This window comes from Pagrus major, chromosome 21 (assembly GCF_040436345.1).
Source record: "Pagrus major chromosome 21, Pma_NU_1.0".
Classification (NCBI taxonomy): Eukaryota; Metazoa; Chordata; class Actinopteri; order Spariformes; family Sparidae; genus Pagrus; species Pagrus major.
In genome coordinates this window covers 24,049,076-24,189,715 of record NC_133235.1, presented here as the reverse complement: position 1 = coordinate 24,189,715, position 140,640 = coordinate 24,049,076, and the positions used below count along the sequence as shown (strand labels likewise).

At 42.7% G+C, this 140,640-nt stretch overlaps 10 protein-coding genes across 17 annotated transcripts in view; 6 read left to right on the top strand and 4 right to left on the bottom strand.

The window, feature by feature from the left end:
* LOC141017060 (uncharacterized) overlaps window positions 1-4,750 on the top strand; it is a 20,515-nt gene extending 15,765 nt beyond the window's left edge. Inside the window, exons 40-52 of the mRNA XM_073491679.1 lie at window positions 1-26; window positions 156-203; window positions 430-612; window positions 949-1,079; window positions 1,387-1,459; window positions 1,761-1,835; window positions 2,047-2,172; window positions 2,613-2,708; window positions 3,089-3,298; window positions 3,384-3,561; window positions 3,685-3,799; window positions 4,046-4,218; window positions 4,480-4,750. The exon at window positions 1-26 is cut by the window's left edge and continues 73 nt beyond it. Of these exons, the coding sequence (XP_073347780.1) occupies window positions 1-26; window positions 156-203; window positions 430-612; window positions 949-1,079; window positions 1,387-1,459; window positions 1,761-1,835; window positions 2,047-2,172; window positions 2,613-2,708; window positions 3,089-3,298; window positions 3,384-3,561; window positions 3,685-3,799; window positions 4,046-4,218; window positions 4,480-4,591 (1,546 nt within the window). The 3' untranslated portion in view covers window positions 4,592-4,750. The remainder of the gene's footprint in view (window positions 27-155; window positions 204-429; window positions 613-948; window positions 1,080-1,386; window positions 1,460-1,760; window positions 1,836-2,046; window positions 2,173-2,612; window positions 2,709-3,088; window positions 3,299-3,383; window positions 3,562-3,684; window positions 3,800-4,045; window positions 4,219-4,479) is intronic.
* Window positions 4,751-8,893: 4,143 nt separating this feature from the next.
* On the top strand, window positions 8,894-9,811 carry LOC141016451 (somatostatin-1A-like). The gene is made up of 2 exons (XM_073490825.1): window positions 8,894-9,037; window positions 9,485-9,811. The coding sequence occupies exons 1-2, from the start codon at window positions 8,894-8,896 to the stop codon at window positions 9,674-9,676; spliced, it is 336 nt and encodes a 111-aa protein (XP_073346926.1). The 3' UTR covers window positions 9,677-9,811.
* Window positions 9,812-19,742: 9,931 nt separating this feature from the next.
* Window positions 19,743-50,106, bottom strand: fgf12a (fibroblast growth factor 12a). 5 transcript variants are annotated; one of them, XM_073490819.1, is made up of 6 exons: window positions 43,527-43,728; window positions 43,345-43,448; window positions 37,806-37,857; window positions 31,714-31,817; window positions 21,352-21,550; window positions 19,743-19,858 (listed from the first exon to the last, which is right to left on the bottom strand). In XM_073490819.1, exons 1-6 carry the CDS (start codon window positions 43,726-43,728, stop codon window positions 19,743-19,745), a joined length of 777 nt encoding a protein of 258 aa, XP_073346920.1. The 5 variants fall into 5 exon arrangements, with proteins under 5 accessions (XP_073346920.1, XP_073346921.1, XP_073346924.1 ...); XM_073490820.1 differs by lacking the exon at window positions 43,345-43,448 and adding an exon at window positions 42,092-42,139 and having other exon boundaries at window positions 37,806-37,916; window positions 43,533-43,728; XM_073490823.1 differs by lacking the exons at window positions 43,345-43,448; window positions 43,527-43,728 and adding an exon at window positions 50,016-50,106 and having other exon boundaries at window positions 37,806-37,916.
* A 16,799-nt stretch (window positions 50,107-66,905) lies between these two features.
* Window positions 66,906-71,478, top strand: parla (presenilin associated, rhomboid-like a). Of its 2 annotated transcripts, none has more exons than XM_073490814.1 (10): window positions 66,906-67,005; window positions 67,931-68,114; window positions 68,219-68,323; window positions 68,404-68,536; window positions 68,635-68,730; window positions 68,870-69,019; window positions 69,191-69,261; window positions 69,352-69,453; window positions 69,839-69,936; window positions 70,618-71,478. In XM_073490814.1, exons 1-10 carry the CDS (start codon window positions 66,926-66,928, stop codon window positions 70,790-70,792), a joined length of 1,194 nt encoding a protein of 397 aa, XP_073346915.1. In that variant the 5' UTR covers window positions 66,906-66,925; the 3' UTR covers window positions 70,793-71,478. The 2 variants fall into 2 exon arrangements, with proteins under 2 accessions (XP_073346915.1, XP_073346916.1); XM_073490815.1 differs by lacking the exon at window positions 70,618-71,478 and adding an exon at window positions 69,673-69,734 and having other exon boundaries at window positions 69,839-69,923.
* A 202-nt stretch (window positions 71,479-71,680) lies between these two features.
* extl2 (exostosin-like glycosyltransferase 2) lies at window positions 71,681-75,154 on the bottom strand. Its single transcript, XM_073490816.1, has 6 exons — window positions 74,998-75,154; window positions 73,371-73,819; window positions 73,211-73,281; window positions 72,992-73,107; window positions 72,453-72,912; window positions 71,681-72,215 (listed from the first exon to the last, which is right to left on the bottom strand). Exons 1-5 carry the CDS (start codon window positions 75,000-75,002, stop codon window positions 72,513-72,515), a joined length of 1,041 nt encoding a protein of 346 aa, XP_073346917.1. The 5' UTR covers window positions 75,003-75,154; the 3' UTR covers window positions 71,681-72,215; window positions 72,453-72,512.
* On the top strand, window positions 74,474-96,581 carry LOC141016448 (uncharacterized oxidoreductase ZK1290.5). 2 transcript variants are annotated; one of them, XM_073490818.1, is made up of 8 exons: window positions 74,474-74,516; window positions 92,766-92,866; window positions 93,244-93,489; window positions 93,596-93,697; window positions 93,881-93,972; window positions 94,250-94,432; window positions 94,531-94,590; window positions 96,351-96,581. In XM_073490818.1, exons 2-8 carry the CDS (start codon window positions 92,791-92,793, stop codon window positions 96,444-96,446), a joined length of 855 nt encoding a protein of 284 aa, XP_073346919.1. In that variant the 5' UTR covers window positions 74,474-74,516; window positions 92,766-92,790; the 3' UTR covers window positions 96,447-96,581. The 2 variants fall into 2 exon arrangements, with proteins under 2 accessions (XP_073346919.1, XP_073346918.1); XM_073490817.1 differs by lacking the exon at window positions 74,474-74,516 and adding an exon at window positions 92,373-92,589.
* A 104-nt stretch (window positions 96,582-96,685) lies between these two features.
* rc3h1b (ring finger and CCCH-type domains 1b) lies at window positions 96,686-111,760 on the bottom strand. The gene is made up of 20 exons (XM_073490810.1): window positions 111,645-111,760; window positions 109,867-110,300; window positions 108,863-108,983; window positions 107,136-107,375; window positions 106,870-107,045; window positions 106,552-106,752; window positions 106,278-106,410; window positions 105,928-106,046; window positions 105,475-105,587; window positions 105,101-105,337; window positions 104,233-104,444; window positions 103,705-104,111; window positions 103,430-103,588; window positions 103,131-103,286; window positions 102,667-102,889; window positions 102,457-102,547; window positions 102,212-102,308; window positions 101,319-101,537; window positions 100,934-101,037; window positions 96,686-100,542 (listed from the first exon to the last, which is right to left on the bottom strand). The coding sequence occupies exons 2-20, from the start codon at window positions 110,095-110,097 to the stop codon at window positions 100,386-100,388; spliced, it is 3,396 nt and encodes a 1,131-aa protein (XP_073346911.1). The 5' UTR covers window positions 110,098-110,300; window positions 111,645-111,760; the 3' UTR covers window positions 96,686-100,385.
* Window positions 111,761-112,486: 726 nt separating this feature from the next.
* LOC141016442 (uncharacterized) lies at window positions 112,487-125,039 on the top strand. Its single transcript, XM_073490808.1, has 10 exons — window positions 112,487-112,836; window positions 113,350-114,548; window positions 116,286-116,358; window positions 118,279-118,431; window positions 119,854-121,022; window positions 121,212-121,362; window positions 122,223-122,442; window positions 122,957-123,069; window positions 123,166-123,356; window positions 123,880-125,039. Exons 2-10 carry the CDS (start codon window positions 113,384-113,386, stop codon window positions 124,071-124,073), a joined length of 3,429 nt encoding a protein of 1,142 aa, XP_073346909.1. The 5' UTR covers window positions 112,487-112,836; window positions 113,350-113,383; the 3' UTR covers window positions 124,074-125,039.
* A 1,762-nt stretch (window positions 125,040-126,801) lies between these two features.
* On the top strand, window positions 126,802-132,321 carry LOC141016445 (T-cell acute lymphocytic leukemia protein 1). 2 transcript variants are annotated; one of them, XM_073490813.1, is made up of 4 exons: window positions 126,802-126,940; window positions 128,244-128,843; window positions 129,218-129,306; window positions 130,296-132,321. In XM_073490813.1, the coding sequence occupies exons 2-4, from the start codon at window positions 128,281-128,283 to the stop codon at window positions 130,817-130,819; spliced, it is 1,176 nt and encodes a 391-aa protein (XP_073346914.1). In that variant the 5' UTR covers window positions 126,802-126,940; window positions 128,244-128,280; the 3' UTR covers window positions 130,820-132,321. The 2 variants fall into 2 exon arrangements, with proteins under 2 accessions (XP_073346914.1, XP_073346913.1); XM_073490812.1 differs by having other exon boundaries at window positions 126,825-126,940; window positions 129,218-129,336.
* A 4,037-nt stretch (window positions 132,322-136,358) lies between these two features.
* Window positions 136,359-138,747, bottom strand: otol1a (otolin 1a). Its single transcript, XM_073490811.1, has 4 exons — window positions 138,300-138,747; window positions 138,128-138,217; window positions 137,906-137,977; window positions 136,359-137,227 (listed from the first exon to the last, which is right to left on the bottom strand). The coding sequence occupies exons 1-4, from the start codon at window positions 138,745-138,747 to the stop codon at window positions 136,359-136,361; spliced, it is 1,479 nt and encodes a 492-aa protein (XP_073346912.1).
* Between the last annotated feature and the right edge of the window lie 1,893 nt (window positions 138,748-140,640).

Sequence of the window (140,640 nt, the reverse complement as noted above, 5' to 3'; positions counted from 1 at the left end):
ACCACCAGGGCAAAAAGGAGATACTAGTAAGAAGAATCCTGCATGAATGGCTCTTTGAGCTCATCCTATGAATTAAAAACCTTTATTGAACAATTGTGTCCTTAAAGTTATGGCTGCAGTCAAAACTTATCTATCATCCCATCTCTTCTCTGCAGTCACGATAGGAGGGACGCCTGGCCCACGTGGTTATCCAGGTCAACCAGGTGAGTTGCAGGTAAATCACATCATCCTTTTTGAGACATTCACAAACATCCCACTTGTCTTTTTTTCCCTATTTTTTTTTTTTAAGAGATTTTTTTTTCACATTTGGCCCATTTGGAGATTTTTTATTTTTTCAGATGAGTGAAAAACACCCCCAGCCACCAAAAAAAGTGTCATTTTTCATTTTTGGAAACATCAGTAATAACATGTTGTATTTCTGTGCTGTAGGTCCCGCTGGGAACCCCGGTCCACCTGGCTTGTCTACTACAGGGTATCCTGGACCGATAGGAGACAGAGGACCATCAGGTCCACCTGGGCTTTCTGGTCCAAGAGGATCACCAGGAAGAGAAGGAACTTGTATTCCTGGGTCAAAAGGAGATCGGGGTCATCCTGGAAGTCCAGGTTCCCGAGGTGAGGAAGTACTACTGTCTCACATACCCTTTTTAAAAAGTGACACAAAGTCCACAATCTAAGACCACAATCTCAGGACTCGTCAGCTCATTATGAACAATTGAACACTTATAGGTGTATAAACAGTGGGATGCAACCTAATGTTCTGGTGTCTCCTTTCTCTGCATCATGTACAAACATCAATACTTTAAATGATGCTGTATGTCCAAAAGATATTTTGACATAGTGGTCCCTTACTGTCTTTGCTTGACTCTCAGTCGCCACATACAGGATGTACTTGAAATATACGAAAATGATCCTCAGCAATCCACAATCCCTGTCCTCTCTACTGTATAGGCGATCCCGGCCCACCCGGTCCTCCAGGTCCCACAGTGCCAGGGTTAAAAGGAGAACCAGGGGACCCAGGTCCTACAGGAAGCCGAGGCTATCGTGGACCCCCAGGAGATCCGGGCCCTCAAGGACCACCTGTAAGTGACTCCAACAAGTACTTTTTGAGGAACACTTGACAAATGCCTGACAGCAAAAGTCTTTACAAAGTACATATTAAAGATTCAGGTCAGATGTTCCGCATTCATAATAACAACAGCGGTGTGATTTTTCTTTTCAAGTTTATTTTTTTGTGGCTTTTCTTTCAGCAGATTAACCAAAATGAAATTACTTTTTCACATCATCTGCAGCTACATCACAACCTGAATTTCTAATCCTGAGTCTTCAATACTCACTACAATACTTACTACAATAATTGACCTTTCTTTGTTTGATTTGCCTCCCCAGGGTGTAAGAGGCAGACCTGGAGGCCAGGGACCAAAAGGTGATCCTGGTCCTACTGGAAACCAAGGGCCTCTTGGTAATCTATCTTTTCAATTTTAGCCTGTAGATTAAGTTTTCTCTTTGAATTCTCCCCCAGGCAAAGGCAGGTCTGTCACCACAGAGGAGTAATAGCCTACGACTGATTTATGCTCCCACAACTGAGATGAAATTCCAAATGGGACAGAGAATAAAGTGGGCAGAGAAATATAAGATATATGGGGATTATTTTTAATGTTGTCCTGTGATACTTGATATGATCTTATGATCGATGACATTTATGCAATAAGGCATGGGGACAAGCTAATTTACTCAATCTTTTTGTGACCTGTGTGTTTAAGGTGACAAGGGAGACCCTGGATACAGCCCAGGCCCGCCTGGACCGCCTGGGATCAAAGGTTTTCCTGGACGACCTGGTGCGGCACAAGTCTATCTTACTATTGTTCACAATAAGCAGGATAACTCTGAGCCCTGGTTATATATTCAAAACTTTTTCCAGTTTTACATTCAACCAGTCAGTCAGTTATAACTAGCAGCAGAGATGATATATAGGAGATTAGCCATGGACCGATGGTATTATATATCTTGGGAAATTGCTTTCTGTTTGTTCCCACATTTTTCCTACAGGCCTCAAAGGTGAACCAGGAATTGGCAGATGGATCTATGAACCAGGACCGCCTGGCTTACCAGGTCCCACTGGCAATCGAGGAGCCCCTGGGACAGCAGGACCATCAGGACCATCAGGCCGTCCAGGTCCAAACTTATTAGATGTGCTAATACCATCTAGTTTCAGTTACTCACGCTCTTTAAAGACAAGCATGCTGCACCTAACTTTGTCAGTTTGATATGAAGCTATAAACAAATACATTTAAACTCAATAGCTGCATTTTCACCAAAAGTACCTGAAACTTTTAGTTTGGTAAAGATTAGGCTAAGTAGTGCGCTTTTCATTTTTGCATGCAACTATACAACAACAAATCTGTACAAAATACAAACTGGGTTGCAGCTGCAGACAAAAAAACAAGGTGGCTGAAATAAAATACAGCGAGCATCACCACTTAGAAATAATCAACATTGCAAGCACCACCCCCAAGAATAACTGTTGAGTTGTATGATGTACAGTATTTGTAAACAGTTTCACTTCCACCAAGCTGGTTTTCTGCACTATGTGACGCTGAATCTTTCCATCCCAGGCCAGCCAGGCATCAAAGGAGTGCCTGGTCGGGGCCCAGTTGGCCCACGAGGGTTTACTGGCCACAAAGGAGACAAAGGAAGAGCAGGAGTGCCAGGTGTGTACGTGTGTGCGATAAAAGGTGTGAATGGGTGCAGATGTGGGTGCCAGTTCGATATGTTATGATGGTGACAATAGGAATTTTTTGTTATGTTGTTCTACGTGTTCACACTTCTTTGGTCCTATTGTTGGTGCGGTTGCAAAGCTCTCGAGGGAACCCAGGTCCCACTATATGTATGTGGGTGGGAAGCCAGTGAGGGATTTAGTGGGAACACATATACTACGCCCTCGCAGTAAAGTTCTTTGCACATGATTGCATATTAAAACACACTTGTCAGTCCATCAAAAACAAAGACTTTAGTACAACCCCCTACTCCCCCCAAAAATGATGTCAGTTTTAACTTCATTGTACAGCTTAATGGTCTGTTTCCTCTGCAGGTCCAGGCGGCAGAGTCGGAGATCCAGGCCACAAGGGTCTTTCAGGGTTGCCGGGCAGAGGCAGTTCAGGTTTTGTGGACACTTTCCTGATAGCTAGACACAGTCAGAGCATCCGTGTCCCTGATTGCCCTCATGGCACCAGCCTTATGTACTCTGGTTACTCCCTCCTCTTCATCAACGGAAACGAGAGAGCTCACGGTCAGGACCTTGGTAAGAGCATGGAAACCTTCATGAACACAAAAACTTGCCTGAGTCATTGTATGACATTGTTCTGACAGGTTAAACTGTCTCGTAGGTACCATGGGTAGCTGTCTCCCTCGTTTCTCCACCATGCCCTTCATGTTCTGCGACACAGAGAGTAACTGCCGCTACGCTTCTCGCAACGACTACTCCTACTGGTTGTCCACTGACACGCCAATGCCTGCCAACATGGTTTCCATCACAGGGGACCAGCTGGCCTCCTACATCAGCAGGTAGAAGACTCATACTGTATTTATAGTTGATAATTTCTTGAACAAATTCTAAATACAGTACATGGCTCTACTCAGCTTCATTTTCATCAGCTGAAATTGTGTCTGTGTGCATGCGTGGTTTAGGTGCTCAGTGTGTGAAACCACCTCCAATGTTATCGCCGTGCACAGCCAGACAATTCGGACACCTGAATGTCCTCGAGGCTGGGAGTCCCTGTGGAGTGGATACTCATTTGTCATGGTAAAGATATCAGTGTTTTTTTCTCCTGAGCACCTGGCTCCTCTTATATACCATTGTCAATGCAATTTCCACAACTACTGTACTCAAGTACAATTTTGAGGTAGTTGTACTCCATTTTCTGCTTCCATTCCACTTTAGTAACATTTTCAATGCAGGTCTTTTAACATGTAACAGAATATGTTTAAAGTTGCTATATTGGTACTTTCCCACCACTGATTTTCATCCTTTGACCATCATCCATACTAGCAAACTGGTGCTGGTGCAGAGGGCTCCTCCCAGCCGCTGGTTTCTCCTGGCTCTTGTCTGGAAAGCTTCCGCCAAGTGCCCTTCATCGAGTGTCATGGCAGGGGAACATGCAACTACTACCCTGATTCCTATAGCTACTGGCTGGCCTCCCTGGACCCCAACAGCATGTTCAGGTAAATTGCTCTCTTCTGTGTAAACAGGCATGGATGCATGCCATAGGGAACGCCGCTCTTTGAGAGGTTAAATCACATCATTGACAGAGTTCAGTGTGTCATGATGACCTAAATGGTGTTATTGTAGAAGAATTTCTGTCATTGCTATCTTACTTTAGACTTGTGCAATCATTATGCAGCTGTAAGCCAAGACTCTATTCAGGATTTATAAATCACTTTTTTAACATTGTGCGTTTGTGCGTGTTTTGTTCTCTCCCACAGTAAAACCATTCCTCAGACGGTGAAGGGGCCGTCTACGTTCGATGTCATCAGCCGTTGTCGAGTCTGCAGGAAATTGTTATCTGGCAGGGATCAGAGACGTGGGGACAATTAATGTTCAACATCAAGCATTTCCTTTTTTTCAGTGTCATTTAAAGCTGCTGTAAGTGTCGTCATCGGTTGGCTAACCTCCTCTCCGTTTTGCAGATAGCAATCCCCTCCCTCCTCACTATGTCACCACATGAATGTGCAGCATTAATTGCCAGACATAGCAACAAACAGGAGGATCCTGCTGTCTGCACTTTGTATTAATTTTATTTTATTTTTGTTTATTTATATTATCGTAAGAGGTAGGGAGGGGGGTAACCATGCCATGACAGGACCGCCTCTTAATGGAGTTCTCTGTCCTGATTGGATAAAGTGGGCAGGGATACCAGAAAATGTCTCTTCTCTTTTACTGCATGAGCAGGAGGAGGAGAGAGATGGGTTACTGACCAAACACTCTATAACAGTGATTACTGTTAGAATATAGAGCCGTTTCCTACTTCTTTTAATAAAAATAAATCACTTACAGCAGCTTTAAAGTGTGAAGACATGAGAAATGTGAGCTAAAACAGTCTTGATAGTGTGTGGTGTTCATGTCTATTTGGCAAGCGGGTGCTTTCATGTTACAAATCTGCGTTTATAAGTCAAACCTCTGAAGAAAACACACATTTTGAAACACATTTCAACCGAACTGCCAATCATCTTGATAGACAGTTGTTATATAAGCTCTGATGATGGTGTACACTGAAATAATGAGGCTTCCAGAGGCTGTAGCGTGACACCAGTGTGTTATTATTAGACTCGGGTCTAAATAACAGTTAGTAACCGCAGTGGTAAAAGTACTACAGTAGTTGTATTTGTAGTAACTCAAGTAATAATACCGTAGCAGCACAGCAGTTTTTTCTTAATTGTAAATTCTTTAACTTTTTCCACTGAGATCTCTGTCTTACTTCAAATGCTACATCTTACATTCTTCTGTTTTTTTGAGATTCTTCCCTGTTTTAATATTATAAATAACTGATATTTAGATATTGAATACAAGCCGTCTGTGACCTCAACAATCCCAGGTTGTGACCATGTATACCTTCATTGATAACAGCACATCACCTTGCCTATGTTACCCTTTCCTTGGATAAAAACAAGAAACTAATGTCCTGATTTGTGCAGACGACAGCCAAACTACTGAGAAATTATTCACCTATTGATACAGTGCTGATTTGCGGCTTCCTTCCAAGTCACTGGAGAAGACTGGTTAAAGCCAGTATACAAGTCTGAGGTCACAACAGATGACACACATGTTCCTATGACATCTTGAGAGGAAGCGTGTCATAAATGTGACGCTGGCTGTGGAATTGTTATGTTGTCGCGTTTTCACCCGCAAATATCGTGCGTCATTGGTGCCGGTCGCTCTAAAAAGCATTTCTTTGATGTTAAATGGTGCATGGAGAAGCTCACGTATTATGACTCATACTGCCTGCAACTTTTTCCAATCCATTTCGAAATGAACTTTCTAAATGAAAGGCAACGCTGCAATCAAACTGCTGCTGCTGCCTCTGTGGCTGCCGGACAGAAAATGCACATTAAGATCCCGAGACTAAACAGTACATTTTGGAATTATGTTTTTTTTATTTCTTTGGTGTGCCATTTGGGGGTGGTAATATCAAAATAAAACACAAATCAAGTGAAATAATGGTTGTTTTTATGGTATGTTAATCCACCCAATGATTCCACATGTGATGTTTGAAAGACGCTATTTTCAAAAGCTGGATAAATCTGTAATTTAAATGCAGAATGGCCCCATACCTCTTTTTTATTTCAGCACTGTATCCCTCTCCATTATTCTCTCAGCGAATCAGTAGAGCAGTTCACCCCTGAGGGACAGTCATTCAAACTCGCCCATCCAAATCTGCCGTTGATCAATAGATGCAAACTCCCCACATAGTTAGATGCAAACGGGCCCAATAATGTCCTTAAACAACACTGTGTTCGAAATACTGTTGCTTTTTGGCACGCAGATATTCCAAGATATCGATTCCTCAGAGTCTAAAATAACAAACAGCCTCATATGCTTATGTAAGAACGACACCTAACACAAGTAACAGCTGAAGAAGAGCTGAACCCTCTTGTGTGAATTAAAAACCTGTGATGATAGGCTATCACACCGATTATCTAATTAATTTTTTGACGTTTTTGGAGCAAAAATCTCAGTTCATCATAGTTCCCACACATCTGCAAAGCCTGATATAACAAGCAGCCGCTCCTTGAATGCCACCTTGAATTAGATAAGTCTTACATGGCCTGGCGCAGACAGTTGTCAGCATGGATAGAAACACTCTTGCTGTAAAGTGCTCTCAGTAGCTTTCTTAACAGGATTATTCTGCTCCCGACAGTGCACTTACTAATTGTTTAGGCAGCTGTATTAGGCCTCTACACCTCTCTAATTGGGTTAGAATGGCGATTTGTTGAAAGGTTGAAGCACTTCAAGGTTGTCTCCTGCTTGAGAAGGACACGTGTCCTTCCAGTTTTCCCCACACATATGCCTTACATGGACTAGAAGACATTTGCTTTTATTTTTTTTTACAGGAAAGCTTCATGTGTTGAAAGGTAAATACTTACTGACAGACAAGGTCAAATCTTTATCCAGAAATGACTACAGGCAAAGTCAATAACTTCCCATTATAAACATTTCATTGCAGGTTTGCAGGGCAATTTCCATAGAAACTGTCAAGAAATTGCCTGTTTGACTCACTCTGGTTAAGACTTATTTATTCATTTTCACACCCAGTGTGTTTCGAGGAAAAAATCACTTGCATTTGTCTTAAGGTAGGAAGGGACAGGATCTTGTCCACTCACATTTAAGCCTAATTCTTCACCTTCATAAGATAAATAATACTTTCCTATTATTGGCCTTGGTTGCCACTTTATTACTTGGACAGACTTTATTAAAGCAGCTACAAGGATCTTTCACTTTCCCTTTTTTTGTTGACTCTGGCGGCCCCTGTGGACAAAAGTGGCACGAGTACCACCACCTAGACGATTTGGTTCTGGCTAGATTGTGCATCTTTCCTTTTTTTAACACAGCTGTTTCGCAGGATGTATAGCAACAAGGTAATGTATCTATTTGGTTAAAAAAAAAACACAGAAAGGACTCTTACAAAGGCTAAATTCAGGAGCCAGATTCTGGTAAATTTTTACAGAGAGAGAAAAAAAAAAGAAAGCATCCTGACTGGAAACATCACAAACCGGCATGGTTTGTGCACAGCCCAGGACATAAAGGCTCTACAGTGGGTAATTACAACCTCCCAGAATATAATCAGTACCAATCTACAGCACATCAGTGATACCTGTGAAGACAGATGTCTGCACAGAGCCCAAAGGGTACTAAAAGACAACACCCGCCCCAGCCACGGTCTGTTCAGCCTGCTGCCTGGCAAAAGATATGGAATTGTAAATGTAGCATATGTACATTTGTTTTCCCATTTTCCTTCATTTTACAATTTCATTCACAATTGAATTAAGTCTTTTAACCCACCTTGCCTTCACATCTCTCTGAATTAAGAAGCATTTTAACCTCATAACCCTGAAGCATTAATACAGGACGACTTTTTTAAAGTGTGGTTTGCTACATTTTCAGTCCACATAACGTAATTGCACATTTGCAGCATGTACCATTACAAAATCATTATATCCTGTGACAAACAATGGCTTCATTCAGACGCAGCAGAACTGTTAAGTTAAACAGAGCAGAAATCTCATTAAAGAGATGCGCAGAACAAACTCACAGGGGTGTAACAAATGATAAGTTGACCTTTATGGCCTCTGGATATCCCGATGTCTCTGCGGTGCCCGTTGACTCACGTTTATGGCTCAGCAGGGTTAATGAAATCATTGTTTCCCCCCATGTCGGCGTCATTAATGTTTTATTTTACATGAGTGCACATCGCACTTAACTTACAAGAATTTGCTTTTAAACAAGGAGACAGAGGGGATCTTTCACATTTACACGTTACTGCAATGACAGCATCAGGATGACCTTCACTTATACAGCCAGATTACGGTGTGTTTATGTAAATGACGACACCCGGAAAAAAGCGTGAGGGTGAAAATGTCCTCATTTAGACCTTTTGTCTCGCTCCTAATGACTGCTGTAAATTACACAGTACATGCTTCAGTGAATTAATGGGGGTAAACACAAAATTGAAGATGGTCTTTACGCAAATAACTTCCACACTCCTCCTTCCTTTATAGGCCCAGGTGCCACTTTAAAAACAGAAGTGCCACTGTGCTGTACAATTAGGGTGCACATCAGCGGTGGATGTTGTTTCTCACCACGAAGAATTCTCTCTCAACAAGCAAGATTTCCCAACTAACGATGGCCCACGTCTTGTGCATTTTGGCACTTTTGTGTTTCGCATCATGTGTCGCGAAAAATACAGAGACGGAGCAGGAATTTAAAGACCTCCAACTTCAGCCAGACTCGTTGTCATGGCTCGACAAACTACGAGATGTACAACAGGTAAAGACGTCTTTATTTCACTTGATTCTCTACTTTTTATTCATGTTTGTTGTCATCCCCCGAATCCCTGCCACGATTGAATATCCTGCCTACAGCTTTCCAATTTAGAAAAGTTTGTTGCTGTTTGTGCACAGACATTTTATTGATCTTGATCTGTTGGAAGTGTAATTTTATTCTCAGTGAGTCCTTCTGGATGCTGTCAGAGCTACCTGCCCAGATATCTGTCATTTGATTATCCTCACAGCTGCAGCTCCATGAAATTGCAGATTAAAGATTAGAGGAGCAAAACAACTCTGAATTTCTCTTTCTGGCTTTAAGCTACAAATGCAAAATTTCTGACACTCCTATACTGATTTACAGTTTGGTAGAAATTATCTTTTGCTTGAAGTACATTCAAATGTTATTGATTCTTTAACATTTACACAATGCCATTATTTTCCTCCATAGGAATCGACGAAGAAACAGAGCTTTACAGACTTGCTTTATAAACTCTTCAAATCCGAAAATGGAATAATCCCCCAGGAACCTTCAGAGACGGACAAACGGGAGAAGAATCGACGTGGACTGGGTGGCGTGGTAGCTTATACTCGCAAGGCCGGCTGCAGAGTCTTCTTCTGGAAAACCCTGACTGCCTGCTAACTTTTTTTTTATTGATAAGATCAAGATTGATTTTGACATCCCCCTTTTAACTTGTTGCTTCAATGTCCCATGCAATTATTTTCAACTGCACTCAGTCTTGTGATAAAAAATAAACAACTGCTTCATGCTGTTCATGCTCACATCAACATTGATGGGATATTTATTTATTTGTGTAATTTCTAAAGAACATTTTGGCAGCTTTAATTTGTTGCCTGTGAATATAAAAATAGTGGTTGCAAACTATGTATGAATGTACATAATGACTACATACTAAGGTTGTCATGATACAAGAAATTTGAACCTTTGATGCAACAATAGTATAAAAAAGCAAAACCCTATACCTCCTCCTTTGTCGTTAGCAGTCACCTCCATCCCCTCTACAAGAGAAAATTAAAAGGCATTAACATTCATGTTTTATTTCACTAGTTTAGTGTGATGAGTCTCAACATACTGGCTGCTTCTGGACTGCAGAGCAGCTTGGAGCTGTACCGACAGCCACTTCCCATTCTTGCCGTTTGTGCAACACCTGTTGACCCTCTTGTTGCTGCATATCTGCATTATTTACAGTACACCTGGCAGTCTGTGGGAGGTGATCACAACCAACTGAATATGCAATGATCGGTGAATCAACAGCATATTGTGCTTGTCAAAGACATATAGTTAGAAGAGTCCCGCAGAGATCTGAAAAACTCCACTGGCCTGTTGAAATGAGTCTTGTTCTTGATGTATTTTGTTCTATTTCAGTCAAGATCACTCGCATTCATTCATCCAACACATCAGTCATCCTGCACTGTACGAGCCCTCTTTGTCACATTATTTTCACTCCAGCAGAGGAGGCTGTTCTTCTCTTTGTTGAATCCAGATAGACTTTAAATGTAATAAACGTCTGCAGTGTGTCTGATGTTGCCAAGTGGTCTCCGTGGTCGACTAGCAAAGCAATAAACCAACAAAATTACAGACATCCGTTCCTCTCGTCTTTGATGTTCCCTCCAATTGTCACTCTAGCGATTAAAGCGTATGTTTTTCCTTATTTAAGTGTTACACATGCAATCTGCGATGAGACACAAGATGTTTCTTTGCATCTGTGCGTGCAGTTCATGCATGCCTGTATGCGCTGGTGTGCACAACATATTCCTCGTAACGTCAGACATTATTGCACCGATGAGCATGCACTTAGGTGGCTCAGCAGCAGTGTGTGCGTCCCAGAGACCTTTCCGGTAAAAATGCATCGATCTTCATGTATGCATTATGCATGCATGTAGGCGTTTAAGATAAATTCAGTGAGAATTACATGAACTCATTAACCTCAATTAGACGACTGTAGGTGGAACACATTAAGGAAAAATAAGTAGATGTATAGGGTGCAGGGCGAAGAAGACTGAGGAGAAATGTATCAAATTAGGTAGAGAGGAGGAGAGGGAATAGAGATTAAGAAAGTGAGAAAGTAGAGGAAGAGAGGATGTGCAAAGGGGGTGAGAGAGAAAATTATTAAAGTAGCAGTGTTGGAGGATAACTGCAGTCGAGGCTTGGCTTAGTATCCTTTCTGTCCCTGGGCTATTGGGATTCAACAGAACAGCTCCACTCGGTAACAGGAACCACTGCCAGCGCATTAACATGCTCATACTGCAGAGCTTCTTCAATAAGAGTGCGTGAGAGTAACAAATACAGAGTGGGTGAGTGGGTGTGTGGGTGGGCGGCTGGGTGAGTGGGATTACGGTGTGTGTGGGCGCGTGTGTGCACTGTGCATGAAGGTTTGTGTGTCTTATGTCTCTGACGGATCGGTTTTGCTGGCAGTGGAGAAGCCAAAAGCAGCGAATCGCAGGCAAAGTGAGGCAGAGAGAAGGTAAAGTGATCTGTTTTTATCGTCTCGGGACAAGGTGCAAGGCAGATCTTAGAGGGTTGAACTCAATCTCTTTAACTCTTTAACCATCAGAACTCATTTCATTCATTCATAATCACTTCCAAGATGCCCCCCCCTCCTCCTCCCTCTCTACCAACTTTACGGAAGTAAGCACATTAGAGCCAATTATCCAATACTTTTGCCAACTCTGAGCAGTTGATTTGGATGTAAAAGACAAAGATAAAAAACTCTGAGCTTGATAGATCAAAGGAGCATCACTGAGCCTTAATTGAACAGAGACCAATTATTTTTAATGAGTAGAACTGAACGCCCCACTTCTGAGTAGGAGTTCCCTCATCCTCTCCCTGGGAGGACGAGAAAAGAGAAACAAGCAGAGTCCCAGTGGCGCAGGCCCATATCAAAACAACAGGACACAAAAGAGGTAGACGGCGAGGGAAGAAAGATGCCTGGGATAGAAGATGGGGAACATGCTTTACTCTGTGTGCTTATGAGTCTGCAAAAGGCAAACAAAGTCATGTGCAGGTGAGTATAAATAACCGTAGAGGCCGTAAATAGATGTCTGAGTTGTTGACCTAGCTATTTGCAAAAGCCTAAAAGTTCTCCATTAGCTGCATCTTTATTATAGCCAAATGCTCAAATGTAATACTTATTGAAGGACTTTTGGTGTTGTGTGCAGCCAAAAGAACATTTATGATTCGATTCATATTATGATGACTCTTCGATGCCCCTATGGTAGATAAAACATGTTGAAGTGCCCTCTAGGATGGCTTTCCAGTGGACAAAATGTGATAAAGTGTCCTCTAGGGTGCCCTTCCTATGGATGAAATGTGATAAAGTGCACTCTAGGGTGGCCTTCCAGTGGACAAAATGTGATAAAGTACCCTCTAGGGTGCCCTTCCAGTGGAAGAAATGTGATAATGTGCCCTCTAGGGTGCCCTTCCTATGAATGAAATGTGATAAAGTGCCCTCCAGGGTGGCATTCCTATGGATAAAATGTGATAAAGTGCCCTCTAGGGTGGCCTTCCTATGGATAAAATGTGATAAAGTGCCCTCCAGGGTGGCCTTCCTATGGATAAAATGTGATAAAGTGCCCTCCAGAGTGGCCTTCCTATGGATAAAATGTGATAAAGTGCCCTCCAGGGTGGCCTTCCTATGGATAAAATGTAAATAAAGTGCCCTCTAGGATGGCTTTCCAGTGCATGAAATGTGATAAAGTACCCTCTAGGGTGCCCTTCCTATGGATGAAATGTGATAAAGTGCCCTCCAGGGTGGCCTTCCTATGGATAAAATGTGATAAAGTGCCCTCTAGGATGGCTTTCCAGTGCATGAAATGTGATAAAGTGCCCTCTAGGGTGCCCTTCCTATGGATGAAATGTGATAAAGTACCCTCTAGGATGGCTTTCCAGTGCATGAAATGTGATAAAGTGCCCTCTAGGGTGCCCTTCCTATGGACGAAATGTGATAAAGTGCCCTCTACGATGGTTTTCCTATGGATGAAATGTGATAAAGTGCCTTCTAGGACACCCTTCCAGTGAACAAAAAGCAATTCAGTGCCATATAGGCTGCCCTTCGTGCTTGAAAATTAGTTGGCCTCCAAACTTTCCTACCATAGAAACGTATTTTGTTTTAATCTTAACCAGGATTTGTAACTATTTCACCAGAAATGTGTCATGACTTTTTTCTGCCCCTGCCCTTCAAACACTGAGTCTGCCACTGCTTATGACACTGAGAAGCATTTGACATAATCCTGGCAAAGGGATTTCTGTATTGCAGAGATGTTGTTAAGTGTGCCAGCTGAGACCTTTAAAATGCAATGAAATCCATTCAGTCTCCTGCCACAAATCTGCCACATTTTAACACAGGTGGTTTGAAGCAAAAAAATAGAGGAATGAAATCACCACGGGATGAGACTTTTGGAAAAAAAAACAGGATGGTGTTTAAGCAGTCAAAACTAATGTAGTGTCGTTTTAAAACCGCCACCTGTTTTGTCTGTTTAATGAACAATTTGAGAGATTAAAGTATCGAAAGGATTTATATCAGGTGCACAGTGTGTTCACAGTATTCACAGGCATCCTGCTGGGATAATCAAATTTCACAGCTCCTTTATCTCAGTGAGATGGGAGATCTCGTGTATACAAACCTGATATTCTGACCTGAGGGTGGCACAGGAACAAGCTCATAGTGTGTCCAAAATGGAAACAGTTCATCTTCTGTGAGGTGAGGGGAGCATGAATTGCGCTCATTAAATGTCTCAGCAGTCTTACATGCTCATATTTCTTGTGAGCACGTGGAAATTTGGGCCCAGTAACAAGAGGAAAGATAATCCATTCATGAATACCCACAGCAAATATTGGGCACGTAGTTATTAGCCACGCTAGCGGCTAATGTATGTCTGTAAATTAGCCCACCACTTTGGTCTCAACTGAACTATCAACTATTAAACAGGATTAAGATGAAATTACAGACCACACAGAATGAGTCTTACTGACTCTGGTTAGCTCCTGAGCTTTTCTCTAGCATCACAGGAACTGTTGGATGGATTGCCATGAAATTTGGTACAGAAATTCACCCCTGTTGGCTCAAATGATTGATGGCCATACGTGATCGTCTCCTTTGTCTTTGAAAGGTTTGAAGGTTATTTTGATTTAGGCATATATCGTACGCGACATTTGCATTGTCAAGGGTAACCTTATAAAGAGTATTACTGGAGAAGGCTGCTCAGCTTTAGTCTTGATAAGGGTTGTTTTGCATTGAGATAAACGCGACGCTAAATCATTTGTCACTTTTGTTTTGAAGCTGCAATGTTCCTGTCCAAGTCTGTAAATATGACAATCCACTTTCTTACTGTCATAGAACTTATCACACAATGAAATGAATGGAAAAACAAATACCACTGAAAAAGTTAAACTTTTCCAAAGTTAATATTGCTGTTCATTCACTATTTTAGTACGCTGATCCTAATGAGATGCCAACATGTTATTAACATGTTGATATACTTGAATAATACATGTGAGTAAAGTAATGCTTCACGACAAAGTCCATCTGCACTCCTGGCAAGATTTCAATACAGCCATGGAGTCCAATGTTGCCTCTTCCACACAGGAGGGAAAGGAGGGAAGGTGGTGGAGGACAGGTGGAGGGCAGAGGTGTAGCAGAGGTCACAGCCACAGCTGTAGCTGAGAAGAGAGGTGAAGAGAGGAGAGCGGAGCAGCCGTCAAGCTGATTGCAGCTCTCGCCCTTCCTATGTGTTGCTAAACAGATGACCCTGTTTAGACTCAAACTCCCCCGGGAGTCTGAATAGCTGGCCTTGACTTGTTTATGTATCTTAATGAAAGTTAATTACAGAGGAGGATGCTGTGAACAGGACAGAATATTGATTGCGATTAGACATGAGTGTGAGTTGCAGGTTTTTTCAGCCATGCTAGTGGCGATGGCAAAGCTGGTCGGACCAGTTTGGTCCAGACTGAAAAAGCAACAACTACTGGATGGATTACTGTGAACCTTTGTGCAAACATTCTTGTTCCCCAAAGGATGAATCCTACTGGCTTTGATCCCCTTATTTTTCCTCTAGCCCCTCCAGCAGATTAAAAATTCAAGTTACTGATAACATCTCTTGACAGCTATTGGATGCTATAAAATGCGGTATTTGGAATTTCATGAGAGGATTACTTTACTTTATTACTTCAGTGATCCCCAAATTCCCTCTGGTTTAATTTTCACTTATCCTGAGAAATCATCAAAACATCAGCTGGATGAACAAGCGAAACATTTTGTACTGACAGTCGTGGTTATCAGAAGATGAATCTTCTTGGTGTTAGTGGATCTGAATATCTATAAACAGCAGAATCTGTATTCAATGGACAAGAATTTGAAATGTAATGTTGGAAATGTAATGCAGAACAGAGAAAGCTACCAATTCCAGCGCTTTGATGACGGCTTATACTAACAACCAGGCCAAGCCATGAAAAGCACTTGGTCAAAAGAAAGGCAAAGACAGCTGCCTAGAAAAAAAAAAGGAAGAAGTCGTGCAAGTGTGGTGATCTAGAGAGAAGGGAGATGATTGCTAACTGTAAAACAAACAGGAAATTAGCTAAATTGACGACAAAGCTCACGGCAGCTTTGATTTATCTGTGTTTATAATCAATATCTGTTTACAGAGATTAGTCGTCTCTCAACTCCAGCTCCATTCTTGTGTCCCTAGTTGCTAATTGGACTGTAAGCCCTGACCTGCACACAGAAGAGGAAGTCTTGGCCTAGCTTGCTACATCAGAGGCCCTGAAACATTGGCAGTTGCCCGCAGAGGCTAAAGGTGTATCGCATTAACATTTAGTAACAACATATTACGCGATATTATGTGCATACAAACACAGAGGCAACATTTCTACAGGTAGATGCTGGACAGTACTGTGTGTAAGACCGATTTAATGAGACACAAACAAGACAGAAGTGCTAATTTCACAGCTTTGGATGCTCGGAAGCCATCTTGGTTTCTGAAGTCGGTGCCCGACCGGGAACCCAGATATTCTGACTTCCCAGTCAACATAAATTGCTGTCAGATGATAGCCTATGGGTTCCGAGATTAGTGATTTCCTGACTTTTCCTCTTGCTCTACCATCTGTGGTTGTGGGTGAAATGTTACAACAACTATTGGATGGATTTCCATGAAACACATTAGATGGAGAACTTTCGTCTAGCTTGTCCCATTTACATTTGCCTTTAACTTTCTATCTTTTTGTCGCCCTTCTCTCTCTATCACCCCATCTTTCTCCATCTTATCGGGTGCATCGATGAATTTGTCTTCCAGGTTGCAGCGCGGCACACTTTTCAGCTGTTTAGCGCAACATAGTGAAACGCTGAGACAGAAAAAAAGAGAACATGCCAGCCTCCCCTCCCCTCCCCTCCCCTCCCTCCTCCAACTCCGCTGTTCTCTGTGCTGCAGCCATCAGCGGGAGAGAAGACAAGCCACGTCCTGAAAGTCAGGGGAGCCTTCATCCTCCTCCTCCTCCTCCTCCTCCTCCTCCTCTTCTTCCTCCTCATTCTCCTTGCAGACGGCACGGAAGGTCTGTTTCCATGACAACGGGAGAATTAAGGGCGAAGGAGCGCCATCCCAAAATGACACAACGGATTTAGGGGCTAGCGAGGAGATAAATCACCCCCGGTGAATTGATAGAGGAAACGGATTGGATTTTCTGGATGCGAACCGCTGCATAAAAACCCACATTGATGGATGTAGTTTGTCTGCGGCTTTCTCTTGTTGTTTGCGATGAGTGACATTAATAAATAAAAGAAGAAGACAGACACAACAGCCGTCAGTCATGATCAGCAACACATTGAATCAATCACTGCGTAGGTGAAAGCTTTTGATAACATAGTCTTTATTCTTAAACAATCACTAACTTCATTCTGATTTTTAATATCAATGCATATTTTTTGTTTTTTTTATTTCATCTCACAATTCATAATGCATATATGAGCGTGTTCCAATGCAGTGAAATCATCTGCAAACAAAGAAACAATAAATTATACTTAAGATCACATACAACCAAAGCCTTTTCTCACCCTTTCATACATCAATAGTCCCCCCCCCCCCCCCGAAAAGTGCTCTCCTTTACGGCTTTCTCACATCAGCTATTTTTACCTCCTCGCTTTAGGCATCCCTTTTCTCAAATCCTCTCATTCTACTGTCAACTGTTGACATCGAGTACATCCGATTTCATGCATTGCTTTAAGTCCACATGTATCCCATTTGCACCAATATAAACCTCTATAAAAAGATACCTAGATATGCTGGTCTTGCCTGCTGACTTTCAGTGTCACGTCTAATATACTGTATGTGTCAGTGTTATGATGCAGGTGCCGTGGAAGTCGAACTAATCTACCGTTAGCTCTTGCAGGTAACTCGCACTGGCTATGGACCTGGGCCCTAGGTGGAAGACCCTTCCTAGATGATATATAAATGATATATCACTGCGATTTGCTCTGTGCAACTGAATGTGTGCTATTTACTGTACATACCACCGACTCTCTAGAGAAAGAGATGTATAAACTCTCGCTAAAACGTTGCATAAAAAAGTTTGGTACCTTTTCTCCCCACATCCTCTCTCCTCACGCTTACATCAACTTTTACAGTCATGCGATGGTCATGCTTTTGTCTCAGCTCCTTTTCATCCCTCCTAGACTGGCTCAGCTTAGCTGTACACCACCTTTAATGATAAAATCCCCATCGACCCCATCCCGATCTCCTTAAACCCCACACCAGTGGCCAGGCTTTGTGCAACGGGTGCTGGACAACGAGCGGCCAGCCTTTATGTCTGGCCCCATTCGCGGAACAAGTGTAGGACTTCCTGAGTTAGACAAACTAATTGGGGATTAGGAATGAGCTATGTGGCGTACACGGCGTACGCGGTGTACCAGTCAATTCACCTTGTTTATACAGCCCTGTCAGCATGTTGATTTATGAAAGAGAAGCTTTCCTCCACAATGCAGCAAATGGCTCATTTCATGGGTCATAAAACCAGTGGGGACGGAGACTGTATGGATTACCATGTCAGAGAAACCAAGATGGCAACACACCCTCGACCCAACCTGGCTAAATCCAGATGAACCGGTTCCTCAATGAGACGTTCTGCTCACATTGGGAAGGAAAACCCTTAATGATTCCGACCTCACATGGAAATCATCAACAAGTCAGGTCAGCGGATTATTAAACAGTCAGGCACCCTGTCCACCAGTGTTGAGAAATCTCCTTCACAATGAAAGTAACAGAAACAGTTCTTGAAAACCAGTCAACACGTATCTTCACTGCCAGGCTCGCCGAACAACTTTCCATCCTTACTCTTGCTTTAAAAAAAACACACACAGCACAAGTCGTTTATCAAGGATTATTTCATGATTTGTCCGTATAGTTCAAAAGCCTGAATACTGTTATATAGTTATATTTTGAGAGCTGTTGTTATAGCCTAGCTAACAGCAGAGAAACTGATCTGTGTTTCTTGAGGTGCAAAATGTGAAGTGACCGTTTCTAGGCCATGGCTCATAGTGCTGATGCTGGTCGTTATCTTCCTCTCAGCTTTGGGAGAGAATCTTTGCCATCGTTGACAAGTTTGGACATCTCTTAGCTTAAAACCTAATAATCCAAATGTTAAGAGTATATTGAAGCTATATCAAAACCTTCGATTCGGACTTACTTTTACAACTTTCTTCGTCGGACCTCCCTGCTGACAACCACGGAGATGTGTTGTCAGCTTTTGTTATTACTATTTTTTAGAGACATACTAAACTGCTCTCTATTATATTGCTTGTGTCAGTCCCGTCCTGTCGTGGCAGAACAACATAGGGGAAGTTCATGTTAGAACATTTGAAACAGCCCTATCTGTCTTAGTCACGTTAGTTACACTTACAGTACACACCTGAGTAAATTACATCCCACCCCAAAGCACTCTGTTTTCTATTGGAGTCCAACACAGAGAACTCTCAAATACATTCAGTCTTACCCTCACACCAGAGCAGGTAGTGTGACAGTGCATTCAAGATCAAACTATGAGAGAAAAAACATAAAGAGTAATTGAAAAAAAAAAACTACTTTCTTTCGTCTCAGAAACAAAAACAAGCCAGAATTACCGTGATAGTAACTGGGATGGTAAAGATCAACAGATTAGTTATGATGGTGATGATGATGATGATGTTATAGTTATTACCGACAACAATAACACAATAAAGCATATGAGAGTGCAATAGCATTTAGAAAAAAGAAACCAATGTATGAAAATTGAACATGTATTAAAGCTTGTTTTTCACAGCATAAATTGGAAATGATAAATATTCGCATTTGTGTGAAGAGAGACCACCATTCCTTTGTTTATTTATCACAGCTTTTTCTCTTTTTTTTGCATAAAATGTTGGTCAAGTCCTGATTGAAAATGTTTTTTTTTCTCCATATATATATATATATCCTCTGGTTTCATATTAATTCATCTAAAAGGTTTTCACAGGCAAGAGTTCAGTTTTGTTTTTGTTGTCTTGGGTGTACAGTAATAGCTCCTCGTCGTCGTCGTCGTCGTCGTCGTCTTCGCAACGCCCTCTTCCTTTTTAAATCAGAGGGGATGGTGGTGCGTGTTTTGGGGGGGCGTTGAGTTTTCCTAGGGCCCCTCCCCCCTGAGTCAGGACGAGGCCACTCCCCCCCGCTGGAAGCCCCTCCCCCCGCTGCTATGTGGAGTCCTGATTGACAGCTTTCCCTCCGTTCATGGTGGGAGTCCCTGAGCTCTTCCTGGAGCGGTGCTTGTCCTCTATCTCATGCAGTGACGGCTCCCTGTACATACAAACTGCAGCGGAGGTGTAAAGAGAGGCAAAAGGAGATGGAGGGAGAGAAGAGGAGAGGACAAAGAGAGGAGGAGCTCAGAAGGGGGACAATGGAGAGCAGATTGAAGAGATGGATGTGAAGACAGAGACAAGGTCAGGTGTGAGGCTGGAGGGACAATAATACCAGGCTGGGAGGGATAAGACAGGGAATTAGGGTATGTCAGCACATTTTTTTTATCACATTGCATAACAAGTTTTTATGATAATATCTAACACTGCTCTCTCAAACCCCCCCATGATATTCAAATAAACTTTTGATGTGTGTATGTGAGTGTATTCCTCTTGAGGCGAGAGTGGTATTGATAATGTCAATTCTCATTTTTTTTAAAGGTGCAATGTGGAAAAAAAATCAATAATTAGCATAATTAGCACATTTAGCTCAGTTAGCCTCCCAGTGAACATGGCTAGACATCAGAATTGGCCTGAACACAGCCTCAGGAGTGTACAGGGGTCAGTTAACCAACAGGGGATACAGTATGGAGGCGATTTACAGCGGCTCCAGCCAGGACTCTTACTAGTCGGAAAGGTGGTTTGGAAAAACAAGCCGGTTTTGGCGAGTTTTGTTTTGTTACTTCAGTAAAACAGATAAACTTGAATTCTGAAGGTGTACGGTTGTATTTTCCTGTATGAAAATAGATGTAAGAATTATTCCTTTACTGACATTTTGTGAATTATTTTGTTTAAAAGACTTAAAAGCTAAGACAGCTTGTGAAATGTAGAGAACGCACTGCTACCAGTTGTTACTACAAGGAGTTCAACTGAGAGAATATCACTTCTTGAGGTATAAAGTGGTATCACAAGACAAGATGGGCTGGGGCTAAGTCTTAGCATGCTAACTTTTCTAGATATCTCTGCAATTAATTTCTTACATCATATTACACATTGCACCTTTAACTCTCCGTAAGAACAAGAATAAGCATATTTCCTAAACTATAACCATAAATAAGCCATCCGTTCCTATTATATCTTATTTTTTATACATATTAGACCTATGAATTTAAAAGACTCTATCAGACATTTTTTATCCTATTAACGGCGAATGTGTATACTTAAAATTACTGCCAACCTTTTCCAAGCTATACCATGAATTTTTTATTCCTCCCCATCTTCAGAGGAACCTCTGTTCTGCTAATTTCCATAATGGAACGTTCAGAGACATTAAAACTTGCTTCAGATATAATCCATCACGGCATAAATGCACAGTAGTGTCACTGCGAGGTAATGTCTTTAAGGAACTCTGCTTGTGGCTGAAGGATATTATGATATATGAAACTACTGTACATTGTCGTCTGCCAATCGGAGACATTTAATATGCAAGAGTTAAAACATCTTTTCAGTGTCTTTTTTAATTGTTCTGTATCTAAATGTTTTAAATATCATTAGTATTGTATATATACTACATGCATAATCACAAAAAGGAACAAACACACGTTAAAAAGATCACTTTTTCTCATACCTTCAATGGGCCTGGGCACAAAGTGTGACGAGGGCTTTGTTTTCTTGACCCGGTTGCCCTTCATGACTTGTCCCTCCTTGGTGAGGCCGAGGAACCAGGCCCGGCCTGACTCCTGCTGCCGGTACACAGTGGACGAGTAGATCACATAGTAGTTCTCGAAAACGGACTCCTTGAACTTGCACTCCGGCGTGAACATCTCCTGCAAAAAAAGATGGGAGTCAGGGATTTAGATACAGCATGCGCATGTGGGCCGGCACGTTAAAGGAAGGCGTACAGTGCATATCAATCGATGCATGCGAATACACAAAATCAATTTTTGTATCCACACAAATATCAAAGACACACGCAGCGATAAACAGGCGGTTGGTTTTTAATGAAGTCTCATTTGAGAGGGAAAAAAAGAAAGCTGTGTCTCTTTCACTCTGCCAATATTGGCGCTCATAACTAGCATGTGTACACTGCCAAGGTCAGTAAACATACTGTATTCACACTCACACACACGCACATCCTGGGAATCCAAGTAATGAGACTGATAGCCTTATTGCAATATTGGTGAACAATGGAAGATTTTTATCTCTCTGCTTCATTATCAAAGCAGCGAGTCAAGGAGAAAGTCAAGGGGACGCACGGGAGGTGGAGAGGATGACAGGAAAAAAAATGGAACGAACCAGATATTGGATACACCGTCAGGACTGAGTGTGGTGCCAGATTGTTGCCACGACCGCTCTCCAGACGAAACAATGCTCCAGACAGTGTTACCCTTGCACAAAACTTGGCTAATTCTAAAGAAAACAATGGTGGGACCAACTTTTGAATTGGCAGCAAAATACTTCTTAATCTAAACTTAATAAAGCAGCTGAGCAGATTAACGTGCGCTGACAAGCTGAGATGCCAAACCTCGTCACCTTTGCCCCTCGTCTCTGCTGTCCTCCTTGTCTGAGTGCTTCCTGACTGAAAGAGGCTAAATTAAAAACTAGTCAGTTTGAAGGGCGGGGAAGTCGTGTGTGTCAAAAATAGATGCTGGTGATGCGGAACAGCTGGCTTGGTGGATGTTGTGCCATCTCAGTTTAGGCAGGCTTTGCGAGGTTTGTGTGTGTGTGTTGTTGGGTGTCGGTGCTGTATTTCATTCATTAATATCTCCTGCAGGGTGCTGTGCCCTTTTAAGGTTGTCCAGTTGACTGACAGCCCAATTCTGCTTCCCGCTGGAGGTGACAGTTTATGTGTTTGTGTGTGTGTGTGTGTGTGTGTGTGTGTGTGTGTGTGTGTGTGTGTGTGTGTGTGTGTGTGTGTGTGTGTGAGGGAAAAAGAGAGAGACTAAAGTGAATGACTAAATAATGAAGGAGAAGCTGAAAAAATCATGTTAAAGGGTTGGGTCAACCAAATTACAAAAAAAAAAGTAATCTGCAATACAATTTCTGCTTCCACTCCAGTACAATGGAGGTTACATTTTTTATTTGTGATGCTCAAAGGCAGAGAAAATAACATTAAAATGTGATGCCTTCCAGGCTATGGCTGTTGATACAGTAGTTTAGTAGTTTTGCAATGTTTTAAACCTAGAGTATGTTGTTTCTGCCACCCAGGGTCTCTCAATCAAAAAGAAAAGAAAAGACCTAATCTGATGACACTGTGAAGTAGCATTGGATCATGGGAGTTGTTGTCTTCATTGTCGAGCGACCACCGTTGCTAATGAAAATCTATCTGATGCAACTCAGGCAGAAATATCCACAGACGTGGTAATGTTTTAAAGTTCTATACACTTTACGTCGAGCCACGTTTGCCGACCTCCTTCCTCACTCTCTGACGTATCATCTGACGTTGTACAGGCGACCGAGGGAAACGCAAAATGACCGATTTCTCTGGGAAACTTTCGGGATGATGTAAGTACACAACTAAAAAAAATAAACAACAAAGGTCTTGTTGTTTTTAGACATTTTAATGCAGGAATGTTACATATATCTTTAATCACCAAAGCTCATCTTCACTGTATCGAGTTTGAGGCAGAAATCTAGGTCAGGTTACACCTCAGCTATCTACAATACATGGTTAGATCCGACTCGTGGTAAATGGAGAAATGTGTTTTTGTAATTCAGGTGAAATGACCCTGAAAATGTGTTTGCAGGACCACATTATGCACAACAAAACACTGACATATCACCACCTTATTCCGTTGTTATGGCAAACCTCTTACAAACAGCATATTTATACATCCAGGAGAAGAAGACCAAGATTAGTTTTTATTTAAAATCTTGTCTCCATCGACTTCTGAGAAAATTACCCATCTTTTTAGTCTAACTGCTAAATTCTCCACTATGTTCACAAGCTAGTCTTAACTTTGTCTTTCTGCTGTTTGTTGCCAACAGGTAGTGTACTGGGGATTAATCAGAGATATTTTGCCATGAAACAGCTGCCTGCTGCAGATGGAAACAGGGTGGATGAAAGCTGTGAGAGTGAATCAAAACAGTTGGGGTCACTTCAAGGATAAGTTGACCCCAAAAATGAAAACGCAGTCATCATCTACTCACCCTCTTGCTAATGAAGTTTTGTAGTCTATATAACATTTCAGTCAATCAATCAATCATTTTTTATTTGTATAGCACCAATTCACAACAAAAGTCATCTCATCAATGAACTGAGGGACGCTACAAAGTTAAGTAAAGCTGAGGAGAACTACAGAATTGGATGATAATTCTCTGAGTTTGTCACTATAAGCAACACCTTTCACATACATGTAGTAATTTAATACATTTTTCATGTAAAAATATTCATTAGTGTAGCTTTAAACTCCCAATCCGAATTGAAAACAATGCCGTTTAAAGAGTGTGCCGGCATGGCCTGACACAGTTCGGCAGATTAAGCCTCAGTGCTTGCGACTGCCCATTTTAAGACACAGCAGTGCACAGCAGGCTGTGTAAAGGACTCGGGCAAGGTGAGGTCACATGGTCGGCGGTGTGAAAACGTCTCGCTGGTCAGCAGGAGGGAGGACAAGCTCTGTGGAGAGCTGGCGACTGAGTTTATCTGGGCCTGCCGACACACTGTCAAACAGCAGACATCTCTCTCTCTGTCGGGGCACTGGGGGTCACGTCGTGCCTGTCTGGCTGTGTGCGAACATATGTGTTTGAGTGGGTGGGGGGGCAGACAGTGATACATTTCACACCAGCAGGCTTTGTGCCTCCTTCATCTGTTTGGAGCCCAAATCAGGCCGAGCTCGCGCACACACCCACACACCCACATAATCACGTAAGCGCGCTCTGCTATCCTTCACATTTGCCGTGCTGACACACTGTAGGATCCCCTCCAAATTTGTCCACAAGGACGACACTCTGTTACTGTCTCCGAAAGGGCTCGGAGCAGTTTAGAAAGCACCCTGACTGTGGCTTGGGAATGATAGGGGTGGAATGTAAGTGACTTTGAAGTGTTTGACAGAGCACCTTGTTTGCGGATGACTGAGTGGAAATATGAGGTGAAGAGACGGGGGTCAGAGTCTCCCGTGATTAATGAGATCTCCTTAATGGACACACGTGAACCAGAACTACGCAGGAGGGAAGGGAAAGCACAGATTGGCGGAGGGACGCTGGCACGCACAGTCCCAGTGCAACACACATGCTGTCATCGTTAAAATGCACGCCAACAGGTTCACCCTGTCGCTTCCTCCGCCAGGAATACATAATCAGCCAAAGTTGTTAGCGGCACAAAACAGGGAAAATTAAAAAAAAAGACATGCCACGTTTCAGGGCCATGTTAGCGATGGTAAACTGATTACAAGGACGCCTATTTATATTCCATGGTGAGCTGAAGGAGAAAGGCGAAGGACTTGTTAGTGAAACTGGGCACGTGAGGCTGCTCCACCATCAGGGGTCTCAGTAGGGAGCTGAAGATAAATAAACACAGAGGACCACCTGAGACCACGGTGAACAAACACCACGAAACCTGGGACAGAATATAAATGTTTTCGGCAGCGTCAGCACGCGGGAAATTTACAGCGATTTCAGCCGACTGTCAGCTGAATTTAAAGCACCTAATACAAGTTTAAAATAGACGGATGTGATTCTTCAAGCGCACGTCTTGAAAAAGGAAATGAGTCGATGAACCGGTCCACAGGCACAGACATTTACAGTGATTGTGAGTCATGAAAAACATGAAAAAAGAAGAGATGGACGTGAGAAACAAGTTGCAGAGAAGGGTAGAAAACATCAGTTGCTGGCTGGAAATGCACATAAAATCAACCGATGTGATGGAAACAGGCAGTTACAGCAACTAGTTGCGGTGTTAACGCCCCAAAAAGCATGCCATTATGCCGACAAAGAATCAGGATTGTATGTACACAATGCCATTTCAAATTATATATTAAAAAAATGGACCTAACACATTCATGAGGCCTCTCCAAAAACAGGAAACACAGGAAGAAAAAGGAATACCACATGGGACATATACGACAAGCTACCCGGCTGGGATTGATAGAGACAGTGCATACTGCAGGACACCGCTTTGTAATGCTGTTCTCCCACGAGTTTTATGTCAGCCATCATTTTGTAATAGCCGTTGTCATCTGCTTCTCTGGATTTACGGGGATTTTAATTCCAGAGCCTGTTGCCACAGAATGTCAGACACGACCAGGTGCAACAACAAAAATCCCTCACGATGCCCAGATGTGAGTGAGGTGGCCGTGGGTTGTAGAGGGCAGGGTGTAAAAAATGAAACACAAAGTAAGAAAGCAAGATGTAATAGATATGAAACTGGGTGGCCTACAGAACCGGGCTGAATGCATCCCGAATCCAAATCAGATACCGGCTCCATCCGAGGACGGAGCCAGCTCTCCGGCTCTACGTAAAGGAGCCCTGCTGCTGCCTACAGGCGTCCTTTGACTTTCGGGATAAAGATGTGAAGGATATGGCGGGGGTAGGGGGGGGTGGGGGGGGGACCTCCATTTAAATATGGGCCGGAGCCACTGGTGTATCTGAGAGATTTGGCTTCGGTGAGAATCCCAGGCCTGCCATGGAACTCCCGGCGAGCTCATTATTATTCCGGGAGAGATTCAGGTCGGGGATCGTCTAGACATTACTTAAACTGAAAAAATCTCTTTCTCACTTGTTCTGTCCCTTCTCCTCCCTCCTCCCCGCTGTTTATCTTTTCCTCCGTCTCACTCTGAAAGTCAATCACTTTCAAACAAGGTTCTGTTCTGTCCTTAACTTCCTCCAGAGAGGACATCGATGGTTAATGGCTAAAATCGAATCCCAAACACGTACTAATGGCTCCGATTGTCCCGGAGAAAAAAACAGCGTTAGTTTCTCTCAGCATTTGTCATTCTACTCATTTCCTGGTCGTCTTTACTTCCTCTTTATACCTCCAGAGGGTAATTATCACTGTCGACACACACGTATGCAGCCTTAATGCGCAAGAACGCTAATGCTTAAACAGTTAGTCAAATAATTAATTAGTAAATTGACAGAAAATGAATCACAGTCCCCTCATGGTGAAATATCATGGGGCCTTACTTCAGAGGGAAAAAAAGGAGGATTGTTAATGGTGAGAGACAAATCATTTTTTGATCCTGTTTAAATTGTGGCATGATTTACACACGAGATGTTTGTCGAATTAAAAGATCATTTTTCAAATCAATTAAGTTGCAGTTCGATGACAAACTTTTGACTGTGAAATTAGAAGTTAGAAAGACGACGCACCCAACAGTCGTGTTAGTGACATCTCATTTAACACTCAGCAAGGACTTGTAGAGCCAGTCCCTTTTGGACAGACTTCTCCCTCGCACTGGAAGAAATTGAATGTGGCAAGGTGACAGCCATATTGTAGTTGTTGACATTCTGTATATTGTGCGAGACGAAAGATTGTAGTTCACTGAGCGGCTTTAGGGGAAGTATAAATTGCACTTTACTATTTTTCTGACAGACTGCGACTTTCTTGAATTGCAAAATTATGTTTTGATTTCACAAACATCGCGTGTGTGATTCATGACAAAAAAAAGACAGGGTAGAAAAATGATTTGTCTCTCGCCAGTGACTAGCGTACATATGTTCTTTGAAATAAGGGTCCCATGGGGCACGCTGGAGGGCCTCTATAAACATACATTATTATTGCAATATACAACTTTACAACCAGTAATGAATGAGGTTTTTTTTCCTTTAAAAAAAGAATTATATACTTATAATCATATAATCCTATAAAATCCTTTAAAAACTCTCCAGGGATCCCCCGTATTTTGGCATTCAGGCAATTGTTGGGTGTTGGGGAATTATTACAGTGTGCCGAATAGCAACGTGTGGCACAGCCTGTGTGAAGGAGGATAATAAAAGGGGAAATGGTTATCTTCTCTTGTGCAGAGCAGTTCACCTCATTTTTAATTTTGTAACCTGTCTGGTTTAAATGTGCGTGTTGCTGCTTTACAATTGGTAGATAAAAACAAACATGCACAGAGTGATGAGATAACACCTGCTGTAGAGGCTATTTTGCACAGATATGAATACAGGAGTGCCTTGAGCAATAAACTGAAAACATTCTCAAAGGGCCCAGACACAACAAAGCAATATTAAAGGACTAGTAGTGACGAAAAGACCGACTGTTATGCCAACTCGCATTGCAAAGACTACAGCTGAGAGCCAACTAGTTTGTACGTTATGTATCATTCAAAAAGGGAACGCAGCGTTCATTAACATATCCATTTCTGATCAAGAACGTGTCTGAGAAAAAGTTTCAAATGGTGGAGGCAAAAAATAAGAAGAAACTGCACTGAATAGGAGAAATCATGGACACTACAGCGACAGGCTCAAGAGGCTTTGCCTTTCTTTTTTCCATTTCTCTTCTTGTGCACTGATTTTCTTGGCTGAATAGGCAATCAGAGTGATTTCCCTCATCAACTGGCTCCACCTCTGATTCAAGGGCTTTCAAGTGTTAACAGGGTAGGACACCTCTTAAAAAGCTAGGGGCCGTGGACGCTCACCAGCGGCCTCGATTTTGGCCAATGGCTGACCGTCAGCCTGGTGCGTCGGGGGCCCTAATACAGGCTAGTTGCTGCCTCAGTGCAGCCAATACACACGCACATAATTCACCCAAGTTTTTGATTCAACACAGCAACAACTTCTTATACTAAGGATTTTTGTTCTGGAGACAGAAAAAGACCAAGACGTGGGAGAGAGGGCAGAGAGGCTACTGACAAAAACGCCCTTCTGTCATTTGTCTTCTGAATAAAATCCGAAGCTCTCGCTGACCTTCCATATAGACTCTCTCCCTCAGGGCCTTCAGTGAAGGCTTTACTGCGACACATTATTTTTATTCTCTGACGTAAATAAGATTCAATAAGAAGCAGTAAAATTAGAAAGATATATGGACGGATAGACGGATGGACGGATAGATAGATAGATAGATAGATAGATAGATAGATAGATAGATAGATAGATAGATAGATAGATAGATAGATAGATAGATAGCAGAGAGAGACAGGCAGAGACAGGCAGAGACGGAGAGAGAGAACAGTGGTTACTGCTGTGCAGTAAACTAGGTCATATTGAGAAGTGTTATAAATAATGGAAGGGAGCTCTTCATTGTAGATGCTCAGCCCCCACGCACTTCATTGCTAAACACTCCACACAAGCATTATCACCCTGCTCACCCATGGCTACATCAGCTCCACTTAATTGATCAACTGTAATAGTCAACTGATCACTAAAACAGAAAAGTCTACCTGACACCTCCATAAAAGGCCTCTCAAAGTTGTGTCGCAACACAACTTCTTCCGAATCATCTGAAAGAAGATAAAGCTTGTCGCGTCGCCTCGCTAACAAGACGAGCGCAAAAAGAAGCCGAGAGAGGAAAAAAGGGAAAAAAAAGACGAGGGAGCGTTGGAGACGTGGGAGGATATCCCTCAGTAATTATCTCCCTGGAGGGGGGCGAGGGAGAGAGCTGTGTGTGCATCTCTGCTCTCAGATGTTAGGAAGACCAAACAAGACAACAAAACAAGCAGCGAGAAACTTTCTAGTTCGGCGAGGCAAAAGAGTTTAAGGGAGGACCTTGAAGAAGAAAGAGAGGGGAGCAAAAGGGAATAAGCAGAGGAGGAGGTGGGGGGAAAAAAGATAAAGACCTGGACAAATAATAATAAAAGTAAATGTGAGTAAGTACGAGGAATGAAAGTGAAGGACTTATTTTATGGCTGTGATCGCACCGCGAGAGCTCTCATAAAAGTGTGAATAAAGACTAGAAATGTTCCCCTTTACAGTGCTCTGGAAACACTTAACAAGTTTCTCACACTGTCCACCACCAAATAATCTGCATCGGTGAATCAAACTGGTAAACATGGAAATCAGGGAGGGAAAGAGGCTACGTGCGCCTTCATCCACGGTCATTCAGCCTCTTTATGAGCTCTCTGTGGCTCTGCAAGGCGCATAAGCCTCCCCGCGATCCGGCCTACCACCCGCATTCTGCTTACCAATGCATGTTAATTTCCCATGCTTCACATCTGAGAAACCAGACCTCCTCCATATGGCCGGAGACTGCATTCTCTGTGTGGCTGTAATTAAAAAAATAGCCCTTTCGAATGTTGCTGCAAAAACATCCCCTCTCCCCGTGATGGAAAGGTCAAAAACCGTGTCCCTCCGCCCATAAAAACGATGGTTAAAATGATAAACGGGGAGCCGTGTTTGTCACTTGTATCACTTGTATAGTTGCTAATAATGGTGGAGTCTGGCACAAATGATCATTTCATTAAGGGGTGGGTGTCTGAGGGTCGTACAGCGTCCCCCAAACTTGGAGTCAATTCAATAAATTAAAAGACTGCTGTCTGGGCACAATTAAACTTTAATTAGATGTAGATAGGTGGGTGGAGGGTTATTATAAGCCTCATAGCAGGCCTGTGAATTGGGCACTTGTTTATGAGCCTTTAGTTGTGAATGAATCCGTCTACCTGGGTGAGTCATAACAGCCTGCGCATTTATCACACGTCCTTCTCTGAACTTGCGAGTGCTCATACATCTCAGGCAGCGAGTTCTGCTCAAGTTCTACTTGTTTCTCTGAAACAATGGCAACTGAATCAACCCAACTTTTCATTTTATTGTATTTTTTTAAAAGGTGCAGCATGTACACCCTTTATCTGGCCTATTTTTTAATGTTGCCTGTCTGTCCCTGGCAGTAAAGCTTCTCCCTTATCAATAAATGTAAGTTGCAATGTGACTAACCCTGGCTTCACCGTGTCCTTCATGGATTTTATGAGTATTTTGAGGTAAAAAAAAAAAGTTTGATGGGCAGTTTGTGAATTCCAGCAACTTGCCAGACATTTATCATCGCTGTCTGGCTTATGACACGGCCGCCCCAGCAGCCCTCCCGTCCTCGTCTTCCTCCTGCAACACTATCTTCAACTGGATTAGGAACCATGAGACTGGAAGTTACATAACCACGCCAACTAGGGATATCTTCCTGTCTCTATATCTCTACCCCATTTTCTCTCACACTCGCTCTCACCAACTGCAAACTCATTTCCACAAACGTGCTCCGAGAAAATCTTCGTCCTGGATGCAACAGCTACGACTTAATGCTTCCTCCAACTGACATCTGTGACTGTGTCCACCCCCGTTCGTGCATCTGCTACCCACACCGGCCTATATGCTTCTCGTATCTTACACTGCAAATAAAATATCCCTTCTCACAATATTTACTCCCCCACTGACTCTTGAGATGATTTTTTTTCTTTACACCCGAAGGAGTATCTTCACTAATGTGGTGAGATAATTCCTCTTTATTCAAAGCAAGTGCGAGACTTTTACTGTATGATGATGCGGTTCATTGGCCATGGATTACTGAAAGAAAGATTTATATCAGAAACAAGATTGCATAATATAAAAATTATGCTTTTGCAGTGTATCCTTCCATGAAAGCAAGAATCCTGAATAGAAATCAGTATGAAAGTTGAACAAAGCAACATCATTCACATCGGAAGACAAAGAAATTCACTGGAAATCCTGTTTTATGGCCGCCCGCTACATAACGAGCCTCCATTAGTAGCCCGTAAAAAAAGAGGAAAAAAAAGAAGAAGAAGAAGCAATTTTAAAAAGGTCTGAGCGCTGAACTTGATGTCAAATTAAATGTAAAACATGCGCGGTGCTGCTTCAACAACAAAGGGGGGGAATAAGTGCTGCAGAGCAACACAAAGGCACATCTGAAGAGCCCTCGAATGGAGCGGAGATGAAAGGGTTTGGAAGGGCTGAGTCTTTGCTGCAGTGGGATATTAAAAGAGACAACAAACTGAACAAAACACAACACGTGTAAATGAACATATACACATTGCGCTCACACACACACACACACACACACACGTGCACGACCCAACAGTGCGACCGCTGCGAGGGGTTGTACTGTATATCTTACCGAGCTGTAGAGCATGCCCTCGCCATTCATGGCAATGTAGAAGCCACTCTTCACTCCCTGGATGGCCACCACTCTCAGACCCACAGGAATAAGATTAAACAGGGCTGCACAGCGGACAGAGTGGGGGAGAGAGGGAGGGAGAGAGGGAGGTCAGACAGACGGATCCAAAAGAGGCAGAGACAGAAGAGAGACATCAGACAGAAAGGACAGGATAGGACAATTGAGTTTTCACTTAACTCTTGTAGACACGACAGCCTCTGATCTCTGTTCTTTGGCTATCTGTCAGCAGTAAAGTGAGCATCGCAGGACATGGACAATGGGAACACTGTCGCACGTCAGCGTGACAGTGAAGCATTAACGTTGGGGCAGAAATCGAAAACTGTCGGGTGACAGATAAATGACACAATATGGATGGCAAAGCATCCGGCGAGCATCATCATTTTGTGCAAACAGCGAACAAGCTAGCTGAATACAAATAACATGACATTTTAGTTCGTTTGTTATTTGCTAAAGTGATGAAACTACACTCTTAAGTAGACTTTGGGAAGTTCAAGTAACTTCACACTCACTTACATTTATGTGACTTTCGTAAGCAACAGCTTGGTTTGCACGGACATAATTGGTGTTATCGAGCAGCTATAGCAGGAGAAACTTGTTTCAAGTCTTGCAAATGTGCTTAAATGTGCTTTTTCTTCAAGTCCCTGAAAGTTTGGTTTCAAATAAAAAGTATGTCTCTCTTACATTAAATATTCATGACTAAATAAGTAACTATGAAAGTTAAAACACTTTATCTGGCACGTGCTGATGCAGCTCCTTTAAACTTTGGTACATCTTTGTTTTTAATCTGTTTTATATTTTATTTTTTATTTTCTACACGCCAACTCGAGCAATAGGAAATCAGAGACTGTTGTGCCCACATCTTTACAGAGACCTGTCTCCACCACAACATTCTAGGTCAAGCTGTTGCACTGCTGCCGACAGAGGACGAGATGAGGAGACTGGATGTGTTTATTTCATTGATGCTTGGTGCTCACACCATCAAAGTTGATGCACAGTGTTTCCGATATGTCAAAGTTTAAAGGTGAAGATGTCGACCACATCAGCACCACGAGGTTGCTGCTGTTTACATTCACCCCGTGTCATAGTCTGAGTTTGTGGTTCTGTTATTTCCTGTTTTATTTTGAAGTTCTGCCCTCATGCGTCATTTTTTGCTTTTCATTTTCTCCCTCTGTGTGATTTCCTGCCCTTTTTCTGTGTTCACCTGTGTCCTATTAGTTAATCAGCCCTTGTGTATATAGTCTGTGTGCTCCGTGCTGTCTTTGTCAGTTCGTCTGTTTTGTTCCCCCGAGCCTGTTCCTGTGTCTTCATGTACCGTCTCCCAGTTTCTGGCTTTTATTCCTCGTCTTTTTCCTGGTTTGTACTTTGCCTTTTGATTTGAACTTTGCCTTTTGATTCGTACTTTGTTTTTCTTGGTTTGAACTTTGTATTTTTGCATTTTTTATTTTTTCAGAGCTTGGGGTTAGGTAGCTTTCTGCTAACTAAAGGTCTCTTTTTGTTCCTTACCCTGCCTGCCTCCTCAGTGTCTTGTGTTTGGATCCTCACTATTTGCTTCACCTAACCCCCCCCGGTGATGCCTTGATTTATTCAGACCCTTAACATGAAAACTAATCTGCTCCATCAGAACTGTGTGAATGTAGTTTGATCAGATTTGGTTGACAGCAGCCTGCCAACATAAACAAACCACCCCACAGCTCTCATCACATTTTCATTCAATTATTACTGATTTCTGATTGGTGCATGGGCGTTTGTGACATCGGCTTTTTCCAACAGAGCCCCGCCCACTTTGAATCACACCATGAGCCGTGAAAAAACAGAAATCTGTCATCTGAAATATCCCAAACTGTCGCAACTTTGAGTGAAAACTGTGCGTTCATGTTGGACCCCATCAATCATAGTAATAAGCTGATTGAGAATATTCTTTTATAGGGCCTTTAATGTCTGACACCACATTATATTTTAAAAGAAATAAGTTACGTATTTCAGCTGAGTAGCTTACTATTAAGATTTTTTTATTTATCTACGTTCTTTCCCAGAGATGTATGTTTCATCTAAGAGGCTTTACTGTACAAATTCTGTCAACAAGGAGTCTTATTTCATTCGACTAAGTGCTTCTGGAAAATGAATCACTGTTATCTCTAACTTCTATTGAATCTGAGGACTGAACCGTGACTTTCACAGGCTCTGGTTCGGTGAGGGTGTGAGGACACGCTTTACGTCCCGCAGCCTGTATTGTCGGGGGCTGATTGTTCTGCAAGTGGCGATGGGGACTATCAGATAAGGCTGGCAGGGACGAGAGGAGACGTGCCAACACGGGTCTGTCCTCCGAGCAGATTCAATTTCACTCAATAAATATCGACGTGCTGCTTTCGCCTGCCAATGCTTTAACTCTGCCCTCAGGCCACTGGAACAGGTGATACACACTGACCACTCTTGCAGTTACAAATACCCTTCATGGCCAGATGTGTGGGGGTGTAAAGGCAGAGTCCATTAGCACCTTGAATTTTATTTTCTCTGGCTTCTCAATCTGTTTTTGATTCGCCCTCGTAACTCTCTCTCCTCTCCCCGTCGATCTGTTCCCTCGCTCCCCTTTCCATTTGCCTTTCATGGCTGCTGCCTTTGTCGCTCCGATGACTGGCGATGTCTCTCAGAGGCAGCGTCCACAGTTCTGTCACGTATCACTAAAACCCAGGAGTGTTTCACCCCGGAGCACCTCCACCTATCAAAACATGTTCTAGCTTTTTCGGAGCAGGCACTTGCAATAGGGCCCTCAAAAAGAACTCACAATAGCTTTGGCTTGAAACGTGGGAGGAAAAGAGGCACAAAACATGGTGCACCGGTGCACTATTTCGCCATAATTACATTCTGCCGTCCCCGCTCTCATTTGCCTGCCAAAATATTACGCAACTGACGCGAGCTGTCATTCAGCTACCTTCTAAATGTCCGGCTTTTCCATTTGCAGCTTCAGCAGTTGATGGACTCCGTAATTACAGCTGCACTGACTGCTGTTAGAGCACCTGATGACTGCTCTGAAGGCGATTCCTCTCCCTTAATAACCTCAGCCCTATCTCTCGCCGAGGAAAAAGTGAGCGCCGAGGCTGGTGCAGGGACAGAGCGGAGAGATTTCCAGGGATCCTCTCTCCTCGAAATGGGTTCAAACAACCCAATAAGGCAAAATCCTTGAAAACGGCCACTCTTCCAGTGGAGCAGTAATCGGCTACAAGCAAATCCTGCAGGTAGGCTAAAAGAAGTGCGTTTGATGTCAGGGATACTGGCGCAGCAGGAAATAAACCCTGCAGGACAGGTTTAGAGAAAACACTGAGCCAAACTTCAAATGCCAAGGGCATGTCTCCAAAATCCAGAGAGGAATGCAAATCCAAAGATAGGAGAGCTGCTATAGTGTGCAGCGCCCGTATGTTCTTATATGCAGCGTTTAATAATGTGTTTTGAAGAGCTTGAGCACTTGACATTCGTGACTTGGTCTTCAACTAATAAAAAAAAGCCTTGCTTCGTGCCATCCATCAACCAGGAGCCTCAGAGAGCGATGGAGTGTGAACGCCTGATACCGCAGGTGTCTCATACCCTGCAATATCCTCCTAGAGCCTCGGCGTGCGCAGGTAATTACTGCAGGCGATCAACTGACGACAATCAAATTAATAACTGCTCAAATTTGAACATGGGTGTTAATTAATTGAGCGGTGTTTCACAGCCCTTGCAGTTAGTTAAGCGTAGCTCTGCCGGCAGTCAGCCATGCTTAAAGCAGACTTTCGTACCGCAGCACGAATCTGTTCTGTTCTGTTACTTCTCAGCTGCGGTTACATGGACAATTTACATTGATTTACACTGACATGTTTTTTGGTTTAATCATTTCTTGTTTTATTTTGTAGGTCATATCTCTGTGTGTCACGTTTTATTTTCCACTTCCTGTCTTTGTCTGTTTCCCACACTTTTTCCCGACTCACCAGACATTTTTTTCCTCACTCTGTTGTTTTGTCTGGTCTGGTTTGTCCTCTGTGTTCCTGCTTTGCTCCCTGTGGCTTTCTGATTTTTAAAGTTTCCTTTGCCTGCCAGTAATATATTTAAAGTGAAAGTGAAGTTTATACCATCCCTCTTGATCTGCCAGATTGGATCAGTCTCTTCCAATCAAGTTGTTTACAGGAGGCATTTTCATTCTGGTTGGGTTTTTATTCTGTTTCTTATTGGAATATTAGGGTTCAGTTGTGTCCTTGTCTCAGCACTTGTTGTTATTCAGCACGGAAAAACAGCAAATAATAAAAAGATGGGATTGAAATGCACTCTGGGCTCAGGTCGCACCTAGTATGCAGGCGGCATCATGCTCCTCAATCCCATCGGTTCCACTGAACCTCCCCCTGAAAATAAATTACTGTATTCCATCTGCCGAAGGATGCTGCAGGTCAGAGGGTGGCGTGGTTCAAGGGTGGGGGTAATCTATTATTCTAATAATCCAGCCCAGCAATCAATAGCTCAGTGCGAGACCTGAATACCAAATCTGCTATACGTCCATTTCTATCTCTTCTAATCATTCTCTCTTTGACTTTCGCTCTTTCTGCCTCCGTCTTTCTACTCAAAACATTTCGAATTCCTCCGGCTGCACCTCCTGCTCTCCTCTGCTCACTCTCTGTATCTTCCTTCGGACAGTCTCAGAGCTCGAGGCATCGCATATAGAGAATTATTCATTGGGTACAAACGGAGAAGGTGGTATTTTTAGTTTCCTTTGGCTGAATTATTCACTGCATTCCTCCATCCCCAGGCCAGCGGGACTGCTTAACAAGAGGATTACCTAGAGGTGGGGAAACCCTTCGCATACAACTAAAACCTCATCAACCCCAAACCTCTTAAAACACAATGGAGGCTCCTGAATAAGAGCAATGAGTTAAAGGTGCACAGCGGAAATGCATTATGTGGATGCTGCTGGGGTTGTTTTTCCCCCTCTTGTTCGGTAATCCTTTTTTGTCCTGAAGACCCTTCATCTATGCCATAAGTAGCTCTCACTGAAGATCTATCTCCTCATAAAATATAAAACGACGGGTGACAGGGAGAGACCGTTCTTTTCACCGCATGACTGCTACGGTCCAGGAGCTTTGGCTCGGGCTTTCTTCAAGATTGGCAGGATGTTTTAGAGAAGAAAGGTCATGATTGGTTTCCTGTCTGGCTTCACTCCAGACTGGGAGTGTCGTCATTATCGCTTTGGCGACCGTTCTCGGCTGACATATATCTCTTCTTTGATCCTTCACTTCCCATAGGAAACTGTTACAAATGCCTATATGTTTTAATATCAAAGACTCTCCCCAGACTCTGCTGATTTTCCCCCCTTTTCAGTTCCTGTGAGAGGGGAAGGGTTTGCGGTAGCTTTAGGGGAGTATACCCAGGAGACTATTTATCCACTTGGTAGTCCACTATGGAAATTCGATTGATGGTGAAATATTGCAAAAAAGGGGCTCAAGGAGGGATCTTCGTGACAAGGAGCGTGTTTTTCCAGGAAAGAATTTCTGCTGTGATAATCACAAACGCTCCGGAGCTGAATCAATAAAAACAATGTGACACTTATAATCATGTAGTGTACACACTAGAAGTGCTTTACTCAGAGAGACCAGAGCAGGGATATTGCAATCGAGATGCTCCATAAAAATTGTATTTACTTACCGTAAAAGGTATGCTTTTGGGAAGACTGGATAGGAATTCATAAACCATCTGAGGAGCTTTTGACACATTTATGTCCTCAGTTATATCTCATGCATACTATTGCATAACCAGGAGAAAAGAGGCCATTCTGCCTTGTTGAATTTTGTGAATAGTTCCCTTTAACATTGTAGGTTTTTTTTGTAGTGATAATCCAATTCATCGAGGGCATCTTAAACTAATTTTGGAGAGCTTTAGGCTGGCGTCAGTTATATAAGAATTGAAAATGATTAAGCACAGCATATAAAATGTGGTAATATATTATATAACCAAGTGACTCACTGCCATTAAATGTTTTATGCTGGAAGCTGTAGCTTCCATAATGTTCCACTCACTGTTGTCGCTGTTCTCGTCCTTGCTGCCGTCGATGGTTCCATCCGGCTGCATCTGCAGGTAGAAGCCCTGCTGGCTGAACAGTCGTGTCACGATGCCTTTCAGCTGCGGCTCTGAAACGCACACATACACACACATGCACACAACGCACACACACACACGCACACAAAACCGTGGACCAAACCACAGCCCCATCCCCACCAAGAATATGTCAGAGCAGCATTCTCATAACTGTGACAACAACACACCAAAGAGCTGATGCCTCTGCCTTCAGCTACGTGTTTGCACACTCACGGCTGTTCTTATCAAGCTTGTTTTAAAGTGCAGCAATGTCTTACGAACAAATGTTTCACAAACATAAAATGTACGGTGTTTCATCAATTAAGGTGACTGTGGAAGACGGAGTGTACCAGGCGAACAATGAGACTTTTCATCCTGTTAAATTTTTGTTTTCCTGTCAGATGTTTGAAAGCATTGAAAAACTGTTTTTGAACTGCAAATAGGGCTGTGTGATATGTCGTTACATGTGGTGAGACGACCAGGGCCGGGTTAAGTCGACAGATTACTCTAAGCAGACTGTTTTTTTTCAGCGGCCCCCCCCTATACGCATGTTTTGATATTTGGTAAACAGACAAAATTACTTAAAGGCTGCGTGATTTTTAGCATATTTTATCATATATTTATTATATATTTATATATTTGGTATCCAAACCCAATTGGTTCATCATGTACCTTTAAGAAAAGTATAGCTAAAATAGCATATGTTGATCAATGAATAAGAAAATATACAAACATTGAAAAAAAGTTTTGTACGTTTAAAGACATTCTTTTGTATTTTAAATGTTAAACATTATTTAAAGTAGGACATTGTTTTCTCCTCTGTCTGCTCCCCTAATGGCAGTAAGGCCATGGGCATGCCTACGCCTAGATCCTGCCCAGGAGACATCAGAAAAAACGTTATCCATATAAACTATTCCCAAACAAATCACACATGTAATATTTTTCATCATTTGGGCAACGCTTTGTGTTCTTCCACATGGATACAGGCAGGAAATGTGCATGAAGGCAACACAAAAAAACATAGAAGAGGGAGAACGGGACACAGAACGGCAAAATTCTGACCAGCCAAGACAAAAAAGGAGCTTGTACCTAAAAATGGTGGCTTCTTCTGTTGCAAGGTTTGGGTAGCAAAGTCTGACATCAACCTGAAATCATACTTCGCAAATAATGCCACCATTCACAATTCAAACAGTTCTGTTGTTAAAGAGTATTGTGTTTGTTTGTTTGTTTGTTATTTTGTTTAAAACTATAGTTGTATGTTTTCTCTATTTACCTTTTGATACCTTTTCATTGAAGGTTCTTAATAAAAAGACAAAAATAATCAAATATGAGTAAAAACCTTTTATTTGTCAAGTATATAATTCAGAATGTAGTAAGAAATGGTGTGTGGTCATTTTATATGCACAATGTATTCATTTAATTTACATAATATGTGGTATATTGTAAAATGAATTACCTATATCAGGATCTGGGTTTTTTACTCTTGTCACACAGCCCTAATTGCAGATTTTAAACACCAAATTAATTCATAACTTATAATTCAATCTCAAAATATAGCAATTAAAAACTCAATTAAAATCAGCCATTTGAAAAAAATGAATATTAAAAAATGCCTTACTGTTCCTGTGGCACAATCCAGCCTCCGCAGTCGTCTGCTAACAAAAAAAACTTACGGCACTAGAACACTTCAGTCCAGCTGTTGAATATCAATACGACTGTGACAGACAGTTTGTAATGAGTCATCTGTTGCACCACATAATCCCAAAATAGGGTAAACAGCTGCTTGACTGGAAGGCAACACCATGACAGAAAATCAATGAGAATGCTGTTACTTTCTCATAATGCCTAACTGCATCTAGCACAGAGAAATGGCTGCTTTTGCGTCATTTGGAAACCCTTATAAAATCACTCTATAATACACATCGACATGCCAACGGTTTCTTTATTTGGTATGAAGCAACTGTGCATTTTTTTTTTTTGGGTCAATAAAATTCCCTCTTTACAGGCAACAGGTTCACCTCCAGAGGATCCCAATGCTTTTTCTTGACCCTCAAAGGAAGCTGACCTAAAGTTTCAAGAGTTTTTTTTTTTCTTTGCAATAACCCTGAATCGACCCCCAACTTTGGGGCTGTGACATCTGGCGCCCGGCCAGAGTGCTGCTCGAAGCGCTCGACACTTCGGAGGGGAGCAGGTGGAAACGAGGATTAGCTCAGGGGCAAAGAAAGCCTCAGGCAACGGCAGGGAAGAAAATAGATGTGTATAAAACTGTGTTTATCTGAGAGGGGGAGAGTTCGAGCAGTCTCCAAAGTGGGTCTGATGTCCGGCAGAGTCTTTGATTTTGTGTTCAAGCTGTGGCCAGAGTCAGATGACATGGACAAGACTCGGGTTGTGGCTTTTTTGTGACAAGGAAAAGCTTTGAGATGTCTGACAGTCATTCTTTAGAGCGTATCTATATGTAACTAATCCAGTCCTGCCTTCCTTTATGTTTACTGCAAATAATGAAACACTACTTCTCAGTAATGAGCTGAGATTTTGAGACAAGCTCTGTCGAAATCAAACAGCGACTCAGATGCTGGATCTTACTAATCCTTTGTTCACTCCCTCTCTCTCTTTATTCTCACAAAAGAAACAAATTATGCATTTTGTCACAATTGAATTGGCGCTCGCTTTCATTTTATGCCACTGAATAAACATTCAGGAAGTGAAAGTGCCTGCTTTGCAGAGCTCGCAACCCGACGTACGTGATCGGAGTGAAAGAATATGAGTGAGCCTGACTGTCCCCCAAGGTCATGACGAGACTCGGAGGTCGTGCGATTCTGTGCGGTCCACCCGAGCACGTAAGAAAACCCCAAATGATTTGTCAGAAAGAAAACATTTTCAAACTTGTTATCAGGAGAGAAAAAGGAAAAAAGATCCGAGTTTTAGCCGGATCTGTCTTCGACAGTAACAGCAGATGTTAAGTATTTACTCGAAGGCTGATCACTGCAATAATTACAGACTCATAACAAGCTCTATTTACATTGTACAGAAGGCAAGAGAGCCCATAGAGAGACTAAACTGAGCGGTGACCCCCAGCTGGAGTGAGTTCACCTCAACTGTACATCATCCTGACCATCAGTCCCCAACTCACCTACCCCTGGGGTGGGGCCATCAATTCCTGGGACCGGGCCCCTTCATCATCCATCACAGACAGGGTGAGGAGAAGGTGTGTCTGTTTGTATGTGTGTGTGCTAATGTGAGTGTGTGTGAAAGCACATGGGAGTGTACACATCGGTAAATCACATGTGATAACTACACTTCCATAAATTAAGGCATCAACATGGGCCCCGAGCAGTCGCTGACGGCTCATCAGTTCCAATCATTTAGCGGAGTGTGTGTTCGGCGTGTGTTCCTGTGTGTGTGTGCTGGCTGTACTCTGGTGTACAACATGTGTATGTGCATGAAAAATGTCTTTCGGTGGCTACAACCTGCAGCAGATCATCCTCTGTGTGTGTGTGTGTGTGTGTGTGAGTGTGAGTGTGTGAGAGAGAGAGTGTAAGGGCGATTAAAACGTCATAAATTTACTTCATACCAATACAGAAAGACAAAAAACATTTAGGTACGTCGACAAATGGCGTCATGACCGTGAAATGGTGAATGGTCACCTGTTCTGATAGACACATCATATCCATATGTACACCAACTATACAGTAAGAGCCTCTACTACACTTACACAAGAAGTACTTGACACATATTTACAGACATTGAACACGGAGCGAGGAGTAAAAGACTGATCCGACATTGACTGACAACGAGAATGAGGCAGGAAAAAAACGAAAATGAGGAGAAGGCAGAGGAGAGAGACAGAGGAGCAACAAACGACCGGCTACAGGAGAGCTTCAGCTACGAGGAGGAAAAAATAACCAAAAACAAAATAAACAAAAACAACAACAAGGTACGAAATTAAGCTTAAAAAACCCAAGAAAGCCACACAGAAGGAGGGGATGAGAGAAGAGAGAAGAAGAAGAAGAAGAAGAAGAAGTCAGCAAGGGAGAGGGTCGTCGGCTGTCAGACAGGTGTTGAAGCCCCCCGCCCCTGTATCATCCCTCCCTCCCGCTCTGTACCCACCCCCCTTCCCTCCCTCCCCCCTCCCTGGCCGAGAAGGGGGAGTCGAAAACATGGGCGCGAGATGGGGTGGAGACGAGAAGAAAAAACACAGCAACACACGGATGGAGGCTGAGCTACTGACCTAGCCTGCAGCCCTTATGGGACACCTGTGGAGGTTTCGAGGGTGCATCTTACGAAGGGGGTGGGGAGGGGGGGGGGAATAGAAGGAAAAACAACAAGTCTTTTTAAACAGGCAGAATTCATAAATCCTCCAGCGTATCGGCTGTTTATATGCAAATATATGGCATGAAATATAAGGATCATCAATTAGAGGAAATGCAGCATCTGTCTGTCTGTCTGTCTGTCTGTTGGAAGGAGTTACCTACCTGCCCAACTGGAGCCCTGGCTGACTTGTTGTCTGTCTGTCTGTCTGTCTGCTTGTGTTCCTATTGAGGCTTTTTTTTTTTTTTCTTTCCAGATTGTTTGTGTGTCTGATGAGGCTGCGCGTCAACGGGGATTTAGTCTGGCTGGCTGTCTGTCTCTCTCCATTGTCCTCCCTTTCTGCCTTAAAAAATTCATGTCTGTCTGTCCTGCCTCGTCCCTCATCAGCCTGCCTGAGAGGACCTGACTTTGTCGTCCATCACACGACAGATCTATCTGGATTCAGGGGATGGGAAGAGGTGACTTGCACCCCTTTGGCTTGTTGTCTGTGCACAGACGTGGACAGACCCCAGGGAGGATATATCATGGAGTGTGGTAGGCATGGAGCCTGTGTCTATCAATACAGCCAGAGTAGCTCTTAATCACCCAAAGCTATACCTCCCTTCACTGCAGTAAAGCTCCCCTCTCTGCAATAAACATTTACCATTAAAACATTTAATCTCAAAAGAGCCTTGGTGCACTGCGGTGCAACTTATCTCCCCTCTGTACCCCAATCTGCAGTAATATTGAATTAGGCGATTCAAAGCTGCCCCCCTTTTTTTCTTTTTTTTTTGTGAGTGTATTCAAGTTGTGTGTGTGTGTGTGTGTGTGTTTGGAGGAAGAGGAGGAGGAGGAGGAGGAGGAGGAGGAGGGGAGGTGAAAAATTAAGTGTGCAAATAAATGTTGTGTATGAGACAAAAACCCTACTCAGGCTTCTAGTAGGATGCGAGTTATGTCAGAGGGTTATTGATTATTCTGATCAGAGAGCTGTATCACAATAACTATAAAAGGTGGTGGTGGGGGGGTGGGGGGGTAACGTCACAGCATATAGATCATTTCCCCATACATCCAGGTCTGCTCTTGTGGGGGGAGGAGGAGGAGGGTTTGTGTCGTGCGGTGGATCGACAGACAACAAGAGGGATCTAATGGAACAGGTGGATCTTTTTTCTGTAACGCACCGCGGAGAAAATCTACCTTCTCCTCCGGTTCAGATTGGAGCCCTTGACTGCAGTATAATGTCTCTGCTGCTCCAAAGAGGGGCGGGGTGGGGGTGGTGGTGGTGGTGTTGGGGTGGGGGAGTTAGGGGGAAAACCACCGCTTCCATACGCACACATAACACACATCAGTGAAGAAAGAAAAAAAAAAAAATCTACAGCACTGACCTGGTCGCCGCCGAACGGGTCTTTTCTTGCCGCTGCAGAAGCGGACTTTGCTGAAGACCCCCAAGAAATGCCTCTCGCACAGAGAGCGGGGGTCTTTGCTGGGGCTGGGGCGACGTTTCGAAGTCGAGACCCGGTCGCTGTTGGACTCCCTCGCCTGGCGTTTCTGCCGGATCAGGGAGCTGGCGATCGCGGCCATCTCCCCGAACCGAGTCTGTATAAAAAAACCGAGAGTCTAGTTCGGCAGAGGTCGGATGTTGGTGCAGCTTTTCTTGGCGCAAAAAAAAAAAAAAGAAGAAGAAGAAGGAAAAAAAACCCGAGAGAGTTGATTGTGTGTTTCGTGGTCCACACACACTAACACACACACGCACACACACACACGCACGCACGCACGCGCGGATGTCTTCAACCAAATGTCATCCTGATCAGAAAAAAATCCTCCGGGGTCCCGGGTATCACTGCGCGTCAGGCAGCATCCTCTGTAAGGCGCACGGACGGACGGACGGACGGTGGCGTGTAAATCAGCCGCTGCGAGTTTGTGATGGCACCCGCGGGGGGGTTGGGGGGGGGCTTCAAATCAACAGCAGCCGATCTTGATAGAAAACAATAAATCTACGGGCTAGGGCCACAGGGGCCGACATATCAGCCGCGGATACATGCAACAGTCTTGATGAGTTGATGCAGCTGCGTGTCATGGGAGAGCGTTCAGGTATTCCAGGGTGAACGGCGGCGCGTCTGACGAGCACGACTTCGTAATCCTCATCTGCACGCCGGCCTCTCCTTCTCCTCTGGCTGCCTTTTTTTTTGGAGTAAATCGCGTCAACCTGAATCCAGGGATGGAGAGAGGAACTTATTTACTCCATGCACATCGATGAATGAGACCGTCCGCTGGCTGCTGCTGCTTCTGCTGCTGATGCTGCTGCTGCTGCTCCAGGAGGCTGCGTGTGCGTGCGTGTGTGCATGCGTGTACGCGTGTGTGTGTGTGTGTGCAGGAGTCTCTCCGGTTCTGACGATGGCACCTCAAGAGAGAGAGAGAGGAAAAAAGAGAGGCTACTCTGCAAGGATGCTGCAGAGATAATTTTCAGGCTGCAGGACGGGAATCTCGTCTGGGAAAAAGCAACAATTAGTTGGAGGTGGACGCGCGCCGGAGTGCTTTCTGTTGTAGCGCACAAATAATAAAGTAGCCCGAGCGTCGTCTCCAAGCGCGGTCCTGTCGGTGCGTTACATCGCCGACAGCGAGAGTGGGACGGTCTCGGTCCATAGCCTCCCCCCTCTCTCTCTCTCTCTCTCTCTCTCTCTCTCTCTCTCTCTCTCTCTCTCTCTCTCTCTCTCTCACCCCCCTCGCTCCCTCTTCAACTCTTTTAACGCAATCATACGTGATTGAGGTTCGTATTAGTAATCCTCAGAGCGGCTGTGTGTAGGGAAAGACGGACGATCTCCAGGAGGAAAAAGGTGTGAAGGGAACAGGGGGGTAAATGCTGGCTGGATGTTTATGCGGGGGGGGGGGGGGGGGGGGGGGGGGTTGTCTAGTCCCTTGGGCCAATGTGTCTATCTAAAGAGGTGTGGTGATCTCACTGTTGCAAAGTCTGGGACAGTCAACTCTCCCAGTGTGCATGAAAAAGATACATCTTAATCAGCTTTGGCTGATACTGTACAGCATCCTCATCCTCTTCATAGCTTATACTTAAGGGACATAAGCACCCATTTTATTTAAACACCCCCCTCGTCTCCACACGTGCCATAAAGAACATATTAACTCTGGCTAAAGGGATTACCTGCAACAGGTTCCTGCACGACCAAAACACCCAATGGTACAATGAAGACCCAGGCGGGCACACAACACGGATAAATGCGATTTTGGGCTTATGGAAATGAAATGGACGACCCCATGACACACCAAAACATTACAAATAACGTCCTCAACAGCAGCACAATGGTCCTCATAACAAGCCATGGGAAATACTGTAACACCAAAGCATAGAAAACTGCCCTTTAACACTCTTTGCAGGAGAGAGAGCGGACTGTGGTCTGCGTGTATCACATCTGGGGACAGATGCAAACCATGTGAGTGCAATGCAGCTGCAGAAACCAAAGAAATTTGGGGAAAAGGGGCCATTAGTGGCCACTCATATTGGCACATTTTGCAATGACAACTATAAACCTCCCATAAAGGCACCATACTGTGCACCTCTGTTGCCTCAGACTGCTTTATCACTGGCCTTATAATGTGGGTTTAGATGCTATGCATTTTAATTGTTCTGGTTTTTATATTTTAAAATGTTTTACTGATGTAAATAATGGAAAAGGTTTGCTTGCGTACATTTTTCATTGGTGTCAGATTATTTATCAGGCTGGAGGGGCCCCCCGGAGAATTTTTGACTCAAGAACCGCCCCTGGCTTTCATGTTAAATACTCCTCTTTTGATTGGAAATCAGGGAATGACTGTAACGTACTGTGAAGAATAAGTTATCAGAACAAAGCAAAGCAAAGTCCCTGAATATGTCTTGCAGAACGTGTGTCTACCAGCATGTGCCTGTGCATGTTTTCATGTTTTCTAGTGCATGGACTGGGGAGCACACACACACACACACACACACACACACTGTGCGGAGGAACACGTGAGTCTTCGGCAGCACAGCAAAACCTCTCTCTTCCCCGTGATGAAACAGCATGAAACATTTAAAGGCTTTTTCCAGGACTTGGTTTGACATTCCCTCTCCAAACACAGCCCGGAGACAGACGGTGAGAGAGAGGGGGAGAGATTTTTTTTCTTTTCTTTTGACTACCACTGTCTGTCCCCCCGTCTTACGTAAGGTTCAGATATAATGGATGGAAGTGTTGAATGTGAAGCACTGGTACCCCAGTTAGCCCCATTGTGTGTTTCTAACTATGTGTGAGAGAGAGAGAGAAAGAGAGGAACAGAGAAAGAGATGGACGGGGAGCTACAATGCTTTCCCACAGACAGACAGACAGACAGACAGACAGACAGAGCCAAATAAAAGTTAGAAACTGAAGGTTGGCATCTGAATCAAAACCCTTAATCCAGCTTTGTATTCTTATTGAGCTGCCAGTGAGCTGCACAAATGAATATGTCACCGCAGCATAAAGAAATATCAATAACAACTTCAATACAACATTCATCATTCCAGCAGGATATGCAGCAGTGTGATATACATTTCTTGGAAGAAAAAAAAAAAAACCATCAGCCAGTGGTTCGTGAGCTTTCTCAGAAATGGGCGGGCCTTTGCGGTGTAGACACGTAGCACATATATCTTTGTCAGGAAAAGATAAAGTATTCCCTAATGAGGATCTGCTAGGCGTCCTCCCTCTACCGGAGACAATTGATGTTCACTTCATTTCCAGCTGAGATAACGTCCACGAGCGATAAAACACAGCTGCTGTGAAATGCACTGCGGGCAATACATTTCAATCGTGAGAATTCTCAATTAGAAATGATTTGACTCTGTACAAAAGTAGAAACAGGCTGATGTCAGCGTTTAAGATGTGTCTGGTCCTCAGTGTGAGTCATGTGTCAGACTGTTGTGTGAAAATGAAGCATTTCTCATGTGTATTTTTATCAGTCAGTGCCAGTTCTTGGATTTTATAACTTAAAGTATGAACCACATCAACTGAAGTATGTCTGAAAAGCAGAGGGAAATAAACCAAATCCTCAGCATCCCTGTGGCCTCCTTCAGGTGCCACCACTTACAGGAATAACTCAGAGTCAAGAGCCATTTCTTTGTACCTGCTGCCCTCTTGTGGAAAAAGAGCAAACCACAGGTGTTCACACACAGAAAGAGACTAGTGGCTGTTTCCATTCCCTGAACTTCATCCCTCTAATGTGTCCTTGAGCTACCTCACAGATTTGTTGACTCACAATAGCTGGAACTAGTTGTCATGGTGTTATCATAGTCTGATAAACCATCCCGCCAAATCTGCAGGAGGCAGAGAGGAGAGACGTGTGAGGATGAGTGCGATGCTGTGGCTCACAATGCTCGTTAACACATGGACACTACCAGCACAAATCACAGCTTATTGTCTGATTATAGTCGGAGTGATGCTGCACAAAGCCCGAGTTGTATGGATGAAGAAAAACAAAGGGAAGCAAAGTTTCAGCAACCAATCTTTCTGTTGTTCTTGAGGGAAAAAAAGCCACAAAACCAGACAAAACACAAGCAGATAGATGACAACCAACTGCTAATTAAGACGACTAACACTAATTAAGTCAGTCATTAAAACAAATCACGCCTGACGAGAATGCAAATGCCACCCATCAGTCTACAAACACATCAGGATTGACTGACCAAACAAAAAAAAGCTTTCCCCAAAGTAAAACCAGATGTTATGTAGGTTAGACGCTTTAACTCCAGAAAAGCCAGGTGCAAACTTGATGCCCCGGAGGACCCGCAGGTGCAAACATTTAAGCCTACTCAGAAAGATCTTTTACAGAAAATCCCTGGGTGGTGATTTTGGCATCCTGCCGTGATCCTGTAGAGCAAAACACTCTCTGCTCTGCCTGCTTTACATGATCTTGTGCGGGCCAACGTCCCCCCAGAGCGGTGAAACAATGCAGGCAGATTACCAGCTGAGGTTTTGGCCCCTTTTAACCAGAAAGTGAAGCGTGTGTGACCCCTCTTTGATTCACACACTGAATCAATGTTCAAGATGAGTTCAAGTGTGTCTGCTTAAAATCCAAAAAAGCATTATCATCATGAAGTTATAGTTTTGATGAGCAGTGGAACTCCTTTTTTAGGAGTTCTTGCAGAAGAGGATTAAACTTGTAAATGAGCTCACAAGTTGTAAAATATGCAACAAAACTTCAAACGAAACTCTCCCCAAACAGCTGTGCATCAAACACTGTGCGTGCATGTGTGTCAACACCTGTGAGCTGACTCAAAAAGGTTCTGATTGAGGTCAAAAGGTTTCCTCTAACAGTGAACAGAGATGCAGGATTAGGACCGGTGGCGCTTTATATCCGAGTGCTACAGATCCCAGTGTGCGTGCTGCTTTTGGTCCAACCACCTCAGAGGAATCAACTGTGCTTAATGGAGTTTCTAATTGTCTGCCCTGAATTTGAGAGCCGGCTCTGTAGCTCAAACTATACCGGAGATCCTGCAAGTGACGGGGAGGAGACGTATGGGGGGAGGAAAGGTGTTGCATTTGTCTCCCCCAGTAACAAAAAAAGCAAAACAAAAACAGCGTTTTGTCTCGCTCTGGAAACACTGAAGGATGTTTTTTTAATGACTTTGACTTGAGGTATGTTAGGAGTGAAACAACAGCAGCAATGCAGTGGATTGCTGAGACATGACTAGAGGACATGGCAGGCTTCTTAGGCTGGATGCCAAAGACTGTTGAGTGCTGGTTGTTGTGCGAGCGTGTCATTGTGACTTCACGGCGGTAGATGCAGCATGATTTACAGTGGCCACAAAGTAGAGCCTGATCCTGTGCCTGGTTTTGCTTTAAAGGTGCATTATGTAGAGAGAGAGAAATCTTTTAAGCCTAAACAAACCAAATAAACAAACTCTCTTTGTTTTCATGACTGAATAAACAAACTGACCTTAAAGGACAGTTTCATACTGTTTTACTTTGTTTATATGTGGCGGACCCTGCCACCTTTCTGGCTTCAAACAGTGGTCTGGGGACGTTTTTTTCCTCTGAGAATGGCTCACTTATTCAGTTATGGAAAAAAACAAATACTTCTGAGTTTGTATTATTACCTCCAAAACTACACAGTGCCTCTTTAAAGTAGCTGAAGCTGCAGTGGAGTTTGGGGGACTTCCTGGGGTCTTTGACAGGCCAACAAAATAAGGACTTCTCACATGATATCCAATTGCAATCACCAGAGTAGAGACACTTGTGTGATCAGTGTGTGGTGTCCTGGTTCGACGTTCATCTGCTCAGAACATGAAAAGTTGCCCTGCTCCCCCCCCCCCCTCCCGTCTGCTATGGCGCTGTCCGCGGTGCTGAGCCGCGGTGCTGCTTTGTTTGGGGCCCTGAAACAACGCTGCCTCTCCAGGCCCCTGAAGTTTAATGACTTGATCCCTGCATTGTCCGGGTTTTTCTTTTTTTTTTTTCTTGGCCCGCTTCGGATGCAGCACTGCTGGAACGCGCTCGTCTGCAAAATGCAGCTGGTTCTGGGGCTGAAGTAACCGGAGCCCCCATCCTTGGCTGGATGCTGACTGCCAGCAGCAGGCAGCAGGCAGCAGGCGGCGGCGGTACCCGCTGCACACACAACTCGGGACAGATGCACACAAGGAGAGGCTCTCTCCACTGCAGACTCGGAAGATGTTACTCACACACTCGAGTGGCCAATGAAACCAACTCACCCTCCCCCCTCTCTGTGTCTCTCTCTTATATCTCCCCCCCTTTTTTTTTTTTTTTTGCCTCCCCCCACCACCACCACCACCACCTCCATCACTCAAGAGAGAAAGCATGCAAAGCCAAAGGTAGCCATAGAGCTATGGTGCTATGTTTTTAGTCTCTCACCGTTGGTGATAGTGGTCGACTTCGATCGTTGTCCACAGAAACACTGCAGCATATGCGCTCCTTTCTGAAGGAATGGCCTCAGAATCCTCATTGATTTGGGTTGATGGGAGCCTTCCTCAATCCAAACAATCGGACAACGCTATCACAACACAGCAGGGTCAGGCAGCATAGCGTAGCCCAGCCAGCCAGCCTCTCTCTCTCTCTACAGGCTCGCAAGCAGCCCTCAAAACGCCGGAAGGGCACAGTCTGCAGGACAAATTACGCTAAAACGAGGCATCTTGAGTGATTCCCCCCTCTCTATCTCTCTCTCTCTCTCTCTCCCTCTCTCTCTCTCTCTCTCTCCCTCTCTCTCTCTTCCTCTAGCCCTATCTCTCTCTGTCTATCCTCCTTTCTCGTCCACCGACGGTCATTCGCGTTCACGGCACACTCCTCTTCCGCCACGGCAGGCAACGCAAGGACGTTACAATGTGCTCTTAATTGTACATCCCCCCCATCACCACCACCACCTCCCCTCACACACACACACACACACACACACACACACACACCCTCCACCTGCCTCCGCGTCTTTACCAGCAGCGGACGTAATAGGGGGAGAGAGGGGAGGGAGGGAGGGAGAGAGCATGCACGCCAAAGTTAAACTGCAGGGGGGAGGTGTGGGGAGGGGGGGGGGGGGGGGGGGGGGGGGGAGAAGTGGCAGGCCGGCCCACTAGTGAGGTAATGCGGAGCCGACAGTTCAAAGGCGACACGGGGCTGCGCGAGCCGACCGCTGGACGCACAGATGTTGCATCAACAGCCAATAGTTGTTCCCCTCTACAGATCCATTGGGAAGACGCGGACAACGCAGAGCCTACGTCAGCTGCAGCCCACCGCTTTAAAGACAAAGGTGTTTTTTTGCTTTATATATATATATATATAAATATATATATACCTGAAAGTTTATTGGCTCAGTCACACTGCGTTATGACGGCACAGGTGGTCACCCCAGCGTGTCCGGCTGTGCACAAGAAGTGCGAGTTATTTTCCTAACTTTGTGAGGGTCTCAACGTTAGGATGGCAGAGAGACATGCATAACAAGCCAGAGAGAAAGAGGGAGAGAGACTTGTGGAAGTCCCCGCCACAGCCCATTCCATTGTAAGTCTGCATTGTTTATTATGAGATAAATAGACGAAATTATGAGATAAATAGTCAAAATCATAAGATAAAAGTCAAAATTCTGAGATAACAAGTCGAAATTATGATGTAAATAGTCAAAATTTAAAAATAGTTATGACTTTTTCCTCATAATTTCACCTTTTTTTCCTCAGAATGAGATTATTATATATTTTTTTATCAACACTTTTTTTTTAAAAAAAAGGCAGAATGGTCTTCCATAACATCCTCCTCCTCCTCCTCTGAACTGAAGTGTTTGGTGGTCAGGTTTGGTTCTTTGGGAAAACATGTTTCTTTCATCTTATTTGTATCATTAACATAAGTAAAACTCATTAGATTAAATGCATTTTTTGTGATTGCAGTAACGGTTGTTGGTAATGTATTAATGACCCCCACAGATGTATTATTTCATGGGAGCTCAGATCTCTCTGGCTCCACATAACTTGAACCCTGGCTAGACATAAGACAGAAGTGTATTAACAAGAGAAGAAAGAAAAGAAAAGAAAGAAAAGAAAAGAAAAGAAAAGAAAAGAAAAGAAAAGAAAAGAAAAGAAAAGAAAAGATTACTGCATCCATCTAAGTCTCTCCATAACGCCAAAAAGTATTCACGTGATGTGAGTGATAAACATAAGTAAATAAAGTTGATCAGGTCCTGTGGCATCAGGCGATGTAGTTTTTCTCACTTGTTGACACTTGACAAGTTTTCAATGATGGAGCAAGTATTCAGATCCTTTACTTACTAAAAATACAAATATCACACTGTAGAAACACCAAGTAAAAGTCATCCATTGACAGTAACTCCAGCAATTTTACACATTAAAGTATGTTTATAGGTCTTGAGGAGTTTTACTGCATATGTGAAAAAAATACTAAAAAGCATTTTGTTTGCATGAAATCTGATAAATTGCTTCCAGTGGCGTCACTCAGTGAGTGAGTCAAGTTGCGTTGTGGGTAATGTAGGCACCAGGTTTTGAAAAGCAGTCCACTGGTCTGGCATTGACATATTAAAAACAAATTGTCAAAATCGATACAGCAGAACAAGACACAAGAGAGCTTTTCTTCCTTTTCAAAACCTGGCGCCTACATTACCCACGATGCAACTTTTCTGTCACTGGAGGCAGTTGATCAGACTACATTCAGCTTTCTCTGGGGCCACTACAGGCTTTCTACTACATAACATCAGCATGTGTTTGTATCTTAATTTGTAAAGTAACCAAAACTGTCTAATAAATGTAAAAAAAAGTATTTCCTTTGATTTGTAGTGAGGTAGAAGTATAAAGTTAATTGAAATGGAAATACTCGAGTAAAGTAATAGTACTTCATAAAAGTAATTAAGTACAGACATTTCTGAGTAAGTAGGCATTTCAAAATAAAGGCTAGAAAGTGCTAAAAACAGGAAACAAATAATTAAGTAGATTTCTTAGTGAATTTATTTGATGGTTAAAAACATATAAAACACTGAACAGCAGTCAGTACATGCCTTAAACATAAGTGAGGATGAAAACACAATAAAACCAAATGCTTATTTCCAGTGTGGTCCACTTCTATAATGAACAACACACCACAAAATAACAGCAAAACAACCACAGGACAGCAAGCAACACAAGACAATAAACAGCAGTTTTGAGGATACATCAGTCTCCATGATCTTGTTTTCTTTTTTCGCAAGACGATAAAATATATCATCAGTCAAACAATGTGCCCCTCTCTACTCTAGAGGGCGCCATAACATAAAACACTCAGACTGAAATAAGATGCAGAGGGACTGAGATTTGACCATGAAGTAGAGAGAGAGAGAATGAGACATCACTAGTTTGTAAAGTTCAGAAAGACAAAAGACAAAAACATTGCTCTCGAAGCTGTGTAGTGGACAAAGACACTCTGCACAACCTCTACTGCAGCGTTAATTTAACACGCTGCTGCATTTTTACAGTATTTCACTGTGTATCTATCAACATTCCTCTTTCTGGTCCTCATATAACCTTGCACCATAAAAACAACAACAAATCATATTTCATCAACTACCCTGGGAACATGGCCCCACGATGTATAATATATACAATGTGCATAAAAGGACGTTTTAGGTCAGCAAAATGCCTCAACAACAGCATCCATGTAAATGAGGTAAGGTCAGAGAGGAGTAAAGAGAGAATGGGTGAAGGGAGGGAGGGACGGAGGGAGGTGGGGGGAGTTGGCATCAGACCCAGAAGTCACAGATATGGTGATGGTGCTGTATTTTCAGCTCCCACTACACTGTCCTAGTGAGGAGCCAATCACCACTGTATGCAGAGAGCGCAGGAGGGGGAAAGAAGAGGAAAAGGGGTCGATCGCACAGAGGGCACCCTACAAAGCAATGAAAATCAACAAAAATTTACAAGACAGATTTATGAAACATAACACAAACACACAGGCTGCAAATTAGTTTCACTTAACAGTACGGCTGCACAATTAAACGCAAAATGATCACAATATGGTGTGCAATATAAGTGCAGTAAGTGCGATATCCAGATCACAAAAAGCTGCAATTTTAGTTGTTTTTTTTTGATAGAGGTAAATTGTGTGAGAAAACAGCTTTATAATGAGGTACTGTTGATGTAAGAAAACATGTTTGCTTGTTACAGACCCCAACAAATGTCCCATCATTGCGATTTCATGAAAATGTGATGTAAAAATGATCACTTCCACTAATCATGAATCAAAACGCAATAGCAGTGTCTCTCAAAAACAATCACAATATGGTTTATTGACCATATCAGGCAGCCCTACTTTATAGCCTTTATGTAGAGCTGGTTTTATAAAGCTGGAGTCAGACGGAGAAACAATTGCACACGTAAATAAGTGCTTAAGAAGAACTTAAGATACATACAGTATACTGGTAAAAGGTAAGTTTTACATGTAAAGGATGATTTGTGCATTTCTTAAATTTCCAGACGATGAGATAAGCTGATTACCAACGCCAATGAGCACTTGTTTGTCTCATGTTACTAATATATAACATACTGTACACTGGCAGAGAGGTTATAGTACTATACTCTATAAGATGATTGCAGAATATCCTCTCCAGGTCTCTTTCAAATACATAGAACTTCTATCGGGTTACATACTTATTTTGTGTACACCTTTCTCCTTCACTGGATGTAGACTTAAAGCATTTTTAATAATGCTTATTTTTCAAAACACACCATAGTCATGATGGTATAAACTTTACTTTGAATAATGTAATGGTAGCAGCTTAGCGTGGTGTGGTCAATGCATGTTAATTGTGTCAGTTACATCACTTGCTGTACTCACAAATTACACCAAATGTCTTTAATAAAAACAGTTTCTGTGGCCATGTCTCCATTAAACTACTTGGGGTGTCTTTTCAGCAGCACAGACACAACAGAGTGATCACAGTTAGTATTATGTGTCTTTATGATCCTCTACTTGTTGCTACTTGTCACTTTGCTCATGGGGACACTACTCTATAGAGTATACATAGGCTACGATGTATATATATTAGAGTATTTTATAGTGCATAGTTTGGAGAATATTCTATTATCCAAGACCAAACTGAAAGAGAAGTGGGATTGATAGAAAAAGGTGCAATTACAAACCCGTCTGCTACTTCAGCACAACAGACAGCTCCATGGATTTATCAATACACGGCACAGTTATATTTCAGAGTCATGGTCAGGGCCATAGATTGTATCTTGTGAGAGACTCAGTCAGATTAAGGATCTACGAGTCTGGCAGACTAGAGTAAGATATTCAACTAAACAACCCCTCTGCCCCTGCACTCTGTCCGCTACCAGGAGATGGAGAGGGGAGATTAATAAGGGGGGATACATCGTGCTAAGAAGGCGACTGTCGGATAGCGTCGTATTTGCAAACTGCACTGACTTTTTGCTTTCCTATCTTTGACTGCTGTTCAGTTCTAGTGACATAATTAACTGATATCAAAAGAAAAATGTAAATGATTTTCAATTTCAAAAAAATGAAGTAATGTTTGCAGGTTTTTACTTTCAGGGTGTAGGTCCCCTTCAACCTTCATCTATAAGATAGGCCAGGCTGTGTGTAGCCTGGGGGGCAAAATAAAATAGATAAATCCTACACTCATTGCTTGAAGCATAAAGAAATAGTTGACTCCAATGAGTTTATCAACATTTTTATCTGCCCCTCTCTTCTCCCATCTGCACTATGGTGACTAAGTAGTAAAACTTGAGGGGGAGTACTGATTTTAGATGTTAAACTCATCCTCCCTCCTTCGATCACACTTGTGCCACGTGGTGGATGACCCATCTTCGATCACTCCACATGTGTCATAACTAGCTTGTCCAAAAAAAGACGTGTCCTATCTGTCTGTTGAGCAAACTCAGGGTCTGTCTGTAATGACACTGTGGAAAGATGCTGGACAAGCCTGCTCTCATTCACCTTCCTACACAAGTCAACACGAGTGAGGTTAAAATGCTCACCTTGTAAGGTGATACCAGCTTTGTGACTGCAATCGCAATGTACCTTGTAGATATGTGTTGTCATTATGCGAGTCAAGCGTTACAAGAAAAATGCTTTATAAACCATTTATTAAACAATTGTTTACTGCTGTTTATAATACTTTGTAAGTGGTTAATAAATGCTGTGTAGTTCCTCTATAAACATTACAAAGTTACAACTGATACAACTTTCACAATAACTTAATAAATGGTTTATAAAGCATTTAATTGTTTGTTAACAGTAACTATTAACTAAGTTAAAATCAAATATAGATTTACTATTTATCAGTGATGTTGTTAGCCAGTTGTGTTTATTAATTTATTGTTCCTGCGTCAGAGGTTTGGTGCAGAAGGAAACAAAACTACTGTATTTTAAGTATATTTAACCTCAAACTACTCAACCCAACAAACACTTTGATGGCTTCATCATTATAAATTCATGCTGTGTAGCCGAGCATTAATCAACCATCATAACACAGAAATATGTATAAAACAATGCACGACACATCTGGGATTTGACTACACACTGCACGCGATATATATACAGCAGTGAGTATGTCGAACACCGTGGGGAAAATGTTTTATCGAACATAAAATGCAAATGTATCATACAGTATATTGTTAACAAGCTGCTCGAACAGGTCTGAGTGTAAAATTACTGGGTGGATGACTCAGTTGTTTGTATGTGTTTATAGCTTTACAGCTGCCCACAGCGGGGCACGCTGGATGAGACAAACAGATCATTTCAAAACAAATGAAAAGGCCACTCGCTCATTTAAAACCTGATATCATGTTATGCAAAAATATTCTGATGAGAGAACTAATTTAAAGTGACACCAAATGTTTGGATCTTAATTTTACAATTGTACAAGTTTTATATTGATAACTGTTTCTGTATTACTATACTAGTGTTCATGATGTTTTAGCCTATTTACCAAAAATGTACAAACACTTCAATGATGACTGCTTAAACTATTTCCGATTGATCTTTAATGTATTCAGTACCTCACTGTACACCATAAAAAGACAGAGACAGAATCCATCATAGTAAACATCACATCTGCCTGTCAAAGTCACATTATTGTTTGTTATTGCACTGCAGACTTTTCAGTGCATGGCACCTCATGGCCTTGCACCAAAGACAAAAACACAAGGACGTGATTCTCTATCATGACCAATTTAAAGCACACACCGCACAAAATGATCACTACCTCTGCCAAGTAGGTTATGTTTTCACCCGTGTCTGTTTGTTGGTTGGTTTCTCAGCAGGATTATAAAAAAAACAACAACTAAACCAATTTCCACAAAACTTGGATGGAGGATGGGTCTCAGCTCAGACCCATTAACTAAAATCAGGCATATAGGTGGCTGTTATCTATGAGTGAGAACAAAAGAGGACTGGTGGCCTCGGTGGAGGTATATTCTCTACTGAGTGCCATTCTAGTTATGTATTGACTCATGTGACTGACTCAAAGTTAGTCAAAACACATAAAAAAAATCTAATAATGTAAACAGTTTGTCCTTTGAACTGCTGCGACAACATTCAGCTTCAGAAGAAGAAGAAGAAGAAGAAGAAGAAGAAGAAGAAGAAGACCTTTGATTCGATAAAAGGCAGTCAGATAAACATACACTGTTTTGTACAACAGCTCTCAGTTGCTGCTGATGGTAACCACCGTTCGCTGAAACGTCAGAAAGCATTCTCATATTCTGCAAAGCTACAGCAATGTCTGTGTCACTAAATGCAGCAGCGCTACAAAACTGTTAATGGTTGCATTAAGTTAAGCTGCCAAAAATCTCTTTCAAAATGACAAGTGTGCAAACTTGAGGTTAGGGGCTGAATGAGGTACAAGACAGCAACAAGATACGTGTCACAGATAACGTATCAGCATCACAATATAAAGATACAACTAGCTTTTTCACTTCTCACATTAGAACAGGTAGAATTTATTGTTCAGCAGGACTACTGTGTAGTCCTCTGTCCCAACAGGGGTTTGCTACCTGTGTGTATTTCCTTGGGCAATGTGTGGACATTCTTGTTTCCTGGTTTTGGTAACAACCAGCTCAGCAAATAACACCCAACAATGCAAAGTGATGTGTCATGTAAATTGAGAAGAGAGGGTAAGGACAAGATAGGAAGAGAACAAAAGGAGAGTTTTTAAATCATGCAGCAGTCAAGACTGCAAATATGTGGGGAATAAGAAGTGAGAGGTTAAGATTGCTGTCGTGTGCATGACAGAGAAAGAGGGGATTTAGAAGACGGGGAGAGTGAGAGCGAGTAGAGAGACGTGAAAAATGAATCAGCAGTAGCACTAAATGGCTGTGTGTACATGTTTGTAAAGAGCTTTTCCTGCCTTCTTAAGGAGGGGTGAATAAGGACGTCACCGGGGCCATGACAAATCCACCAGAACACAGAAACAGTGACAGAAACCTGCTCTGTCTTGACATACGGTTTGTATACAGCATGAGTGGACTGTCATGGCCGACTCCGGGGGACCTTAGTTAACACCCCGTTCCTCCCTCTCACAGTGCATTGTGTTCAGTATTCCTATGCCTCTAACACTTTACAACCCCAGGTTTGGTTGTGCTTGAATTAATGTAATAATGTGCACCGTGTAAACACAATAACAGTATTAACCAGCTTTTTACACAGGAGCCATCATCTAGACAATAGCTTAAGGTCAGGTGGGGCAGGACCCATTATAAGGCCTTTGTTGTGTAAGTTGATACAGTGCTTTAGTTGAGCATATTCCCAAACAAAATTAGATTTAATCAAATTATCACACACTAATTGCTGCAGTGAACCTGGGTTTTTAGGGTCCCAGAGCAGTTATACGCTAGGCCAGTTGGTAATCCTGATTTAGATTACATTAGAAAACTTTATGAACCCTCACAGAAGAGACATAGACGGGTCAGACAAATATGAAGATACGCTGCCACAGTATCACTACAAAAATCCCACTAACATCTGGCTTTTGTCCTCCCAGGTGAAATGACTCTGCAGCAGTCAGTCACGGGTGTTTATCAGCCTGAAGTTAAGAACGTTGGTGCATAAAAACTTTTCCATCAGTCTTTGTTCATGCAACACCGAACATCGTTCCGTTGCTGTTTATTTTGAGAGACTGAAGTTAAATCAAAATGCAATTCCAAGGGTTTTACAAGTTACTAAAAAAAACGTGGGATATTAAGAAAAAAATGACTTATAGACTGAGATCCCAAGAGCTCCCAAAACCAATGAATCAATATATATATATATATATATATTTAAAGGTATACTATGCAGGATTTTCCCTAAAAATGTACAGACTAATACAAAACTAATACCTTTCAATCATCACTTAATAAGTGTGTAGTGGTGTATGTGTCTGCACAGAGCCTGCCCTCTGTATTTCATTAGTATGTTGCTTTGTTTGGGATGTTTCTGGGTGTCAACCTTTGGCCAGGGACTATGTATAAAGACATAGTGACCATCTTAAATCGCTGTTTCGTCTCTCTGCTCTGCTCTGCTCTGTCTGTGTCATGAGCAGTTATTCTGTGTGTCTGTTTGACCGAGGGAGGGGCTACACACTCACACACATATAGAGCAGAGAGGCAAACAGCGGACAGGATGACGCATTTCGCTAAATTCACACAAAAGCCGGCAATGCGGGACCTTCCCAAAGTCATTTTCTTTCTCTGAGTCACTGCTTTCTTCTCGCCACGCCTTCTCTTCATTCGCTCGACCACTGCTACTCTCTTAGACTCAGTCATACCTCTTCCACACTGGACAAAACACCCACCAACATCTGGCTTTTGTCTCCAGTGGGAAAGGTTACAATCAGAGTTCATTCTCACTTCAAATGACCAGTAGTAGGAGCAGCAGTGGTCACGGGCTCCATGTCCAATCAGCAATGACGGATAAATTACACCGCAATGTGACTTGGGTTAAAGTTAAGGACGAATAAGGTCAAGTAAAAATGTAACGACAAAAGTTCCTCCACACGACTCAATTCAAGCAACATCATTCACCTGCACTGAATTTGAAAATCTGATGTTAAAGATACAAAAAAGTAACCACTGTAATGTTGTGTCTGGCCTCCGTTTTCCAGTGCGTTGGTGACATTGAACGTGACATACCAAAAAAAAAAAAAACAGAAAGACAAACCCACCTACTAGAAATGGCAAGCTAGTCAATCACCTATTGTAGCAAGTTTACCTGCACACCAGCTGAGGAGGAGGAGCCATTTTTAAATGGTTTGTTTTCAAACAGCAACCCACAAGTCCTGCATACTATACCTTTAGTACAGTCCATCAGTTAACACATAGACCACAAGTGGTGCACCTTAAAACAGCATGAATATATCAGAAAACAAATATGAAATCAATAAGTAAATAAATAAGCCTTACTGCCATCATACAAGAGCCAGAAAAAGAAACAAACTGTTAAAAGATGCTTGAGGTCAGACTGATACACTGTATCGAGCTAGAACTGTCTTTTATTGTCTATTACTCACTGATTTTACGACCAATATAACTGATTCAGCTGATTTGCATTGTCATAGCTATTGGAGAGTTATATTTAATGTTTCCATGGTACATGCGTCATAAAAGTGTTGACGAAAGAAATAACCCACAGAGACCGATGAGATTAAGGCGACTGTGCAATGTGCTATGGAGGACTTTATGCATTGCAGTAACGCATAAAGCACTTCATATTGGTGGTAGTGGACACTTCATTTTGCCTGTGTGGGATCAATGAATGTGGCCGTAAAATCTGCAGATACCAAAGTGGATTTAAGAAAAGGTGAAAGGTTCACACAAGACAGGAGCCCCCCCTGACATGTACTGTATGACTTCTGGATTTCACTTTACAGATCAGGGTGACCATAAGCGAGAAGGTTACCCTACTTAAGCAAGGGCAACCTGTCCCTATCCCTATATATATCTGAAGAAGGGGGATGAGCTTGTGTCTTTTTTTTTTCTTTTTTTTTTTGTGCTTTAAGGGATGCATCCTTAAATTACCCTGCAAAACAACACACCCACAACAAGACACATGGTGTTTCAGAGTGAGTTACACATTTCAAACTGTGTGTAACCACTAAGCAGCATCTAGTGTATGCTGCAGGCTCTTAATAGCAGCTCCTATATAGCCCATTGTTGGCAGAGTTGAAAAGCTTTGTCAACAACACGCATGCTGATGGTTGAGGCCACACTGCCGCCGCTGCACAGGGAATAGCAGCACATTCATCTCACCCAGAGAGAGAGAGAGAAAAAAAAAGTGGAGAGCCAGCAGTTTTTTGTCTAAATCAGCTGACAGCACCGGGAGAGTGAAGGAAAGCTCCGGCAGGGAGAATAAAGCCGTTTACCATGCGCAACACAGGGGGGGAGAAAACAATGTAACGCAAGCCTAATATTTGCACAAGTTGTATTTCAAATGCAATTCAGCACATTTTGGACTAAAAGTGTTGATACATCTTAAGTGCTGGAGAGGTTTAAAGTGCTTCACGGAAGGAGGGGGGGAGTAGTGAGAGGTACGAAGCCGGGATACAGCAGCAGCATCCCGCTGCAGCACTGAAGCATGTGCTGCTGGTCTGTGGCCGGTTAACGTACAGCCACAGCATCATCCGCATCCCTCATCCTCAACTTCCCGAAATGCATCCCTGCTTCACACGCATGCAATAACATGACAAAGTTATGGTTGTTGGTGTTGTGTCTGTGCGCAAAGGATTCACACAAATGAGCAGCGCTACGTCCAAAAATAAGAATAATAAAAACACACAAAACAAAATAAAAAACGAGCTCGTATAAGTTCATTCATTTACAAGCACGTGGAAGTTTCTTACCGGCGTTTTTATCACCCATGTCCCCTCGCGGTGCAGAAGTTGGAGATGCTGCAGACGGAGGCTGGAAGGATGCGCGCTCGTTTCTTCAGATGGGACAGCCGAGCTGAGGAGGGAGCTGAGGGAGTTGAAGGAGCTGAGGGAGGCAAATTGCTTGTTTCAAGAGATAGATGAGCAAAATGAGCTCCTTCTGGGACACCCCCTCCTGGCAGCGACACTGGATGGATGCAGAGCTTTTCAGGCAGCCTTCAGTACCTTCCCCCTTGGTGTTTGCAAGAGTTTCTGAGTAAGGTGCACTGAGGGCTCAGGTAAAGACTGAGGGAGGTGTGTGTGTGTGTGTGTGTGTGTGTGTGTGTGTGTGTGTGTGTGTGTGTGTGTGTGTGTGTGTGTGTGTGTGTGTGTTGCAGGGGAGAGTGGCTGCAGGGTGAGCATTGTGTCTTGATGCAGGAGTACAGTAGGAGCTTTTTTTCCCCTCTCTACTGTCTACTGAAACACTTCAGCAAAACAGGCAAGATTTTCATTTTCCTGCAAACCAGCATCTGTTTTGTACTGTTGGTGAGTTGACATCACTGTTCAATTTGAAAGATCTGGTGGCTGTAGTTTTGATCATACAACGAGAAAATCTTTGCATGCAGATATAGCCTATGTATTGAATGAATGAATGAACTTCTTATTATTGTGCCATGCAGACTATAAACCAATCCTTGCAAGACAACAAAAGTTCCTACGAGCCACATCCAGAATACTGCTGATAACATTTGAGATTCACGTCAACAACACACTTCCTTCCTAAAACATGTTCTGTAAAATTACCAGAGAAATTGTTATGATTGTAGCAAAAAAAAAGGATCTAAATGCAGACACCAGGCAGGCAAACAGTGGAACAAGATTAAACTTTAATGAAAAGAAAACAGGCAAAACCAAGAACCAAGAAAATACAAAACAGCACACAGCAAAACAGGACAATAACAAGGCAGGGAAAACAAGGCAAAGACAAGAAATAACACAACATGACACATGAGGATGAACCTTACAAAATAAAACAGGAAACAATAAAACTAGATACCAACATCATGAGAGAAATGATAATAAAAACTAATCAAATAATCAATCTAGCCTTTATTCAAAGAAGCAAGTTAAATACATACTTTATGCACATGCACTTGTTATGCTTGCAGTATAATGTACTTTGTTTTATATATATATATATATATTATTTCAAACCAACTCTGCTTACTAATAAATCATTTCCACTGTCAGATGAGCTCCGTCCTCACACACCTGCTGACCACCGTGTTGCTTTACTGTAAGCAAAGCCAGATGATATTTTGCTGAGAGACATCCATATTTAATGAACGAATCGCGGATCAATAGTCGTGTCCTGAACATCTGACTCTTTAATGTGCCTGTTATTTGATTATACTGCAGTAGAATTATGAAAAAAACATTGTACAATAAATACAAAGACAGCAGTGTGCATTCAGAATGAGCTGGCTGTGCCGCTGTAATAGGTTGGTGCAAAAAGCTCTGGAGCAAGTTGTTGTGTAATCAAGTCAGTGTGAACTGCCAGGGCAGATATGTTCACAAGGTTACAGTGTGTGCATAACAGTGTGCCGCTCTCATATTCATTCAAGTGCCTCTCTCATTTTTACTCCAAATTAACAAAACAAACAAAGCTCTACATAATCACCTTTTTTAAAATGCTATTTTTGAATAGAAATGGTGGAGTTAAATTTTAAAAATCTCATGGAGTTCAATGTTGTAAATCAGCTCCTGGCTGCTTCTGAAAGGAAAAGTTCACTCAATAAATACATTTCAGTCACTCTCTTATCACACTCGTACTGATCATGTCTGGAGCTTCACGGCAAGCAGGATTCCCCTAAACAGCTGAAGTAGATGGGGACTTGTTTTAAAACATTAAAAAGAACTGAAAAATGAAAATATAGATTGGCTCCATACAACTCTAACAACTTAATCCAAGCCTCTGGAAGCAATAAGATCCCAAATTGATTTGTAAATACATTTTTGAATTTTATTTATAGCCAAAATCTTCACTTTAGCTGCTATGCTAATAGCATTAGCACAGAACCCATCTGAAGCTGTTACACAACCTTGACCTCCACACTGAGGTTGTATTTGGCGTCTTTTCAAATCAATTATCTTGATCTTGGGGCTTCTCGAGACTTGGATTATGCCAATTAAGCTGTGTGGAGGCATTTTTAATTATTTTCCAGCCCCCATTGACTTAAGCTGTTTAGGAGAATGCTATTTTGCTGTGAAGCTCCAGAAATTTGCAAAACTTCACTCGACTTTCCATCAGCATGAGGATGAGAAGTTAATGACTGCGTTTTTTGAGCGAACGTCTCCTTTAAAGAACACCACAATCACACACTGACCACTGAGACTCAAAATCTATGCAGGAAAAAATAAAAAAAACAGAAAACAAGTGACAGTGTGGTATTATCTAACTGGCTCATTGATCCGTGTCTTAGAAAGCTCCTCGTCAGCACTCTGATGGGACGCTATGATAACAGCTAGAGTTTCCTCTGGTGGTATAAAAAGACCGTGCTGCTGGTATTAGATGCTTCAAGTCTCTGGCCTGAAATAGAAGCCTCAAGGCCAAATGACGTTCAGCACCACGTCTGTCGATCCAAAAAAATATGAGCACTACAATACGGGAGCCATACGTCAAGAGTTGCTTTTATTTTTCACTCTATCCGGACATATTCGCAGTAAGACGAATGAGTGTCCTACACAAATGACAAGTTGTTCTGATTTCAGACTCGACACTTCCTGTCACATGACCGAGGCCTTGCTGCCCTGTTGCCGACACAGGCTGAATTCTGGGCTGGCGTCGGTTCACAGCAAATCGATGAGAGGACCTGAAAGAGGACACCTCTGCTGGGGGGAAAATGCACTGCATTGATCAGAAAGGAACCTATAGTCCTCTACAGATTCAGCGAGGGATGAATGTGTGTTGGTGTGAGGGTTGTGCTCGAGGCTGCAGCATTGTACGGCCGTTTCTTTGCCAAAATCCAAAACAGATTTTTCCCTAAGTTAACTTCCGTGGACGCTTAAATATTTATGATTCTCACCCTTATTTCGTCTACTCTCCTCCGTTCCCCCACCTCAATCCGCCCTGTCATCCCTCCCTTCCCCTCACTGCTCTCTTCATCCCTCCCCTCCTCTCCCACATCTCCCTGTCCTCCCTTGCCCCAGACCTGCACCCATAGGATATCATCTAACTTGGCAGTGTGTCCTTGGGTCCATACAGTGGCAAAGGCATATTGCTCTCCTTACTTTGCACACTGTATCTGAGCCCTGAAACCTCTGCACCCCCACTTTTCTGCAAAACTATATAATTTCCCCGCAGAAGTGTGAGATTGTATTATAGTGTCCCCACGGGATGCATTGCATGTCTCAGTTAAGATTAATTGCCTGCCTTACCCCTAAACTTCTTTCATTTCTTTCCTCGCTCTATTAAAGCATTTTTCTGTGCAGTATTGTCTAAAGTAACCCGGCGAGTCAAGCGCAGATATTGCATTGGAGGAGAGCCCTAGTTACTCTGCGGACACTGCAGTGCAGCCTTCTCCCTGTAAATTCTACCTTCTTCACCTATTTCTGGACTCGGGCTTATGAGAAGTTTGTGGAACTTGTCCAGATGCCAATAGCAACACCTAGTGTCATCAATACTGTTCTGCTGCTGTCCAAGGCTGCCACTACTTTCTCTTTTGGTTTTAATGAAAACAAAGTTCAGTGCCAAATGTTTTAATAAGAATAACAAGAAGAAAGGGAGTCATTTATTGTGATTTTAGTCATATTTTGACATTCTGAGGAACATAGGAGGAGTATTTGGATATTTTACTGAAGTAAAAAGTAGCAAACTACTTTCTCCTAAGTAAAGGTCCTGCAAAAGATAAGTAAAAAGAGCATAAAAGCAAAATGTAGTTATCATTACAAATTCATGAATGTGTCATTTTAACTGCTCTTCATGCTGTTTGTGAGTTGAATATATAACCTTTTTCACAGCCGACATTTTGATGTGTCATTACAGGAAAAGCACAGGCAGGGTTAGGGTTAGTCACATGCTGTCGAATAAATGTAGTGGAGTAAAAAAGCACAATATAAGTACAAAACTGAAAGAGTCATTACTTTTAGTAAATGCCTGCTGAGTTATTTCCACCACTCTGACTTCACTGGCTAGACCTCCCACATCTGACAGGTCTGTGAATGCACCACTAGAGGGAGGTGAAGTGCCACCTTGTTGTCGAGCCTGTGCAAGATAGAGGCATACTACACCCTCTGCTGCATTCAAGGTCCCCCGACTATTATTTCAGAATGAGAATCAATTCCATACAGAAGTGCAGATGGAAAATAACATCCAATATGTATGGATTACATTTTAACTGTTAACCTTGTGTACATATTTAAGAATAGTACAAGGGCATGTGGAGGGTAATAGAGTATGTTGGCAAGTTATTTAGGTGGTTTATGTTATGTATGATTTTGTCATTACCGCTTCCACCTCCATTTTTATTATCATTTCGTTTTAGTCTGAGCTTATATTGTCCACTACTTGTGATCTCAATGAAACTTCCTGAATAAATAAAGTATATACAGTAGTGTATGTACAGTTTGTCTGCACTATTCGCAATACATGGATATTTGGTTATGTTATTGCAGTTGCATGCTATTTACTGTTCTTTAGCCTTACATGAACTTTAAATCTGAATAATAGTATTTATAAATACAGTGTATATCTAAAAAGCAACAATGACCTCCAACCGACTGCATAAAGATAAGTGACAATTTAAAGGAAAAGCCAACCCAGACCTTCTTAAGAACCCTGTCTATTCTCCCATACGTGTTCAATTCATACACATCATTTTCATTCTCATCAAGCCATTCAATAAAGCCTAGTGTCCTGCATGACGGTATCTGCATTTAGGTTTTTCCATTAATTTGTCACCTGTCTGTTAGGCCGACCTGTCAAGTATTTTTGTAAAATAACAAACAAATAAAAAATTAGTGTAAATATTAATGTTTGATGGGTGAGGGAGAGCTGAGGAGTGAGCAAATAAACGCAGTATATACGTGTATGGGGCAGCCCGTCTGTCATTTTTATCTGAAGCGTCACGTTGCACGTCACTGACGTCACATTTTACGTCACGAATGCGCCGGACACAGTTGTAACAGAAGAGAAAACAACAGTTTTAGATATATTATAGATATGTCTATGGCCTGCCCTGCCTGCGGGAAGTGGGAATGGGATCAATCGGCGATTTTAAGAGGGTTGACCCGCGTTTAAAAAACCCGTGTAGACCCGCTAATATTGGTGGAAAAGCGGTATAACCAAGAGCTCTTGAGTGGAAACTGAAAAGTCGGAGCTTTGAGAAGCGTCAGTGAACGCAGCAGCAGCAGCTCCAGTGGGGCAGGGGGGACGGGCTTCAGGCAGGAGGTCATCACAAACATGGCGTGGAGAGGATGTGTCATGAAATGGGCCAAAACAGAGTTCATCAGATCCACCAACACTACCTCAAAACGCTCCAGGTGAGCAAATAAGAGCAACAAGAGTAATTAAGAAAATGAGCAGTAACCTAGTGTGTGTGTGTGTGTGTGTGTGTGTATGTGTGTCGAGCAGCAGTGTGTGATTACCTAAGTGTCATTGTACAGACCCGCGGCTGTGTGTTTCATTTGTTTACAGTAACAACCTGCCAGACCGGCAGCACCGTGCGTGTTAGCTAACTATCTGCTAACTAAGGTTATTGACGAGCGAAGCTACTCCAGCAGTTTCATTAATGTACAGCTTTTCACACTTCGTATCATTTTCTCTGCCAAATCTACAGCTCCTGTGCTAGCTGTGTTAACACCAACACACCCCCTGTACTTGAAGCTGCCAGTCTGGCCGGCTAACTGCACTGCTAACTGTGCTAACTACCTAGTTAGCAGCAGTTACTCTAACCCCTATTGGTCTTGAGTACAGGTTTTTTACGTATTGTACCTTTAAATTCCCAGTGACGCTTACCACTCCAGTGCACAATGTGATTTCAGACGTGACTGTAAAATGTCCTGCCCCAATTGTGTTTGAAAACCACACTTGAGAGATCACTGCACAAAACGTGTGTATATTGGCCTATGTATCGATATCAGAATTTCTTTACTTCCTTATATCGGTCGAGGTATCGGCCCCAAAAATCGAGTATCGGTCAGGCTCTGGATTTCTGATAACCGATTGGTCATTTTTTCTTGCTAAAATGCCAAATATCCTTTGGTTCCACCTTCTCAAATGTAATGCTTTGTCTTATTTGATCATAAAATAAATATTTTTAGGTTAGGTTAGCATTACAATCTTCACAGCTTTTTCAGCAGGTTTTTTTTATATATATTGGTTTGTATCATACAAGTGTACCAAAGCTGTTTATCTATAAATTAGGTTTTAATATTTCCTCCTGTGTCAACATGTCTTTTTCGGCAGACTAGACCCTTGCAACCAACAGAGGAGCGGTTTCCGTCGGGAAGCCAAAAGGTCGGATACAAAGAAAGGAAATGTCACCCAAGAAACAAACCCTTCACCCTCTGAGGCCGGCACACCAGGTCCCCCACCTCCTCCCAAAGCCCCCAGACCGACACTTTTCAAACCACTGATGTTCACAGTAGGGGTAGGTCGTCTCATTTCTCTGCTGGAATAAGAGAAAATAGATGCATGTAGTAGTGAGGTTTGGGACAGTATGATGCTGTTGGTTGTGGTCTGACTCCATGTCAGTTTACAGGCTCCTCCTTTGGTGCCGCGGCCATTCTGCAATATGAGACCCTGAAGTCGAGAGTTCAGTCTGCAAAAGATGAAGAGGAGGAAGAAAAATTGTCACAGGTGAGGTTTTAATGATACAAACTGCTGCCTGTCAACCAATGTGAGAAATAAGCTGCTTACAGCCATCCACTCATCACCAGGGGTCCCAGGACATGGCGTACTGGCACGACTGGTGGAACCAGCTGTCAGGCTTCCAACGACAGCTCATACTGGTGATGTCCATGGTGGATGACTTCTGGAGCAGCCTCACAGAAGGACAGAGGACTGTCACTGGTAACTTATGTTGCAGACTCATGTTGTTCTTCTGTTCATGTTTGATATTGTCTCACATATCTTCATAGTGAGGAGCTTTCCTTTTTACCTTTTTCCAGGTATCATTGCGGTAAATGCTGTAGTCCTGTGTTGCTGGCGGATCCCTGCAATGCAAAGGAGCATGATTAAGTACTTCACATCTAACCCAGCCTCCAGTGAGTATGCCTGTTCTTCCCATTTTTTGAAAAAATTAAATAAATAATACAAAGTGCTTACACAAGGATAATGAGGACAATTTTTTGTGGCATCCAAGGGCATGTTTAATTTTCAGTCCATTTTTCACTCCCTCATCAGAAACCCGGTACCTTCCCATGGTCCTGTCGTCCTTCAGCCACTACTCCATTATCCACATGGTGGCCAACATGTATGTCCTGTGGACATTCTCTTCAGGAATTGTCTCTCTCTTAGGGAAGGAGCAGTTTCTTGCAGTCTACATGTCTGCCGGTGAGTAAAATAAAGAATAGGACTGGAGTGTGATAACATTAAATTGAATATAAGTAAACTCTTGAAACTGCTTTGAACCTATCAAACCAGAACTCCTTTTAAAGATATAATACCTAACATTTTGGCAATAAAAACAAGTCAACCTTTGTTATGTATTTTGTGTTTCTTCAGGTGTCATTTCCACTATGGTTAGCTACATGTGTAAAACAGCCACTGGACGTCTCTATCCATCATTAGGAGCGGTGAGATATTTGCTTCATACTTCATACAGTTTAACACAAAAAAAGTACAATAATCCTAATCTTTTGACCCGTCTTTAATTTGATCCACAGTCGGGTGCCGTCATGGCAGTACTGGCCGCAGTCTGTACAAAGGTGCCAGAGGCCAAACTGGGCATAATCTTCCTCCCCATGATCACATTCACAGCAGGGAATGTAAGTGTGTGTGTACATGAGGTTTGTATTTGTGTGCATGTTTGTGTTTGCACTCCTGGTCTTGGGTGTGCACCGTGCGTGTTTAAAAAAAAAAAAAATAAATAAGTAGGTTTCTTGTCATGTACACACCTCTGATGTGTAATGTGAATTTAAATAGTTTGGTAATTCACTCAATGAAGAGGATGTTGTTGACATTCACATGTTGTGTTTTCGCTGCAGGCAAGAGGTGTAAATCTGTGCATGAACGAAACGGACAAAGTCCAGTGTGTGTGAGTGAATGTGTAAGTATGCATGTCTGAATGCATGATAGGCGGATAGTTGTCGTTGATCTAGTGCGATTTACATTGCGTGTAACTTCAGGTTCCTGTCACTGGTCTATCTTTAGGCTCTGAAAGCGCTCATCGCCATAGACGCAGCAGGGCTTATTCTGGGATGGCGGCTGTTTGACCACGCAGCTCACCTTGGCGGAGCCCTCTTTGGAGTGTGAGTGTCCAATGTTTCTCCAGCGCTGAAAAGAATAATCGATTATTGCTTTTGTAAGAGAAAAAAAAGATTCGAAAACTGAATATAAAGTATAAATGATGTAGTTTTGGGGAAGAAATTTTAATCAGAAGAGAAAGAACATCATTGACTGTTTTTTTAATGACAAATTAAACGAACTCTCTTCATTTTCATGACTGAATAAACAAACTGACCTTAAAGGACGACACAATTTCATACTGTTTTACTTTGTTTATATTTGGCGGACCCTGCCACCTTTCTAGTTTCCAACAGTGTTCTGGGGACCTTATTTTCCTCTGATAACAGCTTGTTTATTCAGTTATAGAAAAAACATAGTGCCCCTTAAAGTCTTACTTTTATCATTATGGTACATGAGATGTAGTTGGGAGAAAAACATTTGGGGTTCGGTTCACATTGTAAGAACTGAAGTGAAAAAGTAAAAGCAGTGACGCAAGTATAGAATTTTGTTCATGTGTTAACAGCTGATGAATACACTCATAATTATGTGTTATTGGATGTCTTTAGACTTAAAAATGTAGTTCAGCATTATATATCGCTTACAGTGACATTAATCTTTTAATAGCATGTTAATGAGCTTAAACGTGGTTTGGTGGCTTGCTGTCCTGCACTCATTTAACCTTCTCTATGCATCTCGTCCCACAGATGGTATGTAGCATATGGCCACAAACTGATCTGGAGGAAGAGGGAACCTCTTGTGAAGCTGTGGCATGACATGCGTTCTCCAGGTAGCAGTGGATCCAGGCCAGGAGGTGGGCCTGGTGTCAGTGGTGGTGGTGGTGGTGGTGGTGGTGGCAGCAGTGGACCTGGACCACAGTGAGACTCTGCAAGGTCTCTCGGATCCTCTTTGTAAGAACTGGACGCCAGAGTTACCTCAGAATATGCAAGGACACTTTTTTACACCAATAAGGAGTCGTATGTTATTGTTTATTAAGAAAATATAGTTTTTCATTCAAGGTTAGTATTGAGCATAAGCTGGTCTGTTTTTTTACAGCCGTGTATAACTGCCACGCCAGAAAAAGAAAAAGTATTCGGTATCATGTAGCGTGAAAAGTTCAGTTATTACAAGATAACAAGATATTTTCACGTCATTACGACACACCATCTTATGGCATTATAGCAAATAACATATAATAATATACTATTTATCGTGATAAAAGTTTCAAGTTTAACATGAACATATCTTATTGCAGTTATAACATTAAACATTTTATGTTATTACATTACGTGAAACATTTCACGTGATAACAACTAGTGAGTTGTACAAAGAAACAATCCATTTTTTATGTTGTGACGTTGTACTGATCCATTTTCTTTTTCTGTGGTGGCAGCGATAACCTCCCGTATGTTTGAATGCTGATACAATTCAATGAGTAAATAATTTGCTGAACTCAGTGTAATATACAGTCCTGTGGGCTGGTCTTATGTTGCTATTTTAAAAAAGTATTGCAACAATCGTGACACAATTATTTAATAAAAGGGGATCAGTCCATATTCACATAAGAATATATCTCTTCATTTCTGACGAGTGGGAACGCCTTTCATAAGGTGCCATAGATACTGCAGAGGGATCTTGGTCCTTACTGGCTTGACAATATTTGAGACAGGAAGCCATGAAAAGGAGCCATTTGAAATGACTGAATTTGACTTTTTTGGTAAACTTTTCCTTTAACTCTTATTAACTGAATACAATGAATTCATCCACAAATTGTGTTTCGTGAAAAAGTGTTTTCTTCTTTATTTAACTGAATCACATGATACAGTTCTACAAACCTGACATATACCCAAACATTAAAAAAAAAAAAAGATTGTCCACGCATGCATATTACTTTACATAAAGGTAAAGATCAGACAAAAATGGACATAATACTTGAATATTGATTCTGTTTTATTCTTATTTACACTTTGGTGGGTATTCTTTTTGGCCAAAATTACTGAAGAATATTTATAGCTGCTAACATTTATTAAAAATGTGTAGGGACTGTACACAAGCTCACCAATTGACACATTCCATAAACAATATTAAAAGCAGTAAAAAGAACATGAGACAGCATCAGTGTTGTAATTCATGTTTACAAACCAGGCAATCTCAAAGTAGATCCAAAACTGACACCTGCTGGCTATAAAGTAACTGGATTCAGACTGGACCATGTATAGAAAATCCTTTAAGAGTCCTCGCTGTTGTCCAAAGGATGGAAGTCCACAACAGACCTTCTGATGCCGCAGTGAAAATGCTCCGTATCCTGAAATTAAAAAAAGAGCATAACACTGAGCAGGTAAACAAATATTCTTATTATGCAGCCATGTCTTTACTGGTCAAATATTTCTGATAGCATCTAAAAATCAAATGCCAGTTTTACATGTTTTTGAACAAAGATGTAAATAAATAAGTAAATGATGGTTTCCAGTGACAGATCAAATGATCATGAGAATTTCAGCTGTACACCAGGTGAACAACCAATTCTCACAAACACACTTACCAGACTGCTACTTGAGTCTGTCTTCTTTCTATCCAAAACAGTCAGCAATGTGACGGGTCGTCAGCCTCGACTCTTGTGGTTGGCATAGCTGGGGAAGCCAAACTGGGAGACCATCAGGTTGGAGAAGCAGAGTGGCATGAAGCCATAGATCTGTGTCAGCTTGTTCAGACAGTAGGATCTCTGAAGGAGGTGTTCTGGGCGATGCCACATACCCTGATACCCACTGCTGGCATCCTTTTCCAGGTTGCGGAGGTCCACGGGTTTGACAAAGACCCCAGACGGTTTCTTAATGCTGCCTGTGGAGTGTTTCCTCAAATACAGCGCTACAGCAAAGTTTGTGGCAATATCGTCACAATTCTGTGTTTCGTCCACCAGCGCGTGCACTGTTTGAGGTTGGTCCTGGAAGAGCTGCAGGTAGCGGCGGTGGAAGAAGGCAGCACCAATTAACACCATGGAGTATCTGCAGCAAGTGGATCAGGATATAAGTACACCAAAAAGATGCAGTATATGTGAAGCTTTCAAAGAGAGGCACAACTTACTTGTCACCTCCAGATGTTTCTGGGTCCTGCAGTTCAAAGCTGCCATAACTGTACACCCCTCCTGGTGTTGAGACATGTTTCCTTGGGACAAACCCAACAATCTGGTCTGGAAATTGCTGTGGAACCAAAGTTCGAACGACTTCGGTCAGTAACATTGTGTATGTTGCAGTTAAATGTTCAATTACCACTCTCAACTGTATTTTTCATTGAACGTACTACCTTCCAGACAGAGAAAGCAAAACTGAGGTCAGGAACACTGACGAGGGTGTCGTCATCCAGCATCAGCACAGCTAAGGATCAGAGCAAAAATAAGTAAAAAGACACTAAATAAAGATGTTGACACAGACACAAACAATATGAAAGTTATAGACGAACTGACCATCAGTATCAATCTCAGGGAATGGTTGTAGTCTGTTTCGCATTCGGTTGCTGGTCTGCTCCTTGAAGACCACAGGGACGGGATGAGGCCCCAAAGAGTTCCATAACTTCAGGGGTGTCTGCTCCCCCACGTTGTTCCAGACAATGATAATCCGCTGAAGATGAGGTACTGCCTGGTAGTGGTTCAGGAGTTTGAGCAAAACGTCTGTGCGGTTGTAAGTTTGAATGATGATGGTAAATCTCTGCTCCTCCTCTGTGCTGTCACCGTGGAGGCCCTGTGCAGGATTGTCCTGTTGTGATGTGGCCCGGCGAAGCACTCCCAGGACGCCACGACCTCCTTGGTCCTCAGCGGGGGGCAGCAGAGCTGTCAAGGCTGCACCCACCAGGAGAAGAAGCAGAATTGGCCAAACCAAATAGATTCGTCTGAGCCTGATGCAGCAACGGGGGACCCTGTGTCACAGAAGGTGCAGGACATCCTATTACAATGTACTCCAGATTTTGTCGCTTCCAGTTGAGACATCCCAGAACATTAGCTTTTACAATAGACTCCGGCGAGGCTAGATGAAAATAGGGCTGGGCAATATATCAATATCTAATCTAATAAAAAGAGGTGTGACCTATGTGGCCTGTGTAGTGATACAATCCGGCATTGATTTTGAGTCACTGGGTCACATGACATGGAAACCATTGAAAAAAACTGTTGAATTTTGATAAAAATATTGATATAAAATAGAAGAAGTTGTAAAATCCAATAAAAAGAGGTGTCTCCTATGTGGCCTGCGTAGTGATACAATTCGGCATTGGTTTTGAGTCACTGGGTCACATGACATAGAAGCTATTGAAAAATAAAGCTATTGTCATATAAAAATATTTTTGCAAAACAAATACATAACACATTGGCAATCAAAATAAGTGCTACATAAAATCAGTTTAGTATAAAAAAAAATTTTTAATAATAATTTTCACTAATATCATCAAGTCAGCATGAAGAAACAATGTTTTTGTGTGAATCAAAACAAACAATAGTGTAATTTATTGATGGTCCCTAAGTCAGCCTCCACCCCAGCCCAGCCCGAGGTTCTGGGAGGGGAGCTAACCGTCCTCCTGCTGCCAACACTGGGTGAAACTGAGAAAGAGACGCCGCTGGGTATATTAAAAGATATCTATATCTATCATATGTTATTTTTGTAGAGACTCTTTTACTGCATTCATTCATGTCCAGGTGAAGCTTTCTGAACACACTGGTTCTGCCAGGAAGTGTCTAAAAGATATTCCTGGTGCACATTAACAGTTTAACCAGCATCGTTAAAAGATTGATTATAGAAGGTAAACATCTGGAGAAAATCAGCAGGTTGATTTTATTGACAAAGTGAGTCCCACAATAGTTTTGACTCGAAGGTCCAGAATCCCTAGCTAGCTCATTAGCCATGTTTTGTAAACAAATCACAGTAGATATTAGCCGACGGCAAAACTTTCTTGCTGTATGAAAACACGACTTTATGCTCAACTCTTTTATTACTTCCTACGTGACGAAATACGTTAAGTTTACCGCCGCACGGAGGAGGTGTTTGTTTGTATTCAGAGCAGTAGAAGTGATGGTTTATTTCTTTCCGTAACTCAACACTCACCTCATTTTGTTTGCACTTCAGACAGCCCGCTTTACATGGTCGCCATGTTAACTGACTTTGACCAGAGACCTTAAAAGCTAAGAGCTAACAAGCTAACATCAGCAGAAACGTAGTACGAGTGGCAGCCACAGCTAAAAAAAATAAAATAAATAAAAGTGAACGGCTCTGTTTAAAGCCTTCAGTTATTTGAGAAATAATAATAATTAAAGCTGCAAGCAGCGATGAACGGGCCCTCGCAGTCCACGCGGGTCGGGGCGTGCTGCTGTCGGGGCGTGCTCCTTTCCCGAACCCATTGCCCCGTTATTGTGCGCGCATGTCTTAACTGGTGAAAGTTCACAATGACAACAGATTAGAAAATTTTTCGCCAGGTCTGATCTATATTCCAAGACAGGGGGAATATTAATTGTGTGTCTCTGTTGGCCCAGTTGATCTCAGTTGCTACGGTGATGGTTGTCGGAACTCCCTAGCAATGGCCTGTGACCACAGCTGCTGTCTGTGACAGAGCTGATCTGAGAGTGATTTCTGGCTCAGAAGTAGGACTTCAAACTACTGCTATATCTTCAAAACCAAACATGATATCGGCAAAATTTCTTCACCGTCAAGCCAGAAAGGCCTTAAAGAACACAGCCATAATTTTTTGTGGTCCTAGCTTCTAAAATGTGGTAATAGGAGCGAGTTCAAAACAGGTGCAGTTTGAAAAATCCTGGAAAATCCTCCTCCCGATTAACATTGGAGTAAATGGAACAGTTGAGAGCTACTCTTGTTGGTTAGGGGCAGATAAATCAAAAACCGTAAATCCTACTGATAAAGAAGACACATTGGGAGAAAGAAGACAAGTGTGGCTACAACTCTGTGAAAAAATCACATTTCTACTGTGTAATTTGTGGCTGGGATCGTCAGAGAAAGAGAATTTCTGAGAGTTTTTTTTTAGTCTCCCACACTCTGGCAGTTGGTTCTGCACGAACATTCCGCAATACACAATCATTGAAAAAACTAAAATTTTCAAAATTCTTTAAAATTCACTCAGCATCATTAAAGGGTCACAGTTCAAAAACGAAACATTGTGGGAAAAAAGTTCAAATACGACTTAAATAGACAAGACCCGTGCCTACATTTTAAAGTTTGAATGGTGTTTCTAGGTGAACGTAGGCCAGAGCTAGGAGATGTTTGAAAAACGTCGAAGAAATGCTCATCGTGCCATGGAACATTTTTGGTGTGTGAGTTACAGGGGCCAGTCTATACCACGCCTATGAATTTCATGTCCATAAGTGTTATGGTGTGGGCACAGTGCCAAATATAAAAAGAAACTGCCACCAGAGCGCCATCTAGTGTCAGATCGGTAACCCCTTTGTCAGCTATCCTCAGGAGGGCATTGGCAATGAGTGTACCAAGTTTTGTGTTAATTCGACCCACCGATGTGGAGATATAAAATACTTCAATTTAAAGAGCGCCACCTAGTGGTCATCCACCAAAATTTTGCACAGAGCCTTATGGGCTCATGGGGAAGTAGTATCCTGAGTTTCATGTCATTTGGACACACCAATGTGGAGATATGCAACACTTCCTGTTTGGAACGAAATCTGCAGGAAGTTGTTATGTAATAACTTGAGTATTACTTGAAATTCCAAAATTCTTTTAATAACTTTTTGTCAGAAGGGTCCACAGATGTTGTGTGCAAAGTTTCATGCAAATCGGTGAAATTTCCTGGGAGGAGTTCGAAAAAGTAGGTTTTCGACATTTTGCGAATTTGCGGAAAAAAAACCTGGGGCGGAAATGGGCGTGGCCTATATCAGAAGACTCAGCAGAATTCACTGAATGCGTGGATGTAAGGTTTTTGAATGTGCGACAAAGTATATGGGAGTTATTAGCCAAAACGCACTGTCCTTGATTATAGCGCCACCTAGTGGTGAAAATTCACAACGACAACAGATTATAAAATTTTTCGCCAGGTCTGATCTATATTCCAAGTTTGGTGAGTTTTGGGGTATGTTGCGGCCGCCAAATATGCGATCCTTTGTGAGGAAGAAGGAGAATAATAATAATAATTAAAGCTGCAAGCAGCGATGAACGGGCCCTCGCAGTCCACGCGGGTCGGGGCTTGCTGCCGTCCGGGGCGTGCTCCTTACCCGGACCCAATGCCCCGTTATTGTGCGCGCATGTCGTAACTGATAGCCGTCGTTACATGCTGCTGTTGTTACATGCTGCTGTCGGGGCTTGTTCATGCAACAACTTCCGTTGAGGAATCAAAAGTGAAGGCAGTGAAGCTGTCATTTCGTCATTTAGCAATAAAAGCGCCACCTATTGGTCAATTTGCACGAAATTTGGTAGAAATGCTCATCGTGCCATGGAACACAATTGCCAAAAGTTTTGTGTTCATCGGACTGTGTTTCATCAAGATACACAAGAATGTCTGTTTGACCACAATGTGCAGGAAATTGTTGTTTTATATTTTGGGCGTTCTGTGGACTAGCACATTTCTTTTAATAACTTTTTGTCAGGAGGGTCCACAGATGCTGCGTGCAAAGTTTGGTGCAAATCGGAGAAATTGCCTGGGAGGAGTTCGAAAAAGTAGGTTTGCGACATTTGGCGAATTTGCGAATGGAAATTCAGTGCGAACGTGGGCGTGGCCTACATCACACGGTTCGGCTGTATTCAGGGAACATATAGATATAATGTTTAACAATGTGCACCATATTATGTGGGAGTAATTAGCAAAAAACTTTTTTTCTTGATAATAGCGCCACCTGCTGGTCATTTTTGGTGTGTGAGTTACAGGGGCCGGTCTATACCACCCCTATGAATTTCATATCCATAAGTGTTATGGTGTGGGCACAGTGCCAATTATAAAATGAAACTGCCACCAGAGCGCCACCTAGTGTCAGATCGGTAACACCTTCGTCAGTTGTCCTCAGGAGGCCATTGGCAATCAGTGTACCAAGTTTTGTGTTAATCTGACCAACCGATGTTGAGATATAAAATACTTCAATTTAAATAGCGCCACCTAGTGGTCATGGGCCAAGATTTTGCACACAGCCTTAGGGGCTCATGGGGAAGTAGTATCCTGAGTTTCACGTCATTTGGACAAACCAATTTGGAGATATGCAAGACTTCCTGTTGTGACCCGAATCCACAGGAAGTTGTTATTTAATAACTTGAGTACTCCTTGGTGTATCAAAATTCTTTTAATAACTTTTTGTCAGAAGCATCCATAGATGCTGTTTGCAAAGTTTGGTGCAAATCGGTGAAATTGCCCGGGAGGAGTTCGAAAAAGTAGGTTTTTGACATTTCGCGAGCTAGCGAAAAAAAACGGTAGGCGGAAATGGGCGTGGCCTATATCAGGTGATTCAGCAAGATTCACTGAACGCGTGGATATAAGGTTTTTGAATGTGCGACAAAGTATGTGGGAGTTATTAGCCAAAACACACTTTCCTTGATTATAGCGCCACCTAGTGCTGAAAATTCACAACGACAACAGATTATAAAATTTTTCGCCAGGTCTGATCTATATTCCAAGTTTGATGAGTTTTGGGGTATGTTCAGGCAGTGAAAAATGCGATCATTTGGGAACAAGAAAAATAATAAGAATCACAAGGATTACAATAGGGACCTCGCAGGTTCCCTGCTCGGGCCCTAATTAAAGCTGCAAGCAGCGATGAACGGGCCCTCGCAGTCCACGCGGGTCGGGGCGTGCTGCTGTCGGGCGTGCTGCTGTCGGGGCATGCTGCTGTCGGGGCTTGTTCATGCAACAACTTCCATGGAGGAAATGAAAGTGAAGGCAGTGAAGCTGTCATTTCGTCATTTAGCAATAAAAGCGCCACCTATTGGTCGATTTGCACGAAATTTTGTAGAAATGCTCATCGTGCCATGGAACACAATTGCCAAAAGTTTTGTGTTCATCGGACTGTATTTCATCAAGATACACAAGAATGTCTGTTTGACCACAATGCGCAGGAAATTGTTGTTGTATATTTTGGGCGTTCTGTGGACTAGCACATTTCTTTTAATAACTTTTTGTCAGGAGGGTCCAGAGATGCTGCGTGCAAAGTTTGGTGCAAATTGGAAAAATTTCCTGGGAGGAGTTCGAAAAAGTAGGTTTGCGACATTTGGCGAATTTGCAAATGGAAATTCAGTGCGAACGTGGGCGTGGCCTACTCACACTGTTCGGCTGTATTCAGGGAACATATAGACATAATGTTTAACAATGTGCACCATATTATGTGGGAGTAATTAGCAAAAAACGTTTTTTCTTGATAATAGCGCCACCTGCTGGTCATTTTTGGTGTGTGAGTTACAGGGGCCAGTCTATACCACCCCAATCAGTTTCATATCCATAAGTGTTATGGTGTGGGCACAGTGCCAATTATAAAATGAAACTGCCACCAGAGCGCCACCTAGTGTCAGATTGGTAACCCCTTTCTCAGCTATCCTCAGGAGGGCATTGGCAATCAGTGTACCAAGTTTTGTGTTAATCCGACCAACCAATGTCGAGATATAAAATACTTCAATTTAAATAGCGCCACCTAGTGGTCATGGGCCAAGATTTTGCACAGAGCCTTAGGGGCTCATGGGGAAGTAGGATCCTGAGTTTCACGTCATTTGGAAAAACCAATGTGGAGATATGCAGGACTTCCTGTTGTGACCCGAATCCACAGGAAGTTGTTATTTCATAACTTGAGTACTCCTTGGCGTATCAAAATTCTTTTAATAACTTTTTGTCAGAAGCATCCACAGATGCTGTGTGCAAAGTTTCGTGCAAATCGGTGAAATTGCCTGGGAGGAGTTCGAAAAAGTAGGTTTTCGACATTTCGCGAGCTAGCGAAAAAAAACGGTAGGCGGAAATGGGCGTGGCCTATATCAGGAGATTCAGCACAATTCACTGAACGCGTGGATGTAAGGTTTTTGAATGTGCGACAAAGTATGTGGGAGTTATTAGCCAAAACGCACTTTCTTTGATTGTAGCGCCACCTAGTGGTGAAAGTTCACAACGACAACAGATTATAAAATTTTTCGCCAGGTGTGACATATATTCCAAGTTTGATGAGTTTTGGGGTATGTTCAGGCAGTGAAAAATGCGATCATTTTGGCAGGAAAAAAAAAATAATAATAATAATAATAATAATAATCATTACAATTACAATAGGTCCTTGCAGTTTCACTGCTCGGGCCCTAATTAAAGCTGCAAGCAGCGATGAACGGGCCCTCGCAGTCCACGCGGGTCGGGGCGTGCTGCTGTCGCGGCATGCTGCCGTCGTTACATGCTGCTGTCGGGGCATGCTGCTGTTGTTACATGCTGCTGTTTGGGCATGCTGCTGTCGAGGCTTGTTCATGCAACAACTTCCGTAGAGGAAACAAAACTGAAGGCAGTGAAGCTGCTGTTTCGTTATTTAGCAATAAAAGCGCCACCTATTGGTCGATTTGCACGAAATTTAGTAGAAATGCTCATCGTGTCATGGAACACAATTGCCAAAAGTTTTGTGTTAATCGGACTGTATTTCATCAAGATACACAAGAATGTCTGTTTGACCACAATGTGCAGGAAATTGTTGTTTTATATTTTGGGAGTTCTGTGGACTAGCACATTTCTTTTAATAACTTTTTGTCAGGAGGGTCCACAGATGCTGCGTGCAAAGTTTGGTGCAAATCGGAGAAATTGCCTGGGAGGAGTTCGAAAAAGTAGGTTTGCGACATTTGACGAATTTGCAAATGGAAATTCAGTGCGAACGTGGGCGTGGCCTACATCACACGGTTCGGCTGTATTGAGGGAACATATAGATATAATGTTTAACAATGTGCACCATATTATGTGCGAGTAATTAGCAAAAAACGTTTTTTCTTGATAATAGCGCCACCTGCTGGTCATTTTTGGTGTGTGAGTTACAGATGCCAGTCTGTACCACCCCAATCAGTTTCATATCCATAAGTGTTATGGTGTGGGCACAGTGCCAATTATAAAATGAAACTGCCACCAGAGCGCCACCTAGTGTCAGATCGGTAACACCTTCGTCAGTTGTCCTCAGGAGGCCATTGGCAATCAGTGTACCAAGTTTTGTGTTAATCCGACCAACCAATGTGGAGATATAAAATACTTCAATTTAAAGAGCGCCACCTAGTGGTCATCGACCACAATTTCGCACAGGGCCTTAGGTGCTCATGTAAAAGTAGTATCCTGAGTTTCATGTTATTTGGACACACCAATGTGGAGATATGCAGCACTTCCTGTTGTGACCCGAATCCACAGGAAGTTGTTATTTAATAACTTGAGTATTCTTTGGCATATCAAAATTCTTTTAATAACTTTTTGTCAGGAGCGTCCACAGATGCTGTGTGCAAAGTTTGGTGCAAATCGGTGAAATTGCCTGGGAGGAGTTCGAAAAAGTAGGTTTTCGACATTTCACGCGCTAGCGAAAAAAAACGTTAGGCGGAAATGGGCGTGGCCTATATCAGGAGATTCAGCAAGATTCACTGAACGCATGGATATAAGGTTTTTCAATGTGCGACAAAGTATGTGGGAGTTATTAGCCAAAACACACTTTCCTTGATTATAGCGCCACCTAGTGCTGAAAATTCACAATGACAACAGATTATAAAATTTTTCGCCAGGTCTGATCTATATTCCAAGTTTGATGAGTTTTGGGGTATGTTCAGGCAGTGAAAAATGCGATCATTTTGGCCTAAAAATAATAATAATAATAATAATAATAATAAGAATCATTCGAAAAACAATAGGGACCTCGCAGGTTCCCTGCTCGGGCCCTAATTAAAGCTGCAAGCAGCGATGAACGGGCCCTCGCAGTCCACGCGGGTCGGGGCGTGCTGCTGTCGGGACATGCTGCTGTCGGGGCATGCTGCTGTCGTGACATGCTGCTGTCGGGGCATGTTGCTGTCGTGGCATGCTGCTGTCGTTACATGCTGCTGTGTGGGCATGCTGCTGTCGAGGCTTGTATATGCAACAACTTCCATAGAGGAATCAAAACTGAAGGCAGTGAAGCTGCTGTTTCGTCATTTAGCAATAAAAGCGCCATCTATTGGTCGATTTGCACGAAATTTAGTAGAAATGCTCATCGTGCCATGGAACACAATTGCCAAAAGTTTTGTGTTAATTGGACTGTATTTCATCAAGATACACAAGAATGTCTGTTTGACCACAATGTGCAGGAAATTGTTGTTTTATATTTTGGGCGGTCTGTGGACTAGCACATTTCTTTTCATAACTTTTTGTCAGGAGGGTCCACAGATGCTGCGTGCAAAGTTTGGTGCAAATTGGAGAAATTGCCTGGGAGGAGTTCGAAAAAGTAGGTTTGCGACATTTGGCAAATTTGCGAATAGAAATTCAGTGCGAACGTGGGCGTGGCCTACATCACACGGTTCGGCTGTATTCAGGGCACATATAGATATAATGTTTAACAATGTGCACCATATTATGTGGGAGTAATTAGCAAAAAACGTTTTTTCTTGATAATAGCGCCACCTATTGGTCGATTAGCACGAAATTTGGTAGAAATGCTCATCGTGCCATGGAACACAATTGCCAAAAGTTTTGTGTTAATCGGACTGTATTTCATCAAGATATGCAAGACTGTGTGGTTTACCACAACGTGCAGGAAATTGTTGTTTTATATTTTGGTCGTTCTTAAGACTATCACAATTCTTTTAATAACTTTTTGTCAGGAGAGTCCACAGATGCTCTGTGCAAAGTTTGGTGCAAATTGGAAAAATTGCCTGGGAGGAGTTCGAAAAAGTAGGTTTGCAACATTTGGCGAATTTGCGAATGGAAATTCAGTGCGAACGTGGGCGGGGCCGACATCACACGGTTCGGCTGTATTCAGGGAACATATAGATATAATGTTTAACAATGTGCACCATATTATGTGAGAGTAATTAGCAAAAAACGTTTTGTCTTGATAATAGCGCCACCTGCTGGTCATTTTTGGTGTGTGAGTTACAGATGCCAGTCTATACCACCCCAATCAGTTTCATATCCATAAGTGTTATGGTGTGGGCACAGTGCCAATTATAAAATGAAACTGCCACCAGAGCGCCACCTAGTGTCAGATCGGTAACACCTTCGTCAGTTGTCCTCAGGAGGCCATTGGCATTCAGTGTACCAAGTTTTGTGTTAATCTGACCAACCGATGTTGAGATATAAAATACTTCAATTTAAATAGCGCCACCTAGTGGTCATGGGCCAAGATTTTGCACAGAGCCTTAGGGGCTCATGGGGAAGTAGTATCCTGAGATTCATGTCATTTGGACACACCAATGTGGAGCTGTGCAACACTTCCTGTTTTGACCCAAATCTACAGGAAGTTGTTCTTTAATAACTTGAGTATTGTTTGGAATAGCAAAATTCTTTTAATAACTTTTTGTCAGGAGGGTCCACAGATGCTGTGTGCAAAGTTTGGTGCAAATTGGTCAAATTGCCTGGGAGGAGTTCGAAAAAGTAGGTTTGCGAAATTTTGCGCGCTAGCGAAAAAAAACGGTAGGCGGAAATGGGCGTGGCCTATATCAGGAGATTCAGCAAGATTCACTGAACGCGTGGATATAAGGTTTTTGAATGTGCGATAAAGTATGTGGGAGTTATTAGCCAAAACACACTTTCCTTGATTATAGCGCCACCTAGTGCTGAAAATTCACAACGACAACAGATTATAAAATTTTTCGCCAGGTCTGATCTATATTCCAAGTTTGGTGAGTTTTGGGGTATGTTCAGGCAGTGAAAAATGCGATCATTTCGTCAGAAGAAAAAAAAAAAAAAAAATAATAATCACTACAATTACAATAGGGTCCTTGCAGTTTCACTGCTCGGGCCCTAATAATAATCATTACAATTACAATAGGGTCCTTGCAGTTTCACTGCTCGGGCCCTAATTAAAGCTGCAAGCAGCGATGAACGGGCCCTCGCAGTCCACGCAGGTCGGGGCGTGCTGCTGTCGGGGCGTGCTGCTCTCGGGCGTGCTGCTGTCGGGGCGTGCTGCTGTCGGGGCATGCTGCTGTCGTGACATGCTGCTGTCGGGGCTTCTACTTGCAACAACTTCCATTGAGGAAATGAAAGTGAAGGCAGTCAAGCTGTCATTTCGTCATTTAGCAATAAAAGCGCCACCTATTGGTGGATATGCACCAAATTTGGCACAAACCCTCATGTGGGCATGGAAGACAAATCAAAAAAGTTTTGTGTTAATCGGACTGTATTTCATCAAGATATGCAGGACTGTGTGGTTTACCACAACGTGCAGGAAATTGTTGTTTTATATTTTGGTCGTTCTTTATACTATCACAATTCTTTTAATAACTTTTTGTCAGGAGAGTCCACAGATGCTGTGTGCAAAGTTTGGTGCAAATTGGAAAAATTGCCTGGGAGGAGTTCGAAAAAGCAGGTTTGCGACATTTGGCGAATTTGCGAATGGAAATTCAGTGCGAACGTGGGCGTGGCCTACATCACACGGTTCGGCTGTATTCAGGGAATATATAGATATAATGTTTAACAATGTGCACCATATTATGTGGGAGTAATTAGCAAAAAATGTTTTTTCTTGATAATAGCGCCACCTGCTGGTGATTTTTGGTGTGTGAGTTACAGATGCCAGTCTATACCACCCCAATCAGTTTCATATCCATAAGTGTTATGGTGTGGGCACAGTGCCAACTATAAAATGAAACTGCCACCAGAGCGCCACCTAGTGTCAGATCGGTAACCCCTTTGTCAGCTATCCTCAGGAGGGCAGTGGCAATGAGTGTACCAAGTTTTGTGTTAATCCCACCAACCGATGTGGAGATATAAAATACTTCATTTTAAATAGCGCCACCTAGTGGTCATGGGCCAAGATTTTGCACACAGCCTTAGGGGCTCATGGGGAAATGGTGTCCTGAGTTTCACGTCATTTGGACACACCAATGTGGAGATATGCAACACTTCCTGTTGTGACCCGAATCCACAGGAAGTTGTTATTTAATAACTTGAGTATTCTTTGGCGTATTAAAATTCTTTTAATAACTTTTTGTCAGGAGGGAACACAGATGCGGTGTGCAAAGTTTCGTGCAAATCGGTGAAATTGCCTGGGAGGAGTTCGAAAAAGTAGGTTTTCGACATTTTGCGAGCTAGCGAAAAAAAACGGTAGGCGGAAATGGGCGTGGCCTATATCAGGAGATTCAGCAAGATTCACTGAACGCGTGGATATAAGGTTTTTGAATGTGCGATAAAGTATGTGGGAGTTATTAGCCAAAACACACTTTCCTTGATTATAGCGCCGCCTAGTGGTGAAAGTTCACAACGACAACAGATTATAAAATTTTTCGCCAGGTCTGATCTATATTCCAAGTTTGGTGAGTTTTGGGGTATGTTCAGGCAGTGAAAAATGCGATCATTTGGGAACAATAAAAATAAAAATAATAATAATAATAATAAGAATCATTCGAAAAACAATAGGGACCTCGCAGGTTTCCTGCTCGGGCCCTAATTAAAGCTGCAAGCAGCGATGAACGGGCCCTCGCAGTCCACGCGGGTCGGGCCGTGCTGCCGTCGGGGCGTGCTGCTGTCGGGGCATGCTGCTGTCGTGACATGCTGCTGTCCGGGCATGCTGCTGTCGAGGCTTGTTCATGCAACAACTTCTGTAGAGGAAACAAAACTGAAGGCAGTGAAGCTGCTGTTTCGTCATTTAGCAATAAAAGCGCCACCTATTGGTCGATTTGCACGAAATTTAGTAGAAATGCTCATCGTGCCATGGAACACAATTGCCAAAAGTTTTGTGTTCATCCGACTGTATTTCATCAAGATACACAAGAATGTCTGTTTGACCACAATGTGCAGGAAATTGTTGTTTTATATTTTGGGCGGTCTGTGGACTAGCACATTTCTTTTAATAACTTTTTGTCAGGAGGGTCCACAGATGCTGCGTACAAAGTTTGGTGCAAATTGGAGAAATTGCCTGGGAGGAGTTCGAAAAAGTAGGTTTGCGACATTTGGCGAATTTGCGAATGGAAATTCAGTGCGAACGTGGGCGTGGCCGACATCACACGGTTCGGCTGGATACAGGGAACATATAGATATAATGTTTAACAATGTGCACCATATTATGTGAGAGTAATTAGCAAAAAACGTTTTGTCTTGATAATAGCGCCACCTGCTGGTGATTTTTGGTGTGTGAGTTACAGATGCCAGTCTATACCACCCCAATCAGTTTCATGTCCATAAGTGTTATGGTGTGGGCACAGTGCCAATTATAAAATGAAACTGCCACCAGAGCGCCACCTAGTGTCAGATCGGTAACCCCTTTGTCAGCTGTCCTCAGGAGGCCATTGGCAATCAGTGTACCAAGTTTTGTGTTAATCCGACCAACCGATGTGGAGATATAAAATACTTCATTTTAAATAGCGCCACCTAGTCGTCATGGGCCAAGATTTTGCACACAGCCTTAGGGGCTCATGGGGAAGTAGTGTCCTGAGTTTCACGTCATTTGGACACACCAATGTGGAGATATGCAACACTTCCTGTTGTGACCCGAATCCACAGGAAGTTGTTATTTAATAACTTGAGTATTCTTTGGCGTATTAAAATTCTTTTAATAACTTTTTGTCAGGAGGGACCACAGATGCGGTGTGCAAAGTTTCGTGCAAATCGGTGAAATTGCCTGGGAGGAGTTCGAAAAAGTAGGTTTTCGACATTTTGCGAGCTAGCGAAAAAAAACGGTAGGCGGAAATGGGCGTGGCCTACATCAGGAGATTCAGCAAGATTCACTGAACGCGTGGATATAAGGTTTTTGAATGTGCGATAAAGTATGTGGGAGTTATTAGCCAAAACACACTTTCCTTGATTATAGCGCCGCCTAGTGGTGAAAGTTCACAACGACAACAGATTATAAAATTTTTCGCCAGGTCTGATCTATATTCCAAGTTTGGTGAGTTTTGGGGTATGTTCAGGCAGTGAAAAATGCGATCATTTTGGCAGGAAAAAAAAAAAAAAAACAAATAATAATTAAAGCTGCAAGCAGCGATGAACGGGCCCTCGCAGTCCACGCGGGTCGGGGCGTGCTGCTGTCGGGACATGCTGCTGTCGGGGCATGCTGCTGTCGTGACATGCTGCTGTCGGGGCATGTTGCTGTCGTGGCATGCTGCTGTCGTTACATGCTGCTGTGTGGGCATGCTGCTGTCGAGGCTTGTATATGCAACAACTTCCATAGAGGAATCAAAACTGAAGGCAGTGAAGCTGCTGTTTCGTCATTTAGCAATAAAAGCGCCATCTATTGGTCGATTTGCACGAAATTTAGTAGAAATGCTCATCGTGCCATGGAACACAATTGCCAAAAGTTTTGTGTTAATTGGACTGTATTTCATCAAGATACACAAGAATGTCTGTTTGACCACAATGTGCAGGAAATTGTTGTTTTATATTTTGGGCGGTCTGTGGACTAGCACATTTCTTTTCATAACTTTTTGTCAGGAGGGTCCACAGATGCTGCGTGCAAAGTTTGGTGCAAATTGGAGAAATTGCCTGGGAGGAGTTCGAAAAAGTAGGTTTGCGACATTTGGCAAATTTGCGAATAGAAATTCAGTGCGAACGTGGGCGTGGCCTACATCACACGGTTCGGCTGTATTCAGGGCACATATAGATATAATGTTTAACAATGTGCACCATATTATGTGGGAGTAATTAGCAAAAAACGTTTTTTCTTGATAATAGCGCCACCTATTGGTCGATTAGCACGAAATTTGGTAGAAATGCTCATCGTGCCATGGAACACAATTGCCAAAAGTTTTGTGTTAATCGGACTGTATTTCATCAAGATATGCAAGACTGTGTGGTTTACCACAACGTGCAGGAAATTGTTGTTTTATATTTTGGTCGTTCTTAAGACTATCACAATTCTTTTAATAACTTTTTGTCAGGAGAGTCCACAGATGCTCTGTGCAAAGTTTGGTGCAAATTGGAAAAATTGCCTGGGAGGAGTTCGAAAAAGTAGGTTTGCAACATTTGGCGAATTTGCGAATGGAAATTCAGTGCGAACGTGGGCGGGGCCGACATCACACGGTTCGGCTGTATTCAGGGAACATATAGATATAATGTTTAACAATGTGCACCATATTATGTGAGAGTAATTAGCAAAAAACGTTTTGTCTTGATAATAGCGCCACCTGCTGGTCATTTTTGGTGTGTGAGTTACAGATGCCAGTCTATACCACCCCAATCAGTTTCATATCCATAAGTGTTATGGTGTGGGCACAGTGCCAATTATAAAATGAAACTGCCACCAGAGCGCCACCTAGTGTCAGATCGGTAACACCTTCGTCAGTTGTCCTCAGGAGGCCATTGGCATTCAGTGTACCAAGTTTTGTGTTAATCTGACCAACCGATGTTGAGATATAAAATACTTCAATTTAAATAGCGCCACCTAGTGGTCATGGGCCAAGATTTTGCACAGAGCCTTAGGGGCTCATGGGGAAGTAGTATCCTGAGATTCATGTCATTTGGACACACCAATGTGGAGCTGTGCAACACTTCCTGTTTTGACCCAAATCTACAGGAAGTTGTTCTTTAATAACTTGAGTATTGTTTGGAATAGCAAAATTCTTTTAATAACTTTTTGTCAGGAGGGTCCACAGATGCTGTGTGCAAAGTTTGGTGCAAATTGGTCAAATTGCCTGGGAGGAGTTCGAAAAAGTAGGTTTGCGAAATTTTGCGCGCTAGCGAAAAAAAACGGTAGGCGGAAATGGGCGTGGCCTATATCAGGAGATTCAGCAAGATTCACTGAACGCGTGGATATAAGGTTTTTGAATGTGCGATAAAGTATGTGGGAGTTATTAGCCAAAACACACTTTCCTTGATTATAGCGCCACCTAGTGCTGAAAATTCACAACGACAACAGATTATAAAATTTTTCGCCAGGTCTGATCTATATTCCAAGTTTGGTGAGTTTTGGGGTATGTTCAGGCAGTGAAAAATGCGATCATTTCGTCAGAAGAAAAAAAAAAAAAAAAATAATAATCACTACAATTACAATAGGGTCCTTGCAGTTTCACTGCTCGGGCCCTAATAATCACTACAAAAACAATAGGGTCCTCGCAGTTTCACTGCTCGGGCCCTAATTAAAGCTGCAAGCAGCGATGAACGGGCCCTCGCAGTCCACGCAAGTCGGGGCGTGCTGCTGTCGGGCGTGCTGCTGTCGGGACATGCTGCCGTTGGGGCAAGCTGCTGTCGGGGCATGCTGCTGTCGGGGCATGCTGTTGTCGGGCGTGCTGCTGTCGGGGCGCGCTGCTGTCGGGGCTTCTACATGCAACAACTTCCATTGAGGAAATGAAAGTGAAGGCAGTCAAGCTGTCATTTCGTCATTTAGCAATAAAAGCGCCACCTATTGGTGGATATGCACCGAATTTGGCACGAACCCTCATGTGGGCATGGAAGACAAATCAAAAAAGTTTTGTGTTAATCGGACTGTATTTCATCAAGATATGCAAGACTGTGTGGTTTACCACAACGTGCAGGAAATTGTTGTTTTATATTTTGGCCGTACTTTAGACTATCACAATTCTTTTAATAACTTTTTGTCAGGAGACTCCACAGATGCTGTGTGCAAAGTTTGGTGCAAATTGGAAAAATTGCCTGGGAGGAGTTCGAAAAAGTAGGTTTGCGACATTTGGCGAATTTGCGAATGGAAATTCAGTGCGAACGTGGGCGTGGCCTACATCACACGGTTCGGCTGTATTCAGGGAACATATAGATATAATGTTTAACGATGTGCACCATATTATGTGGGAGTAATTAGCAAAAAACATTTTTTCTTGATAATAGCGCCACCTGCTGGTGATTTTTGGTGTGTGAGTTACAGATGCCAGTCTATACCACCCCAATCAGTTTCATATCCATAAGTGTTATGGTGTGGGCACAGTGCCAATTATAAAATGAAACTGCCACCAGAGCGCCACCTAGTGTCAGATCGGTAACACCTTCGTCAGTTGTCCTCAGGAGGCCATTGGCAATGAGTGTACCAAGTTTTGTGTTAATCTGACCAACCGATGTCGAGATATAAAATAGTTCAATTTAAATAGCGCCACCTAGTGGTCATGGGCCAACATTTGGCACAGAGCCTTAGGGGCTCATGGGGAAGTAGTATCCTGAGTTTCACGTCATTTGGACACACCAATGTGGAGATATGCAACACTTCCTGTTGTGACCCGAATCTACAGGAAGTTGTTATTTAATAACTTGAGTATTGTTTGGAATAGCAAAATTCTTTTAATAACTTTTTGTCAGGAGGGTCCACAGATGCTGTGTGCAAAGTTTGGTGCAAATCGGTAAAATTGCCTGGGAGGAGTTCGAAAAAGTAGGTTTTCGACATTTCGCGAGCTAGCGAAAAAAAACGGTAGGCGGAAATGGGCGTGGCCTATATCATGAGATTCAGCAAGATTCACTGAACGCGTGGATATAAGGTTTTTGAATGTGCGACAAAGTATGTGGGAGTTATTAGCCAAAACACACTTTCCTTGATTATAGCGCCACCTAGTGGTGAAAATTCACAATGACAACAGATTATAAAATTTTTCGCCAGGTCTGATCTATATTCCAAGTTTGATGAGTTTTGGGGTATGTTCAGGCAGTGAAAAATGCGATCATTTCGTCAGAAGAAAAAAAAAAAAAAAAAAAATAATAATCACTACAATTACAATAGGGACCTCGCAGGTTCCCTGCTCGGGCCCTAATTAAAGCTGCAAGCAGCGATGAACGGGCCCTCGCAGTCCACGCGGGTCGGGGCGTGCTGCTCTCGGGCGTGCTGCTGTCGGGACATGCTGCCGTTGGGGCAAGCTGCTGTCGTGACATGCTGCTGTCGGGGCTTCTACATGCAACAACTTCCATTGAGGAAATGACAGTGAAGGCAGTCAAGCTGTCATTTCGTCATTTAGCAATAAAAGCGCCACCTATTGGTGGATATGCACCGAATTTGGCACGAACCCTCATGTGGGCATGGAAGACAAATCAAAAAAGTTTTGTGTTCATCGGACTGTATTTCATCAAGATACACAAGAATGTCTGTTTAACCACAATGCGCAGGAAATTGTTGTTTTATATTTTGGGCGTTCTGTGGACTAGCACATTTCTTTTAATAACTTTTTGTCAGGAGGGTCCAGAGATGCTGCGTGCAAAGTTTGGTGCAAATTGGAAAAATAGCCTGGGAGGAGTTCGAAAAAGTAGGTTTGCGACATTTGGCGAATTTGCGAATGGAAATTCAGTGCGAACGTGGGCGTGGCCTACATCACACGGTTCGGCTGTATTCAGGAAAGATATAGATATAATGTTTAACAATGTCCACCATATTATGTGGGAGTAATTAGCAAAAAACGTTTTTTCTTGATAATAGCGCCACCTGCTGGTCATTTTTGGTGTGTGAGTTACAGGGGCCAGTCTATACCACCCCTATGAATTTCATATCCATAAGTGTTATGGTGTGGGCACAGTGCCAAATATAAAATGAAACTGCCACCAGAGCGCCACCTAGTGTCAGATCGGTAACCCCTTTCTCAGCTGTCCTCAGGAGGCCATTGGCAATCAGTGGACCAAGTTTTGTGTTAATCCGACCAACCGATGTCGAGATATAAAATACTTCAATTTAAATAGCGCCACCTAGTGGTCATGGGCCAACATTTGGCACAGAGCCTTAGGGGCTCATGGGGAAGTAGTATCCTGAGTTTCACGTCATTCGGACACACCAATGTGGAGATATGCAACACTTCCTGTTGTGACCCGAATCCACAGGAAGTTGGTATTTAATAACTTGAGTATTGTTTGGAATATTAAAATTCTTTTAATAACTTTTTGTCAGGAGTGTCCACAGATGCTGTGTGCAAAGTTTCATGCACATTGGTGAAATTGCCCGGGAGGAGTTCGAAAAAGTAGGTTTGCGACATTTCGCGAGCTAGCGAAAAAAAACGGTAGGCGGAAATGGGCGTGGCCTATATCAGGAGATTCAGCAAGATTCACTGAACGCGTGGATATAAGGTTTTTGAACGTGCGACAAAGTATGTGGGAGTTATTAGCCAAAACGCACTTTCCTTGATTATAGCGCCACCTAGTGCTGAAAATTCACAATGACAACAGATTATAAAATTTTTCGCCAGGTCTGATCTATATTCCAAGTTTGATGAGTTTTGGGGTATGTTCAGGCAGTGAAAAATGCGATCATTTTGGACAAAGAAAAAATATAACAAAAAATAATAATCATTACAATTACAATAGGGTCCTCGCAGTTTCACTGCTCGGGCCCTAATAATAATAAGAATTCTTACGATTTCAATAGGTCCTCGCACGGAGTTCCGTGCTCGGGCCCTAATAAAATGCGGTTTACTCCTTTACGTTTGCGTTTTCTACGCAACGGTGTCGTACGTCAGTCTTCACTCACTTGAGCGCTTTGAAAACAGACGCCATCTTTGTGGGCTGAACCAACGGATTACCCATAGGCCTGCCTGTCGTGTCATTTGGTTTTCCTCTCGGAGGCATATCTCCTCCCACCCCAGAGATGCTAATGTGTTTGCTTTGAAAACTACAACACGCAAAACTACTTCACAATGGGCTTCAACTTGAAAGTCCACATTTGTCACAGCAAAGCTCAGGTACGTGTCGTTGGCGGTGCGGTGTTTGCAACGGGTATATAGTATGAACAAAAAGTGCTTTGGAAGGATGTGGGTAGTCTTTATTGTTGCAGATGTGTAATAGCAGGCTAGGACCCAGATGTTCGTTAAAGTTAGCAGATAATAATAACTAATAATGACTTTTATTTTCATCACAGGTTGCCCAGCACTGCTCAGGTGAACATGACTGACACGTCAGTGCTGCATTGTCCTACAGTCCCACTTTCCAATGGTCTGCAGATGCCAATATTGGGATTAGGTACGTTTTATTTTGGTAAATCCTGGGTGTGTATCATGACAACAATGCAAATATAAAACTCAACATATTGTATGGTGCTGCTTTACCTATTATTACCATTATTTTTTACACATTTGTTTTTGTTCACATCAGATGATTTGTTTTGTCAATGAATGAATTGTAACATTCAGACTTAGAAAGTCAATTCTGAATTTCTCTTTCTGTTTATTTTTCAGTCAGACATTTTTTTCTCTCTCAACAATGAACATACTGTAGATTTGTGTTCGTAAAGGGCCTTGGCGCTATTGTTTCTGAATATACCAAAAACAAAGACGACCACAAAAGACCTTTGAATTCAGACAGCCTGTGATTTGTCTAACATCTCCTCTCTTTAACAGGCACATCACGTTTTGGCGGATACTCTCATGATGCCATTTTGTACGCTCTTACTGAGTGTGGTGTGCGCCACATTGACACAGCAATGCGCTATGGCTGTGAGGAGAAACTGGGTCAAGCTCTCAAAGAAAGTGGAATACCTCGAAGGGATCTATGGATCACTGACAAACTCTGGCCATTGGACTACGGGTACAAAGCTGCAAAGAAGAAGGCTGACTCCTGCTCAAGGATGGGGGTTGAATATTTTGGTATGAAACTACAGTTTTCTTTGTTGTTGTTTTGCTCTGTCTAATAATGCTTGTTCTGTGCATCTTTGTCAGTATCTCAACTCATCACCTGCCCCCTTTTTTTCAGATCTGTACCTGATGCACTGGCCGGGGTCAATGCGACCAGGCTGCTCCAACAGGGAGGTGAGAGCTGAGACCTGGAGAGCTTTGGAGGAACTTTACGAAGAAGGTACAGAACATAGATAGATACTTTATTGTCATTGCATTTTTGAAATACAGCAAAACTTTGTTCGGCAGCAATCCAGGCCGTGGCAGCATCAAATATAAGTATACAAAATATGCATATTACGAATAGTCGATAACGTGCTGAGAGTGGGATATCCATACAGCATAAGTATCTCTGTCACTGAAGGGGTGTGCCGTGCTATTGGAGTGAGCAACTTTCTGGTCCACCACCTGGAACAGTTAAAGGAGGACTGCAGTGTTGTGCCACATGTGAACCAGGTAGGGGTTTAGTTTTTTGTTTTCATAAAATGTATTTATTTGGTTCTTAGGGGAATTCAGGGCAGATTTGGGGAATGATATTTTTGTTTCAGATATGATAATAAAAAAAGACTGTAGTTGTGAGGGTGCGATCGCTCCTGCGTGAGGGTCCCCATATCCACACTTATGGCAGTATTTCTAAGTAGCTTTCGTCCATAAACTTATATTAGTCTGCTGTTTGAGTACTAACTTGCCCCATAAACTTGCCTATGATGCATCTTAAAAATGTTCTCATCAGGTGGAGTACCATCCTTTCCAGCAGCCCAGTAACCTGAAGGAGTACTGTCAGAAGGAGGGAATCGTGGTTGAAGGGTACAGTCCTCTTGCCAAGGGTCAAGTCTTCAGCGACCCAACTGTTCTCCAGATAGCAGAAAAGTACAGACGCACACCAGCTCAGATCTGCATCCGCTGGAGCATTCAGGTTGTTACATTGATCAGACATTGCCCTCAGTTGAGTTAGCCTGACACATATGTCACAAGTTATATAATTAATGCCGTGGTTTTCCTTCTTTTCCTCAGAATGGAGTTGTCACGATACCAAAATCCATCAAAGAGAAGAGGATAAAAGAAAACTGTCAAGTGAGTTGGAATTGCTTTGGTCAGTCTTTTGGATGATTGCACATTAAGCTTCGTAAAAACTGTTGAAAATTGAGAGGTTGAGAAAGATTCATTATGTTGAGATGGACAAATCTATGGAAGCCCTAAAGGGCCATGCATTCATACATTTTATTTCCTCCATTTTCCCGTGATAATGAGTTAATTTCATTTGTTTTCTCGAGATCTCGAGTTATTATCTCGAAATAACAACTGCCGTTTTCCTGAGATAACGGGATAATTTTCCCGAGATCTCGAGATAACGAAACTTTGTTTTCCCGAAATAACAATATAATTAATTTGAGATCTCGAGATAACGAAACTTTGTTTTCCCGAAATAACAATATAATTAATTTGAGATCTCGAGATAACGAAACTTTGTTTTCCCGAAATAACAATATAATTAATTTGAGATCTCGAGATAACGAAACTTTGTTTTCCCGAAATAACAATATAATTAATTTGAGATCTCGAGATAACGAAACTTTGTTTTCCCGAGATAACGATATAATTAATTCGAGATCTCGAGAAAACAGCAGTTGTTATTTCGAGATAATAACTCGAGATCTCGAGAAAACAAATGAAATTAACTCGTTATCACGGGAAAACGGAGGAAATAAAATGTATGAATGCAGGGCCAGGCATTCATACATTTTATTTCCTCCGTTTTCCTGTGATAACGAGTAAATTTCATTTGTTTTCTCGAGATCGAGTTATTATCTCGAAATAACAACTGCCGTTTTCCTGAGATAACGGGATAATTTTCCAGAGATCTCGAGATAACGATAAAATTAATTTGAGATCTCGAGATAACGAAACTTTGTTTTCCCGAGATAACGATATAATTAATTTGAGATCTCGAGATAATGAAACTTTGTTTTCCCGAGATAACGATATAATCAATTCGAGATCTCGAGATAATGACTGTGATATGATAGGCCTGAGATTATGGAGACGCCCGGGACCTCGTAGCTGGTCAGCTATGTAGTTAACGACGACATCAGGCTCACTTAGATTGTGCCACCGATATAGCGGAAGCCTTGCTAACCGTCTTTTTAGATTACGCACACTAATGTGTATATTATCTATAATAGCAAGGCATAATGCTATTTCAGCCTGTGTCAGGCCTTGATTGAAAACATATGTGGTGCGGTGATCGATATGCTCCTGCTCCTCTGACATTGCTACACTGAATGATGTTTCCTGCAATGATTTAATATACTACACTATCGTTTTGTTTTTTGAAACAAAGTTTCGTTATCTCGAGAAAATTATCCCGTTATCTTTGGAAAACGGCAGTTATTTCGAGATAATAACTCGAGAAAACAAATGAAATTTACTCGTTATCACAGGAAAATGGAGGAAATAAAATGTATGAATGCCTGGCCCTTTAGGGCTTCCGTACAAATCAAGCATGCATGAAGACAGAAAACATATTAAAAAGACACGTGTTAGACTCAGTTAGACGTGCAGCTAGTGGCCCGGACAGGAGGGTCGGAGTGGTATTATGAAAAAGGACAGGCTAGTACGAGCATGCTAACATCAGTAGACATCTCTGCAACACAGTACACTTTGATATAATATCAAAACTCCCATTTCTTCACATTCTGTTGATATTTTTAGTTTGGATAAGTTTAATTGAATATTTCAAACTACATTTCTGACATATTGGACCTTTAAAGGATAGATTGAATTAAATTCATTTCTTCATTTCACCCTCTTCCTCCTCCTCTACCTGTACATAGGTGTTTGGGTTCCAGCTGGAGGAGTTGGACATGGCCACTTTGGGGAGTCTGCATGAAGACAGACGTGTGACGTGGGATCCAACAGACGTGGAGTAACAATATGCGAGATAACCAAGAGTGTGAAAAAGTTTTTAAGTGCCTTACTTTATAGAAATAACTATTTAAAAATAAATGTCTAAATACAAAATATTTGCTTTTGCTGAAATAAAGCTGTCACACTGAGGACTTGAACCTGTGCTGAAGCCTCTGGTAAATACATATTCTGGTAAATATACATCTACAGCTGAATTTGCTCTTGAACTGGTTGAACTCAATAGAAAACAACGACACAACGATTCTGAGTTAGCAATATCATTTAATCTTTCCCCCTCAGCTTAGAATCACTGTTGTACATAAGTTACACTTTGTTTTCTCAATTTCACAGGTTCATTTTTTTCTCTCTTCAAACTTCCAGTTTGACCTCCCTCTCGTATCAAACGAAAAAAAAAAGCAGATTGTATTATACAAAAATGCAAACCAATTTTCACACAGTGAATTCTCTTACAAAGTCATAAAATGGCGTAATAATGGCTACATCCACATTGGAGGAAGATAATTCTAGACATTCCTTAATGGAGTATAATACACATATAAAAACTTCTTTTTTCTTGCTGAAATCAAACCTGTACCTTAATTTAAGAGATATTTTACAAGGGAGTAATCATATAAAATAGCCATTTGCGAATTTCCCCAGAAAGTCAGGGAATAAAATGTGAGCCTCAAACAGCAGTAACAGAGTTCAGTGGTCAAGGATGGGAGTGGAGGGGTTAATTATGTAAATGAGGGGGTTGAGGCAGCAGTTCCACTCAGAAACAAAAACACACAGGAGATTGAAATGAACATCTTTGCTATTTACTAAATAGTAAACCACCCCATTCGTCATTGTCATATGTCAGTTCTGCTAAGCTAAAGGCGTTTTAAGGCTCATTCAGACCTGCAGGGGACCCAGCAGGTAGAATCAGCATCGTGATAGTTTTGGTTGACTCGCACTTAGAGAAGTGAAAAACAACGTACTGAATTAACACCGTCAAATGTCGCCAATTCATGGAATTATAACTGCAGAACAAAATTATTGTGTGAATGTCACTCAGATACTCTTATAGCTGTTGACTACACATCAGGTCAGATGATGCTTTAAAGACTGTAAGACTTGTAGGTCAGTAAATTCACTCAACTATTGCAGAAACAAAAAAAAAACAAGAGAAAGAAAAAAAAAAAAAGCTAGGTCAACTTTTCCTTTAAAAATAATAAAAAATACACATTTTGCGTCAAATCATAAGAGATTTGCATTATTGTAGTTTCATAAGAAATTTTCAAAAACGGGGGGAAATCTACTAGAGTCCGTCTGTATGACTCTAAGTCATGCCAATTCAGTGTAAATTACTATTTTTGAGATCATCTCATGCTCCTAAAGCAGACAAGGTAAAGGAGCATTGCAAGAGGATTTAAGGCCAACCTTTCATCAGAGACTTCCTGAATATCCTCTTGTAGGGCAGGGGTGGGGAAAAAAACCCCAACACTTTTCTAATACCTCAACACTATCACCCAGTACAGCACACTTTGAGGAAAAAAAAATAGGGTACATTTTCTACAATACAATCTAGCACACACAAAACGTCTCCATAAATTTTCCAAAGTTACAGAATTTTTGTCTTCTTCGGAAGCATAGTCTATAAAGAACATCTTTGTTTGAACACAAAAGATTAAGTGAACACACATCAATGCGCACAGAAGTCCTTCGTCTGGGAAAGGATAAAGTCTGTGTTGGCAACCAGTGGACAGAGAACAAATCAAACAAAACAAAAAAAAAAAATGCTGATTCTAGTAGAGATCATTTAATATAAATGCTGAGCGAGTAAAATAAGAGGTGGCACATTAATAGTGCTTTAGTATATTAATGTATGTATACATACTCATATGTATAAGTGAGCTGTGTACCTAAACAATAAATGTAGCGAGGAGCAGCCAGAGGCTTGAAGTGTGGTAGGAAAATTTGAAGAAAATAAAGAAAAACCCAAACATCCACTATTCATGGCGCTGACTAACTGGAAGAGATGCCTATCAAATAACCCACAAAACATTTGTGTCTTTATTTATTTGACTCATCAGTTATCAGGGATTTGTCAAACTGTCAGTTTCACAGAACCCCTCGTCTGACCTGAACGAAGGCTCAGCGTTAAGCGACTTGCCCCGGGAGCGTCTCCTCTATCCTTCAACCGTTCAAACACAAGGACTCACTCGCTCTCAGCAGAGCTGTAAAACTGTAGCCCATCATGCTAATTGTTTACAAAAGGCAAAGAGCTCCGTGTCGAGCATCAGCAGTAAACAACTGACATGATGGAGAAAGAGCAATAATAGTGGCAATGGTGGTGATGATGACATTGAGGTGTGAAAAGGAAAACGTGACAGTGTGAACAGAATATTGTCCGACTCACCAATAAAGATGTTTAAATACACTCACATCTGCTATTTTTGCGGCTAGCTATATTTGAAAAGTCTGATGTGTTCACCCCTCAGTAACCAACGCTAATATCCTCAGCTGTAAACATGATTTCAAAAGTACTGTGAAGCTAAAAACGCTACAACAGTTTCCTTTCTACGAGTACAAAAGATAAGTCTGGGTTTTGCTTGGAATTCAACCATTTCATGACAGAGAGGAGGACACGCGTGCAACTCTATAAAGCCTTCACTAGGTAGGCCACACCCCCCAAATCGTAACAACATAAAGCATGAAAAAAATTTTACGAAAAAAAAAAACACAAAGGGAAGGCAACTTCATAGAAGTTAGGAGAACAAATGACAAGATAATCCCAATGGGGAGGCCTTTTGTGTGGCCAGATGAGAAGCTCTGAGGAGGGAAATCCTTATTTTACCCTGACAGACAAGTTTTACACTCATTCACTGGACTCCTGAGGCAGAAAGATGTACTCTCTCAGCCTGATCATTTGCATATAACCAGAAAACTCAACTGTTCTTTTTGAGCATGCTGCGAACGATTTCATAACATAATCTGCTTGGACTGAATGCAGCCCTGCGGCGCACGGGGCGAAAGCCGACCGAACCACATCAGGTCACGCCACGACCGAGAGAAGCACGGTAGATTCCCTTATAGAAAACATGTGGAAAGGTCATTATCAAAAAGACTTGTTGCAATCCTTAAAACAGAATGCTTCAATTAAATATAATATACTGCTTTCAAGTATGAAACAGATATATGATGTATTCATAAAATGCACTAATAAAAATCATACTTCTCGTGGCAGGTGAGGACGTGCATGTGGCGCTAAAGTGATTTCTAAAAAACACCTCGCGTTTCTGTTTCAGATGAATACTGGTGGAATACTGTTAATGCTTTTCCCTCCTCAGACCATCTAGATCTGGGCAACCACTCTTTTTTTTACGATTCTGGGGGTGAGTACCAAGCGACACACTTCCTACATCATCTTCATAGATCGTCAAATTGTAACAAGAGAGGTTCCTCAGAGTGCATGTGATGTGCTGTGATAGTGCTTATTGACCTGCTCCTTTGTATCTAACCGTTCGTCTACATGTATGCCAAAAACATCTGATATGAGGAGGATCAGGCAAATACTTAACAAATGTTTTTTGTGTTAATGAAAGATGGAATAGGCCTATCCTTGCTGAATGAAATTATAATACCACTGTCAACGTCACCACCATTTTCTCTTCCTAATATATCTATTGTGAGCCTTGTTAATCTGTAATCCCAGTACAAAAAAAAGAAAGAAAAAAAAAAATTAACACACACAAGAAATGTTATCATATGCCCTGGTTTCCAGGCAAGGAAAGTCATTAAAAAAAGCTCATTCACAGAACAAAAAGAAAGAAAATTCATATCACGGCAGATACTGCTCATCTTCTAAATAGAATGGGTGTGTGTGTGTGTGTGCCTGTGCATGCTTTTCAATTGAGCATCTTGTGTGTGTATGTGTATGTGTGTGTATGTGTGTGTGTCTGTGTGCAAGTGTGCACTGCCTAAGAGCAGGAATGGACGACGCCATTCTTCTGCATCTCTGAACCAGTGGCACCAGGATCAGAGCACATGCTCAACGCAGACGTCTTGTTGGTCAGTGACAGCATGGACCCGCCCACTGCACTTTCTTGCAGACTGCTGGAGCCGTTTGAAACCTCGCTGGATTCAGGAAAGAGAAAAACACAAGTGAGAAGAAGGAACACTGGAGAGAGATCAGGGTAACTCATACCCATTAGGGCTGCAACTTGTGATATTTTTCACTATCGATTAATATGCCGATTACTGTCAGGATTAACTGATCACTCTATAAAATGGAAAAAAGCTTATAACAATTTCTCAGAGATCATAGTGACATCATTCAAATTGCTTCTTTGTCCAACCAACAGTTAAAAATCAAGCAAATCCTCCTATTTAAGAAGCTGAAACCAGAAAATCTTAAACAAATGACTCTGTTGAAAGTTAATCAGTTATCAGAACAGTCTTTTTGATCAACTAATCGAATGATTGTTGCAGCTCTAATGCACATATAGTCAAATATGTGTATAATCACCCAAGAGCCAGCGAGATTTCTTCCAGCTGTGTCTTGTGCTCTGGTTGTCCGTTCTCTGCAGGTTTCATCTTGTACTGCTGAACATCATGGGCTACTTGGTTTTCCTGGTTTGGGGATGGACAAAACAGGCTTATTTTGCTGGAGAGACACTCGGCTACATATTCTGTTTTTGTTAAAATGTCGAGCTCATCAGATCCACCTGAACCCCAATCAGAGCCATGGCCTAGATTACTACAACGGATATTGTTGCATGCATATACGCACTCTTCTTAGTGTTTTAAAGTCCATTAAGAGACTTCTTCTCTCTCTCTTTTTTTTTTTAAATCAATAATTCCCCCTTATCCCAACTTTATCTAAGCATACATTAGCTCCCCACCACCCTTACCAAAGCCATCTCCCGGGTCCTCTTGCCAATCTCTCTCTCCACCTGGTGGAGCTCCAGGCTTAGCTGTTCACTGGATACAGCTGCTGTGCTTGCTCCCCCTGCTGGCCACTTGGCCTGCTGCTGCTGGGCTGCTGCTGCCGCCTGGCTCTGACTGGACTGCACAGGCTGTCCTGCCAACGCGCTGGCCTCCCTCTGCAGCAGCAGAGAGTTACTGGCAGCCTGGAAAGTGAGACAGGAAGTGAAGAAGGATGAGTGTGCATTTCTGGCAATTATCTGAAGAAGCGTGGCACAGTAATGACTATATTTTGAGAGTGACTAGACTAGGATGACTGTCAACCGCTGATTCATTTATCATGTGAAATGAAAGCAGGGATATAAAAAAACTTCTTGATTTCTAAATAATAATAAAAAAAATCATAATGTTTTTTAAATGCAGAACTTATCAAGTAGCAATATTTAATCAACTTCTGTACTTTCTAGACCTTTGAAGGTCCTCTTGTTAGACATTGAAATCATATGGCGTAGGAATTACCAGAAAAATGAGTTCCTGACTGGGAAAATTCACATGAACACCCTCTTAAGTTGGGACAACAAGTTGGAAAGCAGTTGAAAATTTTGGTACTTGGCTTTGAAGTTATATACGCAGAACACTACAGACCAAAGTAACTATTTGGTTGATGGTAAGAAATGTTTTTTTAATTCATGTATTGCGCATCAATTTTTTGCTCACATGTCATTTTTAATATGGTTAGTTGCCATCTTCACTGTAGCATCCATTTTGTTTACGCATTACGACTTAAAAGCTCCTGAACACATCATATCGAAAGGAGTAAAGACTTCCCAACTTGGGGAAATGGGACCACCTAAGAAGCATGTGGATGCATCATACATACCTCCATGCTTCGCATCTGGGTCTGTTGGTTGATCTGCTGGGTGACCTGCTGCAGCTCAATCTTTAACTGTTCTCTGTCTGGGGCTGCCATAGGTAGGCTGTGAGGGTGAAATACAGTGGGGAAAAAACTGCTTTAAAATCATCTCAGGGCATAAATTTTCATTTTTACACACGTATTTCTGATATCTTCCTGAAAGCGTGATTATCATCAAAGAGGGAAAAAAAACAAAAACACGCAGGCCTTACCGCTCACTTAAGTGTCCCTGAGAGGCAGAGGCAGCCTGGTGGGAGGGGTATGAAGCTCCACCCCATCCTACATGGCCTCCGTACGTGTATTCTGTAGGAGAGATGGTCAAATGGTTGTCAGAAATGTAATTAAATGACACAATTATGTGAAATGACCAAGTTGCAAAAGATCCCTGTATCAGTCATTAATACCTTGTTGTGATCTCATACCTGGCATAGCCATATGTTTAGAGTTTGGGTTCTGGGGAGTGGAGGCCATAGCCTGCACAGGGCAGGTGGTCTGGTAGCCAGTCTTTGAGGTGCGGGAAATGGCACCGAAGCGTGATACAGTGGGCTGGGGGCCAAACGGGATAATGGGGTCATCATCCTTGACTTCTGTACCCCTCCGAGGAGCCTCCAGTGATGGTTCTCTCAGATCCTTAGCTTCCACATTCTGACAGTGGGAGGAAGAGGGATATTAGCGGTTAGAGAGGCTGAGGCTACATGCACTTCACCTGATTCTCTACTGTTAAATAAACATTGTTTTTGTCTTGTGGTCTGTGTTCAACAAAACAAAACGTGTAGGTGTCAGGGCAGGTTACTTAGACAAACAGGATCAAAACGCATCATTTTCCCTACCCTAATGGAAAAAATACTGACAGGGTTACTAACAGATTTTATCCATCTGAACTCACCATCATCTCCATGGCGCCAGGAACCATAACGTCTTTGGGTTTGGCGTCCTTTGTGCCAATGTAGGAGCCAATGGTTTCACAAGACCAGGGAGAGTATTGCCCTGCGTAGTCAGGCTCTCTGCATTTCATCATGGTTTTGGAGCTCTCCTCCCCGTACTGCAAACACAGAATATACACAGAGAAAGTGATGTTACAAATACTTCCAGTACCTCTTTTTAACAATTACACCACAACGCCCATTGCAGTTCCTGATTCTTGAAGCCAGTTGTAGAGATGTATGAAATTCACAAGGTGCTAACCTCTGGAGGATAGTCGCTGGGGAAGGAATGGGAAAGAGTCGGGGAGGCAGCGAATGGTGGAGGGGAGATGACCTTCCTTTCCTCCAGCTGCGATAACAGCTCCTGGCGACGTCGGTGCAGGTAGTCAAGGCTGGGCTGCGAGCCACCATATGATGGTCCCTAAAACACACACACATGCTCAAATATTAGTGCTGAACAACTGGCATTTATTTTAGTGGTTTGTAGCTAGGATGGCTACACAAAGAGTTAAAGGCAAACCCCTGAAATCGACTCACCCTGACATAAGTCCTCATGGGTGGAGGGTGGGCACCTGGTGGATAGTAGCCATCTGGAGGGTATCTATCCCGGGCACTGGGCTCCTGGTGGTAAAGTGAATTAGCCTGTGCTGCTGAGGGTGGGGGGACATCCAGAGGGGCAGGGCTCATTCTGACCAGGCCATCCCTCTGAGATGGGTAAGGCTGTGGAGGGGGTGGTGGGCCAGAGTAGGCCCCGTGGCGACCCCGGTCATGGTGTGGAGGATGTGGGTAAGAGAAGGGTGGACCAGAGTGAGGGGCCTGGTATGGGCGCTCTGGAGGGCCGTAGCCAGGGTAGGGGTCCTGGTAAGGGGGCCCGGACTCACTGGGTGGAGGAGGATTACGCATGTAATCCCGAGGAACATACTGTGGCTGCTGGTAGGGGTACCCTGAGAAAAAAAAACAGCTTTTATTAACATGACCTTCCCAAATGATCTCTACGCAAAAAATAAAAAGATGGCAACTTTTCACCAGTCACAAGCGCAGAAGCGCAATTTACTCGACCCATACCTGTGGAGTATTGTGGGGGCTCATACTGAGAAGCAGAGGGTGGTGGGCGAGCGTCGTAGCACATCTCAGGGAGCTGTGGCTGTGGGTACACTGGTGAACCTCTGGCTACCACCGGCATGTGCTTTACCCCAGAGAGGTGGTCTGCTGGCATCCTCGGGTGGGCCATGGCATGAGGTGGCAGCTGCATACCAGGTTTGGGCACAGAGTCCATGCTACAGGGATAAATGTTAGCAATCATCATGAGTCATGAGTAATCATCAACCTGCAGACAGTTTTTCCCATAAAGCCATTATTCAAATATGATTCTACGGATTTGACAATGACATTTGTCCTGTCCTCGGTAGACTTATCCTAACCCCTTTGCATTGTGCAACCACTGAACTACACCAACTTTATACCGTTTAGTGTTTGCACCTGGTAGAGTTGTGGACAGCTTCAGACAAAATATAACACTAAAACATTAACAGAAGTAGAGCAGCAAAAAAATATTTTAGTAGTTGTCAACTATGAAATTAATCACAAACTATTCTGATAATCAATGAATCGGCTTGAGCAATTTTTTAAAGACATAAAAAAGGTAATAATTCTCTGATTCAAGCTTCTCAGATGTAAATACTTTCTGGTTTCATGACTCCTCTATGACAGTAAATCTAATATATTTGGAATTTGGACAAAACAAGACATTCCTAAAACTAAAGGTCGGTTATTCTTTCAGTACAAAACTCTTCTTTTTGATGAATATCGCAAATTTCATTTCAAGTATTTGATTTTTACTCCATATATGGGAACGCATTCAAAACCTAGAGAAAAGAAACTGCCTGTTCTTTGGCTGTCACAGACTTGAATGCACAGAGACAGCTATACTCACGGATCAGGTGGTGATCCTGGGGCATTGGGACTCCCTCCGTCCATCTTCATGGGTTTACGCAACAGCTCATACGGGGCTTCGGTGCCACGGGCAATCAGCTGGGGCAAAGAGGGTGCGCCGTTGGTGAGGGGCGAAGGCTTCCTGGTCACTGCTACATCGAGAGGAAGGCCGTCGTCTGGCATGAGCCCTCCTGAGCCGGGGAGGCGAGCTGCCAGACGCTTATTCATCTTACGATACCTGACGAAACAGAAAACAAAGCACAACATGTTTAAGAGATGCTTAGTGGTGTGGGAACGGTTTCATTTTACCTCAATATCTAATTTTTTTATCTAAAAAGGAGAGAATGCTACATGTTGGTATTTGTCAAGACTCACTTCTCCAGTTCTTCCTGAGAGTGAGCAAAGGTGCAGCTGGCTCCACGAGGACAGCCTCCCTTCTGCTTCATGTCACGACACATGTATGTCTTGTACTTGCTGTGTTGAGGAGGCTAAAAGAGAGACACCAAGTATTATTGAAACAGAAAGCATTTACCTTGTGTCATTACGGTTAAACCCTATTCAAGGAGGTTGCCTAGCACAACAACAAACAAAGCCAAACACACAGGTGTTTAAACATGACAGGAAGAGCAGAACTGGGTGATACTGATAACATCTATTTCACCACAAAGCTTAGGAACGGCTTCAAAGTGCATCTCTACAAGTCTTATCATTGATGTATTAATGGTGGTAGTGGTAAGACTATGACCTCCAGTCAGTGTATCCTGGATTAACTCGGCAACGTAAAGGGACTGGGCCCCATTTTTTCTGTGGTCCGTTGCATAAACTGACCTGTTGAGGGTCAGCTCCTTTCTTGCTGTGGTTCTGAATGAAGTCCACCAGGCCATGCACCACTGTTTTCACTGCGACCAGCCCTTTCTCGAGCTGCTCCCATGTGGGAGGGGGAGCATCTGTGGAGAAAATATTATGTAGATATGAGAAAAACAGACTTTTATCAAAGTATTAAAATCAAAAATGATTCAAAACGGAAACAAAATGTATTTAGACAAGATACACTAGAATAATAGGAAAGATGTTGGAGAAAGAATTGAAAAGATGCAAAGGTCATTGTGTGGTTTCCAGCTTGTGACACTGCATCCTTATGTCTATACAAAATATAGATTCCTGAAGTAGTTTCTCACCAGGACTTGGATCAATGTTTGCCAGTAGCTCCAGGTGAGGCCGCAGCCTGTTGAGGTTGGCTGGGTCTCCGGTCCTCTGCAGAGCAATCGTCAGCTCCTGAACACTCTGAGCGAAAGACGCCGGGGTCTGCAGCTGCGCCAAAAGAAGACAAGAACATGCTTTTATATGTAAGGAGATAAGAAACTCCAACGTATCGCAGAACACACAAATCATCTATGAAATATACCAGAATACACTATGACGTGAAAGCAAACAGTTACATCTCTTACACACCTTATCTATGATAGACTGCATGTGTGACTTGTGAGATTGATCTCCATATAACAGAGAGGACCACTGGTCAGGTGCGATGCGCAGCCCACCCTCCATGGCAATCTGAACTATCTGAGAGTCGTGCTCGCGCCGCAGAGCCTCGTAAGTTCTGAACTCCTCTTTAAGCTGCATCAGGGATGAGTCCTCATCACGTTTGGTAACCTATGTAGACACAGAAGGAGGTAAAGAGTGTATTTTTGTGTAAGCTTTGTCCTCTGCCTTCTTCTGCAGAGAGCTTTTTATGACATGCAAACTGACAAACTTCAGCCAGTGACATACCTTGAAGCAGGAGGCCCTGTAGAGGAGCTGCACCACATGGCCTATGCTAGTTTTAGAGGCCTGTGGGAAGCGCGGCTCAAGCCTCTGGACTACAAAGAGAACCAACACCTTCCTGGACAGAGCAGAACCATCCTCTAGAGCGAGAAGGACCAACTTTAGAGCTTCCTCCTGCATGGCTGGGAGAGGACAGACATAAAAAACCATCAGTGACAATTGAAAGAGAGGTCTCGTCTCACTTTGCAGGTACGGTAAGGAAAATGACATACCTGGCCCGAGAAACTGACATCCTCGTGCACGGACAGCAGCCCACAGATTGGAGGAGAGCTGCTGTGGATTCTGGTGCTGCAAGATGAGTTCGGTGACAGTTCGTTCGCCCAGAGAGCGGGCAGCTCTCATGGCTCTAACACGGCCCTCCTCCTCCACCAGCTGGCAGTGGACCAGAGTTACCAGTTTCCTCTGCATGGGCCGACTTAGCATGCTCTGGGCTGTGCTGCTCAGACCCACACCTGGTGAGAGGTTAGAGATGACGACTGGTAAACCAAGAGGATATACACTGAAAACACAGCTCACAGCTCTGACTACACAGATAATGCCCATATTACAAACAGATTTGTCAGAAGATCAAGTTCTTTGTAAGACATAATCCTCTTTGTTGATACTAAAATGTGTCAGGCAACGTTTAAAGAACACTGCATGTGTCACGTGGTGCGTGCGGTCCAATAAAGCCTGTGGGTTCAACAGAGTAAGTCTGTTATTTTTTTAAACGTTGTCATTGAATTAAGACGGGCGCAGCGAGAAAATCAGCAGCAATTCTGAGCGACGGGATTATTTTGTTTGATTTAATTTCCTTACGTTTAAATAAACAATGATTAAAGCACTTAATTTACTCATTTATGATGAGAAATGAGCCTTTTTCAATGGTTTCAATTAGAAGTACATTTTGCATCAAGCTTTTAATTCAGTCAACTATATTCAGTTAACATGGTCAGTGAAAAATCAAGGAAGTTGCTTAAAATTGGCACCCAAACAAAGAGCAATCAAGGACAGCACCACCATTAACCTTTTTAATGTTGCCACAGGAGCATGTTGTGCTTTATTTGCAATGTTTGCAGAACAATTATGCAGTTTTAATGCAATCCTGCCAACAGACACTAAGGTTAGTCTTTAACATTTTATTTCAGGTGAACAATTTAGCAAGAGCTCCTTTTAACCCTCTCTGCTCTTTGAAAATATAATCTGAATTTTGTAAAAACTATTAAGACCATCAAGACAGTACTATCCCTATGAAACAGCCATTTATGAGAACTAGTGATGAGATATGTCTCTGTGATATATTAACAGAAAAAGTAGTTCTGCTTTTTCTATTGACAATGACAATTGATCTGGCAACAGTCCAACTCGAACAACAAAAACTATTCAAAGCCTAATCAAACATCTAATATCTTTGTTTATCCCACGCATGACATGAATCACACAATAGTAGAGGATCACACACGCTAGTTTTGATATTTTCAACTGATAACAAAGTCAGAAATGTAAATTATCTGACACATCTGCCATCTGTAACAGTGTATCGTCCGTTTATGGCCTAGTGATATCATATCCACAGCTTCATGAGGGGAAGTTTTGACTGAACTCCGGGTTCATCACTTGTCAGGCTGATGTTCTTTTAAAAAATGTTTGTCCTTATGGAAATTACTGACTACTGTTTTGTATAACTTTAGTTTTCCATCCCTTTCTTGTTCCTTGTGTGACATTGACATGCAGAAAGCACAAACTCACGCAGCACGTTTTTTAAAAAGGGAACAAGGCCACGACCGTCAACATTCACCTCGCAGCAGCATTCTCACATCTCAAACCACATGGAACCGCCAAGAATATCGGGGAGCATACTTCCCGTGTTAAACACAACTTTCCGAGTTTCATTTAAAGGAAACAAGAGTGTCAACAGATGATAATAAAGGCGTAACAAGCATGTGTTTGTGTGTTGTACCTCTGGTGTTGCTGAGAGGTTTGAGGTAGAGGGCCAGCTCCTCCACACACTGCCTGGCCTCCTCATAATGCTGCGAGTCCTCTGGACTGGTAATCAAGGCAACTGGCTGAGCCTTAGGAACCTGCAGGAGGACAGAGGGGGGAAATAATTAGACAAATATCACATCACAATAGCTGGAACAATGAAAGACACACAAAAGAACAAACATTTGACAACTATTGCATTGTACTGAAGGCGTATGCCACATTTTTTGTAGGTCAACACTGAACTTAACATAATCACAATTTAACATGTAGCCAAGACACCTGAGAGAAGCATTTATCTAATTATCAGGGCTTCAGGGTGCGACTAATGTGATGAGTAACTACATTAAATAGTATTATTGGGTGCACCGGTGCAGCCGGTATGAAAAGTTAGTCTGGAGCCTCCATTATGTTTCTATTTTAATGCTCAGGCTGTGCCAATTTAGAAAAAAAAAATCAACATGCATTAAAACTAACCAAATAAGTCTACCATCTTGACTTCAGACCCTTAGAGATATTCAATGCACTCAGCTATGAGACAAGACATCACAGCCATGACTGTATCAGACAGCTCACAGTCAATGCACTGACGTTATCCATTATCATGCGCCGTATGGAAACTTGGCCAACAAACCCAATACGCCATTAGCTGTGCCTCACCCTGTTGGTCAAACACCACCTCGGAGAATTACAGCTTCACTGATCTGTTCCTCAGTAAACCAACAGAATTAAAGTCATTGCTCAACGCCTGAAGCGTGACTCATAATAGGAATCTCCTCGCTGTGCGCATCATGCAACAGCACTTGCCCAACACTCTACTAAAGTCCATAAACAGTAATTACAAAAAAGAATCGCAGCGTCGACTCATGAATGGCACATTAAAACTATTCAAACACACCCATGAGCTGGCGTCCAAGAAGAGCTTTGCATAGACGTCGCTATCTAATAAAGCACACAAATAAACAAAGACACAAGTCTCACCTGGCCTCCCACCAGCTGCAACAGGGCCGTGTTGACAGGTAGCTGCTCGATGTCTGTGCTGATGGCCGTCTGGTCGAACGGACAGGCCTTGCGGTGCAACTTGTTCAGGCACATCTTGCAGACCGTGTGTCCGCAGCCCAAGCTGATGGGCCTGCGAACAGTCTCCTCGAATGTCTGCGTGCAGATCGGGCACAGCAGGAACTCTGTCCACTGTGGTGCTTGGACTGGCATGATTATATGTTTGATGGGACACGAGTGTGTGTGTGTGTGTGTAAATGTATGTAAGTTTTAACACAGAGAATAAAGAAATCAAATAATATATATATATTTATATATGGAAGATTCCACTGGAATCAAAATGTTTTCTTCCGAACTCAATCGTTCTTAAATGTTCTCACACATTGTGGATTTTGGATCACATCGCGTGATGAATACTGGAAAGAGAGAGAGAAAAAGGGGGATTAACAATGAATTCAGCACATCTGAACAGCCACAGTGCAGTTTTAAATGCTTATTATCTCACATTACAACACAATTTAACTATATATATATACAACTATATAAAGATGGCTTTGTTGTGTATGAGTGCATCTGCAGCTGAGATGGGCATTAAAGGCCAGTGGAAGTGCAAAGTAGGATTTTGGGAGGACTACTGATACTCGACTACGTTACAAATCAAAAATCTATTATCTCAAGTCCATTTAGCTCTGACTACTCGTCGGTACGCGTTGTTCAACCGCGACACAAAACCAACTAAATATGAAATCAGACGTGACACAGCACCTATCTGTAAAATACAGAGGAAACAAGCGACGGAGAAGGATCAAAACAACTGCTGTGTGGCCTACTTACAAGAGCTGGTTACCACTATGACTATGGACAAAGGGTCCCGAAGAGGCTAACAACCAAGTCCCTCTGCGCTATCTAACTTATCGTGAAGCTAACGTTTGCTAACACAGTTGGGCAATTGTACTTCTGGTATCAAAGATTGTTATCATGACTGTGATCACCTTGATTTTTTTATTCCACGCGCATTTGTAATGTTTTGTCAGGAACAAGGCGATACGTTAGCTAACTCGATAATTGTAGGTAACGTTAGCTTACTTTTAGCAAGCTAAGCTATGGGTGGCTAGTTTGCTAGGTTAGCTAGCGAGCAAACGTCGTCTGATTTAAAAAAAAACGAAAAAAAAAACACTGTTGCTAAATTATCGAAAACTATCCACTGGTTGGTCATGAAACAGCTATTATTGTTAAAGTTACCGTGATAAATAACTCACAACACTGCCGAGAACATTAGGTACCATCTCATGTATTGGTTTAAGAAACGATAGCTACAGAAGAAGCACAGTGACACTGGAAAGTGGAGCCATTTGACTCTCAACGGCGAGATTATGTAACGCTAGCATCCGAAACTACCCAGCAACCCAGCTGCCTTCACCATATGTGTATTTTCACCAGGCGCACTGACGCTAATTTTTTTACTTGTGTCCAAATGTTCAGGCTCGTCGCAGAATTGTGTTTTGGACACGTTTTCCGAGACGAAGCTAACTCTTGTCGTCGGACTGAGCACAGAAGGCTAGCAAAGCCCCAGCGAACAGACCGCACTCCTCCCTCTGGTAGCAGTTAGCTTGTTAGCGAGCGAGCTAGCTACCGTTTCGCGTTAGCAACAACTAGCTATCCATAGCTATGCGTCATTAAACGTGACTTAAACAAAATATGCAACTTCTACTCGTAGTTTCCGTCGGAACAAACAGATCGTTGTTGTCGATGCTACTCACTCATTCCAAAAGACTTGGAAGATTTTCATCTTTCTTTAGGAAATTGTTGCGATATTTTCTTGCCATGTCGACTGTGCAGCTTAGCTGCTGCCGAGGTTTGGGGAGGGTGTCAACTCGAAAACAGACTCGCTAGCCGGTTACAGCTAGCTGGGCGAGATGTGTGTGCGTGTGCGTGTGTGTGTGTGTGTGAGGGGGGAGTGCGAACAGCGCCCTCTGCTGCTGACAACGCGCGCAGCCACACAACACACAAAACTGAGCAGCATCTGCCAGAGTCTGATCACATCTGGGGGGGATTGTGACAACTGGCAAGCAGAGCATTGTCCCCAATTAGGCTGCTGTGCACGATCGCACATGTGTGTGTGCGTGTGTGCACATGCATGAAAACAGAGTGTGTGTGTGTGTGAGAGGGAGAGAGGGAGGGAGAGAGAGAGAGAGCTGGGATGAATTGACACAGAGGGAGGGATCAGCTGTATTGACAAATAAGACGACAGTTGTTTTCCCGATGCAAAGATTTTGCCATCTATCCTCCAAAAACACACCCTCCTCATTCTGGGATCATCGGGATGTCTCGTGCACGGCACGAGCTCGGGGCTGCCGCCTTCATTAAACCATGTTTAGTTTAATTTGTGTCTCTTTTTCATTGGCTCGTTAGGCTCCTGTGTGCGGGAGGAGGGCAGTCTGGTGTGTGCGCTCTGGACTTACGCAACAGAGGAGCTCCAGTCGGTGACGGGTTCTCGAGGCAAGGACAAAAATTAAAGCAGGCATTTTTTTTTCTTTCTTTTTTTTTTTTTTTTGTATTCCATTTTTGTCTAATCCCACTGATTTCTGAAGGGATTACCGGACCAATCATGATTGAGAGGCCGCTGGATCGCCTGACGCTGCCTGGACAGGGAGCCGAGTAGACAAGTGGCACAAGGATCCGGAGCTGACACTGAGAGATGTCATCTGGTCTCCTGCTCGCTGTTGTTGTTTGTGTTGTTGTTGTTCGCTGATCAAAGGAGGGAAAGTTGCTCCGTTTTTTTCTTTGCTTTTTACGTGACCGACCGGAGGATGCGCGCTGCTGCAACATCTGCACGGTTTCGTGCAGCTTTGCGCATTAATGGGAACTATTGCGCCTGATTGCATGGTAACTTTCTCACGATGAGCACCGCTGGAGTTGTGCTTTAAAGGACAATCCTCACTAAATATCCAGGTACGTTACTCACTGTGTGTGTCTTTGCCTGTTTATGTAACTAAATCTGGATCTCAAGAAGTGGATGTTGTGAAGCATACTTTCATTATATTTTCCTTAAATTGCCCTTTTTTGCAAGATATTCTGCAAATTATCTGCATTATATGACAAGATTTTATTATTCTTTAATGTCTTCAGGCTTAATAATTACATTTCTCTGCTCTCTTATTGCACAGATGACTGATTCACAGTGAAAGTTTTATTTTCATTTGGTATATCTGGTGAACAAAACGTTTTATAATATTGTTTATTCGTGCATGGGGCTCAGTTGCAGGCAGCAGTTGCTTATTCTCATTCTGACGGATTATCCTGTGCGCTGCAAAGTAATCAGTGGATAAGGCAACGTGACTGAATCCACATTACATATCTCCTCACCAGGCAGATCAGATAAAAAAAGTAGCCCGGTAATAGAAATGTAGAACAGTTGTAAGAGACGTGGTAAAAGATACATAACTTCTGTTTTATTATCTTCAGGATCTGTCTGGACTTTTCTGTGCATGACCAGCCAATGGAGGAAGAGAAGGTGGTTGATAATAACCAAGCACAATCCAGTTCCCCTGTACCCGCCAGCCTCCCCATCAACTGGGGCCTCATCACCGGTCCCGTCCAGCCCGTTCTCCCTGCACCGTCTCTGAGCACCCAGCTTCCTCCTCCTCAGAGCTCGGCGGTGCACTCGCTCCAGACGAAGGTGAAATCCCTCACGCAGAGGAGGACGAGAGGGAGAGACCGAGAGAAAGAAAGGTTGGACGCGGAGGTTCTGGTGAGCGGTCCGGCTGGGATTTCATCCGAAGTCTTCCTCAGACAGCGGCCCAGAGGAAAGGGTCAGGTGTCTCTGCCTTCTTCCTCCTGGCGATCGGGTGCTTCGAGGATCTTGAGCAGCAGTGATGAAGAGGAGGAGGTGGAGGTGCAAGTTAGGTTGGAGATCCACAGTCCTCCGGCTGATGCTAAAGGAGAGCAGGTGTTCCAGGAGGTAGAGGAAACTGAGGGGGAGAGTTCAGAAAGAAATTATGGTCAGCCTTGCGGGCTCGGGGAGGGCACCAGTCTGGAGAGTCTTCTGTCTGATAACTCGAGCAGCAGTAAGGATGACCCATCCCCTCCTTTTCCTCATCCTCCTCCTCTACCTGTGTTCTCCTCCTCATCTCCTGCTACCACCTCTGCTGCTGCAACATCCTCCAACTCCTCCTCCACGTCAACTAGACGCTGGGCACCACCCAAGGGCTTCTGGAGGGTGGCACGCCCCGAGACGTTGCTTCTTAACGGCGTCGGCCCCAACAACACCCCCCCCACTGTACCTCTGAAGGACCACACTCGAACAGAAGCGCTGGCGGGGCCTCAGAGGAAGCCCAGACACCAGGGCACCAGGAGCGATGCGGGTACTGCAGTGGATGAGTCCGATGAATCCTCCGAATTCAAGTACTCGGACAGCGTGGAGTCCTTCTTGGAAAGGTGCGAGCAGAAGGAGACAGACGGCAAAGGGATGTGCAGTTCGGACAGTTGGGAGAGCGTGTCTTCACAAAGCGGGGCAGTGTCTGCCGACGAGAGACTGAAGGTGAAGCAGAGGGCTTACGCCAAGTTAAGGGAAAGACAACAGAACTGCAGGGAGGAGCGAGAGCAGAGTGGAGAAGAAAGTGCCGGCTGTCATGAAGACACAACGTACAGGGTGGATTGTAAAGGTAGGTCTCTTGAGGGTGATGGGTAGAAGCTTGACTCAAGTGTTTGAGAGATCACCTTGGGATCGAGTCACAAGTTAGTTTGTAGGATACAAACGTCGGCACAAACTTTATCTTTTCCTAACCTCAACCAAAGTGCGAACCTGAGGCACGACATCCATCTGGGAAAGTCTTCCTTAGAAACTGTTTGGAAAAGGGAAGACCTTCATAAACGATTGGACCATCCGTCTATCATCGTCTATCACGGGCCAACTTCAGCCAATCCGATCAACTGTAGGAGCAAGCTGGTTAATCAAAATCTTCCCGAAGCCAGTCGAGAGAAGAGCGAAAAAATCCATCGTTAAAAGCCTTCAGCGCTGTTCTTTGCTCTTCTTTCAATGATATATACTCTTTAGTTCTGCTATAGCAGCTAGCTAACCCCTTGAGGAGCCGCCATTGTCGTGTCTCTGGCTGGTTGTCTCTAAAGCCGCCAGTTGTTCCTCAAGAGACACTAACCGTTTCAACTACCATGTGTTTCGGCACACGCTTGCAGCCTGGCGTGACGTAATAGCGTGATCTCGCAAATTCAGCTGACCAAAGTGCTTTTGTCACCTAAACCCAACCACAGACTTGGAAGCGAATCCTGGATCCTGGACACTGTACGCCCTCCATCCGCCCCGACCACCTCGCTCCCACTACAGAGCAGTTCACCAATGTAGTTTTTCATTAAGTCAAGATAGTCGTCCTGAGAGAAATGTGTGTTCCCTCCTCTTCGTCTTGAGGCGGTGTATTTTTAGTTTGCTGATGAAAGGATTGTGTTACATCGAAGGACAAAGTGTTTGTAAAGACACCGACTGTTAATCTGACTCTGCTCTGCTACATTCTGTTCAAAAAACACAAACAAAAACAGGCATTTGTTAACTTCAGGCAACAGACAACTCACATCTGTGCCTCAGAAATGGCAATTAAACATTATAAAGCTTTTTATAATGTTCGTATTTTGGCTGTCGTCCAGCTTCCGCAAAACCCATTCACAGTTCCTCGAACAAAGGCTTTATCTGTCTCCCTGTTACGTTAACTAGAAATACAAAATGTAACCTGGCTGATTCCCCCCGTTTTGAACAGATGTCAGATGTGCAGATGTGCATGCGGGTGTTGCTATTATTAGCAGTCAGAGCGGTGGGGGGAAGTGTCCCTGCTTTTGTATCTCTGTCTGTGTGCTAATGGACGTTTTTCATATGCATGTGCGGTGACAGATTAAGTATTTTCCCCATACTATAGAGTACAACGCTGTGTACGTCTCCTCTGTGCATGTGTCGATACGAGTGCAGTAAGTATTGCAAGACATGTGGGATAATCCATTATTATCAGGTGATTTTCTCCCTCTTGTCTCTGGGAAATCAGCCTTTATCTGACTCTCAGTAGTTGCATAACCTGTGTTTTTTTTTTTTGACTGACATTAAGGATCAGCGTGGATAACCTATTACACTGTCACTAAATCTAATGGTATAAAGCTTTATGAAAATCCTTATGATCATACATAGACCCAATTATTTTAATACCCGCATGTCCTTGTAATTCTGGCTGACGGCTCTCTTGGCAGCTTTGTTGCAAGTTGAATAAGAAATGAGCCTTTAATAAAGAATAAAATATGAATTATACACTAGATTAGCTTAGAGTACTTTTTAAAGCTTTTACACCAAGAGTTTTATTCGTATCAGATGTGCTGAAATTTGTACTTTTCCTGTTTTTTTACGCCAGTCGCAGGTGCTCACGGGGCGTCGGACAGCTCAGACTCATCCGTTCTCGCTCAGGAACTTGAACCCTATCTGAGGTGAGCAATGCAATCCCTCTTTAAGCGCTCGGCAGGGGCGGTGACATACAACTCCTATGCTCTATTTATATCCTCACCTCTCATAAATTCCAGTCTTACTGCCGCACACGTGGGAATTCAGAGTCTATTCTTTTTTTCCCCCAAGCTGCCGAACCCTGAACAAGCAAAACAAACAGGGTTTAATCATTTTCTAGAGGTGATGCAGGCATGAAATAGGATGTATTCATAGGGGAACATATGTATAAGATGCTGAATATTAATGAATTCTGATATTAAGCTCTCATTTGCAAGAGATTTGCAAAATGTGATATTTAACAATAGGGATAAATTGTTGGAGCTGAGACTCCAGACGGACTTTAGACCATTTTTAAAGCGGTCGTATTTTAAAGAAACGACATGTGACTCTCTGTAGAAAGATAGTTGATTGTTGAATCTCATCCGCAGATCATGAAATACTGACAAGAGCCCAACCGAACAGAACATAATGCAGAAAAAGATACTTGGGGTAATTTATAGTTATTAACTCCCAGTAAAGTTTAATGTTAAACTGCAAAATATCCTGCATTTATCTTGTTTGATCACCACATTTGAGGGATCATTGCAAAAAAAATTATATATTCTGTCTTTACAAGAATATCGGCTGTTATATCCATATCCGTATACCCAACACTTGATATTTTAGAGTGGTGGAGGGAGAAATATTCAGACTACTATTCAGAAGTAAAAGTACTTATACCACACCGTGAAAATACTCCATGACAAGTAAAAGTCCTTCATACGAAACCTTACTGAAGAAAAAATATTTAAGTATGTTTAACTACAAACTATCAGAAAGTACTCACTGTGCAGACGACTGTCTCCGCCATAATTTTACTCTTATATAAGATGTTTTTGGATTAATATTACTGCCGCATTAATGTGTATGTTGCATTTTACTGCTGTAGATGTTTGAGCTGATTTTAAGTACTTTATGTACTGCTGGGTAGTTTAATCTACAGCAATGCATCCTGTTCTATAAGATCATCATATTATGTTTGTAGCGCTGAAAACAGCCTGTTTTCATCTTTGTGACGATGCATTTTCCAGCTGATACAAGGGATTTTCGTTAGTTTGAGAAGGAAAATAATTTTCTCAACCCATAAAAATGAACATTTGATCTTTAAACGTATCGGAAACATTCAAAAATAAAAACAAAATTTGGAAATATATGTTTTTTTTACTGAACAGGAAGTGTAACTAGTTATTAGCTGTCAGACAAATGTATTGGAGTAAAAAATACAATATTTGCCTCCAGGATGTGTTGGACTAGAAGTATTTAGTTACATAGCATTGAATCATTATCATAAACATGCAGGATAAAACAGCTGGATACGGGCAACCGGCTGCTAATTATGTGTTGTTTGTCAAACACTGTCATGACAAACTGTAATCTATTGAAACATAATATGTTTTCCTCTTGATACACAGGAGAGAATGAATCACTCTCAGTCCATTACAAGGATAATCCACATGGCTGGTGTATCATGCTATCTTTATCACTGGGCCAGGGGATAAAGACGAGTACAGACGATGAAGCACAATGCAGAGCAGCTTAGCTGCTGGGCGTGAGGATAGATGGATGGATGGGTGACGTTTCTCTCTGCCGCTCACTACCACTGCCACACCCCAGTCTATCTATCTGATATTACATAAGGCGGCTTAGGAAGACGCAGCTTGATTCACTCTATGTTAAGTCATTCTGTGGGGAATATGATGTTGCTGGATATGTCACAACACGCAATAATCTTTGCACATTTATAGACTTCATTGAATATTACGTTTCACTCAGTCAGATACAGCCTAGTCTTCTGAACTCTATCCATTCCCTTCCCCGTTTTCATCTCAAAAATGACTTTATTTTCTCTTTTTCTCGAACATCAGGTCACTTCTTGTAATCACTGACGAGCTTCCACTGAGCCCACGACACGAGCAAGCCAAGCTTCTTCTGGAGCGAGCACGACTCAAGGCTCGCTCCAATCACGTTAAAGGCGATCGCCCCAGCAGACGCTCCCACTCTGATCAGAGATCAACCGTGTAAGTTGGCTACAGCTACTTCTGAGGGATATGACATCGTCACAAGTTAGATATTAGAGGCTGCGACTGCCCCACTTTTGCCAGTTTTGCATAGGCGTGCATGGGTATGACTCAGTGGTGTGACGTTAATAACTTTTCTGCAAATTGCGTTGGTGCTCCAACTACCTCTTTCTTTTAGTTTCCTGTTTATCCCTCAATTTCCCAACCATGTGTCTCGCTTATCTTTGTCTCTGCTATGCCTATCCTTCTCTGTGATTTGTAATTACAAAGACAGAGCTGACAATGTTGAGAAAATGTTCTGTGTTTATGTCATATTTGTCACACATTTTGTTCCTGAAATCAGCAGAAAACATTGACTATGCACAGCTAACCTGTTGTTAGGGTTAGGGTTGTGAAACGTACCTGCAGCAACTACATGTACTGTATGTGTCATTGCAATTTATTATGTCAAAAAATGAAAAAGGGCGCCATCTGAAATGCCCCCATCAGCATACGTAATTGTAATAAACGCTTTTATCTACCTGGTCTTTTCCTGAGAGATTCCTGACATTCAGTTTCCCTTTCATGCTCATTCTTGCTTTCATGTTGCCTCACTTCCAGAAGCTACTAGCTCACAAATGAATGAACTCACAGGGCGTCACATTTGCAATATATTAAACGCTTACATAAAATAATGTTAGGGTCTTTGGTGCTGATGGGCTTTCTGAAGTTTGTCTTTACTGACGTCCTCTTTGACAATCAGCAGGATAATTGATGCTGATCATGATCATGTGATTCAAAAGACATCAACTCTTAACTCCTCTCATCTTTGAAAAAAAAATCTTGATGTAGATGGCCCTTAACTTTCTTATATCCTTTGTGACCAAGGCGGTTCAGGTGCTGGTTCAGAGCCAGTTCCTAACTGATTCCAGATCAGCACCAACGCTTTTTGCTACGCTAAGACGAGGAACCACTTACGTCAGGGGCTATGTGCAGCGTTATCGTGACCAAGGGACAACTAAAACCGCTCATGCCAGCCATTTTTAAAAACAGAGCTAGTGTACAGAGTGTTCTGACTTATCCACGTGAGAATAAACACAATATTTTCTCTGTGGACACCAGCAGCAGTGGTCTGAGGACCAGTCACGTTTGGATGCCAGTGTAGTCATACAAAGCCAGGAGCAACACTTGTAAAGAGTCGATGTAGTCCGCCATAGTTGTCCCTAGCAATGCTGGGAAATTGGAGACATATACAATGACTGAATGATTTGACTCTACGGTGGCTCCCACCCCTGTGGAAAAGCAAAGCTTTGCAGGTTGAACTAACTCCGAAACAGCACTAGCACCAGCCTTTAAGCAGCACTTGTTTTGCTTTGGTCAGGAGGGGGTATTAGAGACAAAATAAAATGTCTTTAATATGCACTTCTGTGTTATTTCTTGCAGAAAGAAGCAGCAAGCTGAGTCTCCCCATCCAACGCAAGTACAGAAAGCTGTTCATACCAAAGAAGATGTTACAGCTCCAACTGTATCTGGTCCCCTCCTTGTCCCCAACCAAAAAGACACTTCCCCCGGAGAACAAGGTGTTCGATCCAAACGCTATGGTTGTTCGCCCACACGGGTACGCTTTGAGGATGAATCAGAGAAAGAAGCAGAGTCCCGGTACTTGGACAGGATGAGACAGCGAGGCAGGTCTGGGATGCCCAAGTCAAAGAGTAAAGAAAGTAATACAGATTCTAGCAGTAGTGGTTCAGAGAGGAGTCGAGGCCACCGAAGTGTCTCCATGCCGCCACCACAGAAGCAAGAAGATGTGGTTGTCAGTGGTGAACCCACAACAGTGATTAAAGAGATAATAGTGCTGGTGAAGAAATGTGAGGCATGTGGCTCTGTGGTCAGGGAACCTCAGCCTGTCTCATCAACCACAGACCTACAGAGCACTGAGCCACAGCATCCAGGCAACCCTGAGGAGCCACGAGGAAAAGCCGTTCCTCACTGGGTGCCTCCAAACAAGCCAGAGGCAAGTACTCGCCCCAAAGCTCCTCTAACCGTCACTTTTGCCGGAGCTTATGTGCTGGGGGAAAATAAAGAGAGCAGCACAGGGTGGAAGTCGTCAGGGTTTGGGAAACTCAGGAGAAGGAGCAGGAAAGGAGAGAGTCGACTGGAGTCTGGCCATGGTCCATACGGTCCATCCTGGGCTCAGCGGCGAAACTCTAATCCCAGGAACAGGGTCAACTTGAGCAGAGCTGTTTCCTTCGCCCCAGGTAGCCCCATCGCTCTGGAGCCACATTTACTCGAGGCCTCGGGTGGACAACCACCTGCCCCAGCGCTGCCTATAAAGTCAGCCCTAAAGTCAAGTTCAAGAAACCGCTCTGCTGCAGGTCAATCCACGGTTCAGTTTCAGATGACCTCAAATCAGGGAGGTGAGGGAGGATCCCAGGTCCTTTTGGACTCTCCAGAGGCAAGAAGGGAGTCTCCAGCGGCTTTAACCCAAGGGACCCCTGCAACAAGTAACCCAGTGCCCTGTATCAGGCCCTCCACCCTGAGGTACTCCCCAGCCCGAATCACCACTGACCTGCCAGCTGCTGAACTCTGGGATGCCACTCCAGATGGGACAGGTGAGTGGTAATCTGTCAGTTATTTTCACAAATTACTGATTAAATGTTTACTCTATAAAATGTTAAGAAATAGTGAAAAATGCTCATAATTTTCCCAGAACCCAAACTGATGACCACTTGATTACTTATCACACAGAACAGAAGATAATATTTTAAGTGATTCTTTGACATCAGCCTTTTCACCAGCAGGTCTGAGTGGAGACCTCGGTTCTGGTTCTGAGTGTCGCCCTGCTCTGCGCGGCCTGGCTATGTCCCGGGCAGAGGACCTCAGGGCTGAGCTGCTGAGAGCAGAACATTTGAAAGCCGAGGCCATATGGGAGGAAAACTCTGACGGGTCCAGGTAAGCCAAGATAACAGCGCTCTTATGATGGCTTAGAAAATAAATCCCTCGCCCCCACCAACGCTGTTCCCAAAGCAACTTGAGCGTGCCAGACTGGTAGCAGTTAGGAGATTAAAACCCTGACCTACACTCCGCAGGATGTTATTGTTAAAAATATTCTGTGATCATCAAGGCAATCCTGCCCTCTTCTGGTAATGAAAAGCCCTATTCATTGAGGCCAGAGTGATTAAATCATTAGCAAAGTAAGCATTTTACCAGCTCTTGGTGTGTTGATTGTCAGTTTTTTCAGTCTATATCATTTATCATTGTTTTGTAAATGGATATATTGAAGTTTTACATTTCTTTATGTTTATGTTTATGTTACTTTATGTTTCTTTAGGTACATTTTTTTTATTTTGTCATTGCAACACTGTGCTTATGCTCTGGTTAGGTTTAGGCACAAGCACCACTTGGTTAGGGTTAGCAAAAGATCATTTTTCAGCTTAAAATACCTGCTTTGGTCACCACAAACACAGCTGGAGATTTCACCGGATCCCTTTAAAAACAAGCAGTGTTGTCGGCAAAAACAAGACTTGAAATCGTCCCAAGGTCTCCTTAAAAATATCCTGTCGTTTCACACTTGCAAATGCTGAAACGTAGACTTGAACTGCTGTCACTGGCTTAGCAGAACTCAAACTGCTGACACCTCCACAACTATCCCCCTCACCTCTCATCAGATCATAAACATGTAATGTGAACGTGATATGACACGTATTGTAGAAATGTTAATATGTTACATAGCCTATGACACGATCACGTGTGCCAGCATTAGCTCATCCAGGGGACTGGGCTGAAAAACATTAATTGCTTTGCATTTACAGAAAGCTGGATGGACGGCCGAAGCTCTTCCTGCGTCGCTTCTTTTCCTCCATCGGTCTGAACAGCGTTGGTCGACTGGTGAAAGGAGGCCGCTCCAGCAGCATGGAGCAGCTCAGTTTACCCACCGCCCCCCGGGTCGGCTCCGCTTCTCCGAGCCCCACACGCAGACCGCAGCCTACCATCCGCATCCAGAGGACGCCCTCACTGCAAACCCTGCACACGGTGAGAAAGAGCAGCGGGTAGTGCTCGGTCATTGTCTTTTGTTTTATTTCTCCACATCAAATAGATGCGATTTTGCACCTCAAAAAGGTAGGCCGTGGGGAGAAAACATCTTATTTACATTTCTTTAAACTTCCAGTTCGGCTTTGAAGTTGCCTCTCACTGCTTATTTGCCACAGTGGACCGACCGAGGCTTTGAAGTATTACCAACCTCTCTGCCCGACACTGGGAGCACAAATAATGCATTCCAGGTTGTCCGTGTTTCCTTCCACTTTCTCTGGAAGCCGGCCTTGTTGTCCTCTTGGCAGCTGCATGAGTGCACGAAACAGACGTAAACAACTTTCTTTTCCAGCCAATCACAGCCTCTATTAGCATATTGTGCGAGCGGTGCCAAGCACACACTTGTTAGTTTTGGAGGGGTGTCGCAGCCAAAAAGTTACACTTCCAAAGGCTGATCTGGTGAATTTTGCCAGGATGAAAAACACTATGTGTGACAGTGCCATTTATTTGCCACTAGGTGCTGCCACTGGCCCAACTGCGCAAAGCTTCCTCTGTGCAGAGTTTAGAGAGAAGAACTGAGCGTTCAACGATACTGGGAGAGGTGCAGATACCGTATGGTCTGGCACCCAGGTAAGTGTAAAAAAGAAAGTAGAGAAAAGAACATGTACTAAGATATTTTACTCGATCGGTTTACTTATGACTAGAGCTGAATTTCTGTTGTTACAGCCCTGAAAGCCCTCAGCTCGAGCTACACAGGGCTCTGAGTGTCGAAGACGTACTTCCCTCCAGAATCGTGCGTCCGGTGGGCCGGGCTACCCAGGCTTTCTCTGATGGGACCCTCCTCCTGGAGCTCACCAGACCCCCAAATGGTCCCTTTGGTTTCGTCATTTCAAGGGGCAAAGGTCGACCAGACACGGGTAACTTTTTTAATCCTAATTATCTTGGTACTGTTTGACATATAGAGTTTGGTTTTGCAGTTTTGGTGGTTGCTTTACAACCTTAGATAACTGCCAGCCTTATTGTCCAGAGCCTGACTGATGTTTCACCTATCACATATATATCGGCAAATATATTGTTCAATGTGCACCGATAGGAAAACATTTTTTTACAGAACATAAAGCAGAAAGAGATACTTAATAATGTGTGTTTATATAAGAATATCGGCAGGTATATCAATGTCAGAATTTATTTTCTCCCCAATATCGGTATCGGCCCTGAAAATCCAGCATCAGTTAGCCTGTAGATAAGAGAAAATAAATAAAATACCTTTGTTCAGATATAAATTTTGCCTTTGGCTTTACTGTTAACAAAGGCAATCAAACATAATCAGATACATCATCCAAAATGTGAAAATGTAGGGACGATTTTGCAGAAATTCTGTTACATATTCAAATTAATATCTGTAAAAATATCGAATGATGTTCTCTTGTTTCCCTCCAGGTGTATATGTAGAGAAAGTGGGCGACGGTAGTGGAGAAGGCCCCTACATCGGTCTCCTCGGCGTCGGCGATGAGATCCTACAGGTGAACGGAGAGGCGGTGGCCGGCCTCAGTCTGGACCAGGTGACGCGGCTCATGACCCGGGAAAGCACCGCTTCTCTTCGGATCATGCCGGCCCGACGCAGCCAGCGCTGACTGGGAGTAGATGGCACGGCGCCCATTTCTGGATTGTAACTCGCCACTTTAAAAACACTGCTGATGGACCGAAACCTGTGGTAGACGTGAGATACTCAGTGTATATTTCATGTGAAACACATATCAAAATGGCTGCTTAGGATAACAGGGTTTAGAGGTTCATTTCCTATTAGTGCAAAACAATACGACACTGCAAGGGACTTGGATTTCATTGACACATCGTAAAAACAACCAAATGACACATCGAAAACCAAACATATTCAGTTGTAGAGGAGTATGCTAGCTAGAAACTGGATATCAGAGTATATATTTTGATTTTAATACGAGGTAAAGACTAGAAGTACTGATTCAAATCCAGCATGACTATGTATGTTTGTTCTTTATGGTCACAAATGGATGAACAGAGATAATTTCATTCATGAAGTAGCTCCGTCTTAAAAAGCAAACTGCATTTATATTAACTTTGCTATTTGACAATCAAAAAAAAAAAAAAGACGACAGCACTTCTCTTTTGTTCTGAATGTGATTTATTTTGCTGTTAGCAGCACACAGTAGACAGTATAACACCCTAAATGCTTAGTGGGTGGATCTGTATTTTGTCACACGTTTTAAATGTTGCACAGATCTGTTCCCCTCAATCTCGTTGATTTTTTCAGATGATTGACACGTGTAAGGATGTGCCACAAACGTCATCTTGTCCCACGAGACCCTCAAACTGAAGAGCGACCTGCACACGCACAAAAAGCTTTTTATTTCACCTTTTTTTTTATTTAAAAGTGCCCTCTATTGCATTGCAACACACACACAAAAACAACTAATCATCTTTCTCTCTTATTTTTCTTCATTGGATCATATTTCCCTGCTGCTCTGCACGATCATTTCATTTTTACTTGTGCTGTATCACCCACTGCTTCATGAGATTGACGCTGGTTTGCATCTAAATAAAAAGTCTTTTATTTTGTCAAACCTTTATTGCTGAATGTAACGCATTAACTACAAGGAGATTACAATTTTCGTCACATTGTTCTGTATCCATTCAGTTAGATGCATGAACAATATGTAGACTCATAATATGAACTGCTCATATTTATTTATTTAGTCTTAATTTGACGGTAAAAGCTACACTGATGTGTCAGTTTGTCTGATTTTATTGGCCGATGTCACACGATATTAAACTTTTTTGCAGAACATAATGCAGACAAATATGCTCGGGGTATAATGATTAAATTACCTGTTAATTTTTCTGATTCAGGACACTGAAATCATGTCGGACAATAAGGTTTATTGTTAAACTGTCACATATCCTGCCTCTCTTATTTGTCTTAATGTTTGATAACCACATTTCAGGGATCATTGGAGAAAAATGTGTTTGTTTTCTACAATGCTGACACTTTTTACTCCCTAATTGGCCCCAAAAGTCCTGAATCCTGGTAAAAAAAAAAAAAAAAGAAAACCTTAAAAACTTAAATTGCACATTTTGCATCATTAATTTGGACCCAAAGTATTAGTGCTGAGTGCTCCTCACCAATAATGATAACAATAAAAAAAAAAAAAAAAAAACTCTTGGCACAGTTGCAGTTTCCTTCCTCCATAAACTCTTAAAGGGATTATGTCAGGCTGCTGTGTGAGCACAGGATGTATAAGATGATGGTCGTGACTGCTGCCTGAACAGCTTCAACAGGTCTGTTTAAGGGGTCGTGACTAATTGTGGGGCTCTTTACCTTATTAGAAATCTATCTATCCATCTATCTATCCATCTATCTATCTATCTATCTATCTATCTATAGATCTATTTCACTACATTTATGTGATTATTCAAAGCTCATAAATGTATTTGACTGTAAGCTGTGTGGAAGATCCGTTATTAGGATGTACCTGCTACCATTTAGACAGGCCTGAACGCGCTCTGATAGCGCGCAGCTCGTTTATCTGATGCGACCAGGAGCCGATACGCGTTTATCTCCCGCAGCCACGACTCCCTGCGTTGGACCCCGAGGGAACCGCCGTCCAAACACAAACACTGACACGCAACAGCGCGTCTATTTATTTATCTAGCTATCCATTTATTTCATTATTTATTCCCCTGGATCGATAAATACTCATGTCCCCCATTCAATTAAGGGGTCGTTATCGCAATTACACCCTCGTCATTTTCTTTTTCTATGTAGGCCTATCAGTGGGCTACATCCTGCCTCAAGGCGCAGAAATGGATATGGAGGAATGGATATACTCTTTTTTTTAAAAAAAGATAAAAAATAAAAATGAATAAGATAGACAACCCTCTGCTATCATTCGTTATCTTAATGCTGGATAAATGGGCTTAGTGACAGAAAAAAAACCTTTGTTGGAAATATAAATAGGTCACAAGCTTAACCTGCGCTTTTGTTTCTTCCATCAAAAAAAAAAAAAAAAAAAAAAATTAAAACACCTCAGCTATAGCTCGGGCTACAGTACACCACCTCACGTTGTTACAGGCCGTTGCGCTGTGCCTGTTTGCCTTTTTTTTTTTTTTTTTAATGCTTTGCCCTCCACAAGCCTATATAGCCCACGACAGCCAAATAATAATGAATCATTTCATAAATAATGGGTTTAGGGGCTTATCGGGAATGAAGAGGCCGCTGCCGTGCGCTTATCTCACTCGGCCACATTGCGGCCTGTGTTCCGCTCCCCATACTGAGGAGCGCACTGGATGCGGCGAGGAATAACTCAGCTACACACACACACACATACACACACACACTCACACACACATATACACACTGCTCCACAACTGGCAGAAAAAAAAAGAAAAAAAAACCTCAGACATGGATGACCCACTCACAAAATGGCTCCACTTACACAGTAACATCAACAACACGGCTGGAGCGGTAAGTGCGAAAAAAAATACATGTCTTTTATTTAAAAGCAGCATGTCAGTTGTTCCTTAAACGCTGTAATTGGATTTCTATCGGCTGATTTTTTATTGGTGTTACGTGCGAAATATTTAGCCTTCATTTTCCCGCTATTGTCCGATCGGATGGGTTAAAGACTTGTCGCCTCCGGGAGGTAATAACGGATGCGAGGCCTTGTTGGAGAATTCCCACAAATAAAAGTGCGCTTTTTTTTTGTTTGGAATCGACGCTCTGTTGTTCGTTTTGTAAATCATATTTTTAGGGCATTTACTGAATTAATTACGCACTAAAAAAACACCTAACGCTGTTGTGTGCTGGATTGAATGTGACAAGGCGTTGATGTTTCGGCTTTGACAACAACAGCTCTGTGGCCTACACCACCACAAAACAACAACAAGATGAAGAAAAAAAATCACACAACCTGCTCTGACAATCCGTGTCGACGAAAACGATCAGGTCCAAGCGATTTTTGGACGCTTCACGCGGTTATTTCTGGATTTGCTGAAGGTTAGGGGGGGAAAAAAACATGGAGGAATTTTATTTCGACGAAGGAATGAACGCTCTCTTCGTGCCGTGGTGCTGGCATCCACGATTTAACACCATTTCACCAGCGAATAAACCAAAAAATACGCTTCCAGTCTTGTTCGACTGCGTTTTTACGCAGAGCGCAATGTACATTTAGGTGCGAGCTTATAACGGCATGAACTGTGCTGAAGGCCAAGCGAGCTGCAGATAAGAGATTCACACGCATGCATGCAGAAACACCACAAGATAAAGCTCAAAGTTAGCGTTTGAGAAATTGTAATAAAAATGTTTATGACTGTAAAATCAGCCTTAAGAGAGAAAAACTGGATTGTTGTCATTTTCCAGCCGGTTTAACTTCAAGAAGAGTCTCAAACCTTCAACAGCTCATTAAAAATAGTCGAGAATTAAATACGTTTTATATTTATTTGTCACATAACATTACTGTCATCGTTTATCTTATTAAAATATTTAAGAAAATGTAATAATTGAGAAGAATAATTAATGTAGCCAGCGAGCAACTAACAGGATATAATCTCTCTTTCTTACACTGTTTTGTTAGAAGTCTGCAATGACAGCAATAATTCTAATAATAATAATAATAATAATAATAATAATAATAATAATAATAATAAAAATGATAAATTAATTTTTATGCCATCATATTTACTGCATGGGGAGCAAAAAGCTTGATTATTTATCTGCCACATTTTTCTCCTGATCAATGTTTTTTAATCGAAAGGAAATCTTATTGTAGGACGTAGAGGACTCGAGCGAGTGGTGACGCTATCAAAATGATGGAAAAACGGCAGCCGGAGCTTTGTCCCGGGAGTCCCGATGCAGAGTCCGGTCCTGGAAAGCGAGAGGACTCCTCCATCATCTCCAGACTGAACGGATGCAAGGAGCACGAGGAGCCGAGGAGGGGGGTGGTGGAGAAGGAGGAGGAGGAGGAGGAGGAGGGGGAGGAGAAGGAGAAGGAGAGGGAGAGGGAGAGGGGAGGGCGCTTCAAGGGGGTTGAGGAGACGGATGACGTTCCTCTGCAGAACTCGAGCAACGGGACCAGCATCAGCATCATCATCAACGGCGTTGCCAAGGAAACTGCCTCTCACAACGCCCTTGACCTGAAAAGGGAAGTGCCGGTGATCGAGCTCTCCAGGAGGGACGCTATAAAAGCGGTGGAGCAGAGGACTGAGAGCCATTTGGTGCCGATCACGGAACTTCGCAGACCTCCACCGCTGCCGCTGCCGCCGCCGCAACGAGACGACGCTCGAATGGTCCAACTGAGCCCAAACGCGTTCCCTGTCCCGGCCCGGGCGATGCTCTACAACCTGGCGCAGCCTCTCGCCGCCATCAACAGGTAAAGGTGGAGGCGGAGGAAAAAAAAAGAGGGGGTAATCGTGTAGTTTCGTGAATGCACGTTTCATTTTAATCATCGTGGCTGTCACTGTGGAAAGTTAAGAGATGTGTGGCTGCACTTCAGGCCTGTGGCCCTGCAGAGATAGGTGTGAATGGATGCTTGCTTGAGTTAACATGTTGAAGTTATTAAGCTTGTGTGTGCCTGTGTATGAGCCAGTAATTGTGTGTGTGTGTGTGTGTGTGTGTGTGTGTGTGTGTGTGTGTGCTCCTGCTGCAAAGAGTGGAAGGTGGTAAGGGTTATGTGCAATGAAGTAAAAGCTGAAACTCCTGTTTTCTCACATACCTGCACCTTTTGTCTGTTTTCTGTTGCTGAAGTCTCGGAGGGGAGTCGGAGCAGTACAGCATGTACCCCAGCAACAGGGTAAAGCGCCGCCCGGCGCCTTATGAGGTTGAACTCGACGAGGGTAGGCGCATTTTAGATCTTTATAAGTATGGTAAGACGCACTTCTGCTGTGTCCTCCTTTTTGCCAATTTAGTTCCCCTGAATGTCTCCTCCTCATCTCCATTGTCATTCATCCACTGACATGGACCTACACTGTACCTCATCTGAGTGTTGCAGAAGATGCCGTGCAAAAAGAGAAAAATTCAGCCCAAGTGTTTAACCCAGAGGAATAAACGCATCATAATTCATGGCATAAATGAATGCACGCTAATCAGAGTGTCAAATACATGTACCTGCATGCCATTAAAGTAAGCTCTTTTCAGGCGGATTTGGGGTTTATTTCATTTGAAACATCCTTTCCACCGCTGCCCACTCGGTGCCATATACAGGGGTGGAGGATGGGGGTGCTGCTGCCTCCATGCCAAGGTTTTACTGCAGAGTGGGCTGAAGGATTAAGATAGACTGGGTGTGTTCCAGGGGCGACAATAGCCTGGAAGACACCATTGTTGGGGGTGGGAGGATGTGTGTACCTGCAGCGGGGCATTTTATCATACCTAAATAAATAAAAAAAAGTACATAGAATATGGAACAGGGAGCACACAGGCTCCCTCACACCCTATCATGGGGGTTGGCATGCCAAACCAACCATTTTTCTTGTCTCGCATTTGCATAGTATTTGGCACCCAGCATTTCGTACTCATTTCTGCAAGCCTTTAGTTTCTACTCCATCATCTAAAACTCCATGGTTGTACGGAGGACAATTTTGCAACTTTATTCTGTAGGATTATTCGACTTTTTTTGATTTTACCGACAAGCACATTGTTTTTAACAAAACCTCAAAATGTGCATCTGTTCTCCTGCCAGTACTTCTTCCATTTATATTCGTAATGCTTTACTGCATTATCTGTTCCAGCTCTGCATTTCATGATATTTGTGTTACCGTCTCCTTTCCACGCCTCCTCTCCTTACTCTCTCCGTGTCTGTGTCTTTTCCTCCCTGTCCCTCTGCTAGCTGGCCAGCCAAAGATTGTACGCCGTATCTTCACAAACAGTCGTGAACGTTGGCGGCAGCAGAACGTAAACGGGGCGTTTGCGGAGCTTCGCAAACTCATCCCCACTCACCCCCCGGACAAGAAGCTGAGCAAGAATGAGATCCTGCGGCTCGCCATGAAGTACATCAGCTTCCTCTCCAACCTCCTGGAGGACCAAGACGGGGGGAGGAACGTTGGCAGCACAACTGATGGGGAAACTGGGCTGCTGGTTGGGGCCCACGAGGGGGGCCCGCAGGGTGGACCACATCAGGACACAGTGGTGGGCCTGGCCAGGGACGATCTCCTAGAGACAATGTCGCCAGGCTCCAGCTGTGGAAGCCTGCCTGATGGCGATGCCGAGGGCAGTCCTGAGAGCTTTATGGAGGACCAGGACTCACCTCCAGCTCCAAGGACTCTTACGGCTTCACGCGGGCCCCCTCTTCATCTAGCTGCTAGGGATCTGAGGCGCAATGGACGCCCTTTAGACGGCTCCAGTCGCCGATGATGCTGATGCCAAAAGACCACGGACACAACACCTGAGACTGAAAGAGAAGAGTGAGAGGGACTAAAAGAGAGGTGGATATGCTCAGGACCTGTTAGCTTTGAGTTGTCAGTGTAGGAAGGAGAATGAAGCTCCGCGTAGTGAGATAGTGGTGTCCGAACTGGATCATGAGTACGTTCCTGTCTCCACACTACACCCGAGGCGGCACTGATGATGGTTTTGATTGGTGATTGGTTGAATTTGATCCGACAAAAAGACTTGTAAATTCTGCATGTCTCATGTCTTCGGCTGACCTGCGGATCATGACTTTCCGTGTTTTCAAAGCCCAAAGACTGGATACTCTAAAAAATAAAACACGCATACAAAAAAAGAACTAAAGAAACAAGCAAACGAAACGAGACAAAACCAAACAAAAATCAATCAAGAGACACTTAGAAAAGATTTTTGATGCGTAAAAGGAAGTTTAAATCAATGCTTCGTTAATGATACTATTGATTACACTGTGGTGCAGCCAGAATAGATCCTAGAGTGCTGCTTCTAAAACATTAATGAATAAACCCAAGAGATTTATGCCCAGCAGACCTGATGTGTTAGAATAACGACACAGAAGCAAGTTTGCCTCAGTTGGAGGCCGTAAATGAACCGATCGGACTCTATTGTACCCATGCAGTCGCATATGTATTGTAAATAGCATCATATTTCCACTGCACAATGTTAACAACAGTGACTCGAGTTCAAGTCATGTGGTTTTAAGATGTACCGTAGCGTGTTTTGTCAATGGGTTTACAAGCAAAACGGGTCTTTTAGGAGACACGAGGAGAGAAGAGACGAGATGAAACTCAGAGGGCAAAGCAAGCGACCGAACGTATAGTACATCAAATGTGGTACCATTTAATTCTGTTTCACGTTTGGTGATGAGAAAGCGACACCAAATATGGCGACAGACGAGTTTGAACAATTTCACTGCCTGGAATGAATATTTGAAATTGCTGTGGAGGTACAAAGACATGCAGTGTTTCTTAAAGTGTACAAAATATGGGTCGTATGATAACATGAAATGACTCATGCAGTCTTTTTGATATGAATGTTTCAGTGTTTTTTTTTTGTTTTTGTTTTTTTTAACTGTAATGCAGTTGTAGTTTAGTAAGGTACACAAATAAATCCCTTCATTGCCGCATTTCACGTATACACATACACACACATGCACGCGCGCACACACACACCACACACTGTTAATATCATAACAACACCAGCAGTTTTCTGACAAATGAAGTTAAGTATTGCTCACTGTTGTTGGTTTTTCTGCTTTTTCAGCAGGACCTAGTAGCCTATATTGGTACCTTTGGTAACTATGGTATTTTATGAATTGCAGTAAAGGGACATTGTACGTTTGGTAATGACATATTTGTTGTATGATAGCTGTATCTATAAATATATCCAATGTTAAAATCGATGAATTTTATACAAAACCCCTGAATAAAACACGCAGAGGAAAAGTCTTGTAAGCCTATTGTGGGTCTATTCAATTCCTTCATTGTGCAAGAAACTGAGACACGACACATTTTTTGCCACACTTTCATCATATATGACAAATCTTATACCTTTGACACACTTACTCACAATTACATAACCTCAAATTCCTGGAGGCAACTGTTCCCCGCCTTATCTGTACAGATTGTATAGCTTTCAACCACAACCTCCTCATGAAACTCCCCCAATGAACGCTGGAATCCTCACTTCCTCCCAACAAGTGACAACTTCCTGTCGAGGTTAACGTGGCTCGGTGACCTGCAGGATATCCTGCCATTGTGAAAGTGGTTTCGACAGCCTCCGCTGCACTCGTTTGCCCGCTGTCGTGTCTGAACAAACTGTGAAACAGCCAGCCACGCCGGTCGAGACTCCCACTGCCCCGAAAGTTATTCACTTACGCCGCCGAAAAGTTATGTGGTCGTTAATAGGAAATTAGCAGAGCGGCTGTAGCTTTTCCACAGAAATGCTACTTTTTCTGAAGTCCCTGTATTCCAATACTCACAGCAGACTTTGCCACCAGTGCCACCGCTACTACTACTACAGCTCTTAGACATTTCTTCAAAACTATAATTGCTTCCAGAGAGCATCAGAGACATCCAGGTGTTCGGAGACCTCTCCTGCGCTCCGCTCTGGCTGTGCTGGGACTGACTGGGGGGCTCTCTGGGTTAATGCCTGCCAAACATTTTTTACCTGCTTCAGTGTTCCTCGCTCTCCAAAAAACACACAGACTCACAAAAAGAGAGGGATACAGGGAGTGTATATGAGGGATTGAAAGGGAGGGAATGAGAGGAGGCTTGTGCCTGTACGCGTGTGCGTGTGTATGTACATGTTTGTGTGTTTGTGAGCCCGGGCTTATGTGAGTGTGTATGCGCTCACTCTGCATAGATCTGTGTGTGTGTGTGTGTGTGAGTGAGCTGGCGTGTGTGTGTGTGTGTGTGTGTGTGTGTTTATCAGCTCAGTGCAGATGGGTGGCAGAGTGGCTCTTGCAGCCAAATGATTCAGTATGCTAATGAGTTGTTATCTGTGGCGCTGCAGGAACAATATACTGTCTTTCTCACAGTGGGAATCCAGCCTGCTGGGAACAGATTACACTGCACACACCGCCAAGGTAGTTATTTATATTTTCACACAGAGTAGTAGAAAATACATAAATGCACACACACACACAGACACACATCCACAGATAGGCCTATAAACAAACAAGCAAAATAACATTTTAACACACACACACATCACCACCAACAGCAGCATAAATAAGGTGGAAACTTGAGGTAAATTTATGTCCTTCACCAGTAGATGGAGATGTCATTCAGGGCTTTCCTCACATTATTATGTTTCTCTTCAATATTACATATGCTCTTAATTAAAGTTAACTTTCAATTTTCCGCGAATGTTTTTATTTCCAATCAATAAAGCCTCTCCAATTGAGATTTTAGCTTAAAAGACCCAAACTAAGATGAAAAATAAGCTCCTTCCAGTCTGGTTAAAAATGATGAAATCAGTCGCAAAACTCACTCCAGAATAGCATTTTTAAAATTCCGGGCAAAATTCACATACATATTATATTTAATTACACGTGTAATCTCGGTTTATTTCTATCGTTTTGACTTTAAAGTCACTGACAGACGCTGGATCGGGAAGAAAAAGGTATCACCTGCTTTTTTAATTAATCTAAAGACACGGATGAACATAAAAACAGGTCTTTGATGATGTTTATTTGGACGTGATTAAAAAGGTAATTCCCTCATTTTTATTATGTCACAGTATTTAATGATATAGTAATTATATGTTATGTGCCACTGGCTATATCTTCTTTAAGTGTACACTCTAAACTGTGTGTCTCCTTGAGGGAAACAGAGGAAATGTGCATGATCTGTGGAGCAAATTCAACAAAGAAAAACTACAATATTTATATTTTTTATAAATATGAATGAGACGTGCGTACACGTTAGCAACTATTGGTGTATTGTGTTGTTAAATGGCTATGAAATTCCCAGATGTTCATTGCTTTAATGTCATTTAAAAATCAATGTGTAAGAGAAGACTTGGAGAATAATTTGACATATGATATTAAATTTAAAGCGTTTTGATGTAGAAGTCTAAACTCAAGAAGGCAAAGGTAGGATTACATTTCAGAGGAAAAATTAAACATCACTTATTATCACTCAAAAACACACCTTAACATGTAGATAAAATGATTTAATGTGAACCAAAAAAATGTCCAAGCAGCTAAAAACATAACAATATTAATATTAGAAACAACATATCTTTTAGGAGGTAAAATGTATATGCAAGAGAAGAAATAGACTTATAGTGCTTGAATATTTTTATTCCAATTACTGAAGATTTTAGGCAAAGTTACTCAAAAACAGGCTTTTGTGTTTTTCAAAGATTAACTGTTTCTGTATATCTTCTTATGTAATAAATATAACGCTACGCAATGAAGGATCTTTTCAATGAATGTAATGTCATCTCCTCTTTTTAAATTATAGCACAACATAAAAATGTCTCAGTAACCTCTCAGGGGAAAAAAAAAAACAAAACGCAATGTATCTTCTAGATGGATTACTGAGAGAAGAATTGACTGTTTGGAGTCTAATGAGATATTGCTTTTGTAAAAGTCAATGCTATTTTTCATACAGTGTGGGGACACCAGAGGATAATTTACAGTGCATTCATCTCTCTCTGCTGCAGAGGGTTATCCTCCCTGTTCAGTGGTGAAGCCGTCAGTCTGTTGTTATGTTACGTCAGTGAGGCATTACTTCTTACTTGTGGGTGATGATTTTGAAAAAACCCAAATGAACTGTCAATCCGTGCTCATAATTAGAGAGACAGCAAGGATTTCTATTCCTGTTCCTGCCGCTGTCTCTGCGCTGTGCTGCCTTAAAGGCCTGCTAAATAACCAAATTAATGTTACCAACGAAATTCAGGAATTTCAGCAGCTGTGGTGAATTGAGGGTCAACAAGAATTACCTTTAACATCCTGCAGTGTGAATGGTTTCTGCATTAAAGGCTTTTTCTGCTATTGTTGTCGGTCAATAAGGGGACATGAACGTGTCTAGTATTAATTTGTTGGTTTTTTGTGAATTTATATTGTATTCATTTGGAATATAGAACATAAAAAAGAGAAAGGGAAAACAGATTGAAGAATATTGTGTACTCAAAATAAAAAATATTTATGATATATTTAGTTTCAGTCTTTGTCAATTTGTCAACCCAACAACCACAAGGAGGCATGGGTGTGTATGTTTTTGTATGACATCTATGTGGCTGTGAGTCAGTTGCCTTCACGAAGTGTTGTGTTTATATTTTAATACCTATTCTGAACTTACTGGATCTTGTCTCTGACAAATACCCCTGTAGTGTAATGTAAAAAAAAAGAAAAACAAACTGATACTGAAAGTAATAAAAACTAAACTCAAACTAAATATTAAAAAACTGAAATGAGCAAACTAACTGAAATGAAACTGATGTAAAAACAAAATTAAAATGAAAACTTATCATTAATACAATATCTCTATATAAAGCCTCTCCAATGCCTCTTCACAAACCTTGGGCACCTCACACCCTCTAGTGGGAAATAAATGCAATCATGGATTATTACTCCAATTGTTTCCCGATGTGGATTGGCCTCACTGACGGAGCTTATCTCTTCTAATTGCAATGACTAATGGCTTACAAATTAGCTTCTAGTTCTGCTTTCTAAATAAATAAAACTCAAGGGTCATCCATTTCAAGCGTAGCCATTTTTAATGCATTGTTACAAAGAACTGAAGTGTTGCATGCAGCAGTTTAACCAAGCCTCACATATCTCCAAATACAGCAAGGCAAGCAAAAGCATTTTGTTTGATTAGAACGACAGCAGAGCAGAGCGTGAGCGTGAGCGTATACCGAAGCAGCAGTATATTTAGGCGAATCACATGAATTTGACAGAATAGTGCAATAGGCTGAAGGTTGAGCAGAGTCTACAAGAAGATCCAATCAGAGCTCATTCAAAGGTCACAGGTCGCGGTCACACGTTCTCCAAGGGGGTAGGTTTGTTCTTTGAGTCTGGGTAAAGCAGGAAGCCGGAGAAGGTGCTGTCATCCTCGCTGCTGGAGTAAACTCCATTCCAGTCTCTCAGCGTCTCCAACCACACCTGGTCGCCTTCATTCAGCTGCAGCAGTGCCAGGTTGGACGCCTGATCGATGTCCTGGCCGTACAGAGAATCTCGGGTCCGCAGCTTCCGTATGCCATTAACCACCAGGGCGGCACGCACAGGCCGGTTACGCACGGTGATGCTGTAGCTGAACAGGTAGACCCCTGGGTAGGTGACGTTGAACTTGCTGAGATTTGGGTCCCAGTGCCCCTCCCCGTTGTAAAACACCTTATCAAACTTCACAGGCACATTGGGCGGAGGGAAGGACCTGCTCGGAAACAAGCCCACACTGAAGGCAGAGCGGACCTGCTCCACACTCTCACCTGGCGCACCTTTAGGCCCCCGAGGCCCACGCGCACCTTTAACTCCCCGCTCCCCCCTCAGGCCCACCATGCCCCTCCCTCCTGGAGGTCCTGGGGGCCCTCTGGCACCAGTATCCCCCTTCACTCCTGGCTCCCCTCTCTCTCCTTTTGCTCCATTAGTCCCATTCATTCCCGGGGGGCCCATCTCACCTCTCAGGCCAGGCTCACCCACATCGCCTTTCTCACCTTGTAAACACTCTCCCGTCAGTCCCTGTTCACCTTTCTGACCCTTTGTCCCAGCTACCCCAGGGGGACCCATAGGCCCCTCTCGCCCAGGGATGCCCCTAGTCCCATTAAAGCCAGGCCATCCTCTTTCTCCCGGGTCACCTTTCAGACCACTGAAGCCACGATCACCTTTTTCTCCTTTGGGGCCTGGATCACCTATAGTACAGAGGTTATATTCACATAAGAAGACATGTTTTAACTGGAATGCTGTTTTTTTCAATTAGAGATGTAAATTTACATACATTTATAGAGTGCATTTATACATTTAAGTTTAAAGGCCTGCTACGCGTTTTCATTGTTTTTTTCTTTCCTTCAGTGTGTTAGATTGGTTCTTGAGCAAGTAAAAGTCCGCCCACCAACGGGAGCTCCTCTCTCCCACAGAAAACACTGCTCATGAAACGCCTCATCAGTAGTCCCGCCTTTAATTCTGTGACTTTGTGACATCACGCTACGTGACCATGTCAGACATTTACATAAGTAATGCGGATATTAATGGTAGAAGTGAAGCTAACTGGAAAGCTGGAAGCACAACAGAGCTGACTGGACATCCAGTGAGCATCGCTGGCTCAGGCCTGTGTGAGCTGACCAATCAGAGCAGACTGGGTATTTGGGAGGTGGTCTTAAAGAGACAGGAGCTCAAACAGAGCTGGACAGTATAAAAAGATACTGATGGGTTTTTTTCCAGCATTAAAGTGTGTAAACCTGTTCTAGTAGTAACCAATAATAAAATTATCAACCTGAAAATGAGCACAATATGTTTAATCAAATTTAGTGTGATTAAAACAAATTTAATATTAAAACAATTTTACTGAAGTTCTCAAAAAAACTACATACCTCTCTCTCCTGGTTTTCCCGGGATCCCAGGGGCACCAGGAACACCCGCTGGTCCTTGATCACCTCTTTCACCTGTGGTAATTTTGATAAATAGAGCATAGTAGAAAAGGACATCCACAAAGTATTTATACAAAACAGCGTTTTGCAACAAAGGAGAGAGGGACAGAGAGAGAGAAACGGAGAGACATTCAAGAACTCTCCTCCTGCTAAGCGCCGCTGTACCTATGTCGCCATTGAGTCCGTTGGCTCCAGGTATTCCTGCAGGTCCTGGAGGTCCTCTGAGCCCTATTTCTCCCTTGTCTCCTGGTAACCCTGTAAAACAAAGAAGCATATGAAAAAGGAGAAATTTTGACCTCCAGAAGATAATTCTCCTGAAAATGATAACCCATCTTACCGACAGGGCCCCTCTCTCCAGGAGGTCCCGGTGGTCCTCTCTCTCCCATGGGCCCTACGGGGCCTTTCTCCGGTGGACAGCACTCACAGAAGTTAAAGAAGCACTCATTGTAGTCGAGGGTATAGTTTCCATTGGTGTTCCCGGGGGGCGCTATGGCATCGGTGGGGAAATCAGTGTAAGTGTCGCTGGAGTAGGTGGTGCTGTCTGTAGGGGACAGGGTGTATGCGTCCATCATGACATCAGTTGTCTCATCTGTGTGCATGCTGGATGTTGTCGTGGTGGTGGTCCGTCCGAATCTTCCACCTCCACCACCGCCACTGCTCCCGGTTCGAGGGGGCTTCTTGGTGTTCTGAGGTCTGGGCCAGCGTGTGGTTCTGCCGGCGGAGGTCAGCACGGCCATCGTTACCACGAGGATGGTGGTCAGGAGGACAAGGTGAACTGATGCCATACTGAGGACGTGACACAATTACCTGTAAGGGTTTGAAGAAAGTAAACAAAAACAGGTGCAGCACTTTGGAAAAGTCTTCTCTGCTGAAACACGGTGCATCGTCTTACCTGCTGCTGTAGATGGTGTTGACTCTTCACTCCATCCCCTCAAACTAGTGACGGATGCAGGCTGCCTCCTTCCTTATATTGCCCCGGTAGCATTGAGAGAACAAGGGACTGAAAACACCAAGGTTATTAGGAGGTGGGTGGGCTGGCAGGAACAGATTACATGACTCCTGAGGGATATGAAATAAAGCAGGTTGCATACAAGGCAAGACTTTATTCTTTGAGATATGGGATATGATTTCAGCCCCCAAGAGGACGCACGCTGCTAAAGTGTTGCTCGCTTTGTACACAAACAGCAGAAATATAAAGTTTCACACAAAGACACACATTTCCAGAACATGTGTACACGCAGACAGTATGTACACACAACAAGCTCACACATTGTTGGTAATGAATAACGTCTCATATGAGAGCTACCGAACGGAACGCCCCTGTAGTGACCACACCGTTTGGCAGGACCTCAAAGCAGAAAATGGATCGCCATGTATCCGGTGGGAGCGATATCAGTGTCCCAAAAAACGACGGCGAGACAACATTGATCCGACATTTCCTTGATCTGACCAACCCAAAGAGTCCAGTAAACCCAGTAAACCTCACGGAAGCATGGCCCCACTGAACCGAGCGCTACGTGTCTCAGAGTGTGTGTTGGGTGTTGTCCAGCCTCTGACATGAACTCTGAGTGGTTCCTCGTTCATACTGATATAAAATAATAGATAAACGACTCAAAAGAGCACAAGGTCGACACAGCAAAAAGGTAGAGAAGGTCACCACGGACATCTGCAATTGTCTCGCTGAAGATATATTCTGAATATATCCTGGTAAATCGAGTGTATACTGCTTTATTAGGTGTTGTTTTCACCTGTGTCTGTTTGTTTGTTTGTTTGTTGGTTTGTCAGCAGGATTACAGAAAAACTAACAAACGGATTTCCATAAAACTTAGATGGAGGATGGGTCTCGGCCCAGAATAGACCACGTTAACTTTTGGTGCAGATCCAGGATTTTTTTCTCACTTTTTTTAACATTGCAAGATAGGATGTTTTTTTGTTTGCTTGTTTGTTTCTTTTACATTTCCGTTAATTTAATTTTAAGGGAGTAATGCATGGATTTTGATGAAAAAAAATCAGGTGTTTTTAGGTTGCCAGTATCTGAGTGACCACAAAAGGGGGCCATTCCAGTCATAGACATGATGTTATGTAATCTGTGCTGTAAACAAGACAAGTTTGAAAAACATATATATATATATATATATATATATATATATATATATATATATATGTATATTACTTCTGATTCCCATACCTCCTCAGAGCTCATTTCCCTTTTCAAAACTGAAAAACATTACCCAACACACTGTCTACACTGCAGTGCCATTTGATTCATTACCCATTTATTTGGGCATTTATACTGTAATGTTTTATTTTCTTGACAGAGACATCTCTGTCTCCTCCCGAGGGACTGCAGATGTAAATGAGCTTTTAGCTAACTCTGCTACAGCTAAGAAGCTGTGCATCGTCCCTGTCAAACAAACAAACAACTTATTAATTATACAAAAGTGTTTTTTATTCAATTAAAATCAGTTCAGATCACCACCAACTCTGAGCTGGTTAAGACTGGTTTCCAGTACTTTACATCTTTTGCAAAACAAACTGAGGTTAAAGCCACTAAGTCGTCTGCAGGACTTTAATGTTGTGCTTAATCAAGTTTATAATAATGTGTGTGACTGTTTTAATCATTGTATCTGTGTGTGATGACTATACACTTCATTTTTTCTCAGGTTTTTCTTGTAAAA

What these genes read in the sequence shown, in the direction of transcription:
- extl2 (XM_073490816.1), bottom strand. An exon ending in CCCTGAGATTGATACTGATG is followed by an intron (nt 73,282 to 73,370) that starts GTCAGTTCGTCT and finishes TCTGATCCTTAG; the next exon opens with CTGTGCTGATGCTGGATGAC. An exon ending in GAAACATCTGGAGGTGACAA is followed by an intron (nt 72,913 to 72,991) that starts GTAAGTTGTGCC and finishes CACTTGCTGCAG; the next exon opens with ATACTCCATGGTGTTAATTG.
- LOC141016445 (XM_073490812.1), top strand. Translation starts at nt 128,281, where the DNA reads ATGATGGAAAAACGGCAGCCGGAGCTTTGTCCCGGGAGTCCCGATGCA. An exon ending in CCTCTCGCCGCCATCAACAG is followed by an intron (nt 128,844 to 129,217) that starts GTAAAGGTGGAG and finishes CTGTTGCTGAAG; the next exon opens with TCTCGGAGGGGAGTCGGAGC. An exon ending in TTTAGATCTTTATAAGTATG is followed by an intron (nt 129,337 to 130,295) that starts GTAAGACGCACT and finishes TCCCTCTGCTAG; the next exon opens with CTGGCCAGCCAAAGATTGTA.
- parla (XM_073490814.1), top strand. Translation starts at nt 66,926, where the DNA reads ATGGCGTGGAGAGGATGTGTCATGAAATGGGCCAAAACAGAGTTCATC. An exon ending in ACTACCTCAAAACGCTCCAG is followed by an intron (nt 67,006 to 67,930) that starts GTGAGCAAATAA and finishes CTTTTTCGGCAG; the next exon opens with ACTAGACCCTTGCAACCAAC. An exon ending in TGCAGTCTACATGTCTGCCG is followed by an intron (nt 69,020 to 69,190) that starts GTGAGTAAAATA and finishes GTGTTTCTTCAG; the next exon opens with GTGTCATTTCCACTATGGTT.
- LOC141016448 (XM_073490818.1), top strand. Translation starts at nt 92,791, where the DNA reads ATGACTGACACGTCAGTGCTGCATTGTCCTACAGTCCCACTTTCCAAT. An exon ending in GATGCCAATATTGGGATTAG is followed by an intron (nt 92,867 to 93,243) that starts GTACGTTTTATT and finishes TCTCTTTAACAG; the next exon opens with GCACATCACGTTTTGGCGGA. An exon ending in GGATAAAAGAAAACTGTCAA is followed by an intron (nt 94,591 to 96,350) that starts GTGAGTTGGAAT and finishes ACCTGTACATAG; the next exon opens with GTGTTTGGGTTCCAGCTGGA.
- fgf12a (XM_073490819.1), bottom strand. Translation starts at nt 43,728, where the DNA reads ATGGCCGCGATCGCCAGCTCCCTGATCCGGCAGAAACGCCAGGCGAGG. An exon ending in TCGGCGGCGACCAGGTCAGT is followed by an intron (nt 43,449 to 43,526) that starts GCTGTAGATTTT and finishes TTTCCCCCTAAC; the next exon opens with TCCCCCACCCCAACACCACC. An exon ending in GGACGAGAACAGCGACAACA is followed by an intron (nt 31,818 to 37,805) that starts GTGAGTGGAACA and finishes TCCGCTGTGCAG; the next exon opens with CCCTGTTTAATCTTATTCCT.
- otol1a (XM_073490811.1), bottom strand. Translation starts at nt 138,747, where the DNA reads ATGGCATCAGTTCACCTTGTCCTCCTGACCACCATCCTCGTGGTAACG. An exon ending in TGGAGAGAGGGGCCCTGTCG is followed by an intron (nt 138,218 to 138,299) that starts GTAAGATGGGTT and finishes TTTGTTTTACAG; the next exon opens with GGTTACCAGGAGACAAGGGA. An exon ending in CGGACTCAATGGCGACATAG is followed by an intron (nt 137,978 to 138,127) that starts GTACAGCGGCGC and finishes AAATTACCACAG; the next exon opens with GTGAAAGAGGTGATCAAGGA.
- LOC141016442 (XM_073490808.1), top strand. Translation starts at nt 113,384, where the DNA reads ATGGAGGAAGAGAAGGTGGTTGATAATAACCAAGCACAATCCAGTTCC. An exon ending in GAACTTGAACCCTATCTGAG is followed by an intron (nt 116,359 to 118,278) that starts GTGAGCAATGCA and finishes CTCGAACATCAG; the next exon opens with GTCACTTCTTGTAATCACTG. An exon ending in TCTGATCAGAGATCAACCGT is followed by an intron (nt 118,432 to 119,853) that starts GTAAGTTGGCTA and finishes TATTTCTTGCAG; the next exon opens with AAAGAAGCAGCAAGCTGAGT.
- LOC141016451 (XM_073490825.1), top strand. Translation starts at nt 8,894, where the DNA reads ATGGCCCACGTCTTGTGCATTTTGGCACTTTTGTGTTTCGCATCATGT. An exon ending in AACTACGAGATGTACAACAG is followed by an intron (nt 9,038 to 9,484) that starts GTAAAGACGTCT and finishes TTTCCTCCATAG; the next exon opens with GAATCGACGAAGAAACAGAG.
- rc3h1b (XM_073490810.1), bottom strand. Translation starts at nt 110,097, where the DNA reads ATGCCAGTCCAAGCACCACAGTGGACAGAGTTCCTGCTGTGCCCGATC. An exon ending in TGCAGTCTATCATAGATAAG is followed by an intron (nt 106,411 to 106,551) that starts GTGTGTAAGAGA and finishes CTTTTGGCGCAG; the next exon opens with CTGCAGACCCCGGCGTCTTT. An exon ending in CCAGGATCACCACCTGATCC is followed by an intron (nt 104,445 to 105,100) that starts GTGAGTATAGCT and finishes TTATCCCTGTAG; the next exon opens with CATGGACTCTGTGCCCAAAC.